Source organism: Leptodactylus fuscus, chromosome 4 (genome assembly GCF_031893055.1).
Source record: "Leptodactylus fuscus isolate aLepFus1 chromosome 4, aLepFus1.hap2, whole genome shotgun sequence".
Lineage (NCBI taxonomy): Eukaryota > Metazoa > Chordata > Amphibia > Anura > Leptodactylidae > Leptodactylus > Leptodactylus fuscus.
The window spans coordinates 54,825,776-54,969,954 of record NC_134268.1 but is presented as its reverse complement, the minus strand read 5'-3'; positions in this window follow the sequence as shown (position 1 = coordinate 54,969,954).

Here is a 144,179-nt window from a genome sequence, read left to right as displayed (position 1 = left end):
CAGCATTGATTGCTCGGGAATGGTGCGTGCTAGAGGAAAAATTCCATATGTGCCTGAATAAGTGGAGCAGGATCTATTAAATTAAATTTAAATAAAAGATCTGAAATTGCTGGAGGCGGTGAAAGGTCCGCTTTAAAGGTTTCAGTAATGCCCCTCTTTCCCTTGTTTTCTTAAGGCTTTCAGTAAGATTAAAGGGAAAATGGCCGCTTACAATACAGTGTAAACGGCCATTTACTTGTGTTTAGCGGGCATGCGCAGTCGGCTTTGCCCTAGGCCCGAGGCCTAGAAGTTTGAAGCCAACCCCCGGAAGAAGACACGTGAAAACCCTGTTCCTGAAGAAGATGGAGGCGGCACTGGAGAGTTCTCTGGCAGCATTGGGGACGCCTCCAGTGCTGTGTGAGCGCTGGGGCCCGCCCCCAGTGCTGTGACATCTAAAGGTAGGAGACGAATAGCCTTTCTTAAGGCTATTCCTACGTGATCGGGACAAAAAATTGAGTTTAAATGTTAGGATCCCTTTAAGCTTTTAAAGCTTTATACTTCAGACCCAATTTTTGTACCCTGCCCTCCCTAGATCCTTTGCTTCTGTAGTCCAGGCCAGTTCAGTAGCAGCTGTTTATCCAGCAGCCGTACATTATATAATATAATTTAGCAGCTAGTTGTTTAGATCTCTAAATGTCTTTCAGTAAATTACATCATGGGCCCTCAAACACTACTAACAATTTAATGGAATAATGGAACAAATTGTTAGTGGAAGAAGAGGCCGCAGTTTGTTACGGGTCAAATAGTATATTTTATAACATCAACCAGAAATGAAATTTAATTACATTAGATAATAGAAACCATCTTACTAAACAACACTTACAGGGATAGTCTTGGATTAGATAAAATCAGAAACAGTGCCACTCATGATAATGGGCAGAGTCTTGTAATGCAACTCAGAAGTGAATGGAAGTGACGTGTATAGTCTGACATAGCTAAGAATACAGACTAGTACGGTTTCTGAAAAACAGATTACGGTATCTTCTCCAAACCCAAACAGACTGTTAGCCTTACACAAAGCACAAGACAGACTGACAAACCTGAGAAGCAGAGGGGATTGTGGCACAGCAGATAGTGGACCCAATGTTTTACCAAATCAGTTTGGCATGGGACCACCACTAATTGCGTTATTCCAGCAGATTCCCAAGTTTTCACCCTTTAACCCCTATTCGGGGATCAGGACTTCGCTGCAGTGAGTCCACCAGGCTACTATCTCCTGATATGATCCTGGTTTGGTAGCAGCTAACCAAGAGAACAGGACTATGATGTGAAGCGTCACAGAAACAGAATAAAGTGCAGTGTGTGTATATGGGCGTAGATCAGCGTGCTATCCAGGTTTTTCCGGGGGACCACACTGACACATTAATTTCTGTCGGCCCATGCACACGACCATGAATTATACAGTCCCATATGTGGGCCAATAGTCCGGGCTGCAGCACTAAGTGCAGGTTCTATTCCTGTTCGGTTTTGCAGCTGTGCTTCTGCGGTTCCTATTCATTGAATGAATCGGGATGTGGAACCACGGCCATGCCATTCAATCACGACCAGCGGCCAGCAGATGGTTGTCTGCAAGGGGACCAGTGGCCTGAAACCCTGGACAGACAGGAAACCAGGCTAAAAATAGACAGGGATGAAACAGACACAATAGGAGGACACAGGGGTCACAGGTAACATTAATAAAAGCAGACTAGGACTAAAAACAGAAGCATGCCTGCAGATGATGAAGAATGCTCAACCAGACACACACACACATATATATATATATATATATATATATATATATATATATATACACACTTACATACATACATACATAGCACAGATGCATGGCATTGCTCAGCCAAATTGCAAAGCACAGAGCAGCCTGAAATAGACGGAGGCAGTCAAGGATTAGCTGAGGATCGCCTAGGCCTTCTTGACAGTAAAATGAACACACAACAGCCTAGAGCAAGGTATAGCACAGTGTGAACTAGAGCCAAGCTAGAGACAGAGTATGCTGGGAGAGTGCGACAACAGCACAGAACCTTATCGATAGGGAGGGGGGAGGGGTAGAGCAGCGACTACTTGAGACTAAACACAAACTTTGCCAACCTATGCAAGTAGAACATATATTGGTCACTCCTTAATTTCTTTGTTGGGATGCGAATTTTACTTAATGAAAAATCCACAATATACCAGCAATGCACTTTGGCACAGACAAAATCATGAGATTCAGGCATTGGTACATATTATTAATACATAATAATTCACAAAAGTGGACGTTTCGATCAAATCCTTTACCTTGATCAGTGGAGGATTAATACAAACTTAGTAAAGAGTAAATCCCACAATTGCTGGTGCCACTTACACTGCAAAACTACATTTACACTCCTCTTCTTCCTGGCGCCCTTAGTGGCTGCCTCGATACAGGGCTCCAAGCTGGGAGCAACCTTATCTTTCCTTTCTTTCCTTTCTCACTCTTTTTCTCGGTATCTTCAAAAATCCTGTAACCAAGAAACTAGCACTATGAATTAGCAACTATAAATCGAATGGAAGACCCTGTGGAGTTTTTTGTTCCTTTTGTTTCTATTGTAAAGCATGGACTCAAGACCTGGTTCAGTTGGTTTCCTGTGGACATGTGCCTGTTACCATCCTCCCAGAGCTAGGACAGCATGGACTCCATGCGGCATGGAAGAGAAACCTACATGGAAATGCGGACTTCTTCGTTCAAGGAGATGATTTTTGGTGTCTATTGCTGATGTGTGAAGATGCTACAGCTGACTGGTATTTCTCCCTATTACTGTGGACACGTGGGACTCTGTTATAGCCTGGGAACCATCACCCACCTACCCCAGGAGTTATGGAAGCTTGGCAAGAGAGCAGCACCATGTATACCTGGATGGCTTCAGACTTCTTTGGGGAAGTAGAACACAGTGGTAAGGAGGAGGAGGGCTTGTGATGAAGGACATTTGGGGCATTTTTTGTGGTTAATGGACAATAGTGCTGATACAAGATACCGAACTATCAGCTGTGAGCAGGAGATCTCACCACCTACCAAAGGAACTGCCACATGTTATCATGATAGCTGCATATGTCCCCCACCTCTGCAAAAATATTTTTCTGCTTGTTATATCTATTAAAGGAATATCTTATCTTATCTCTCTTAAACTCCCTTATATGCTAGTAACATAGAATATAAAGACTGAGTCTTCAGTAATTGATACCTTTTTAATGGCTAAGAAAAATTATGACAGTTTGCACGCTTTCGAGACTACTAGGTCTCTTCATCAGGCACTAGGTCACTAGGTCTCTTCATCAGGCCACGTTATACAGACACACATATGTATACAAATAATACATTCATGATGACAAAAAGTACATAAATCACCAACAGTACAGGTCACATGACACACTCCCATTACATTACATACATGCATAGGAATATAATAGGAATATGAGTCAATCTATCTACTGGCCTGGATGGCACTGCTGACACCAGCTGGGAAACCTGTATATAATAGTTGCTGAAAACTGACGACTCAGGGAGAGGGGTGCAAATTTCTTTTAAATTTTGTTGGCCCATTTGCATCACCTATGGGCGCTAAAATATATCAACCCCTTCAATCAAAACTAGAACAAAAGGAAAGAGTAGGTGGTTTCTCAAAGCAGCCGGTCATATACCATAAAATATTTCAGTTCTCGTTTTATAGGCCTTTATGAAAATGAGAGCTGAAATATTTTGTGCACTTTTCCTTTTCCCTCCACTCATTTAATTGAATGTCCCCCGTTGCATTGTGGTTTATTAATGAGATGTTAATTCTTATAATGAATCTGAAGGCAATTCTGTCTCAATATCCATTAGTGCAGTTATACACAATGGGCATATCAAGACACCCCAGGACACAGGTAGGTGAGCAAAAATCAATGGTGTTCTGATTTATTGAGCATTTACGATTGATACTAACTTTCCAATTCTTTCTTCCATATTGTGATAAGAACTATGTATTTGTAACCCCAAAACGTGAGTATTGTGGTTGTGTCTAAATGGTTCCATGTAAAATACAACTGCATAAACCCCTTTAATGGCACAACTCTTTTAGCTCAGGGTCCCATGTTGTGAATATTACTGCATATTACAGTACCTGTATAATATACGGGCCATACATTGCAGAAAAAAATCTGCAGTGGAAATGCTTGAATTTCAAAAAAATATTGCATTTTTTAGCCGGCGTTTTCCGTATAGGTATAATAGAGACAGAAAGTCCACAGAGGAAAACTCAGCGGACTTTCTGTGAAAAGCAGAAAACACAATGCATTTTGGTTTTTGTATGTGGCTCGCTACACGGGGCCTTAGCCTTAGGCATGCCTGGGATAAAAACATGTCTATACTAAAATATAAAAAGAAATAATGCAAGAGCAGACTTGGCAGGCCATGTGGTCTTTTTATGCGTAACTCAACACTAGCTAGATTATCAGGAATTTTGGGCCAGATTGTGCCAGATTAAGGGGTATTGCCTACAATTCCGAAGCAGAGATGATGAAGAACCGGCTCCGGCGCAGGGATGTGTGTGCTTGGCCTTCGCGTATATAATTTACGCTGTCATAATATAAAGTGGATAAAACACAGGGTAGGCTCAGTTCATGATAATGCAATTTAGGATTGTAATAATAATAATAGAATGGTGATTGTATAATATCTAATTACATTGGTACTTAGTTAACTTAACAGTGAAACAAGCTTCGCACAATGTCATTAGCTGAATAGCAAGTGAGTACAGTCTAAAAGCCACATTGTTTCTAGCAAATCATTCACATTACGAAAATGAAAAATAATAGTTTAGAACTAAATCATGTCGAGCGCTGTGAATGGAAATTATAACTTATGGCTGTATCCTGCCATTGGTAAAAGTCACTCATAGAAATACTCGCATACATGCGTGCGTCACTAAGAGGTTTACAAATCTGCAGTCACATGAACATAAGGTGTCGCGAATGTAGAAAAAAATGACTATAGCGTTATTATTATGTGTCTGACATAATGGGAAGATTTATCTAGATTGCTGTTTCTATACATCAGCTCTGATCTCTTGTGCGCTGGAGTAAGTTGTACCTAAATTAGTAAGAGATGACTCAAACAGAAAGTTATATGAACCACACCTCCTAAAAATGAAAGTGTAACACGTGTAGAGTTCATGCATATCACAGAAGTCTACGTCTACATCCAGATTTCTACATAAAGTTACTAGAACTGGAAAGGACAAAATTCTGTTCTTAAATTGAAAATCTAAATATAAGAGATGAGTGAACACTATTCGAAACTCTAGTTTCGAATACCTTGCTCCCATAGGAATGAATAGGAGCAGGCAAACTGCAAGGGGTTAAGCGCCGATCAAAGGTGCTGGCCGGCGCGCGGCCACACTCATTCATTCCTATGGAGCGAGGTATTCGAAACTGCAGTTTCGAATACTATTCGCTCATCTCTAATAACAACCTATAAAATGCAGGGACATGTACCTTGCACAATCCCTGCACAATATAGTCTTTCCTGAAAACGAACAAACCAAAATGACACTTTTCTTAACAGTTTGTTGACAGTCACATCCTTGTATCAAACAGGAAAACGCATTAAAACAAAAATTTGCTCTGAAAACGCACATCCAAGCTGAGGTTAAGGGCGGGATCACACCAGCGCCCGGTCTCTGCTCTCAGGTTTCTGTCTTCTGCCCAAGAAACTGGACAGGAGACGGAAACCAGCAGTCAGTTTTCAAACCCATTCATTTGCACAATTGGATCTATTATTTTTATATTGTTTATCATGTGTAAGGGCGGGTTCACATCTGCGCCCGGTCTCCGCTTTGTGGGTTTCCATCTTCTGCCGACAGGAGACGAAAACCCAGTAGTAAGTGTCCGCTCGTGAACGCCCATGAGCATCTTCTGGTCTCTGCGGCGAAACCGTTTAGTTTTTTTTTAACCAGACACAAAGTTGGACATGCAGGACTTTGTGTCCAGTTAAAAAAAAAAAAAAAAAACGGTTTCGCCGCAGAGACCAGAAGACGCTCAAGGGCGTTCACGAGCGGACACTTACTACTGGGTTTTCGTCTCCTGTCGGCAGAAGATGGAAACCCACAAAGCGGAGACCGGGCGCAGATGTGAACCCGCCCTTACACATGATAAACAATATAAAAATAATAGGTCCAATTGTGCAAACTTCACATATATCACAAGTATGTACATTAACTAAGGCTAAACAATGCTTTAGGCCAAGACCGCATGTAGCGGGCCACAGCAAAAAAGCACTGCCAGTAAAAACATGTTTTTCCCATATCACTTTTCACAGAAAGTCTGCAGAGTTTTCCTCAGAGGACTTTGTACTTCCTTTATACCTATAGGAAAACGGCGTTTTTATAGGTATAATTGACATGCTGCAATTTCCAACACTGCAACGGTTTTGGAAATTGCAGCATGTCTGCTGCGCATATTTCTCCACAATGTGTGGATGGGATTCGCTAGTCCCCACTTTGCAGGAACTGTAAATCAGCAGCGTCTCTGCCATGTCCATACTGCAGGCGTTTACGCAACGTGGGGCCCCGGCCTAAAAGGAAAGTGTCACTGGGAATTGACCTATTTTTCAATCAAGTTTTATGTTAAACATGTTTTTACCTTTTCCCGATATCCATCATACTATTACAGTGGATTTGGGGTATTTAAATATGGTGGGCATATCGCAAGCATTAACTAACCTACAGCCTTGGTCATAGCTGAGGGCAGGGGGCACCACCAATTTTTTTTGTAAGTATAGGCAATAACATAGAAAATTAAACTCATCACTAAAAATTATTTAAAAATGTTTAAGAGAAAAATGCGTTTTAACCAATAGGACATTTCCTGGTGACACTTTCCCCATACCTCCCAACTCTTGAAGAATGGAAAGAGGGACAAAATGTGCGGTGCACTATGCGCGCCGTGGCAAATTTAGCCCCGCCCACTTTTGTGTTGACTCCGCCCACTCGTTAATTTTTCATGTGCCCGCACACAGTATAATCCTCCTACAGTCACCCGTAAATTATATGTCCCCCCCCTCTATCTCTCCCCCAGTTTCATATACACCCTTCATCTGCCCCCAGTTTCATGTCCCTCTTCCATCTCTGCCCCCAGATTCATGTCCCCTCCATCTCTGCCCCCAGATTCATGTCCCCACATCTCTGCCCCCAGATTCATGTCCCACATCTCTGCCCTCAGATTCATGTCCCTCCATCTCTGCCCCCAGATTCATATCCCCCATCTCTGCCCCCAGATTCATGTCCCCCATCTCTGCCCTCAGATTCATGTCCACTCCATCTCTGCCCCCAGATTCATGTCCCCCATCTCTGCCCTCAGATTCATGTCCTCTCCATCTCTGCCCCCAGATTCATGTCCCCACATCTCTGCCCCCAGATTCATGTCCCACATCTCTGCCCCCAGATTCATGTCCCTCCATCTCTGCCCCAGATTCATGTCCTCTCCATCTCTGCCCCCAGATTCATGTCCCCCATCTCTTCCCTCAGATTCATGTCCTCTCCATCTCTGCCCCCAGATTCATGTCCCTCCATCTCTGCCCCCAAATTCATGTCCTCTCCATCTCTGCCCCCAGATTCATGTCCCCCATCTCTGCCCCAGGTTTCATGTCCACTCCATCTCTGCCCCCAGATTCATATCCCCTCCATCTCTGCCCCCAGATTCATGTCCACTCCATCTCTGCCCCAGATTCATGTCCCACATCTCTGCCCCCAGATTCATGTCCTCTCCATCTCTGCCCCCAGTGTCATGCCGTCCTCTCCTTCATCTGCCCCCAGATTCACGTTCCACCTCCACATTAAACTTACCTTCTCCTCCGCTCCCTCGTCGCTCTCTGCCCGCCTCTCTCACTGACACAAGCGGCTGAAGGAAGGAGCTGACACAGGTCAGCTCCTCGCTTCGCCGCTGCCCGCCTCTCTCCCTGACACATGCGGCTGAAGCTGCTCGCGTGCTCGCTGTGTCAGCTCCTCGCTTCAGCCGCATGTGTACAAGCCAGGAGCCGGCGGCAGCAGCGAAGCGAGGAGCTGACACAGGTCAGCTCCTCGCTTCAGCCGCATGTGTACAAGCTAGGAGCCGGCGGCAGCAGCGAAGCGAGGAGCTGACACAGGTCAGCTCCTCGCTTCAGCCGCATGTGTCAGCGAGAGAGAGACGCAGCGGCGAAGCGAGCACGCGAGCAGCTTCAGCCGCATGTGTCAGGGAGAGAGGCGGGCAGCGGCGAAGCAAGGAGCTGACCTGTGTCAGCTCCTTGCTTCAGCCGCATATGTGTTCAACTCAGATCTGCGTCCTCTGGACGCAGATCTGAGTTGAAATCGGGACATACCTCCCTCCAACCGGGACCGCTGGACATGTCACCCAAATCGTGACTGTCCCGCGGAAATCGGGACGGTTGGGAGGTATGCTTTCCCTTTAAACAGTAGCCAGGCAGTATTTGCTCATAACATGTTAAAAATACACACTGTAAACAACTACTATACTACCAAAATCTACAACCGAGAATACAAAGCATACCGTGTCCGAAGATGCTACTGAATAATTACCGTAATACATAACCAACTTCATGCAACTTTGCAGAAAACAGTTATTATAAGCTGAACATGAAAAAAAATCCAATTTTCAACTTAAGCAGATCCATTAGATAAATAAAATGTGCTCTCTAAAAACATTGAGATGCAAGGAGTGAGTTTAAAAAACACTAAAATGGGACAATTTTTGCCAGTGACATTTTTTGATTTTTGTTTTTTACTCCCCCCCCCCCCCCTCCAAAACTTTAAAAAATTTTGTTCACAGAGCCATATGAGGACGTAATGTTTGCAGGACAAACTGTTCTTCATAATGGTACCATTTATTATTCTGTACAATGCACTGGGAAGCTGGAAAATTCAGAATGCGGTGGAATTGGAGAAAAAGTGCACTTCTGCGACTTTCTTACGGCTTCGTTTTTACAAAGTTTTACTGTGCAGCCGAAATGACATGTCACCTGTATTCTGTGTTTCAGTATGATTTAGGGGATACCAAATTTATATACTTTTATTTACAGTTTATCCCCTTAAAGGGATTCTATCATTAGAATCCCCTTTTGAGGTAATACCACGTCAGAATAGCCTTAAGAAAGGCTCTTCGTCCCCTACCTTTATAATTCTGCTCTGCACTGCCATTCTGTTGATATTCCGATTTTTTCCGGTGTGCAAATGATTCTCCAGACAGCACTGTGGAACGCTGTGGGCTTCCCATGTGCTGCCTGAAGACTCCAGCAACATCTCCATCTTCTTCAGCCGCACCTTGCCGCCGCATTCTCTGTGACGTCATCGCTGGGCCAAGTCTGCGTTCGGGATGGAAATCCTGCGCATGCTCAGTTGGCTCTGCCATCGGGCTTTGGGCAGAGCTGACTGCGCATGTCTGTTCGGCCATTTTACTGTGGCTGCTTACAGGAACAGTACCCTTGTGTCTGAAAAGACTCCAGAGTATAATAATAGTTCATGGGTGGGCTACTATGGGGTATAATAGATGTTAGGTGGGCAACTGTGGGGCATAATAGAGGTTGGTTGGGCCAATGTGGGGCATAATAGAAGTTACAGGGTCCACTGTGTCCCCTGAAACCTCTATTATGCCCCACAGTTGCCCACCCAACTGGGCAACTGAGTATGTATTCAGCTGGCTAAATATCGCAGTTCGAGGTGATATACATCCCAACATAGAGCTGTTTGCTGCAAGGACTAATCTCATATGTCCTTGGCTACTGAAGTGTTACTCCGACAGACTGTAAGAGAAACAACAGTTTGATACACATAATTCACTTGTGAAGATGATCGTAGCTGCTGTGCAACAAAATAAAGTTTCCAGATTTTATTTGACCCTGGTGGGAGTGACAAATTCCAGTTTTGTACCTGGAGATCTTGGAGTAATTGACGTGTCATAGACTTGTCTTTGGTGTATTTTCCATTTGTTTATTACTTCCTGTCTAACGATCATTTGGATCACTGTCAATTTTGTATTTATTGAAAAATGATGCGACATGTGGACCTCAAGAGACCAGTAACGTGCAACCATTTTCAGGACAGCTAACCTTTATGTAAGTAAAGCCTATTGAGGGGATTATTTATTTAGCACCAACATATTCTCGAGCACTTTATCATCTTTGTCATCACTCACTATCCCAGATAGGGTTCACAATCTAAGTTCCTTATTGTCTTTGGAGCATGGGAGGAAACTCATGCAAACACAGGGAGAACATACAAAACTCCATGTAGATGTCATGCTTGGCTGAAGTCAACCCAGGAGCCCAGCTCTGTAACTGTGCTAACCACTGAGCCACCAAGCTGTTACCTGCTTATGAATTGTTTAATAAAATGACAAGTCTACAATATACATTTGAAACATGTAAAGGGCATGAACAGCATTCAAGGAAAGAAGAGATCTCTATGTGACTCCGATACTTCCATATGGAGAGCGGCTGTAAGTTCTATACACTGGCCAGGTCTATACACCCAACTCCACAATAGGCACCCTCTCCCTCTTGGTGGTTGTGGCGCTCATCCACTCCAGTTACATAATGCATAACTCCAGCATGGAATATAAGATGTTAAGTATCTGACATGACAGGATACCGTTATGCACTCTTATGTAAATAAAGCTCCATATACAAATATGCCAGACGAATTCTGTGGAGGAAGGGCAGGAAGTTCTGATGAAAAGAGCTTCATGAGAAACATGGAAATAGCAACATCTTTTTATAAACTCGTCCAACACTCTATAAAAAGTCTGTCACGTATGCTTTATACGGGATTAGATAGCAGAATAAATCCTGCAATTCTCAGAACAGAAAACTGAAGTTTTTTATGTATGAATCAAATTGAATGCATGTTAATAAAATAACTATTTTTGGTAGAAGGGTCCCCTAATGATCAGCTTATCCCTGGGGTTCCTTCTACAATCTTCTGATGTGATCTATGGGAAACAGAGCAGCGAGTGTTCAATCCCTACAGCAACACCAGGGATAACTTCATGATCAGTGACCATTGGGGCCTCCACCCACTTTCCCGAAAATGTGGTCCGGTTCCCTTGTACTGATGGATGGCCAGGTCGAGAATGCACCCTTCTGCTTCACTATGAGAGTGCTGGAGGTAGCCGACTGCTGTACTTGGCTATCTCTGGCTCTTCCATGGAGAATGAATTAAACAGCAGGGCACATGTTTGGCCTATTGCTCCACCAGGAAAGGGACGCTGGACCCTTGTTCTTAAAATTGGTGGGGTCCCAGTGGTTGACCACCCTCACCTATCATTAAGGAAAAACTTCAAAAGTTGCTGCAACTCCTTCATCTCTCTTGAAGTTACCTACAAGCATCAATGTAGGATGTTTTATGCTTTTCTTAAAAAATTATAGATTTTACATATCATAATATTCTATTAGGCCTAGTTCACACGGGCATGGAATAGTGTATTTTGGTCATGATTTTGATGCTGGAAGCCGTGTCAAAATCGGGCCCAAAATAAGCCTGTCACGACTGTCAGTCACGGCTTACCGCTCCGGAGTAGGCCCAAAATGAATGGGTGCAGCCCGGAGGGTGCTGCCGTGAGGCGGACACTGTGGCTCAATGAGCCACGGAATCGGCCTGAAGAAAGGGCAGCTCGCTTCTTTTTGAAGCGGCAACATGCAGATCGCTAGCAGTCTCCATAGACCACCATTGTGAGGGGGCAGATTATGACGTGGATTCAGCGCCAAAATCCACCCCCTCTGTCCCCGCGTGAACGAGCCCTAAGTCCAACCTAGTTCTTAAGTTGGCTATACATATCAGATAGCTGTTTGTCCAACAGCTATCTCTCTGGACTCCCCCCATACACATTTAGCACAGCCGAGCCTGCAAGTGTTCTGAAAGGGGAGAAGGGAGAAATCCACTGACATGCACACCCGGCAGCTGCTATCTCCATGACATAAAAAGAAGTGGGCTGTTGACATGGCAGATGCTGGTTAGAGTTGGAAGGACATCATACACATTAGAAGGTCATCTGTTCCCACGTATATTGGTATTGTCCGATGACATACGTCTAACATGTATGGCCATATTGACACAATCACTTAATGGTCCAGAATTCTGAGAACGTCAAGTAAGTGGCAAAGAAAATATCTATTCACTATGCCCAACAATAGATAATAATCTTGTGAAATACAAGGAAAATTCCTCATGACATGTTTGAGGGGGGTGTAGAGGGTGTACAAAGCTAAAAGAGGCATTCAGACCTTTCCACCAATAGCATGTATATTAGAACTTTGCTGTAACCCATCTATATTCAATAATAAATCAGTGACCCACACAGGAGCCTCAGATGAATGTCAATGGTGTTCATGGAGACTGTCAGAGAAAATGAGGCTATTGTCCTGATCGGCTGGTAGGAACTCAGCCAGCACTTCCTGCAGCACGACAATGATAGAGTATGGTAATGTGGCTGGGACACTGCATAGGCCGCAGACTAAATATTCCTAATGTCTTTAATGACTCTGGAAGGCTGTTTTTAACTCATCTCCTGGTCAGACGCAAATTAGCTTTTTCCTCTATCCAGTTCAGCGAAATGAAGCCATTTCACATCAGAAAGTAAGCAGCTGTAGGATTTACTACCAAAGCAGACAAAAACGGAATAAAAAACAACTTCCTTCAAAAAAACTAAACAAAATGTTATTGTCCTTTGCTCTATTTCTACTGTGGAGGTGCAACCATGTCATAGCCATATGTGTTACTCCCTTCCTATTAGGGGCATAGCTATAGGGGGTGTAGAGGAAGCAATTGTTACTAGGCCCTGGAGCCTCAGGGGGGACCAACGGCTCTACAACTCTACTCTACAACATAACAAGACATCCATATTATACAAATGGGAATTGGGGGCTCCATTACATATTTTGCATTGGGGCACCTAAGCCTTAAATTATACCCCTGCCTCCTATACTTTGCCTTGTAAGGATGAGGCCCCATGTTGCGGAAATGCAGCTTTTTTGTTGCAGATTTTGCTGCGGTTTCTTAAGCCAAAGCCAGGAGTGGATTAAGCAGAAGGTAGAGGTATAAGAGCTTGCTATATATTCCCCATTCATTTTGTAGCCATTCTTGGGTTTGGTTCAAAAAAACGCTACAAAATCAGCCTGAAAGCTTAATTTTGTGATATTTAAAGGGATTCTACCATTAAAATCACATTTTTTGTCGATCACACGTAGGAATAGCCTTAAGAAAGGCTATTCTTCTCCTACCTTTAGATGTCTTCTCTGCGCCGCCTTTCAGTAGAAATCCCTGTTTTCGTCTGTATGCAAATGAGTTCTCTTGCAGCACTGGGGGCAGTCCCCAGCGCTCAAACAGCACTGGGGGTGTCCCCAATGCTGCGAGAGAACTCTCCAGTGCCGCCTCCATCTTCTTCAGGAACGGCCTCTCTGCGCATCTTCTTCCAGAGCTGGGTTCAAACTTCTAGGCCTCAGGACTCGGGCAGAGACGATTCTGCATGCCCGTGGCCACAAGAAAAATGGCCTCTTACAGGTAGGAGAAGAGTAGCCTTTCTTAAGGCTATTCCTACGTGTGATCAAAAAAATAGTGATTTTAATGGTAGAATCCCTTTAATTCATTTTGCCAGTAAGGATTTATTCACACTGTATTTGCTGGCTACGATCAATAGGTACACCAGTAAATGCACCTGACATATATATAGGACTTTATATTATATTTATGGTATAAATCTGCCCAGTATATATAACTATACTTTTTTCTGTACTGAAAAGCATTGTATATTGTGAAGTTGTTTTTTTTTTTTTTTTTTTTTTTTATATTAAAGGAGTCAATACGGTTGCATACATTATAGGTATATATGTATGTATACATCAAATGGACGCCCCAAACACTGTATGAATAAAACATAAGCGGGAGTAACAGTGCACTAATATTAATGACTGTATTATGGTAATAATCGCCATGATATAGTTACAGCTGACTATGTTCACAGACAATTTTCATCCCTGTTGGTGATGAACATATCTTGACATTCCCTGCATGAGGTGTGGGATACACATGGCCGCCTTGACTATATTTGTATGCAACCATTCCATTCCAGCACCAGAGAAAGCTCTGACTACACATTGTCTGCATATGCCCAATTACTCATGATTATTAGTCCTGTAAAGGTCAAGCATGTCTATAAATACTTCCAGACTAGGGAGTGCATGCTGCTGGTACAACAACTAGCGTGACCTCTGGATCATGTTGCCAGCTCCTGTACCTCTTGCTTCCTGTCTGACTCCTGACCTGAGCGGGCTGTGGGTCTGCTCTTTTTCTTGTGTTTCATGACTCTCTTCCTAGTTTGCTCAGTATTGCTGCTACACAAGGCAGCCCCAGGCTCAGCTTGTAAATCTAAAACTTACTATTCCAGCAGAAAACTGACATGGTTATTTATGTGTCTCTGCTTAGGTATTTCTCTGCTACTAAAAGTCATTGCAAAGATAAAATGAAGCTCCACCTTTGGAACGGCCTTATCGTATATATAAGGGACTAACATACAAATATAACATTATTATTCTCTTTAGCCACAGAGGCATTATCACCATGACCTCCAGTGGGCACTCTGTAAGCCATAAACATAATACTGGTTGTATTCCAGAATCCCTTTTTCCCTTTGATCTTCAGTCGTGATTATTGGATTTTATTTTACTACTTTTTGTACTTTCCTGTTTTCATTTTTGTTCTTTACAAATAATAGCATACTGGTCTATATCCAAGGGAGTATGTGTCCTAGAGGCAGCTTCCATGGCTGCTATTGGGCCTTTGGAGAGAAGGGTCTTACCCTAGGTCAAAGGTAGGCAACTGTTGGCAATCCAGCTCTTGTAAAACTACAACTCCAAGCATGCATCATCTGCATTTCTTGGAACTCCCATGACAGTTAATGGAGCATGTTGGGAGTTGTAGTTTCACAGCAGTTAGAGTGCCGAAGGTTGCTGACCCCTGGTCTAGGTTCAAAACTGAATAGTTGTTTCCATCTTACTGGTCCATTGGAGGACCAGAAGAACTGATAAATGGATCCGCTCCATGATGAACACAAATGGTGCCCGAGGAACCCCATTGACTATAATTGGGTCCATCGGGTGTCCATTCTTTTTAACTGAAATAGCTGAATGAAAAAGTTGGGCTTAGAGGGGTTTTTTTTTTTTCATCTGGTAACTTCAGACAGATGTGCTCTGAAGAGTCTGATGCAATACAGATGCACTAAGTGTATATTAGCCAAACCTGCTGGATTTGCCAGGATTGACTGACTATTTACTGTGTATACCAAGCTGAGCATGCATACATGGGGAGTTCCTTTCGCTGACTATCACATGGTATAAAGTCCCCTTTTTGGCCCCCACACGGTTTACTGTCCCTTTTATTGACCTCCACACAGTATGTTGTACCCTTTATTGGTGCCCACACTGCATATTGACAGTGACACATTAAGCTGCTACTAGGGTTGAGCCGATCTTGAAATTTCAGGATCGTTTTTAAAATCCGATTTCCGATCATTTTCCATTTGAACCCAATTACGATCCCAATGCAAGTCAATGGGATTTTTTAAATAATCGGAGATCGGATTTTAAAAACGATCCTATTCACTATACAGCATGGAGTCCAAAAATTGATTACATTTTTAGACCCCACGCTGTGTAGTGATTAACCCTGATCTTTTCCGATCCCGATCGCTCAACCCTAGCTGCTACCTATTGGATTATTCCAAAAGGTAAGAGACAATATTTACTACTCACCAATCCCTATACCAAAGCAGAGGCATGCCTGAGCACAACAGTGATAAGTGAGTAGGGAATATCAATTGGAATAATCCAATAGGTAACATCTGATTGGAAAAAAAGGGGCAATAACATAAAGCATCACTGCTGGGCCCTCCTAATCTCTATGCAATTGCTTGGTCTGTGTTATAGCCAAACCAGAACATCACTAAATACACTGTCAACATTTTGGGCTTACTGCACTTCTGTCCATACAACAGACATCATGGGCAGTTAATATGGATGTTGGTGTACAAGGAGTTAAATTATGTTAGAGGAGATGTCCAATTATCTCCTGAGCAATCACAATAATTATATGTAACTCCCAGTCGCAAAGTAAATGAAAGTCATTGTGCAGGAAGGGGTTAACTATAATAGCCGACTAAAACAGAGGGAAGAAGCCATATAGAAATATCTAAATCTATCATCAAAAGTTCTAAATTAACTAAGGAAATTGAAACATGTGACCAGCACGTCCACAGTTACAGACCTGGAGTCGGAGTCAATGGTATACACTGTAGATGGTTCCGGATCTTATCTGATTGGTAACCAGGTCTATCCCAAATCATGTGTAATATGCAACCACCAGAAATGTACATGCATCAATGTATAATGTGTCTTACTCATTGCAAATATGAAAACCAAAACAATCTCATAAAAGCCCATGTAAATCATTCTCATAAGGTTCATATAAGCATCAAATTTTTCTTCTGCTGTCTAACCAATGAGTCTTTGATAAGAAGCAGAAGCGTAACTTGACGTTCCTATGAGTCAATGCAAAACTGTAACAGGACTCCCAACTTAACAAATTTATAGTACTGGTAGCCTAATACCCCTACAAATATGCACTTAGGTCTGGTTCACATCTGCGTTCGGTATTCAGTTCGGGGAGTTCGCCCCCGAACGGAATACCAAGCGCATTAAAAAGCGGTGAGCTGAGAAACCGCACGGAACCCATAGACTTTAATGGGGTCTGTGTGGTTTCCACATGAATCATGCAGAGAGAAAACTACTTCAAGCAGCACTTTTCTCTCCACATCATTTGTGTGGACACCGTGCGGAAAACAAGCGGACTCCATTATAGTCTATGGGGTCCGTGTGGTTTCATTGATCACCGCTTTTTAATGCGTTTGGTATTCTGCTCAGGGGGTCCCCAAACGGAATAATGAAAGCAGATGTGAACTAGGCCTTAGATGTCACTGCACATAAATATATGTCACTTCTGGTATAAGAAACACTGTTATGTCACAATAGATGGATAATCAATACAGTAATGTCACAACACAGGGACACTGTACACAGTGATGTCACAGTATAGGGATAATACACACAGTGATGTCACAGTATAGGGATAATATACACAGTGATGTCACAGTATAGGGATAATATACACAGTGATGTCACAGTATAGGGATAATATACACAACGATGTCACAGTATAGGGATAATATACACAGTGATGTCACAGTATAGGAATAAAATACACAGTTATGTCATTGTACAGGAATAATACACACAGTGATGACACAATATAGGGATAATATACACAGTGATGTCACAGTATAGGGATAATATACACAATGATGTCCCTGTATAGGGATAATATACAAAGTTATTTCACTGTACAGGAATAATAAATACAGTACAGATAAAATAAATGCTGTCCATAAGAAGAAAAACTCATGAGCGGCACCACGTCTGAATTACAGCCTATACCGCCCGTTATAAATTGTGTCCAAATGGAAAAGTCAGGTGCTGGGTGTACCATATACTTTCATTATTCTTGGCTATGATTTTTAATGAAGTACCTCGGTGAGTGCCCTGCTTATTCTTTTTGCATATTTGTATTCCTGGATAAAATAAATGCAGTAATGCCACAAATATAGAGATAATAAACTGTGATATCTGTCTCACAACACAGAAACACTAAGCAAAGTGAAGAAATAGCACAGCATAAAGGGACCGGTCACATGTTGCCTTCAACTTTTCTCTGTGACTTTGACTTACTGCAGATGAATGGGAATCTGCAGCAAGGTCGAGTAGGACGCTTATTTTCTCCGCATCCTGCTTCAGTCTCTGTCTTCAATGAAAACAATGCAGATCCAGGATGGAACTTGGCAGAATCTGCCTCAAAATCAGCATCAAATTCCTCCATGTAAAAATATTTTAAGGCTAATGTCCCACCCAGCAAATCCCTGACAAAAGATACTGCAGAAAAGACGGCGGAAACACATTGCCTATTTTTTTTCCACAGCGTGTTATACAGAAAGTCCACGTAGTTTTCCCCTGTAGACATTCTGCCCCTATTATACTTGTATGGAAAAAGCCAGTACTTCCATAGATATAATAGATATGCTGCAATTTACAAAAACGCAACTGTTTCTGAAATCGCAGCACTTCCGCTGCAGATTTATTTCTGCAGTGTGTGGATGGGTGTAGCTAGAATGAATCCCATCCACTTTGCAGGTAGTGTTATACGCAGTGTTTTTTGCCGCGGCGTTTCCGCCACTGCCAAAACACTGCATATTCGCAACATGGGTCCCCTGCCTTATAGTCTTGGTTTTGTTGCTGAGCAAGGATAATGTACAAAGTGATTATACGGTCAGAGAATCTGTGTGCAGGGATTATACATAACTTGATATCACAAACATTGATAATAAACACCATTGAGTCATAGCAAAGAGTTAATACACGAAGAGAACAGGAATAATGTCAAAGGACAAGTAAAACAAACACCGTAATGTCACAGCTAATGGCGAGAAAAAGGACCAAAGCACAGGGATTACATACACAGCATCCTAATAAAAAATGAAATACACTAAATGTCAGCATACAGAGGTGATATGCACTGTGATTTCACAATATAGAGGTAATTAATGCTTAACTTCTCATAATACTGAGGATAAATACATTCTCTTATGTTGAAGACTGGCCACTGGGCCCAAGTTATTAGAGCCCTGAGTCCAATGGCAGACTTACCATTGGTGCAACCTTTGAAGCTGCACAGGGGCCAAGTAGGTCAGGGCCACAACCACCTTAACAGCAGCATTTTCCTGTCTATTAGATTGTGGATGAATGGCTAAGCTAATAAACTTCATAGCTAACTATTCATAGATAGGCAAAAGGGGGTGCTCAATGATGAGAATTTGGGAAACAAGGGGCCTACAACTGTTTTGTACAGGGTTGCCAGGTGTTTATTACTGATACATGTAAGGTTATGCAAAGGAAAATGCATGTCAAGGTTACTGGTATAGCAGATTTTCAGTGAGTTCAAAGGCAGGTAACTACGTAAGAGATGATCAGAATTAGGCCGGGTTCAGATGGGGTATTTTGGACTGGAATTTGAAGCATAGGCCGTTCAGGTTCCGGTCCAAAATATGCAGTGCAGTGCACCGGCATCCAGTTGCAGCACTCAGATCCAGATTAGGCCCAAATGAATGGGCCTAGTCGGAAGGAGGGAGAGTCTTCAGGAGGATTCGCGAGGCAAATCTGCCTGAAGAATGAGCATGTCGCCTCCTTTTTCCGGGAGCCGGAACAAACAGCTTCCAGGAAAAAGAACTGACCAGCTCCAATTGATTTCAATGGGAGCCGTTCCTTTGGTCAGGATTTTGATGCGAATTCGGCCTCAAAATCCTAACCAAAATACCCCATGTGAACTCAGCCTTAGGGTGCATTCACACTACGTATACGGCAGCTTATTCTGAACGTAAAACACGTTCAGAATAAGCGGCGTATAAAGCAGTTCCATTCATTTCTATGGGAGCTGGCATACGAGTGCTCCCCATAGAAATGAATGGGCTGCTGTTTTCATTACGAGCACTCCCATTAAAGTGAATGGGAAGTGCCGGCGTGTACGGGACGGCATGAGCAGAGCTAGCCGTACACGCGAGCACTTCCCATTCACTTCAATGGGACTGCTCGTAGTGAAAAAAGCAGCCCATTCATTTCAATGGGGAGCGCTCATATGCCAGCTCCCATAGAAATGAATGGAACTGCTTTATACGCCGCTTATTCTGAACGTGTTTTACGTTCAGAATAAGCTGCCGTATACGTAGTGTGAATGAGCCCTTAGGGTTATTTACTTATAAATATATGGCCACTGGCAACCTGATAGGTATGTAAAAATATATCAAAGTTAATTACAGAGATTTCTAGTAATACCTAGTCATACCCAGGACTGTGACTGTAACAAGGGGGCATCCTCCACATTTAGGGGAAAGATTTCTACCCTGATATAGATAAGACTGTAAGAGCAGTGAGCTTATGGAAGATGTTATTAACAATTCACTAAAGGACGTCAAGAAGGGACTGGATGTCTTTCTGGAGTGTAATACTATTACAGGTTAGAGTTACTAGATTTCTGGAGAATGGTCTTTGATCCAGTGATCTGTTTGCCAGAATTGGAGTCAGGAGGGAATTTTCCCCCTTAGGGCTGAAGCCCCACGTTACAGAAACGCAGTTTTTTTTTGTTGCAGTTTTTTGAGCCAAAGTCAGAAGTGGATTGAGTAGATGGTAAAACTACAAGTACCGTACATCTATATATTTCCTATTCCTTTTATAGCCACTCCTAAGGTTGGCTCAAAAAAAACACAGCAAAATCTGCATCAAAAGAAGCTGCTTTTCCGCAACATGGGGCCATAGCCTAAATGAGAAAAAGTAATTTGTCCCTCAATGGGTTTTTGTTTTTTTCTGGATCCACATTGCAGGATAATCGGCTGAACCAGATGGCATATGTCTTTTTTCAGTCTTACAAACTGTGTTACTATACTACGTATGGTATGTATGCCCTTGTATACAAAGTCTGCTCTGCTTTCTGTGAATCGGACTTGTGTGTATATTTCTGTTCATCGTAAATAAAACGAGGTGTTCTAATATCCTGTCACTTCCAGAAAATCAAGCCAAACACAGTCTAAGCCTTAGGCTGAAAATTGTAATTAGCTTTTAATGATTAAAAACAGCCAGGAAATATCTATGTGTGTAGCATTGCAAGAGACTACAGCTCCATTAATTGGGTGGCCCCTTCATTGACCCTTTGTGCATCCGTATAATTATTGATACAGACTTGTCACATTACCTAGTGCTGCTATTAATGGTTACTTTACACACAGATCTTTTATTTTTTAAGGAAAAAAAAAGCTAAATTGTACTAAAATATTTTTGACTTCATTACCATCCATTATCCACTTTGGCTTCACCTAGTGCAACAAAATTGCAATGAAATGTTATCCCTAACCCCTTAATGCTGCTCTCTTCTTCCTCCCACTATTGTGTGCTATAACCCTTTTTCTCTGCCCCTCTCACAGGTCACTGCTTATGCCACATGTATATTTCTGCAGGCGGCCAAGTAAGTTACTCTAGCTCCTTGCTGACACCTATTACTTATGTCAGAAAACTAGCGATGAATCTGATGACAATTCTGATGGGGCAGAAGGCTCCACCACCACCATATACTGACGTCATACCCCTTTTTTTGGAAAGTGGGGTACATAACTAAAAAAAAAAGTCACAATTCAGTGATTTAGCCCAAATTTTCATCACCCACAGAATACTACTTTACACCGAGTCTCTTCAGACCCTAGAGTACATTAAATTTAGGCCCATATGGGTGAGTAAAAATGCCAGAAGTCTTCTGGCATTCTCTTCTAACCTCTTCTGCACTCCACACATCCCGACTCCTGAGGCCACTGCTGAGGCCTGAAATTTGGCATCATGGGGCCTGCTGACATCAGTTTGATTTGACCATGTGACTGCTGAGGCTCAATCACAGGACTCACCAGTGACCCTGGGGGGCATGTCCTCATCCAGTGGTTATAAGAGGCCTGAAAAAGACTCCAGTGCACCCCCAGACATTGGGAGGGTGCGCAGGAGAGGGGAAGGAAGGTGAGTATAATTATTTGTTATTTTTACTCACCTCTCCTGGGCCTCCATTAATTATACTTTGGGGTCTGAAAAGACAACAATGTATAGTCATAGCACTTCCCTTCTGTACAGAACAATTTCAGCCCAAAACAAACCGGAGGACTGAACCTCACAAATATTTGTTGAAAGAAATCTCTATCTCTAATCGATCTCGAATGAGCACCGATCAATGGGTTTATCGGCAATCGGTGCTAGTTCTGCCCAGGGATCAGGTTGTCTAATACAGTTTGATATTTGATATTCAGTGGTATTTCTAGAATTGTACACAACATACTAACTGCCTGGATCACGTTTTACTAAACTTCCATCACTTCATCCAATTGATTGTGGTTGAATTTCCTAGAATAATATCTTATGGTTTTGGATGTAACAGGCCCTTCATTGGCACCACTCACATTAACGTGGTTTGTGCGACATTTTATAACTAAGCAAATAAAAATAGACATGCAAATCCTCTGTAGAGAGGAAAGGTGGGTCCCAAAATAATTTTCTTTGGCGAGTCCAAGAAAACCTGGCGTGACACTAGAAGTAAACAATCAGGAGGCCCATAAAAACTCATAGTACAGTAAAATTCCTTTAAATTGGCATCCGGTGCTCCAGAAAAATCCTGTTACCCGTACACTACTGATACATTGTGGAAAGACCACAGGCAGGAGACTCATATGCAATAATTAGAGATAAGCAAACCTCAAGAGATTTGTTTCAATGAATATCCATGAGGTTAACCCATTGTGTACATTTGGACCACAGATATGTGGCACAAACTGGACCTGCAATTATTATACTGTGGGATCACTTTAGACCCTAAAGTGTAATAAATTGAGGCCAAAGGAAGACAGGGTAACATGATAAACAGTTATACTCACCTTTGCTTGCCTTCTCTTCCCTGGGTTTCCTCATCGTTGAGTGATTCTTTGGTTTCCTCTTCTAGCTTCCTGGCAGACATGATGCGTCCCAGAGCCATGTGAGTGGGCCATAATGGTCATGTAGGGTGCACCAACATCCACACAATTGTGAAGATGTCTTCATGCCCCATGTGACCGCTGAAACTCAATCTTTCTTCAGCCAGAAGGTTGGAAGATGCCCCAAGATATAATAGTGATACATGGGTAACGAACGCCAAACATTTCAGGTTTGGATCGAGCCCAAAGTATTTGTAAACTTCAGGTTGAATCCAGGTTGATCCAAACCGATTCGCTGATCTCTCACAAAAACCAATTAAGAAAATCACATGTTATTTTGAGTAGAGATGAGCGAACACTATTCGGATCAGCCGTTCCGAATAGCACGCTCCCATAGAAATGAATGGAAGCAGCTGGCACGCAGACTTTGCCGGCGGCCGGCCGCTTAACCCCCCACGTGCCGGCTGCGTCCATTCATTTCTATGGGCGTGTGCTATTCGGAACGGCTGTTCTGAATAGTGTTCGCTCATCTCTAATTTTGAGCTTTCTTTCCACAGGATCACTACCATTATAAGTAAGCTTTATATATGTGTAAATGTATATAGCAAATAATTCACAATATCTGGCCCCATTGGTGTCAGTTTAAAGAAATATGGCTCCTATTGACCCAATTGTTGGTGAATTGTACACTAATTTTTATAGTGATAAATGCCCCCTATAGAATCTCTTGGGGTCCTCTTTCCCTATTTGTGGTGTGGTTTAGACAGCGGCTGGATAGTATGCCGGCTATAATATACTCATTCCGTGAGATAATCCATACATGGTGATCATCTGGTACCTGTTGAGTCGGTGACTGTAATTTAATAAAAACAAGAACACTTGCCTGTCCTTCAATGTGTCGGCTCAGCACTTGCTGAAAACCTCTACAAGGTCCCATGACTTTTCATTATGGAGCTGCTCTACAGTGCAGCCTAATACTTAGTGACATGACATATTGTATACCCCAGATTCTTTATAGGTATGTTTTTCTTCCAGTAATCAGTATTTTTGTGCATCATAGTATACTCACATAGCATTCTACCGAGGCCCCCAAACCACAGCACAATTCTACAAGTCAGATTGATAAATTACGATAAAGTTTCCGAATGTAAAAATTCAGTAAATTGCAGCGTATTTTGGCTTTTCATGACTTTGCGCAACATGATCAATAGGTCCCTGTGTAGAGCTATCAATACAAATCTGCCTGGGGCAGAGTCATCTCTAATACATGCAGCTTTCCTGACACTGTTCATTCTAGCAATTTGTTGGCAGACAGAGAGGTGCTGCATAATTTGACCACAAATAAATACATCACATGAGATGTCAGTAAAATGGAAAGAAGGAACGCCGAGGAGCACGTACACAGGAGATGACATGATTAAGTGGAACACCTTGTGGCTTGTTGTGAAGGCTGCTGCATGCATTATACATTGCAATATTAACCCTTTACTCGCCTGCGCTAAATTAAAATAATCCTTCCCACTCCTCTGCTTGAAACAAAATGAACCTAAGACAGCTTGACTTCCCAGCCATGTAAGGATTTTAAGCATCCATGCCTGGCTAGAGGTAATACAATAGTATAATATTACAAGACATTTAATATGCACATTATATTATATTGAATAATGCATAAGTATAAAATGAGGTTTTCTTGGTGAAGGAAAGCAAAGGAATAATTTGACCATACATGGTGAGATGATGGTTAGTGAGACATCTCCTGTTCCTGAGCCCCCAGCTCTGCCTACAGCCATGTCAGCACATAGGTATGTCTCCCTTATGAGACAATGGAAGGATAGAAGAATTACAACACAACATCTTGGATTATTTCCTTTTTAATACAAAAGCATCATATATAGAAGCCTATAACGTTGTAAAGATTTCCCCAGAATATACCCTATGTAACCATGTTGATAGGCATTGTAGATTGTGAGCCCTATATAGGACAATGACTGCCAATGTTTGTAAGGCGCTGCGGAATACGATGGCGCTGAACAAGTAATTCATAGTAAAAATAAAATAATAATAATAACCACTAGATATCCAGATGTTATGTGAACAAAGCACAAGCCAAATGTTTTTTAGCTCTTTAGATTTTTTATTTTTTTCGGCAATACTGAAGACTTGATCTATAGGGATAAGAAAAAGGTCATGAACACCTTTAGGCCAGGACCCCACGTGACGTAAACGCATAAATCGCAGCATTTTACAGTCCCTGCACATAGGAACAGTGAGGATTCAGGACTGCTGTGGATGTATTTGCAGATCGTTTTTGAACCCTTAAAAGTTGTGGCCATGAGATATGGCTCATAGTGGTGAGACTGCTGCGGGTAGTGGTTAGCCATAGGGGCATGTGTATGGACACAAAATCAGTCCTGCAGCACTATAAACAGCCGTGGGGAGCATCGGTACAACAGATCGAAGTAGTAACTACTGCTTTTTTAGTTTATACAATGCCCTTTTTTTCTTGTTCCCAGACTTCCTGCCTTGTATATTAAAGGGGCTCTATCATTGGGAAAAGTCATTTTTAACTAATCACATCCTTGCATAGGCTTTAGAAAAGCTATTCCACACCTACCTTTAGTATGTAAATGGCCTCAGTGATTTCTGAACAAGTCCGTTTTTATTAATATGCTAATGAGCCTCCAGCCAGCACAGGAAGTTCCCAGCAGCACTCGTCCCTGCTATTATCTCCTATGTGTCTGTGCAAAGAGGAAGCTGAGTCATCAACAGCAGCAGCCAGTACATATACTCCCATAGGAAACAATAGCAAAGAGGGTGCACGATACTCTAATTAGCATATGAATAATAACGGACCTATTAAAAAACCACTGAGGCAATCTACATACTAAAGATAGGTGTGGAATAGACTTTGTAAAGCCTATGCAAGGATGTGATTAGTTATAAAATGACTTTTCCCAATGATAGAGCCCCTTTAAGTAAAGTGCTAACTGGCTGCTTTACTGTTGTCTTACAGCACTGATGGCTTGGGTTCACATCAGACCAAGTGCAACATCCGCATGGACGTTTGTGTGTTTTCTCATCATCTTCAGGATTCCTTCCACACACCACAGACATACTGATAGGTTAATTGGCTTTCCGTGAAATTGGCCCTGGTGTGTATCTGAGATATGGAAATTAGATTGTGGACAGACTGGGGATAAGGACTGATGTAAATGTGACAATCTCTGCACAGCGCTGCAAATTGTTAGTGTTATATATTTTAAGCAAAGAGAAATAAATACCTTTCATCACGGGAAATATTCTTCTTGTTTTTGTCTATATTTAATTGGATTTTCAGGATAGGCTAAAAATATCTGATCGGTGGGGGACATAAATACAGACCCCAAATCGATCAGCTGTACAGTGACGCTTCATTAACTTCAATGGGACAGAGTTCAATCACTATACAGGGGATGGCGCTTTCTGCTTCTAGCGCACTATGGTGTACAGGTGACCAGTCCGGGAGCCAGGTGTTCCCCCCACCCCACCAAAAAACACCCATCAGGTATTTGTGGCGTATCCTTAGGACAGCCAATAAAAAGCTTAAGCCTGGACAACCCCTTTAAGATTTTTCTGGAAAAGACTTACTGGGTTTAATGACTGATGTCTTCAATCAAAATCAATTGTCTTTGCGAAAATAGGAATTTGGAGTTACTGTTAATTCTATGGTCAGAAAGAACAGGTCAGTTGCTCCTTCAGTAAATGTAGATAACCCCCGCTGCTGAGAGCAACATTTGTAGACCAAATCTTATTTGGGTTGACCCACAAAAACAACCCTTGTCTATATGCATTATTAGGGTGTCATACAGGGGGATTTCCTACTCAGGACACTGTATAAGCCACAACAGAGACAATCATACAAATGTGTGTGGGAGCACTAAGGAACATTATACTGTGGGTGGTGGCATTAAGGAGTTTTATGCCGTGGGTGGTGGCATTAAGGAGTATTATGCCATGGGTGATGGCATTAAGGAGTATTATGCCATGGGTGGTGGCATTAAGGAGCATTATACTGTTGTTGGGGGTACTAATGGAATATTAATGCCCCCACACAGTATAATGCCTCATTATTTTGCCTCCTCACAGAATGCTCCATAGTACCCCCCCAATATAATTTCCTGTTAATACGTAAATTAACATCATCAGTGGCCGGGAGAAACCTTCATATCTCACCTGTTGTCCCTTACACTAAGTAGCAGCACGGATCTCAATCATCTCTACTGCCTGCGCAAGAACCGCCTCATGTATGATGGCAGCAGGGATGATTGCTGATCTCTGCTGCCGCTTATGCAAGGAATCAGGGCTTGGGGGCAGGAGATGAAAGTTTCTGCCAATCCCTGTCATAATGAGAGTGCTAGGACACAGAGGTCCAGATCCACCAGTTGAGTATCCCTACTGTAGGAAACAGAACAGAGGAGAAACTCAAGTAAGATGGCAGCCCTCATAGACCATGTACAGAAAAAAGAATAAAAAAAATCTACAAATTAGAAAATAAAAACAAATTAGATAAAAGTGATATATTTCACTATTTTAAAAAAATAAAATAAAATAAAATTGGTGATGCATTCCCTAAAGGAATCCCAATCTCTCCTTAAAGGAATTTTCTGGGACCACACTCTTTTCCTCCCCTGGAACTGTCATTCCATGAATACTATATGCGCAATTGGCATTTAATACCTGTGTGGCCTCCTCTCCTGGCATGTCACAGTGGTGAAGTCACCGAGAGAATAAGTCGAGAGAATTTCTTCAGTTCTGGTGATATGCCACCCTGTCTCTGGCCTCTGTTCTAACCTCCCTACCAGCTAGAGCAGAGAATGTCTACGTCATTCTCCTTACCTTTACTGTATTGCATTACATTTTGGAAGCTGACGGCTGGTCAGGTAATGGAGGGGGTGTACATCTCACCCAGACTACTAAGGTGGGTGAGATGAGAAAACTCCAGAAAGAACGTTTTTCAGCAGATAACTATTGTCTGCTGAGGGTTATTTCAGAGTTCCGGTTACTGTGCTGGATTTTTAGGAATGGCAGGTAGGTTGGTAGTGGGACCTGTCATTCCACCCCCCTCCAGTCCACACTTTAGGGATGTTCCTGCAGCGACTCAGCTGCAGAGAGTCTGCTCATCAAGGGAGGCTTAAGAAAGTCAGCTCCAGCAACAGACTTTGGGCAGAGCTTGGCTGGAGAGCCAAACAGAGAGGTCATATTTTTGGAGCTGTGTCCTGAATGATTCTACTGGCTTTTGATTTCTGTTATTCTAGGTGAGGTAACCTATTCTGTGTTTAGTTAGAGCCTAGCTGGGCAGGTATTTATTTTTGTATTGTTTCCTTTTATTGCTGCACTACCTTTCTTGAGTGAAAATAAAACTACTTTTGTTTTGGACTAAAGAAACTGGACTTGTGTGTCTATGCCACCCCACCTAGCAACCCCAGACCCTGACAATTTCCAGAAAGTTTTTTTGAGCTAATTCTAAGCGGTTTGAATGATCTGTACAGCCCTTTCAGTCTGGAAGTCATATTGTCAGGGGTCTCAATTTTGCTGTTGTGGTTAACCCAAATGTGAGAATGAGCTGTACCATATTAGATCATCATTGACATGTAGAATGCTCACCTGGCATTGCGCCATATAGCAGACTAAGTGGCATATGTAATGTTTACTGGGGTGCAGAGGTAAAGTAGAAGTTGAATCCAGTTCCTAGTGTGCGATGGACCCATCTCTAATGACATATTTGATAAATTTGTCATAATTCACAGTTATTTCTGGAGCAAACTGAAACTGTTTTTCAAAACAATCCCCGGACATATTAAAAAAAAGACAGGCACTGCAACATGAGGAAAGCATATGGTATTTAATATACTCAAGACGACACGTGAAAAATGTCACCACTTAGGAGTTGGGTAAACTAATTTGTTTGATTTCATTTCAGAATCTAAATAAGAGAAAAGTGCACTATGTGCAGATCTCCTGAACACTGTATTAAAGCCATCTGTGTAGATCCATATTGCCATATGGTTCACAGGAAGCAGAAGCCTTTACATCTGTGCCGTACAATTGCTCTTCTCTTTTTTACTATTACTAATAGCATTTATGTACAGGTTCACAAATAATTTTACCTGTACCCTTCCTGGCAGAGATTTTAAATATATATATATTATATTATATATATATATATATATATATATATATATATATATATATATATATATACACTATACTATACTTCGTCTGCGGTGATTTGAGAATTGGGCGGACACAGACGTGTGAAACTGTAAAAGTGCTTTAAAAAGTTTGGTGGGCTAGCAAATGTGATGTGATGTGTTATTTTGTGTATGTCGTGATACAGACAACGTGATATGTTGTATTGTGTATGTCGTGATACAGACAATGTGATGTGTTGTATTGTGTATGTCGTGATACAGACAATGTGATGTGTTGTATTGTGTATGTCGTGATACAGACAATGTGATGTGTTGTATTGTGTATGTCGTGATACAATGTGATGTGTTGTATTGTGTATGTCTTGATACAGACAATGTGATGTGTTGTATTGTGTATGTCTTGATACAGACAATGTGATGTGTTGTATTGTGTATGTCGTGATACAGACAATGTGATGTGTTGTATTGTGTATGTCGTGATACAGACAATGTGATGTGTTGTATTGTGTATGTCGTGATACAGACAATGTGATGTGTTGTATTGTGTATGTCGTGATACAGACAATGTGATGTGTTGTATTGTGTATGTCGTGATACAGACAATGTGATGTGTTGTATTGTGTATGTCTTGATACAGACAATGTGATGTGTTGTATTGTGTATGTCGTGATACAGACAATGTGATGTGTTGTATTGTGTATGTCGTGATACAGACAATGTGATGTGTTGCATTGTGTATGTCGTGATACAGACAATGTGATGTGTTGCATTGTGTATGTCGTGATACAGACAACGTGATGTGTTGCATTGTGTATGTCGTGATACAGACAATGTGATGTGTTGTATTGTGTCATACAATGTAATGTGTTGTATTGTGTATGTCGTGATACAGACAATGTGATGTGTTGTATTGTGTCAGACAATGTGATGTGTTGTATTGTGTATGTCGTGATACAGACAATGTGATGTGTTGTATTGTGTATGTCGTGATACAGACAATGTGATGTGTTGTAATGTCGTGATACAGACAATGTGATGGGTTGTATTGTGTATGTCGTGATACAGACAATGTGATGTGTTGTATTGTGTATGTCGTGATACTGACAATGTGATGTGTTGTATTGTGTATGTCGTGATACAGACAATGTGATGTGTTATATTGTGTCATACAATGTAATGTGTTGTATTGTGTATGTCGTGATACAGACAATGTGATGTGTTGTATTGTGTCAGACAATGTGATGTGTTGTATTGTGTATGTCGTGATACAGACAATGTGATGTGTTGTATTGTGTCAGACAATGTGATGTGTTGTATTGTGTATGTCGTGATACAGACAATGTGATGTGTTATATAGTGGAAAGCTATATGTAAAATGTGAGTGAGTAGAGTGAGGGCTACTCCTGAGGTGACAGTAAGGAGTGTGCAGGCAGGTTGAGGCAGGAAATGCCAGGCAGTGTGTGTGAGTCTATAGCTGGGGCTAGGAGTCCTGCTTTTGTGAGTCTCCTGCTAGGATGCCATGTTGTTTAGTGGCACCAAAAGTAGCCTGTGACTCAATCCTGAGGGAAAACTATGTTTGTGGAAAATTGCATGCAAATCCGTCCAGGCGTTTTAGCGTGATTGAGGAACAAACATCCAAACTCACAAACATCCAAACACACAAACTTTCACACTTACAATATTAGTAGGATATATATATATATATATATATATATATATATATATATATATATATATATATATATTAGAGTTCAATGAAATCACCATCCTAATATTTAATTTTAGTAAATTTAAGAATTTAGCCTTAGACTGGCCAAAGTGACTAGGCCTATGTATAGATGAAGTACAGGCCCTCAAAATGATCTCCTCTGGTGAGCCCAGGTAACTTTAGTCCATTATTTCCATCTGTTCATACATTAATTATGCTTTGTCAGGCTTCATTTGCTTCTTATCAGAATCTCAGTATTTCCTTAACAGCGTTAGAACTGTTCAACTTGGCTGTAGACTCGACACCTTTGAAAGATGTGCACCAGAATGGGCAAGGTTTAAAAGGGTCCTATTTTGTGACACATTTATGAAAAAAGTATAAATACGGTGCAGATTTTCTTGCACAAAGAATACCAAGTTTAAAATAGTGTAAACTTAGTTGAAAATTTAATTGAGACAGAATTTTGGTGCACAGGCAAAGTAGACAGATTTGTTTTGGAGCAGTGGAGACAGATTTCAGCACATTGAAAAGTGAAACAGAATTTTGGCTAAGGCCCCGTTCACATCTGCGTCGGTAATCCGTTTGGGGGAGTCCGCATGGTGACCCCCCCTCCCCCAGTCTACTGAATGCATTTGCAAGCGCTGTGCAGTAAAAGCACACAGATCCCCATAGACCAGACCTGGGCAAAGTCCGGCCCCCGGGCCATATCCGGCCCTCTGACTGATTCAGTCCGGCCCGTACAGCTTTGACTAGGGAGGCATGTCTAGGGGGCGTGTCAAAGTGCCGGCCGAAGATGGAGATGTGGAGCGTGTCATAAAGTACTGAGAGATGTAAGGTGAGCTGCAGGGGGGAGAGAGAGTGTGTGTGTCTATATGTGTGCCTGTCTATATGTGTGTCTGTCTATATGTGTGTGTGTGTCTATATGTGTGTGTGTGTCTATATGTGTGTGTGTCTATATGTGTGCGTGTCTATATGTGTGTGTGTCTATATGTGTGCGTGTCTATATGTGTGCGTGTCTATATGTGTGCGTGTCTATATGTGTGCGTGTCTATATGTGTGCCTGTCTATATGTGTGCCTGTCTATATGTGTGTGTGTGTCTATATGTGTGCCTGTCTATATGTGTGCCTGTCTATATGTGTGCGTGTCTATATGTGTGCGTGTGTGTCTATGTGTGCCTGTCTATATGTGTGCCTGTCTATATGTCTGCCTGTCTATATGTGTGTCTGTCTATATGTGTGTCTGTCTATATGTGTCTATATGTGTGCCTGTCTATATGTGTGTGTGTGTGTCTATATGTGTGTGTGTCTATATGTGTGTCTATATGTGTGTCTATATGTGTGCCTGTCTATATGTGTGCCTGTCTATATGTGTGCCTGTCTATATGTGTGTGTGTGTCTATTTGTGTGTCTATATGTGTGTCTGTCTATATGTGTGTGTGAGTGTGTGTGTCTATATGTGTGTCAGTGTGTGTCTATATGTGTGTGAGTGTGTGTGTCTATATGTGTGTGAGTGTGTGTGTCTATATGTATGTGTGTGTGTGTGTGTGTCTATATGTGTGTCTGTCTATATGTGTGTCTGTGTCTGTCTATCTGTGTGTGTGTGTGTGTGTGTGTGTGTGTCTCAGCAACCTAGGGGGAAAAAATGGAAGGGGAATGTTATACTAGGGGCAGAGATGGCAGATGGAGGGGGGGGGACATGAAACTGGGGGAGAGATGGAGGGGGGGACATGAAACTGGGGGAGAGATGGAGGGGGGACATGAAATGGGGCAAATAAAGGGGGATATGAAACTGAGGGAGAAATGGAGGGGGGGGACATGAAACTGGGGGTAGATGAAGAGGGCACTTAGACTGGGGGGACATTAAACCATGGAGGAAGCTGTAGGGGGACCTGTCTGCCTCTAGTTGCCCCCAATTTAATGTCACCCTCCAGCTACCCCTACGGTTTAATGTCTGCTTCCCGATTTTAATGTCCCCCTGTAGTTGCCCCCAGTTTCATGTCCCGCTCCAGCTGTCAATTTATTGCCCCCCTCCAACTACCCCCACTGTTTAATGTCCCCCTCCAGCTGCTCCAGTTTCATGTCCCCTCTAGTTTCCCCCAGTTTATACTGTGGGGCAGTTGGAAGGGAACATTATAATGTGGGGACATATAGTGTACGGGTGACTGTAGGAGGATTATACTTTGTGGGGGGCACATGGAAAGATGATTGGGAATGGGCGGAGTCAACGTAGAAGTGGGTGGAGCTAAATTTGCCGTGGCACGGCCCTCTAGCATAGTTTCAATTTCTTATGCGGCCCCATGGGAAAATTAATTGCCCACCCCTGCCATAGACTATAATGGGGTCCATGTGCTTGCCATGAAATCTCCACAGGGAAGATGTGGACAGGAAAGTACTTCACAATCTACTTTCCTGTCCACATGATTCGTGCAGAGATCTTGCGGCAAGCACATGGACCCCATTATAGTACCCATGTGGATTCCCCAAACGTATTGCCAAAGACAGATGTGAACCAAGGGTAAGACCTGGTTAACATTTGCACATGGGTTTCCATTTAGAACCCTGAACGGAATCCTAATCTGCACGAAAAATGTGGATAGAAAAGGACTGCTTGCAGGACTTTTCTCTCCGCATTTTTCATGCGGAGAGGGGAACAGAATGGCCCGAAATGCAGTTGTGAACCAGGCCTAAAAACTATGAACAGAAGTAGTTTTAGGCAGTGCAAAGTTTCGACAGTATTGATAAATATGCCCCCATGTGTCGTCTTTTCCTAATAAACAAGCTCCATCTTTATTGTTACATGCTGGCAGACTTTTGTTTTCTGCTGTCTTCATATAGTCAAGTGGAGAAGTGACTATCATACACGTAGCCTTTACATTTGGTAGCGTGTCTCCACCTGGATAGTACAAATGTTAGGGGGTTCCGATGTAACTGTTGTATCAAAGACTTTGATACTCATGGGGCCCCAATGACAGTTCTGATACATAAAAAGACACCGATATTATAAATGGTATATAGCAGGTTTCAGACTCAGATACAGATTCAGATTGAGGTCCAGTTACTCCTCTGTAAATGGTCCATAAAATGAATGCAGTTCGCAGCGACCAGGTAAACTCTAAGATCATATCTTATTATAAACCAGGGAACAAGATAAGAGAATGTAAGGCTCCCATCCTTTTGCACTCTACCAAGAGATGTTCTGTTTCTGAGATTAGCTTCCCTATAGAATTGTATGGGAAAAGGAATCCTATTCTACTCCTATTGGTCCATACATCCAGTAACATTCATAAGACATGTGCGACTTCACCCTTCTGCAGGACACTGACTAAATAAAATAACTATAACTAATACAATGACTAAACATCCTTGAGTATACTGCAGAAGAATACACACTCTTTATTAAAAACCCTCAGTTTCAAGGTAATGTGCATTGTGCTCGCATTTCAATACATCCGGAATATCCGCAACAGAGGCATTGCATAGAAAAAAACATTGCATAGAGCATATAAAAAGACTAACCACGCACAGTATCATGCTTGTACTACTGTACGCTGAATAGAGGCATGAGTATCGAGTAAAAATTTTAATTGAATAATAGAACATACAATCATTTTCAATCAAAAAGTGCATTTCTCGCTACTTGTTATTACTCAATGGAACAAAAAGGAAATATAAAGAAGTGAAATACAAGAATAGGAAAGGTGCAATAGCCAAGGATAGAAAAATAGAAAACGTGAATGGCTGCCATGTAAATATCATATGGCTGCCATCATATGGTGATGCTAAACAACAATGTGGAGGCATTGTTAGAAACACAATTGGAGCTAGGTAGAAAATACAACAGTATATTGATAGGAAAATGTATTGCCTCTGTTTACCCTCAGTACCTGTAAGCCATTATTTATAAGTGCCAAGGAAGTAGACTATATAATGGCACCCCTATTGGTTCCTACTGTGTCTATCCAGCAGGGGCGAAACTTTCACTTAAAGCATGCCCCCAAGAGAAAGAAAAACATGAGATGGCAATGTGGTGGCTCAATAGCAGCAGTGGGGTAATGGGTTCATATTTTACCATGGGCAACATCACATAGAGTTTACATGTTCTTCCCAGGTCTGTCTAGATGTTCCCCTGTTTTCATGCACACTATAAATTCCAAATTAATCTATCATTATATTTTTAGATTGTGGGCCCCTGGGGAACAGGGACCAATGCAAGTGATGACAACTGCTGTGCTACCACTCTACTCCATCTGTGTATGTAAATAAGGCCGGCTTCATACAAGTGTAATACAGACACATCTTTCCTCTTCTGCAACAAATTCAGGATTTACGTTTCAGTGACACAGCGTACTCACTGGAAAAAACCCATGATAGCATTCATAATAAACAGCTTAGCTTTGGAGAAGAAGTCAAAAAGTTTAGAAGTAGTAGAACTTTCCTAAAGTTAATTTATTGCATTGCCCTAAATCATCTATGCTAGAAAAGGAGTAACTCTCAAAATGGAACTACCAATTGGTGTCTACAGATTACAGACCTACATACTAAAATGTATTTATATGGAGTATTTCAATGTAAATATTCTTGCAAAGCCCAATCAGCATGGGTTTATGAGGAAATGGCCCAGTCAGACTAATCTGATCAGCTTCTATGAGGAGGTCAGTTCAAGACTGGACATGGGTAATGCAGTGGACGTGGTGCATCTAGACATGGGTAATGCAGTAGACGTGGTGTATCTGGACATGGGTAATGCAGTGGATGTGGTGTATCTGGACATGGGTAATGCAGTGGACGTGGTGTATCTGGACATGGGTAATGCAGTGGATGTGGTGTATCTGGACATGGGTAATGCAGTAGACATGGTGTATCTGGACATGGGTAATGCAGTGGACGTGGTGTATCTGGACATGGGTAATGCAGTGGACGTGGTGTATCTGGACATGGGTAATGCAGTGGACGTGGTGTATCTGGACATGGGTAATGCAGTGGACGTGGTGTATCTGGACATGGGTAAGGCAGTGGACGTGGTGTATCTGGACATTGGTAGTGCAGTGGATTTGGTGTACCTGGACTTTTCAAAGGCTTTTGATACTGTTCCACATAAATGGTTGGTATGCAAAATGAGAATGTTGGGACTGGGGAAAAACATATGCATTTGGGTTAGCAACTGGCTCACTGATAGGAAACAGAGGGTACTTGTTAATGGTAAATACTCAGACTGGGCCACAGTCACCAGTGGGGTGCCACAAGGGTCAGTATTAGGTCCTCTCTTGTTTAATATCTTTATTAATGACCTGGTAGAGGGTTTACAAAGCAGGGTGTCCATATTTGCAGATGATACTAAACTTTGTAAGGTAATCAATAATAAGGAGGATAATAGAATATTACAGGGGGGGTCTAAGGAAACTGGAAGCATGGGCAGAGACTTGGCAAATGAAGTTTAATGTTGACAAATGTAAGGTAATGCACTTTGGTCGACGTAAAAAAATGTATGACTGTACTTAATAGTAAATTACTGGGTAAGACTGCCAATGAAAAAGACTTGGGGATTTTGGTGGACAGCAAGCTTACCTTTAATGGCCAGTGTCAGGAAGCTACTGCCAAGGTAAATAAAATTATGGGATGCATCAAAAGAGGTCTAGATTCTCATGACAAGGACATAGTTATGCCTCTATACAAATCACTGGTACGACCACACTTAGAATATTATGCCTCAGTATAAAAGAAAGACATAAGTGAACTAGAAAAAGTTCAAAGACGGACAACCAAAATGATTAGGGGAATGGGTGGATTGGAGTACAACGATAGATTAACAAACTTGGGGTTATTCAGTTTAGAGAAAAGATGTCTACGGGGAGATCTAATAACAATATACAAATACATGAAGGGACAATACAAAGAACTTTCTAAGGATATTTTTACTCCTAGGCCAGTGACAGTGACAAGGGGACATCCTCTACGTCTGGAGGAGAGAAGGTTTCACCAGAAACATAGAAAGGGATTCTTCCACTAAGAACAGCGAGGCTCTGGAACTCTCTGCCCCAGGAAGTGGTGATGGCGGATTCATTAAACAAGTTCAAAAAGGGACTAGATGCCTTTCTTGAACAGAACAATATTATGGGTTATGGGTGCTAGATTTTAAGGACATGTTGATCCAAGGTTTTTAAACTGACTGCCAGATTGGAGTCGGGAAGGAATTTTTTCCCCTGAAATGAGGCAATTGGCCTCACGTTTTTTTTTTTTGCCTTCCTCTTTATCAACACTGTAGGGGATTGTGGGGTTATAGGTTGGACTTGATGTACTGATGACTTCATCCAACCTCATCTACTATGTAACTATGTAACTATGGTTGCAGACCGCAAATAAACTCTGGGTCATCTAATTCGTCATTTATCTTTTCCTTGCTTATACAGGTCAGCAAGAAGTAGAATGGAAGTTCTCTAGTTGCCACCAGGATTCTTAAATATCTGATTTGCAGGTACTAGGACAGCACTGTGATGTAAAATATCTGGGAAGTTCTTTTGAGTATCCTGGTATTATTTGGCTATATATTCAGTTGTTAAGTGAAAATCATGTAAAAATCACATAATCCAATAATTTCACAGAAAAGTAATCTCTGCAGGCGGTGTCCCACACGGTGGTCAATGCATGGTGGAGCTGCAAAAGAGAAGTGGCTAAAAGCCCCAGGTTGGTGAGCTTTGCAAATTACTTGAATGTTGACTGGCTGTTGATTATTGATTACCAGCGTCATACCATATGCCAGCACCATGGATGTGAAATTGGAGTCGGAACCGATTCTAGATGGAGTTGCAAAAATGTTGCTGACTCTGGCCTCAAAATAAAATAATTATTTTATTTTTAATTATATTGTACAATTATTGGTATTGTATAATTAATTAGATGCAAAGTTTGTTTTAATATATTAGAGAATACGGCTGTGGCTGTCAGCCATTTATGAAGTAGTCAAAACAGGACTCAGAGTTGGGCTGGAAAAATGGAGGAGTCTGTGGTCTAATGGCTCCACAGACCTTGTTGCCACCACCTAAGGGTAAGGCCTCACATTGCAGAAATACAGCACTTTTTGTTGCATTTTTTCTGCAACGTCAGGCCTTAGCCTAAAGCCATTTTTCCCATTAACATGTAACAAAGAGCAAACAATTAATTTGCTAACCACACTGACCTGCGGCTTTTGGCTACATCTTGGCTGCAGCTTCACTTTATAAAGTCTATCCACTACAGATCTGCAGACAAACCCAACCACTACCAATAATTATCAGTGTTTCCTGTTTAGAGAGTGTCTCTTCATTGGTATTGATATCATAGAACATGAAGTAGTCAAGATAAAACATCCTAGTACACGGCTGAAGCATTAACTATATTAGTAGAGCCAATTATCTTTAATAGAAGGAATGTAGGTCAACGTAAATCATCCTCTTCCAGGCACTCATCACAACCTCTTGTTCTTATTTCCAAATAGTAGAATGTATACAATCATCCTACAAATTGTCTTAAGAAAGAAGAAGGGTGGGTCCTTATTTAACCAGTCTTTCATGAAGATCTAAAACCAAAAGGCTTGGGACATGCATGTTGGGAAAGTTAACAATGTCATAGTGTTTGACAAAATGGGTTTTGCTGCAGTATCTTACAGCTTTAACTCCTTCCCACTGCAGATATTTTTACATTTTTGATTTTCACTCCCCTCCTTCCAAAAGCCATAACTTTTATTTTTCCTTGCACAGAGCCGCGGAAAATTGTACTTCATAATGGTACCATTTAATATTCCATTAGATGTATTGAGAAACTGAGGGGAAAAAAAATGAATGGTGTGGAATTAGAGAAAAACTGCATTTTTACAACTTTATTATGGATTTAGATTTTATGTCATTCATTGTGCGGGCAGAATGACATGTTACCTATATTCTGTGGGTCAACATGATTACAGCGATACCAAATTTAGGCTAAGGCCGCATGATGCAGAAACGCAGCAAAAAAACGCAGAGAAAACGCTAAGTTTTCTCTCACGAAAAAAAACACGCATATGCATGCATTTTTCATCGCGTTTTTCAGTTTTGGCTGCAGAAGTTTTCTGTTGAGTTTTTGCTCGAGTTTCTCATGTCACGATTTGGCCAGAGCAGAAACACCGCAGGAAAAATCGCGGTGTTTTACAGTACTTGCAAAGTGGGTTGGATTTATGCGAATCCCATGCCCACTTTGCGGAAAGAATCGCAGCGCGGACACGCTTCAATTTCCAAAACTGTTGCGGTTTTGAAAATTGTGGCATGTCAATTATATCTACAGAAATGCCGGTGACTTTTCAATAGATATGATTGTAACAGAAAGTCTGTAGAGGAAAATTCCGTGAACTTTCTGTTCAAAGAACTGCGGGAAGAACCACAATGCGTTCACGCAGCACTTTAGCGTGGCGATTCTGGCCCGTGGGGCCTTAGCCTCAACAAAGCAAAACAGTGAGATTTTGTCTAAGGATTTTGATGCTTTTCCGCGGCGTTTCCGCAACACATTTATCATGCTGTGGTTTTGCTGCGGTTTTCACACAATCCATAGGAATCTATGGAGGGAAAAACTCAGCGTTTCCGCAACTATAACACTGGTCAACAAATTTTCAAAAGTTGTTTGTTTCTGAAATGAAATGAGTCATTCCCTAATGATTTTTATGTGCTGAATTCAAATATCACAAGGAAAACTGTCAATTGGCTCTAGTTTCTATGATATCGAAGAGTTCTCATTTTACTGTTTTGTGAATTGTATAGAATATGATACATATTTATTACTTCTGCAATAATAGAGGTGCAAGTTTACTGTTTTTAAAATTTTGGAAATATATTCTTAGGAAACTTAGTTCTATCTAAAATCAACTATAATTTATAGTCATATCTAAGAATTTTTTACAAATGAAGTATGTTTATTGAACTTTGGAACGTAGATCCTTATTAAATTGCTATTCGGCTCCTTTACTCACGTCTCTTGTATTCAGACATGGGATTGTCTCTGATAATTGTCCAGCAGTAGTCTGCAAGCATTGATGGGTTCCATTTACCCTGATATCTCTTTTCCATAGTCACAATTTCCTGATGAAATCGTTCACCATGTTCATCGCTCACCGCTCCACAGTTTGGTGCAAAGAAGTCTAAATGAGAGTGTAAGAAATGAATCTTTAAAGACATGTTACATCCCAGGTTTTTATATGCCTTCAGGAGATTTTCAACCAACTCTTCATAATTATCTGCTTTGGTGTTTCCCAAGAAATTAGTCACGACTAACTTGACTGCTTCCCATGCAGTCGTTTCATTGCCACACAGCAAATGGTAAAACTCGTCATCTTGAAGAAGCATACGAATCTGAGGACCAATAAAGACTCCTGCTTTTATCTTCGCTTCACTCAACCTTGGAAACTTACAGAGGAGATATTTGAATGCCTCTTCATTTCTATCCATTGCCTTTACAAAATTCTTCATAAGACCAAGCTTGATATGTAAAGGAGGTAACAGAATCTTTCCTGCTTGATCAAGTGCTGGATGCATAACATTTTTAGTCCCTGGCTGCAGTGACTTTCTGAGTGGCCAGTCTCTTTTCTTGTAGTGTTCTGATCTTGCACGACTGTCCCACTCACATAGGAAGCAGCAGTACTTGGTGTATCCTCCCTATAGACCAAGCACTAGCGCTACCACCTTCAAGTCACCACAGAGGCACCGCAGATGTTGATCATAGTTTATGCATCTCAAGAGCTCTTTCATGTTGTTATAGGTTTCCTTCATGTGAACAGCATAACCAATTGGAACTGATGGTAGTGCATTGCCATTGTGAAGTAAGACAGCTTTAAGACTTAGCTTTGATGAATCGATAAATAGCCTCCACTCATCGGGGTTATAGCTGATTTTGAGAGCATCCATTAAACCACAAACGTTATTGCATACAACAAGATGACCCTCCATGAAGAAGAATTGGACAAGAGACTGTTGACGGTTCCTAAAGAAAGAAATTCGAACATCATCTGCCAACAGATTCCACTGTTGAAGTCTGGAACCTAAGAGCTCGGCCTTACTCTTGGGCAGGTCTAGATCTCTAACAAGATCGTTAAGTTCACTTTGCGATATAAGGTGCGGTTCAGTGGAGAGTGATGCAGGAAAGTCTGGATCTGACGAGGTAGATGGTTCATGACAAACTCCTTCTTCCTCGTCAGTGGAATCGATTGAGAATGTTTCTGGAGCATTTGGAACTGGCAATTCTTCAGAATGAGCTACTGGGCGTATCGCAGATGGAATATTTGGATACTGTAAAGGCCACTTCTTTCTTTTTGAAATTCCTTTCCCAATTGGAGGCACTTTGCAGAAGTAGCAATTGTCACTATGGTCAGATGGCTCTCTCCAGACCATTGGCACTGCAAACGGCATAGACTGTCTCTTCCGGTTCAATCACTGTCTGAGATTTGAAGAACATGTATTACAGCATATGTGTGGAGCCCAACTCTTGTCCTGGTCGCCTATTTTGCAGCCAAAATACAGGTGGTAGGCTTTCTTAACCAAATATAAATAGAAATATAAAATGCACGTCTATATCATGAAAAGTAAAGCCAATTTTAAAATTTTAGCATCAATTTCAATCTCAGCACCCCAAAATTAGTTAAGAACAACTGGTTTGATGCCCGAAACATTTTGGCTGTTGACCAGTGTAATTGACATGCTGCGTTTTTGAAAATCTCAGCTTTTCCGCAGTGTTTTTTTTCCGCAGTGTGGGGCTAGGATTACACAAATTTTCTTTCACTATGCTGGTACTGTAAAACACAGCGTTTTTTTCAGCTGCGTTTCCACCCAGTGGGGCCTTAGCCTAAGGCCCCGCGTTGTGGAAAAGCAGCTTTTTTTTGTTGCAGATTTTGTTGCGTTTTTTTTTTTTTTTTTAGCCAAAGCGAAGAATGGCTGCAAAAGGAATGGGAAATGTATAGAAAGTTCTTCTACTTCTCTGTCCTGCTCTATCCACCACTGGCTTTGGCTCAAAATACCGCAGCAAAATCTGCAACAAAAAAAGCTGCATTTCCTCAACGTGGGGCCTCAGCCTTGAAGGGGTTGTCCCATCACAAGGATCCTATCTATACTGCTTGTTAATGTGGATGTAAGACTTTTCCTAAATACACTGCTTCAACAAAACTGCTTTGTTTGTCCACTATCTTATTTTATTCAATTCATTGTTGACACAGCCCTTGACTTATCTGCTCAAAAGTCAAGTGATGTATCTGCTGCTCTGAGGGGGGAGGGAGGAGTGGCTAAGTGCAGGGGAGCGAGCCTGTGTTTCTAGCTATTTCTGTGTCTACACCACATGACCTAGCTTCCTGTTAGCAGATAGAGGAGACGAGCTGCTTTCATTTCTGAACTCGTCTTCTGTTCTCCCAGTTATCAGGCTAGCTAATTCAATTGTTTTCATTATGGCAGAGACAGGCAGTCTCTGTATGTAACACAGAATGGAGTTACTGCTGCCTGTACTTCATAGTCCAATATGGGTGGGCGGAGCTACACACTAATTTGGGGGTGGAGCTAAACGGCAGGTTGCATGTGAAACCCCGCCCACCAAATGACACAAGAAACCAGGAAGAAAGAAGATTTTACAGCAGTGAAGACTGGTGAGTATGCGACATGGGAATACCCCTTTAATCAGTTTTGGTTCTGTATAAAATGTAAATCCATAACTTGGAAAAAAAATTTCTTGGAGTCACTATATCCATGACTTTCTTATATTTGTGTATACGAAGCATCGTAAGGTGATTTTTTGGGGGCCAGAGGTACATTTTTCTTTATAGCATTTTGGGGGAATGTCTGTTTATTTGTTTGCTTTTTAACATTTTTTGGAAGTAAAATGGCAAAAAATAGCAGTTCGGCTCTTCCAATTTTTTTTACAGCTACAACGTTCACCATATGGGAAAAGTATTTTTAGAAGTTTGTATTTTGGCCATTTTGGAGCACTGAGATACCCAATGTGTTTATGTTTAACTTTGTTTGTTTCTTTTTATGTGTTCTAGAAAAGGGTTGGTGATTTAAATTACTAGTTTGCATTTTAATTTCTTGAATTTTTGTAACTTTTTTCACTATTACAATACATTGCAAAGCTAATGTAATTCACTTTCAATTGGTGCGCATAAAAAGCATAAAAAGTCATATTCAAATTAAATGGCGGGGTGGCGCTTCAGACTAGTTGCGCTACCCTCTTGTTTATTACACCTCCGCAGTGTGATTGTCATCCCTTCATTCCCTGACATTATAAGCTATGTATAATACTGGTGTCATATGATATTGTAGAGAGGCCTTTGGGTCCCCTCAGCCTTGAGGACCTGGTGGTGACTACTACCACTGCATCTCCTATAGCTATGGACACAAATAGAGTTGAAATCACTGCCTGCTGCCTGGACAGCACCTAACCATAGGGATGGAGGGGCAGAAATGAAGAGGAATTTGAGGTGGATGTCTGCTTGGGATTACTTTTCATTTTTGGCTGTGCAATTGACACCAAAGATGTAAATTTTTGTATTTTTAAGACGACAAAATGCACTTTTTTACAACGATAAATCCCCCTGACTGGTTCCTTGGTTATCGGGAGCATCAATGATAAAGCGCTTTTCCTGATCAGTGAGAAAGATGTGTGGCTGCACAGCTCCCTCACTCCCTGCCCCATACCAATCTGTCAGATCAGTAGCGGTAGCTGTCCTCTTCATAGCACAGCTGGTGGACCAATGATCGAACCTGGACCAGGACCGCTAGCTGTGCAGACCCCTGCCTCCTCTCATAATAACAGAGTTAGAAGAAACACTCATGTCCTGACCACTCTGATACATTACAATAGGGGCAGCAGGGTTCGGTAATCGTCCCTGCTACGTACACAGGAGTAATGTGGGTATATTCCGCTGCTGTTATTATAATGTTTTAATGCTAAACCGGCAGTGGTCGGGTGATGACTGTTTTTTCCTGACCACTATCAGTGTCACTTTGGAAGGACACACAGAAGCATTATAATGTTTGGTGGACACTCAGGAGCATTATTGTGTATTGGAGTGCTAATGGGGAATTTATACTGTGTGGGGGGGCACTAATATGTATTTGTGACCTAACCGTTAGCTAATAACCCCCTTTATCTTCCCTAGTATACCAGCAATGACCCCTCTCTGCTCTATTTGACTACAAGGTAAGGTTAAATTAGTATGAAATATCTTTTCCTAATTATTCTTTTTTAACCCTTTGGTGTGTATTATCATCCAAACAATACGGTACGGATCCCTCCTAGAAATATTTTCAGGTGGCACGATATCTTATTCTCTGTTGATATAACTAATCCTGAATAGACATTTCCACACATTTATGTAGCGTATTGTCACATGTAGCAACATTACATAAAATGTCTCTGTGCAGATAAGCAGGACATTTCCTGCGATGCCTGAGACAAGACGCTGGAATATATATTGGATTCTCATTATCCCTCCCATAAGTGCGTCCTGTGCTCTGTTCTGGAATAATAAATGATCTCCTTCACATCATAAACATGAAGCGCCTCTATCCTTTCCTCTGCTCCTCCAGCTGCTGCAGACCCTACATTGATTGATATGTTGCCTACTCTGAGGGGGGAAGCACGGGATGGGCCAGCGATGAGAAGAATGAAAAGGAGACAAGCTAAGGAGACAGTGGAGAGTAACCGGCTCTGGCAATGATCTAGCCCAAATACACACCGTGCAGTCCTTTTTATATTGCGTCTCTGTTTATGATCTATTCCAGGTTTTGGCTAGCTAAAATAAAAATAATAAAAGTCTACACCAAAAATGACTATGGGAAAGTTCAGCTTTACTTGAAAAACTAAAATAAAATAAAATTACACTTTAACCATTTCAAGGCTAGCTTTTTCCCTGGTTCGGGATCAGACACATTTTTGGGGATTTTTCGTACATGGGGTTTTGAGGGCTCTAACATTTTTCCCTTTGGGTTATTCAAATAATGTTTGCATCTTCAATCGGAGACATATAGGGCTTTATTTTATGTAGTTTTTTTTTTCCATGTTAGTTCATTGTTGTAATATCTAATAAAACGTAGTTAAAAAAGGAAGGGAAATGTGTCTGTTTTTCTTGTTTTTTTATTTAATAGCACAAATTGCAATGGAAAGTTTTTTAAAGTAGTTTTCCCTCTACGCTATAGTAATTTTAATGTAGGTGACACTCAATGCTGTATCGCTAGGGGCAGGGCTGGAACGTATGACGTGGGCATGGTAGTGGCTTTTTTCACATTATTATTTTTATTATTGTTATTATTATCATCATCATCATTAATAATGTATTTAATTTTTTTAAACATTGTGGCCCCTCTCCCCACAAAGCCATATTTCCTTCTTACTAGTGGTGAAAAATGGGGTTCTACAAGGAAATTGGTCTCTATTTAAGGGGTTGTCTGTTATTATTTTATAGATTTCTGTGGCCTCCTCATTACATACCAAGCACAGTGCCATACATAGTATAGTGGCTGTGCTTGGGATTGCAGCTCAGCCCAATTCATTTGAATGAGACCAAGCTGCAGCATTGCCATGTGACCAATGAATGTGACATTACAGACCTCAGAAGAGGAAATGGAACTCAACACCACAGTCCCAGACAACCTCTTTAACCAGATTAGGGGTCTCCACTTGGCCTCCAAGTCCAATAGAGTGAAAACCTGCCCCTATACTACAATCCCTCCCGAATTGTGGACCTTACAGTCCAGTTCCACTAGGATTTATACCATTGAATGTAGCAGTTCCAGCGGCACCTTCCTTATTGGCTGCTTACTACATACATATACATAAAAACGTGTACAAAAAAAAACAACCCAGAAAATGTCAGTAATCGAAATATAACCTTTGTAAAGAAAATCTAGTAAATAATATTAAATCTCATACAGAACCTTTATGATTTTTTGTACCCAAGTTTTAGTGATTAGAATTAAAAAATATATATATTTTACAGATTATAAATTGTGATACCTTTACACTGTTGTAATACTGAATTTTTCATTCAATATTCAAAAGACTAGAAGCATTATGGCCACAATGTGAATAATACATTTCCAAGAAGACGGAGTGACTAAGGGTCGTCTCTGTGTCACTTCCTGGAATGCCAAGTATGAGTTGTCATCTTATCTCACAAGACATAGGTTACTCTGCCCTTATTAACTTATAATGACTAGTTACTAGAGATGAGCGAACACTAAAATGTTCGAGGTTCGAAATTCGATTCGAACAGCCGCTCACTGTTCGAGTGTTCGAATGGGTTTCGAACCCCATTATAGTCTATGGGGAACATAAACTCGTTAAGGGGGAAACCCAAATTCGTGTCTGGAGGGTCACCAAGTCCACTATGACACCCCAGGAAATGATACCAACACCCTGGAATGACACTGGGACAGCAGCGGAAGCATGTCTGGGGGCATAAAAGTCACTTTATTTCATGGAAATCCCTGTCAGTTTGCGATTTTCGCAAGCTAACTTTTCCCCATAGAAATGCATTGGCCAGTGCTGATTGGCCAGAGTACGGAACTCGACCAATCAGCGCTGGCTCTGCTGGAGGAGGCGGAGTCTAAGATAGCTCCACACCAGTCTCCATTCAGGTCCGACCTTAGACTCCGCCTCCTCCGGCAGAGCCAGCGCTGATTGGCCGAAGGCTGGCCAATGCATTCCTATGCGAATGCAGACTTAGCAGTGCTGAGTCAGTTTTGCTCAACTACACATCTGATGCACACTCGGCACTGCTACATCAGATGTAGCAATCTGATGTAGCAGAGCCGAGGGTGCACTAGAACCCCTGTGCAAACTCAGTTCACGCTAATAGAATGCATTGGCCAGCGCTGATTGGCCAATGCATTCTATTAGCCCGATGAAGTAGAGCTGAATGTGTGTGCTAAGCACACACATTCAGCACTGCTTCATCAAGCCAATACAATGCATTAGCCAGTGCTGATTGGCCAGAGTACGGAATTCGGCCAATCAGCGCTGGCTCTGCTGGAGGAGGCGGAGTCTAAGATCGCTCCACACCAGTCTCCATTCAGGTCCGACCTTAGACTCCGCCTCCTCCGGCAGAGCCAGCGCTGATTGGCCGAAGGCTGGCCAATGCATTCCTATGCGAATGCAGACTTAGCAGTGCTGAGTCAGTTTTGCTCAACTACACATCTGATGCACACTCGGCACTGCTACATCAGATGTAGCAATCTGATGTAGCAGAGCCGAGGGTGCACTAGAACCCCTGTGCAAACTCAGTTCACGCTAATAGAATGCATTGGCCAGCGCTGATTGGCCAATGCATTCTATTAGCCCGATGAAGTAGAGCTGAATGTGTGTGCTAAGCACACACATTCAGCACTGCTTCATCAAGCCAATACAATGCATTAGCCAGTGCTGATTGGCCAGAGTACGGAATTCGGCCAATCAGCGCTGGCTCTGCCGGAGGAGGCGGAGTCTAAGGTCGGACCTGAATGGAGACTGGTGTGGAGCGATCTTAGACTCCGCCTCCTCCAGCAGAGCCAGCGCTGATTGGTCGAGTTCCGTACTCTGGCCAATCAGCGCTGGCCAATGCATTCTATTAGCCCGATGAAGTAGAGCTGAATGTGTGTGCTTAGCACACACATTCAGCTCTACTTCATCAGGCTAATAGAATACATTGGCCAATCAGCGCTGGCCAATGCATTCTATTAGCTTGATGAAGCAGAGTGTGCACAAGGGTTCAAGCGCACCCTCGGCTCTGATGTAGCAGAGCTGAGGGTGCACAAGGGTTCAAGTGCACCCTCGGCTCTCCTACATCAGAGCCGAGGGTGCGCTTGAACCCTTGTGCAGCCTCGGCTCTGCTACATCAGAGCCGAGGGTGTGCTTGAACCCTTGTGCACACTCTGCTTCATCAAGCTAATAGAATGCATTGGCCAGCACTGATTGGCCAGAGTACGGAATTCGGCCAATCAGCGCTGGCCAATGCATCCCTATGGGAAAAAGTTTATCTCACAAAAATCACAATTACACACCCGATAGAGCCCCAAAAAGTTATTTTTAATAACATTCCCCCCTAAATAAAGGTTATCCCTAGCTATCCCTGCCTGTACAGCTATCCCTGTCTCATAGTCACAAAGTTCACATTCTCATATGACCCGGATTTGAAATCCACTATTCGTCTAAAATGGAGGTCACCTGATTTCGGCAGCCAATGACTTTTTCCAATTTTTTTCAATGCCCCCAGTGTCGTAGTTCCTGTCCCACCTCCCCTGCGCTGTTATTGGTGCAAAAAAGGCGCCAGGGAAGGTGGGAGGGGAATCGAATTTTGGCGCACTTTACCACGTGGTGTTCGATTCGATTCGAACATGGCGAACACCCTGATATCCGATCGAACATGTGTTCGATAGAACACTGTTCGCTCATCTCTACTAGTTACCTCATTTAACATGCAGCATAAAGATATGTCTCCCAGATAGAGCACCTTCCATTCACCTTTCACACATATGTGAGTTATTAGGAATAATATTTAAGCTTTGACATTATATTTTCATTCCAGTCTGTATATATCATTCTTATTACACGTTATAGTTAGATTAATATGAATATTTTATAATAATTCAGCTTAATAAGTATTAGGGTGTTATGACACACCTGAATTTTTACTCGCATTACATGTATGTGTTTTGCATTTTTAATCACTGTTAGACGGGGCAATGACTCTCATTAGGGAGAGGAGGTACAGGGACTTATTTAACCATTCATGCAATGCTAAGAATTCTGGGTAAGGAATATGCAAATAAGACCTCATTGGTGAAAAAGAGGAATTGCTATTAGGTATGAATCTACTTTCCAAAAGGTGGTGCTAGGAACAAGTTCCTTTTTTTCGACAATGAGGTCTTATTTGCATATTCCTGACCGTTGTTATGTAATTTTTATTATAAAAAACACCCCATGCCTTATCACGAATAAAATGTGTTATATAGCACAATTATGGATATGGATCACTCTATAAAATGTCTAAATAATTCAACTTATTAACCCTTTTTCAACATGTCATAACCTGTAAGTATGGCGTTGGAACAGCTCGATAACGGAGACCCGACAATAATGTCCATAACCAAAGACAATCTTATTGCGGACATATAAGTCTTTAGATCAGGGGTCCTCAAACTTTTTAAACAGTGGGCCGGAGGCAGAGCAGGTCGCACAGACATCGGGAGCGGTGCCCTCCATAGGTAAAGTGAAGTGCGCTCCATGGCCTGGCCTGATCTCCCCAGGAGCTTCATTATAAATGCACGCCTGCCGGCGTTGTCGGCGGGGCCAGACAGAAGTGCTTGGCGGGCCGCAGTTTGAGGACCCCTGCTTTAGATGTTTTGATCATTTGTGACCAAGGCACGTAAAGAGTGACAACACACAGGATCCGCCATATTTGTTGCGATCGTCCTCCCCTGGAGTAAGATCACTGAGGTTCTATTAAACGCAGCCATAAATGAGTATAGCAGTATACTGTATGTGTGATCAATATCAGTTTGAGTGTTCAGGATCGGTATGAGCACTCTTTATACCCCCATATGGTTCCTCCATGCAGAAATTAATAATGTAGTCATTCTCTTTTAGAAGCAATGCTTTGTCTTCTACTATATTTAAGATACTCATTGTCAGTGAATGGAAATACTGAATGTATTGTTTATTTGTTAGTGTATGATTTGCTCTCCAGCTTTCAAAAGCTTCCTAGCAAATATGGTACTGTATAGCCTGTGTGCACTAACTCCATTTGGCACCATATGTACTGCACGTAGATACTCTTCTCTCAAAATATTTAAGGCCAGGACACCATGTTGCAATTACATGACATATTACAATACCTGAAAAGTGGGTGGGATTCTGGCTAATTCCATCGACACATTGCAGAAAAAAAAACTGCAGCTGAAACGCAGTGATTTCACAAACGCTTGTGTTTTTGAAAGTCGCAGCATGTCAATTATACCTACGGAAACTCTGGTATTTCCCCATATAGGGACTGTGGACTTTCTATGAAAAGTGCAGCGGAATTCAATGCATTTCTGCCGTGGTCTTTTTGGCAGCAGCTCACTATATGAAGCCTTAAGGGGTTTTTTTTTTTTTAAATGGGTTTTCCAAAACTCTTGAATTGATGAGCTATTGTAACATCTTTGCCTGTCCGGGCTTTAACGTCATCATCCGGTCACATGCTGCAGGAGACGTGTTCGGCTGTGATTTCTTCTTTTGGGTTTGTTTTGCATTGTCTGAACACTGTCCTATTCCTTCACCTCGGTAATTGATTTCCCACTACACCCATCTCCTTCATCTTCATTTCCCTCTGCTCCTCTAATGGTTAAATTTAGTCTTGCCCTGTGATTGACAACATGCCTTCCTATCAGGTCTAGGGCAGGTTCATCCTCCCTATTTATTCTTGGCTCACATTCACATTGGTGCTTGCTATTGCCTTGTGCATGCTGGCTTTTCTCTTGCTGTTTATTCTTGTATTCTGATTCTTGACCTCTGGCTTTCGCTATTGACTACTCTTTTTGTCATTGAATTTGACACTACATCGCTCAACTGTTACTGATCCCTGGTTAGCTGACCTCCCTTGTTGTTGTCTGTCTTGTCCGCATTTTGTGTCTCACGTATATAGGAAGGGCCTGTCGTCCAGTTGTCGCCTATTACATAGGATAGGATCGGCAAGCAGGAAGGGACAGTGGGGGGTTTCAGACCAGGGCTCACTGTCTCTTGTGCTCCTTCCTCCAGGGTTCATCTACAGCACTTAGGAGTTGAAGATCTGTGGGAGTCTGTCACCCAGAATCCCCATGAATTAGGTACTCCCTCTTCACAGGCCTTGTCATGTCATGTTCATCGGTCAAATAAAGACCAAAACTGAAGCATCATATAGAAAGGTGTGCACATTCAAAGGTCCAAGCCAAGGACCTATCCACAACAAAATCCAAAAATCCTGTAATTATCTACATTATCTATCTATCTATCTATCTATCTATCTATCTATCTATCTATCTATCTATCTATCTATCTCTCTATTTTTTCTATCTATCTATCTATCTATCTATCTATCTATCTATCTATCTATCTATCTATCTGTCTGTCTGTCTGTCTGTCTGTCTGTCTGTCTGTCTATCCATATCATAAAAAAATTATGTCATTGTATTTTTTCCAATATGAATGCCACTGTATGATATACTTTGAAGCAGAGATTTGTAGATGTAATAGTGATAATACTTAGTTATTATCGTACTACTGCTTACTTTATTCACATGCTTTAAAAACCGAATGTTTTTTTCTGTTGGCAAGTCAACGTCCCTAAATGTAATAATAATGAAAATGGTTAAAATTATTATTCTAAGAACAAGACTTCTGCATAGTGAACCCTGAGATCCCAGTTACTACTAAAAACAAGAGGGGCCATGCAGCGAGGTCTCAGGATTAATACAGGTTAAAAACAAGTTTAATGGAAACCATATGTATACTGGTATCATTGTTGCCTTAGAAGCTTAGAAAACATTAAAGTTTCATAGCTGGTGGTTTGATCGTTCACCGCAGAAATAGATCTACTGCACGTGACATTTACCATGAGCGTGTACAAAATATGCTTTTCTGGGTGAGCACAGAAGGAGCGATATGAATTAATTCATTTAGAATGAAAAAGGCCCTTCTTTTCCATTCAATAGCTCACTGAATCTCACGTCTTCCTAACTTTAGACCTGTAATATTAGGGTGGTGGGGACTGATACAGAGGACAAAGCCCTGCATTCAGAGACTCAGTCACCAATCAGGATGCAAAGAAATGTCCCTCTCCTGCTATGATACAGCTGCAGCTAATCTGAGCTGCCAGCAAAACCCCTACTCAAAGATTATACTCACAACTCGTCTTTTAGGCCTTATTCAGGCTCACTACTTTTTTTTTCTAATATGTATATTGCAGTTTTTATCTGCATTTTTATGTTGTGCTTTTCATTCCCTAAAGTCAACAGAGGAAAAAAAAAACCTATAAAAACAGTACAAATTGACCATGCCCTAGTGCTTGTGCAAAAGAGGTGACTGGTGCAAGAGGTAATGATACACTACAGGAAACAGCGTAGACCAAAATGCTGGCATGTCTGTGCCCACCACCTAACGTGACAATTTTCTTATGATATGATGATATCATTTGATGACATCATTCAGTACAGGATCCCTATAAAATAGACATGGTAAGTGTTCATTTGTACAGCAAAATAGTTCTAGTGCATGGAGTTATTACCGTATTTTTCGGACTATAAGATGCACTTTTTTTCCCCCAAATTTGGGGGGAAAAGAAGGGTGCGTCTTATAGGCCGAATGTGGCGCCTGGCATCCGCTGTAATAGAGAGGCGGAAGCCGGCAAGTGATAGACGCCATTACAGGTGCCGGAGCCTGCGACATCGCTGCGCTCCTCTGCCCTGCATGAAGCCAGCAGCAGCTCCTCCGTCCCCCCGCCGCTGGCTTCATGCAGGGCAGGGCAGCGATGTCTCAGGCCCCGGCGTCTATCCCTCCCCGGCATCCGCCTCTCTAGTACAGCGGATGCCGGGTCTGCAGTCTGTATCAGCGGCCTCTTCTCCCCCGGGGCCGGTCCCCACCGGCCCCATACCTGTAAAGTTACAGGCCGTCTATGGGACTTGCAATCAAGTGACCGTAGGTTCAAGCCCCGGGGGGGGGGGGGGGGGATAAAATAGTTTAAAAAAAAAAGCTTTAAAAATATATAATAAAAATATGAAATAAATAAAAGTTATAAATCACCTCCTGTCCCTAGAATATATATATATAAAAGTAGAAAATCATATATAATAAACCACCGGGTTTTTTTTCAATAAAAGGTGATCTAAGCAATAGATATTCCCCAAAATGGTATAACTAAAAAGTACTTCTGGACCCGCAAAAAAAACCACTCTATGCATCCCCGTACAGCTGCAGGGTCACCTGTCAATGTGGCCTTGCAGCTGTTGCAAAACTACAACTCCCATATATTAAATATTTTACCAGTTTTTGCTTCAAAAATTTTTTTCCCTATTTTCCTCCTCTAAAACCTGGGTGCGTCTTATAGTCCAGTGCGTCTTATAGTCCGAAAAATACGGTACATGATTGTGTAAAATATTTTATTGTGCTTCCACACAACCTAAATATCTGTTCACATGACTGCAGTTTTTAGGGGTGAATTAATGGTACAATGGGCCCTGGACTGTTCAGAATGCACTTCCTCCACCCTCCTGTGAGCAAATAATGGCCCTCTGTGTAGTATAATGTCCTAAAGTCCTGTAGTGGCCCCTCCACAAAATATAATGTCCTATATGGGCCTCTCCGCACAGTATAATGTCCCATAGTGGCCCCCACACAGTATAATGTCCCTTAACGACACTTCACACAATATAATGTCCCACAGTGGCCCCCACAAAGTATAATGTCCCATAGTGGCCCCCACACAGTACAATGGTCCATAGTGGCCCACATGTATAATAATGTCCCTTAGTACCCCTTCCTTACAGTATATCCCATAATGACCACCCTACCTCAAAATTTGTGGGGTTTGCTTCCCATGAACTACTATTATACTCTGGAGCCCAAAGAAGGAAGGGGGAATGAATAAACATAACAAACAGTGTTACTCACCTTCCTTGGGCTCCGGCATGGGTTCCCGTCCTCCTTGGACCTCTTCCAGCCAAGGACTACTCAGGCCTTTGAATGAAATGAAGACGCATTTTGTATTACCAACGCGCGCACACACACACAAACACTGGTAAATGACAAATTTTTAGAAACCATTTGTTGTTATAACAGATTATTGGATGGAAGAATCAACATGGTGGATAATATTCTTAACAGGTTGTTGGATAGTCATCAGTCTTATGGATGTATGAAGATGACTAATTTGTGGCTGAAGAAATCATTATCAATGTTCAGACATCTTTTGTCTATAGATAGGTAAAATGTAAAATAAGGTGTCTATGGGCCTGCAAGGCATAAAAGCCTGGTTATCTCATAGTGGCTACCATAGAGAAACAAATAGAACCAATTTTATACTATGAATTGATTTCCTAGGTGAAGAAACAGCTTTCGATCTTAGGTACTGTGATATCCCAATTATAACAATGTTCTCTAGTCCAAGAGCAGAAACAATCTTGACACTGAAAATGCTGGTTCAACATAAGGGCTCTTAGTATCTAAAATGCTCTTTGTAGCAGTTTTATGCTACAGATCTACAGCCTGTATAGAATGAAGAAGATCTAACCAGGGGTAAAGGGTTGACCAGTCATATCTAAATAAAGCTTCATTCAAGTATAATGAAAAAATATGCAACCTGTCTTTCATTTGCTTAGTTACTATTGTGAGCATACACTGGCTGGATTAGGGGGCGTTCACACTACCATCGGTGTCCGACATGTAGTGTCCGCTCCTAGTGTCAGCTCAAAATCTGTCACGGACACTAGGAGCGGACACTAGATGTGTCCGTGACACCTGTCATTCACTTGAATGGGCATCGGGTGCGTTCTTTTGCACTCCGTGCCCGTCCTTCCCTGTCCGCAAGAGAAGATGTCCGACTTCTCAAGCGGACAGAGGAACCCTGCATGCGGGGTTTTTCTGTCCGCTTGAGAAGTCGGACATCTTCTCTTGCGGACAGAGAAGGACGGGCACGGAGTGCAAAAGAACGCACCCGATGCCCATTCAAGTGAATGACAGGTGTCACGGACACAGGTAGTGTCCGCTCCTAGTGTCCGTGACAGATTTTGAGCGGACACTAGGAGCGGATACTACATGTCGGACACCGACGGTAGTGTGAACGCTCCCTTAAGCACCACTCTAGAGTTTCTTTTGTTTTTAACTATGCAAGGAAGTAATCAAAGATTCAAAATCTGTAGTTGCTGTCACCCAATTTTAGTACCTGTAACCATGTCTAGTACTTGTACCTGTGTCTAGTACTTGTACCTATTTCTAGTACCTGTACCTATGTCTAGTACTTGTACCCATGTCTAATACTTATACCCATGTCTAGCACTTGTACCTACTGTATGTTTAGTACTTGTACCCATGTCTAATACTTATACCCATGTCTAGCACTTGTACCTATGTTTAGTACTTGTACCTATGTCTAGTACTAGTACCCATGTCTAGTACCTGCACCCATGTCTAGTACTTGTACCCATGTCTAGTACCTGCACCCATGTCTAGTACTTGTACCCATGTCTAGTACCTGCACCCATGTCTAGTACCTGCACTCATGTCTAGTACTAGTACCCATGTCTAGTACCTGCACCCATGTCTAGTACTTGTACCCATGTCTAGTACCTGCACCCATGTCTAGTACTTGTACCCATGTCTAGAACTAGTACCATGTCTAGTACCTGCACCCATGTCTAGTACCTGCACTCATGTCTAGTACTAGTACCCATGCCTAGTACCTGCACCCATGTCTAGTACTTGTACCCATGTCTAGTACTTGTACCCATGTTTAGCACTTGTACCTATGTCTAGTACTAGTACCCATGTCTAGTACTTGCACCCATGTCTAGCACTTTTACACATGTCTAGTACCTGTACCCATGTTTAGTACCTGTACCCCTGTCTAATACTTATACCCATGTCTAGCACTTGTACCTACTGTATGTTTAGCACTTGTACCCATGTCTAATACCTGTACTCCTGTCTAATACTTATACCCATGTCTAGCACTTGTACCTATGTTTAGTACTTGTACCCATGTCTAGTGCTAGTACCCATGTCTAGTACCTGCACCCATGTCTAGTACTAGTACCCATGTCTAGTACTTGTACCCATGTCTAGTACTTGTACCCATGTATATTTCCTGTTTCTGAAAAACACTGCAGAACTCATAATACTGCATACCTTACAAGACTTTACACTGTGATAATGATGTCACTAAAAAGCTAAACCAACTGCTGTTGCTAACACAGGGGAAGGTAATGGGGCATGTTGACTATAATGTGTGAGGGAAGAATTATGGACAATATGTGAGTGAGAGGGGGCTATAGGGAGATTATGTGAAAGGGAGAAAAGGGCCAGGGTGAGATTTTCAAAGAAGAGTTAGGGCAGGAGAACAGGGTGCGTGTTGGGGATGAATCTAAAGTCACCAGGTAGCGCCACATGGTGTTTGCAGGCAGCAGAGCAAGACCTCCTGTATGCACAGCAACCCATGCTAGAAAAAAAGAGGCCACCCAGTGATCATGTGACTCACTGAAGAAGGTGAAAGTAGGAAGGGCACTATGAGTTGACAACTACAGAATAACTAACAATAATAACATTCTTCAGTACAAAAAAAAAAAGAAAAATGCTCTGTGTAAATTTGTAAATTCAGCCTTTCTGGTAAATGTGTAGCACCAGATAGTTTCTGTCCAGCTAATGGCTGGAGCTCTCCTCTTATATGTATATTCCTATACATCTACACATTGCCTGAGCAACAAGGTTCCTGTTAAAGAGACTGTGTCAAAGGATCTGAAAAGACCAATGGTATACCTCATCTGATAGGTGCTGTCACCCCGTCAAAATGAAAATTTTGATGTGTTTATCCAAATGCATTCAGCCAATCTAAAGACGTGGCATTTTAATGGTGATGCAAATAGGATATACTAGCCAAGTAGGTGGTAACACTGCATGACATACAGCACACAGAGAGCCCGTCCCCAGAAAGGTGTGTCTGAACTAACTGAACTACCCTCACCTCAATTTGAATAGCCATACTTCTGTCTTCGGATACTGTACTTCAAATCTAGATCATTTCCTAGCAGTTGCTGAAGTAGGCCATGTGCACCAAAAAATATGCCACTTTATCTATTTTTTTCCTGTAAAAAAATCCTGTATTATAGTCTATGGGGTCCACTTTTTAAGCGGATAGGGTTACCCTTTGTTTGGGTCCGCAAGGACAAAAACCCTTATGCTAGCGTGAACCTAGCGTGAGAGAGTTGTGGTTGTGATTATTTATCACTTAAATTTTTCCCTAGAGTTAGTAAAATAAAAACTTTTTACACAAAAATTTATAGACTGTAAGGGCTAAAATAACAGCAGCAAAGTTCAGTGCAGAGAGTGCTGAAGGGGTAAGGTCAGGGCATGTAGGTATTTGATAAGTCTGGGGATGCACGGATTAGTGTAAAAACGATTCCCCTTGTAGGGTTATTTCACACTCCTTAAAATCGTGTTTCTCAACATTTGTAAGCTACTGTAAGTACTTCCAAGTAAAAAAGGAACCCCGAAGGCTATCAGTCAAGATGTTACTGCATCACGACAGCGATCTGATGCCTCGATTAGTAAAGGCGTATTTATATGGAAGTTCTTTATGGTTATCTCATGGTTTTTACCATAAAAACATATATAACTTACTGACACTGTTGCTTTCGATACAGTCTGGGGTGGCAAGAACTGGGTGTCCGCTTAATACATATTGCAACTTATGGTGTCTTTACACAACCCGATGTAGAGGCTCATGCATGCTAATCGGAAGTATAATGTGTAAATATTACACAGGCCAAGGTAAAAAACATGAGTGAGGAACAATCATTACTGCAAATGTTCCTCTTCTTATTGCTTGCATACCCCTGTTTAGGCAACGCAACCTGCTCCATAAAAGAGTCAGCTGACATGTGAATGCTCGCTCAATTGTTAGCTAATGGACAGAACTTTTAAATGGCCCAAATATGGGGAGTGATCCTATAAATAATATATAGGGGTGAAGATAAACAATGTGGCGCTGGCCAACTTGTGGTCTGTACCACCATCATCTGTGCTTCCGTTGTTAATCATGCATTGATTATTCCCTGAAAGAGAGGAATAAATATATAGTAAACTATATAATGGGGTGCCCTTTAAATGCTTATGATCTAGTGCCCCTTGGTGTTGGTGTGGTTCCCTACTCAGGAATGGAGGAAAGACTGATGTAATTCAGGGAGGACGGAAGGACACTGATGTAACTTTCAGAACAGAAGGTTTCACAACAGTCTTACAAGAGGATGCAGGTTTCTTTTTGTACATGACTGCTGATACTTGTGAGATGATTCTGACACTTACACCTCAGTCTGAACAATTTCTTATCACGGCAGTTCAGTGTCTCCAATTTTGTTGGTCTCAGAACTTTGATGGGTCAGCACTGCTTTGCTAGTGTTCTTTAAGCAATTGTCTTTAAATCAAGTCGCTTGTACTGCCCCTTCTCCATAAACCTTGAGAAAGGTGCTTCTGGCATAGTTTGTTCTTCCACAAAATGCAACAACAGAATCAGTGTGGAGCACCGGAAACAGCACTCAAAGAGGTAGATGCTAGCTTAGGAATCTGTGATGCAATGTTGACACTTAAGAAGACGACATGGAAGTTTTAAGTTATAACACCATAAGACCTGAACTGTCAAAGTGGCACACAAGCACTGTTACTTATAGAAAATTGCCCCAAAAAAAACCTCAAGAGATCATAACTAGAGATGAGCGAGTACTGTTCGGATCAGCCGATCCGAACAGCACGCACGCATTGAAATGAATGGACGTAGCCGGCACGCGGGGGGTTAAGCGGCCGGCGTCAAAGCGGAAGTACCAGGTGCTTCCATTCATTTCAATGCGTGCGTGCGTGCTGTTCGGATCGGCTGATCCGAACAGTACTCGCTCATCTCTAAAACTACACAGGGTGACACAACGGACCATGCTTGGACACAGGCTGCCTGAGGTACAGCACCTGAACATCTCCAAGGATCCACTTCTCAAAATCCACCAAAGAAAAACAAATATGTAGTATGATATGGCAGAATTAGATTAGGATTACATCTGTATAGGAGAATCTGCCTAAAATCGACAGAGAGAATAGTCCTGCAAAATGGTGTCCGCGGGTGTTTACTTTTACCTGCTTCTTAAGTGGACAGGCTCTCTGTCTCTCGGGTCCCCAAGTGGCCCTGAACGATGGAGAGCCGAACACAAGTGTGAACCTATCGTTAGTTCGACACCACATCAATACCACACACCAAGTAGATATATGTTATACAGTTACATAGTAATTCAAGTGCCAATCTTGAGTAGTGGCTACCTATTAGACATCATCCTAGCAAGTCACTATGACCATCTACTCAAGGCCAAAGGCTGGGGGTTGTTTCCATCACCTTACGCTTCACCCCTCACAGAGGGAATCACTTTGCCTCAATGGCAGATGCACTCTCTATCTTACAACAGGTTGACCAGTTTCCTTCTCCCTGGACAGACACATAACAGGGCTCAGAGTGTGCAGCAGAATTTTCTTTTTGGATGTTGAGAGGGTTGGAGGACCCTATTTTTGCTTGCACCTCCATTTCTACACAGGAGTGTGCGGTACCATTGTTATTTTACACATAACTGGGCTCAGGCTGGAGCTTATGTTGATGGTCTGTAGCCTTAGTTATATCCTGAAATGTGTCACCTATATAGAGTGTTACTTATCTCCACCTGCTAGCTACTTATGGCATGCTCCTCAACACAATCTCCTCTTGTACTTACCTGTGTCATCTGCTAATCTAACAACTACTGGAGGGAAAGTCTCTTTTGATACCTATTCTTGATGGTCTTTGGATTCCAGTGGGTGAGACATGAGTAGAATAAAAATATAACTTATTAGATTTCTGTTGGTTTTTTTTCAGGAAATATAGATTGCAGCTTTTCATAAAGTTGCAAATTACACATATCACAGATAACACATATGAAGATCAACCTACAGGTGTGGTGTCTAGAATGGAACCAGCAGTGGTGTAACTAAAGTTTTGTGGGCCGCGGTGCAATCTTTTGTCCGGTGCCCCCTACCTGATCCCTACAGTGAATTCTTGATAGTGATGGTTACGGGTGTTAAGGAGTTTAATCCACCTTAGTGTGGTTACGGTAATCTATTGTTTATGGGCCATATGGAAGCTGCAATCTCAGGGCCAGTGCTTATGGGCCCCGATGTGACTGCATCTTCTGCACCCCCTCAAGTTACACCCCTGGGAACAAGCTTATAGTCCTCATGACAAAACTAGCCTCTTTTGTAAAAGGGCCCCTTATGACCTCTTGCACAGTGGGAGATGCAACTGCGTGCTGGATGTTACAGTTGCCGATGAGTGTCCTGCACAGATAATATCTAAGGATGAGTGAATTAACTCACATTTAGCTGGGTTCATTATGAGTTTTCGAAAATTGTGGGATCAGCTGTAACAAAGATGTTTGTGGTTCATTAAAAAAAAAACACAAATCCAGAGCTCTACTGCAGTATTTGGTCTTTTTTTAGCAAGTTTGGACCCTCAGGAAAGTGTTGATGTCACACGGTGGACCATAAGACATCTAATAGCACTTCTGGTTCAGAACCGAACCTTGTGAATATTTGGAAGACTAACCTAACAAGGTGCACTCATCACTATTCCTATTCTATATTAGGACCCTCGCACATTACTTGCTGGGCACAATTGCCTCTACAATTGTATCAGCCAGGGAGTAATTGTGTCTCTTCATGTCCTATGTCAGACTCTAGCTCCAAATCCTTCATAAATGGCCGAACGTCGTGGTCAGACATCAGCAGACAAAACTCCTGTAATTCAGCGGGGGTAAAGCCAGCAATTGTGATGATGCAAGAAAGGAACAGACCACATAAAAAGAGACCTCAATGTTCCCTGAGAAATGTCATGACCCTTAGATGACACAACAAAAATCAGAGCAGGAAGAGCTAGAAAATTCTTATGAGAACTTTCAACAACTGCCCAAGAAAAGGAAGAAAGCTTTGGAAGAAATGGTCATTTAGATCAGTTTTATACAGGGGCCTCATGCTCACGACGGAGTTTGTTATCTGACTGGCTTCTGTTCCAATATTTTAAAAGCAGGTCCTATTTGGATCTGTTGGAACAGACACCTGGTCCTGGAAGACTGTCGGCTTCTACTTGGATAGCACACGAGGTCTTGTGCATGAAGCCTTAGATTAATAGAATATAACAGATATTTACATGATAACATTTCCAAACGTTCTTGAATTCTTATGACTTCAGGTATTAAACAGGATATGTATCTAATATAATATACAAAATTGTACAATTTAATAATTATTCATTTTACTTTTAGGCTGGATCAGAATCAATAACTTTTTCTGATTCCGCGACTCCAACGCCACAGTCCTACTTTAAGGATCCTAAAACATGACATATAGGAGAACTATATTCAAAGAGACTATACAGAGTCCTTGCGGCACTAGCAAACGTAGGCACCATGTGGCACTGTGTTTTGGAGTTAGGCATGGAGTCTTTGACATGAAGATTGAAATGCTGCATGCAACATAATGCTAGGGCCACAGGGTGACTTTGCCCATGACTCCTAATGTATGACCAAAACATTGTTGTGTTACCCCGACTACTACACTTGTTAGTGAATAGAGTCACATTGGGACCATGGGGATGCCACGACTGTCGCAAAAATATTAAGAAATGTTCAACTTTTTTGATATTACGAGTCACAGTCACGGCACGTCAGGGTAGAAATGCGACTCCATTCAATAACATGAGTGAAGGAGTTAAAAAGCAACGTGATGATCTTTTGCTTGCGTGATGGAAAGTGGATGTAGCATATGACATCATGTGACTGCAGTACGAGAGCCACCAATGTTGTTTGAGTTTTGTATTTACTATTAGATAAAAATGACATTAGCGTTATTCCTAGGGTTAATACCAAATTTATATCGTTTTAAAGAGGACCTTTCATCAGATTGGGCACAGGCAGTTCTATATACTGCTGGAAAGCCGACTGCGCTGAATTCAGCGCACTATCAGCTTTCCCGATCTGTGCCCCAGGTAAAGCGCTATCAGTCCCGGTACCGTAGCGCTTTACAGTCAGAAGGGCGTTTCTGACAGTCAGTCAGGTGCGTCCTTCTCCACAGCAGCGCCTATCGCGCTGTACAGTGTGAGCGGGGAGGAACGCCCCCTCCCTCTGCTCACAGTGCTCGCCCATAGACGAGTATTATCAGGAGGGGAGGGGGCGTTCCTCCCCGCTCACTCTGTACAGCGCGATAGGCGCTGCTGGGCAGAAGGACGCACCTGACTGTCAGAAACGCCCTTCTGACTGTAAAGTGCTACGGTACCGGGACCGATAGCGCTTTACACTGGGCATAGATTGGGAAAGGCGATAGTGCGCTGAGTTCAGCGCACTGTCAGCTTTCCAGCAGTATATAGAACTGCCTGTGCCCGATCTGATGAAAGGTCCTCTTTAATGTTTTACTATTGTTTTTTTTTTTTATTCCCTTTATAGGGGCAGATTCTGACGCCAGAACTATTTTATATTTCCTGTTACTTTATCAATATTCCTAAAACCCCCATAGCCCTTTACGGTTTGCACTAAATCTTTATTTTTTTGGTATTATTTCCCCGTCTCCATCCAGACAAGGACCCCCAGCCTCTGCCATAACCAGAGCGAGACGCACTTCGCTTCACTTCCATGACCATAATAGGACGGTTCATCCTCCCATTAACAAGTGGGAAAGGAATCAACAACCCTTCACAAAGGCTCTTTATTCCCCTCAGCCTCAGTGCGAAAACAAGTGGCGGCCCCTTTAAGAAGCTCGTCATCTGAACTGATAAGCAAGTCAACAGCAGCAGGAGCCGAAGCCTCAGGGGGGGAAAGTGACATCCGGGCTACCGGGGAGGCGCTGAGCGCTGCGGCCACTGGATTGGCTCCGAGCCACTAGGTGTCTGCATGTCAGCCCTGTCACTCTTCATCTACGTGGCCGTCCCATTGGCCGCTTGTGAGCGTGTCCTTGTCTCCCTCCTGCGCCCTCTGAGCTCACCGGCCATGCCCTCAGCTCATGGCAGAGCAGGTTGTGAGATGATAATGATGAGGATGGGGAGTGGGGGGGGAGTTAACTGTTACACTGCCGGCTCTCTCCACATGGGTGTCTCGGGGTTGGCTGAGAGGAGATAGTTGGCTCCGGGCAGGAGAGTGTTAATCAGGCAAACCCCCAGCACAAGGTGAGGGCCGAGTAACCCCTTCCTTGCCGGGCGGGTCACCTGACACCCTGTCCTCGCCATGGGGGAGGATTGTCACCCTGCTGATCTCCCTTATCTCTATCAGCTCCTGAACTCCCCTGTAGGTCTTTGTCCGACCACAAGAGCAGTTTAAAGCGGATTTACACAGGAGAGACCCTGACAACGGTTAACCCCCTAGTGACCGCCACAAGAGAGATGGGCTCGGAAAGCGCTGTCCGGGTCCATTAACCCCTCGAGTGTCTGATCGCAGATTAACCGTGACATCCATTATTCCCTTGATTGCCCGGGCGATGGCACGGACAGCGATTTATTTATTAACCTCTTCAGGGATGAGCAAAAAGAGGTTTCTTATTAATAATATTACTAATAATAATACGCTTGTATTTATAGAAAGATTACTCAGAGAGCGCAGATTTTTAGAACCAGTATAATAACGTCATATTATAGGAATTTCTGCAGATATTGTGAACGACATGTAATATATATGGCAAGGGGGTGGGGAGGGTTTTTTTTTATTGTTGATAATTTAATTTTCTCAATTGTGTGTCAGAAAATAAAAAATATCTGATTAAAATTAAAAAAAGAAATAAAAACTATATATATGTGTGCGCCTTGGTTGTATTTTTATTAAATCCCATTCACAGCAGAAAAAATTCTGTGCAGCATCTGCACAGAATTTAACCAGGATTGCCAAGGCCCCCTGGTGCGGAGAAACTGCTTTTTTTTTTTTTTCTTGCAGATTTTGTCGCATTTTTTTTGGTCCAAAGCCAGGATTGGCTACAGAAGAAATGGGAAATATATAGAAACCTCTTAGGGTAAGTTCACACGTTCACAGTCCCGCACGGGTTTTGACACAGAGAGAAACGCGGCGAGCCGCGTCTCTCTCTGGGTCAAAACCCGCCTGCCGCGACCATCGCGGTCGCAGCTTTCCCCTCCTATGTCGGCTCAAATGAATGAGCCAACATAGGAGGGTGCTGCCGCGGCCCAGTGCACCGCGGTTTCCACCTGAAGATAGGACATGTCGCTTCTTTTCTCCGCTAGCAGCAGCCCGCCGGCTGCGGAAAAAAGAAGCCCGGCGGTCTGCATAGACCACCAATGCAAAGGGGCGGATTTTGAAGCGAAATCCGCCCCTTTGCCCACGTGTGAACGAGCCCTTATATTTCTATCTTCTGCTCAATCCACTCCTTGCTTTGGCTCAAAAAAACAAGGCAAAATCTGCAACAAAAAAGCATCTTTTCTGCAATGTGGGGCCTCAACCTATGTTGATTCACATGGAGTTCAACCTGATAGGGTGAATTCTTTCGTCACATTGCCAAACATATAAGGCCCAGTTCACATCTGCGTTTGGGTTTCCGTTCGAGGAGTCTGCTTGTGTTGCTGATTGACAACATAAGACTCCGCAGACATATGTGTCCTGCCGCACTCGCCCATAGAGTTCTATGGGCGAGTCTGTGCAGTGCCGCAATTCACGGCCATTACGGACATGTTCTATAAATTGCGGACCACGGTTGTGGCCCGGCCACACCACGGATAAAATATCCGGTGGTGTAAGAGGCCGCATTGAATATAATGTGTCCGCAATTGAAAACCCTCAATTGCGGACCATTTGCAGAGCTACTTCCATATTAGAATCATATGGGCCTGGCCTAATTTGTGTCAATATGTGAATTGTATGCTCTGCTAGAAGCTTCCATTGCAGGTAGAGAAAAATTCTGACAAAATAGTGCAGCATGCTTCTTTATTTTGTGCGGTAGAATGCCCTCTATGGACTGGACCAATGTGTGCAAGCGCCAGGGGCGTTATCATTAGTTATCAAGCACACAGCACAGAGGTGGAAGTAGCCGAGCTAGGAAGTCATGGCTTGTGTGCCAGTGTTGATACACGTGCCAGGGGTTGCTGACCCATGGTCTATAGTTTTCTAAATACAGTGATTATTGGTTGGATCATAACCACAGGATAGATCATCAGTATGTGGTCTGTGAGGGTCTGACACCCCAACCACATAAAGATCAGCTGATCTGGCAGCTTCCAGAAATGTACAGGAATTTATAGCAGTGGATAAGGAGCACATGCAGCTGTTCCTATTGGAGTAATAGTATAGTGGTGCTTCGAGGGAAGGTCCACTAGCAACTTCTGGTGCCCGGGACAGCTGATATATGCAGGGTCCAGGTGTCAGCTCCCCACACATCAGTAAGAAAAATCAATATAGGTCAGGATGCAATTCTGGACACCCCCTTTAAGGATTATTATTATGTATATGGCTATCTTAAGAAATAATGCAAATTTTTGTTATGACTCCTACTATATTTTCTATTTTTCTATTCTGAGCTTCTTGTATGTTTTTTTCTTGTACTATTATTGTATTATCTATACTCAGGAGTAAACCTGCCTTCTTCGCCGCCCGAGGCGGACGACAGAAAGCGGGGTGGCGTTAGCAGGCAGAGAGCAGACACGGAGAGGACCTGCTCTCTGCCTGAGCGTGAGGGGAGGCCGCTGGAGCAGCGCTGCTCCAGCGGCCTCCCCAATCCACAGCTTGTCCTGGACTTGCTTAGGTAAGCAAAAATGCCGCCCTCCCCGGGGCCCTGGCATAGCGCCACCTGAAGCGGTCACTTCAGGTCGCCTCATGGGAGGTCTATAATGCTGTAACACACTGAATTTCCCCATGGTGGTACTATTAGGGTATGTTCACATGGCGGAAGCCTTTTCCGCCATGTAAACTCTCAGTGGCTAGCAGCAACAGGATGCTGATGCAGTGCACCAGCGTCCCGTCGCAGCATCCTGCTCCTGATTAGGCCCGAATGAATGGGTCTAATCAGGAGTGAGTCTCACGCTGTGGCTGTCTCAGCCACGGAATCCGTGGAAAGATAGGGCATGTCGCTTCTTTTTCCCACTAGTTGAAAAAAAATCGCTAGCGGGAAAAAGAAGCGAACCGCTCCCATTGAAATGAATGGGAGCCTTTTTTGCAGGCGGATTTTGAGGTGGATTCCGCATGAAAATCCGCCTGCAAAAAACTCCGGGTGAACTAGCCCTTAGAGTAAGTTCACACATGGTTTTTTGGTCCGGAACCTGAGGTGGTGCACTGCAACGGCATCCAGTTGCGCACTCCGCTCCGGATTAGGCCCAATGAGTGGGCTTAGTTGGGAGGAGGGAGTATCTTCAGGCCGAATCGCAAGGCGATCATCTCGCTTATTTTTTCCAGGAGCTGAAAGAAACTGCTCCCGGAAAAAAGACTTGAACAGCTCCCATTGATTTCAATGAGAGCCATCTTTTTGGTCAGGATTTTGAGGATACAGCCTCAAAATCCTAACCAAAAAACCCCGTGTGAACTTACCCTTAAGGAATATTCTTATCTTAATTAAGGCAAGGTTCACAACTGCATCAAAAGCCTCCACTGCAGATTCGATTAGGAAAAAGTAACAAAAAATAGCGAAGTATTTGCTTCCTGCTCTGGAATCAGTGTAAAATAAACTAAATTTCTTGTTGCTTCCCCTCATTGTTTCCAGTTGTAGTTTTATATATACTTTTATTGAATTCCATGTTGCTGGGGGAAAAAGCAGCATGTTCTTTCTGCACTGAAACTGCACTAAGGCCGGGGCCCCACATTGCAGAAACGCAACATTTTTTGTGGCAGATTTTGCTACATTTTTTGAGCCAATATTAATATACAGTATGTCCCCTTCCTCGCATCCATTCGTTCCATTTCTAATTACTACTCCAACCCCACCGCTGGTTTCATCCCGAACTTAATTCTAACACGCACCCAGCTTTCCCAGGTGCAGATCAGTCTGCCACATCCTTCTGAACCACCGACTCAGTGCTGTTGTAGTCAATGGCAGGGAGGCAGCAGATTCAGCCAGCGCTCCAGCCTCCTGCTGTCTACTTGACAATACATAGTAGGAGGGGTCCCTAGCCCCCAGCCCTCCCCTCCACATAGCAGCTGACACCTTATAGGGCTTCGAACAGTGTTTACCATTCAATCACCCTCTTTTTTCCTTTCTTCTCTGTGATATTAATATTATAACATACCAATGCTTGTTTGTTTTGTATTTGTAACACGATTGTTCGCTTCACCTTTGGCCCCATGTGTGTATATATATATATATATATATATATATATATATATATATAGTATTTCCCCTCATATCCCATAATACACATTTGAGAGAGGGCAAGTCCCGAAACGTGTTCACCATTTTGGAATAAGGACTGTATTTAATTGGACCAGCGCTCTCCTGGCTCATCTTTTGCATTTCCTTGACTTAGTAGGCAGTGGACAGGAAAGGGTTAGCAGGATTAAAGGCAGGGGTTAGTGGGGGAGGCGGGACGGTGTGCCGCTCACCCTCTGCCATTGAAGGGGTCAGCTGCGGGAAGTGACAGGCCGCCCCCATCACATTAGTGCGTTGTGTGACCTGTAGGACACTGAGTGCGCGCTCCCGCCTGAGGACTGCGCGTGCACGCGAGGACGGGGACGGCGCTCACTGCAATAGGTTGGAAGTTGTGGCCAATCAGCGCCGACACACAGGAACTTCCAGCCACAATAATAATAACGCGGCTGACGGTGTGACGTCATAAAGGCAGCTGAGCCCCGCCCCCCTGCTCACCCCCAGGGAGAAGGGACTTCTTGTGTGGTGGGAAAGGGGAGTCGCCCACACGGTCACTGTGTCGGCGGGGGATTCTCCCTCCTCGGGAAGAAACCTTAGCCCTTCCCCTCCCCCAATATTAACCACCACAGACCCGCAGCGAGATGCTGCTGTGTGATACTTTCTATCAGTAGTGTAGTGTGCGCTCACAGGCGGCGTTCGGAAAGAAAGTCCGTGTGATTTATTGGTGGCTTTTGTTTTCGGTTTCTTTTATGGAATTTCCGGGTAATGATGAACCCAGCATTTCTCAGGGTGACGTACAGTCACTGACTACTATTGCACATGGCGTTCCTTGGGTTTTCCCACCACATGTGTATCTGGTGTATATAAGAGTTGGCCTGACTGATGGCTGACACCGCCAAAAGCACCAAAGTCGTCGCCTCTCACGTAGTGTCAGAAATGCATTAAGATCTATACACGGTTCTATTAATATCTATATACGGTTCTATTAATATCTATATACGGTTCTATTAATATCCATACACCGGTCGTATTAATATCTATACAGTGGTCGTATTAATATCTATACAGCGGTCTTATTAATATCTATACACTGGTCGTATTACGATCTATATACCGGTCTTATTAATATCTATACACCGGTCTTATTAATATCTATATACCGGTCTTATTAATATCTATACACTGGTCATATTAATATCTATATACCGGTCTTATTAATATCTATATATTGGTCGTATTAATATCTATACAGCGGTCTTATTAATATCTATACAGCGGTCGTATTAATATCTATACACTGGTCGTATTAATATCTATACACTGGTCGTATTAATATCTATACACTGGTCGTATTACGATCTATATACCGGTCTTATTAATATCTATACACCGGTCTTATTAATATCTATATACCGGTCTTATTAATATCTATACACTGGTCATATTAATATCTATATACCGGTCTTATTAATATCTATACACTGGTCATATTAATATCTATATACCGGTCTTATTAATATCTATATATTGGTCATATTAATATCTATACACTGGTCATATTAATATCTATACACTGGTCATATTAATATCTATACACTGGTCGTATTAATATCTATACACTGGTCGTATTACGATCTATATACCGGTCTTATTAATATCTATACACTGGTCGTATTACGATCTATATACCGGTCTTATTAATATCTATACACTGGTCATATTAATATCTATATACCGGTCTTATTAATATCTATATACTGGTCGTATTACGATCTATACACCGGTCGTATTAATATCTATACACTGGTCGTATTAATATCTATACATCAGTCTTATTAATATCTATACATCAGTCTTATTGATATTTTTACACTGGTCTTATTAAGATTTATACACCAGTTACACCAGTCTTATTAACATCTATATACCAGCCTTATTAAGATCTATACACCAGTCTTATAAAGATCTATACACCGGTCTTATTAAGATATGCTGGTCTTATTTATATGCTGGTCTTTTTAGTGTCTATACACTGGTTATGCCAGTCTTATTAAGATCTATACGCCAGTTTTATTAAGACCGCGTTCACATGGGGCAAGACGGGGCAGATTTTGGCGCGGAATCCAAATCATAATCCGCCCGCTCACAATGGTGGTCTATGTAGACCGCTAGCGTTCTTTTTTCCGCTAGCAGCAATATGCAAAAAAGAAACGAGCTGCCCTTTCTTCAGGGGGATTCCGCGGCTGAATCAGCCGCAGTGTCTGCTTCGCAACAGCACCCTCCGGACTAGGCCCATTCATTTGGGCCTAATCTGGAGTGGAAAGCCGCAACAGAATATGACATGCGGAATCCCTGTGTGAACACAGCCTAAGATCTATACACCGGTCCTATTAATATCTATACACTGGTGATGCCAGTCTTATTACGATCTATATTTATTAATTAGAGATGAGCGAACAGTAAAATGTTCGAGGTTCGATATTCGTTTCGAATAGCCCCTCAATATTCGACTACTCGAATCGAATATCGAACCCTATTATAGTCTATCGGGGGAAAATGCTAGTTTCAGGGGTAGGCAACGTTCGATCAAATTATACTTACCAAGTCCACGAGTGAGGGTCGGGCTGGATCCTCCGAGCAGTCTTCTCATTGCAGGGTCCCCGCAGCGTCTTCCGGCTCTTCATTCACTCTGCCAGGCATCGGGCCTGGGCAGAACCGACTGCGCATGCCCGCACTACAAGCGGACATGCGCAGTCGGCTCTGCCCAGGCCCGATGCCTGGCAGAGTGAATTCAGAGCCGGAAGACGCCATGGGGAAGCTGCACGGAGAAGACTTCTAAAGGTAGGAGAAGAACCAGCATTGATTGGCCGACTGTATAGCATCCAATGCTGGTATACCAATCAATGCTGGTTCTGCATCGAACTTTTACATTCGAACAGTGGTACTCGATCGAGTACGAGTATTTTGAATACCGTAGTATTCGATCGAACACCTACTCGATCGAGTACTACTCGCTCATCTCTATTAATAATATCTACTCATCGATTACACCAGTCTTATTAAGATTTGTATGCCAGTCTTATATAGAACTATACACCAGTCTTATGAAGATCTATATGGCAGTCCTAATGATGTCTCTGACTGGCACTAACTATGCTTGAATTATCAAGAAGCTCCTGCCTCTTAATAAAGGTAGGTTCACAATACCGTTATTTATGTCCATTGCTCTCATCCCTTAAAGTATGAGAACAACAGATTAAATCACAGATTCAGATAGAGCGCCTTCTGCTGAGTGCATTAACGCCCATGTGACAAAAGCTTTCTTTTGTTATGTTTTCTAATTTTCTGATGGAAGAAAAAGTCATGCAAGACACAGACAGAGGGATCTCTTTCTGTGTTCATAACTCTGCTACAGTTACTGTTTGTTGCTGTCGTCCTATGATGGATGAGAGCACCGGACATTGATAATGGTAGTAGTGTAACTGTAGCATAATTCAGGTTGTAAGCCAATGGCTGGTCAGGTAATGGAGGGGGTGTACATCTCACCCAAACGACTCAGGTGGGTGAGATGAGAAAACTCCAGGAATGTTTGTTCTCGGCAGACAACTTTCGTCTGCTGAGCATTTTGGTAAATGCTCAGTATTGGGCTGGATTTTTAGGAATGGCAGGTAGGATTGGTAGTGGGACCTGTCATTCCACCTCTCTCCAGTCCACACTTTGGGGATGTTCCAGCAGCGACTCAGATGCAGAGAGTCTCCTCGTCAAGGAGGCTTAAGAAGCCAGCTCTAGCAGCAGACTGGGGGCAGAGCTTGGCTGTAGAGCCAACAGAGAGGTCATATTTTTTTGGAGCTGTGTCCTGAATGTTTCTACTGGCTTTTGAATTTCTGTGATTCTAGGTGAGGTAACCTATTCTATGTTTAGTTAGAGCCTAGCCGGGCAGGTATTTATTTTTCTATTGTTTCCTTTTGTTGCTGCACTGCCTTTTTGAGTGAAAATAAACTCTACCTTTGTTTTGGACTAAAGAAACTTGACTTGTGTGTCTATGCCCCCCCACCTAGCAACCCCAGACCCTGACAAGGTGTACTCCTGTGTGCCAGAATGGAAAGCTATGCTTGTTAGGAATCGGTATAGATTTCCTATATAGCTCAGTCATAGTAAATTTAATAGACTAAGGTTATTTTGCCCCAGATCATCTAGTTCTCCACCCACTTTTGTAAAAAGTGGTGGGCTGGGCACAGAAAAAGGGAAGTGGCTTAAAGGGGACTTTTTACCACCTCCATGTATTCAAGGGCTGAACATCAGTTAATAGGCACCGCTCCACTGATTCCAGCACAGATAGAATTTTCTCTCTAGGCCCCACCATTCCAGAGCAACAAGCACAGGTAGTTTTGGTGTTTCATATGCTATTTATGATCTGTAATGTCGGCAGTGTGGTGTCAGGCATAGGGCGAGATTCAGAGCTCAGAATCACACCTTTTGTCTGCTCCTGCCTGACACTGCCCTCCTGACAGTACAGAGACTAAATAGCAAAGTAGACTCTAAAACAAAAAGTATTGATTGCTGAGGAATGGTGGGAGCTAGAGAAAAAATATAATTGTCCCCGAATCAGTGGAGCAGCTTCTATTAAATGAGCATTACTGAACTTATTCTAGTATTAATCCCATATCAGATTAATATGGAGCATCTATAAGCCTCCCCGAATTAAAGCAGTTGTCCATGAATTTCAGGACCAAGGGAGGAGGCTGGGGAAGGAAAAACATAAAAAAAAAACAAAAAAAAAAACATCCAATCTGCACCATGGAGACACCACCAGGGACAGTTGGGGAGCCTCACATAAACCACTGAGCGGACTGCGCTGGAATGGGATCGGGAACAGGCGAGTATGAATTTATTTTTATATTTTTTTTCACCTCCCTGCACTATTTAAAAGTATTTATTTTGCTCTTACAACCTCTTTGGACTGAGGCCCCATGTTGTGGAAGCGCAGCTTTTTTTCGTTGCAGATTTTGCTGCGTTTTGTGATCCAAAGTCAGGAGTGACTTCTAAAGGAATGGCAAATACTGTATATAGGAAGTACTTATACTTCTACCTTCTGCTAAAGCTACTCCTGACTTTGGCTCAAAAAACGCAACAAAATCTGCACCAAAGACAGCTGAGTTTCTGCAACGTTGGACTTCAGCCTTAGGCTAAGGCCCCACGGGGCATCCTGCAGCAAAAAAGCACTGCAGGAAAAATGCATTGCGGTTCTTCCCGGAGACAAAGTTTGCAGAGGTTTACACAGCGGTCTTTCTGTTGTAATTATACCTATGGGGAAACTGCTGGCGTTTCCGTAGGTATAATTGATATGTTGCGATTTCCAAAACCGCAAAGGTTTTGGAAATCGCAGCGTCTGCACTGAGGTTTTTACTGTAAGGTGGGATTGGGATTCACTAAAATCCCATCCACTTTGCCCTGACTGTAAAATACTGCCATTTTTTCCGAGTCGTATCCACCATGTGGGGCCCCGGCCTAAGGCTACGTTACGGAAATGCAGCTTTTTTAATTGCAGATTTTGTTGCTGTTTTTTTGAGCCAAAGCCAAGAGTGGAATAAGCAGAAGGAAGAAGTATAAGAACGCTCTATGTATTTCCTATTCCTTTTGTAGAGATTCTTGGCTTTGGCTCAAAAAAACACAACAAAATCTGCAACTAAAAAAGCTGCATTTCTGTAACGTGGGGCTCAAGGCTAAGGCCCCTCGGGCCGGAAACGCAGTGTTAAAGAGCTGCGGGAAGAACTGCGGTGTCAACACATCGCGGTTCTTCCCGCAGCGCTTTGAACAGAAAGTTCAGTGGTTTCCTCTGTGGACTTTATATCTACGGGAAAGCCACCAGCGTTTCCGTAGATATAATTGACATGCTGCAATTTTCATAACCGCATGCCCACTGTCCACAAAAAATTGCAGCGTGGACATGCTGCGATTTCCAAAACCGTTGCGGTTTTGAAAATCACAGCATGTCAATTATATCTATGGAAACACCGGCGGCTTCCCCATAAATATAATTGTAACAAAGTCCGCAGAGGAAAACTCCGTGAACTTTCTGTTCAAAGTGCTGCGGGAAGAATCGCAATGCGTTCACGCCGCGGTTGTTCCCGCAGGGCTTTAGCACGGCGCTTCCGGCCTGAGGGGTCTTAGCCTAAAGGAGACTTCCTGGAACACTTGACAAATCTTTGCAGAAATCTCTGAGAGTGAAGTGCTTTGCAAAGTTATCATTTCTTTCCATGGTACCAAGATGTAGTGAGAATTTACCATCCCTGTTGCACCAGTTTTCTGCTGTCTAGAAGTCACCAATTTTGACGCATGCTGTATTTGCAAAAAAAATTTTAACTTTTGAAGAGTTTTGTGTTGAACCCCCGGGGCAAAACATTTCACATAATTTCAGCCTCAAGACAGGCTTCGAGTTATGTCTGAATTCTATACAAGCTTCTTACTGGAGTGGATTTCAGTTGCTGGATCACAGGTAGCCACAGGCGTGCCCTAATTATTAACAGGCGTGTGCCTCTAAGGCTGCTTTCAGACGAAGTAACGCTCCACTCATTCTGACACGTAAACACGTCAGAGTGAGCGATGTAAAACAGAATCCCATTGACTTCAATGGATTCTGTCTTACGCCCGATACCCATTGAACTCAATGGGAGGCTTTTTTACCTATTGCTTTCATTGTCATACCTCCCAACCGTCCCGATTTCCGCGGGACAGTCACGATTTGGGTGACATGTTCCGCGGTCCCGGTTGGAGGGAGGTATGTCCCGATTTCAACTCAGATCTGCGTCCAGAGGACGCAGATCTGAGTTGAACACATATGCGGCTGAAGCAAGGAGCTGACACAGGTCAGCTCCTCGCTTCGCCGCTGCCCGCCTCTCTCCCTGACACACGCGGCTGAAGCTGCTCGCTTGCTCGCTTCGCCGCTGCGTCTCTCTCTCTCGCTGACACATGCGGCTGAAGCGAGGAGCTGACCTGTGTCAGCTCCTCGCTTCGCTGCTGCCGCCAGCTCCTGGCTTGTAGACGCGATGTACAAGCCAGGAGCCGGCGGCAGCGGTGAAGCAAGGAGCTGACACAGGTCAGCTCCTCGCTTCAGCCGCATGTGTCAGCGAGAGAGACGCAGCGGCGAAGCGAGCACGCGAGCAGCTTCAGCCGTGTGTGTCAGGGAGAGAGGCGGGCAGAGAGCGGCGAGGGAGCGGAGGAGAAGGTAAGTTTAATGTGGAGGTGGAACGTGAATCTGGGGGCAGATGAAGGAGAAGACGGCATGACACTGGGGGCAGAGATGGAGAGGACATGAATCTGGGGGCAGAGATGGAGGGACAGGAATCTGGGGGCAGAGATGGGGGACATGAATCTGGGGGCAGAGATGTGGGACATGAATCTGGGGGCAGATATGGAGGGACATGAATCTGGGGGCAGAGATGGAGTGGACATGAAACTGGGGGAAGAGATGGGACATGAATCTGGGGGCAGAGATGGGGGACAGGAATCTGGGGGCAGAGATGGAGGGACAGGAATCTGGGGCCAGAGATGTGGGACAGGAATCTGGGGGCAGAGATGGAGGGACAGGAATCTGGGGGCAGAGATGTGGGACATGAATCTGGGGGCAGAGATGGAGGGGACATGAATCTGGGGGCAGATATGGAGGGACATGAATCTGGGGGCAGAGATGGAGTGGACATGAAACGGGGGCAGAGATGTGGGGACATGAATCTGGGGGCAGAGATGGAGGGACATGAATCTGGGGGCAGAGATGGAGGGACATGAATCTGGGGGAAGAGATGGAGAGGACATGAATCTGAGGGCAGAGATGGGGGACATGAATCTGGGGGCAGAGATGGGAGACATGAATCTGGGGGCAGAGATGGGAGACATGAATCTGGAGGCAGAGACGGAGAGGACATGAATCTGGGGGCAGAGATGGAGGGACATGAATCTGGGGGCAGAGATGGAGGGACATGAATCTGGGGGCAGAGATGTGGGACATGAATCTGGGGGCAGAGATTTGGGGACATGAATCTGGGGGCAGAGATGTGGGGACATGAATCTGGGGGCAGAGATGTGGGGACGTGAATCTGGGGCAGAGATGGAGAGGACATGAATCTGGGGGCAGAGATGGAGGGACATGAATCTGGGGGCAGAGATGGAAGAGGGACATGAAACTGGGGGCAGATGAAGGGTGTATATGAAACTGGGGGAGAGATAGAGGGGGGACATATAATTTACGGGTGACTGTAGGAGGATTATACTGTGTGCGGGCACATGAAAAATTAACGAGTGGGCGGGGTCAACACAAAAGTGGGCGGGGCTAAATTTGTCCCTCTTTCGGTTCTTCAAAAGTTGGGAGGTATGCATTGTATTACGCGCATATCACATTGAAAGCAATAGGTAAGAAAGCCTCACATTGAGTTCAAAAATTGGTTCCACCACCCTATTGGTAAAAATAGGAACCCCACCTTACAAAAGGACTCACTGTTAAATTAAACCTGTACTGGTATGCCTTATGATCCTAGGGCAGTGATGGCGAACCTATGGCACGCGTGCCAGAGAGGGCACGCAGAGCCCTCCATGCTGGCACGCGTGCAGTCGCCCGGATCGCTCACCAACAGGGAATCCGGTACAGGATTCCCCGTTGATGAGCGATCACTGCCTTCAGTTGTATGTGCAAATGCACATACAGCTGAAAGCTGTCAGGGTACGCCGCGGATCGCGCGACCGCGGCCTACACTGGCTGCAGAGTTTGACCTCTGCCCCGACGCGGGCGCGATGACGTCATCAGCGCCGCCAGTGACAAGAAGGTGGATGCCGGCGGCTCTTCAGGGGTATGAGAGTGGCTCACTGTGTATATGATGTTGGGGGGAGCGCTTATAATACTTGGTGGGGTGTATGATACTGGGGGGAGTGTATAATACTGGGGGGAGTGTATAATACTGAGGGGGCTTATAATACTGGGGGGAGTGTATAATACTGGGGGGCTTATAATACTGGGGTGGCTTATAATACTGGGGGGCGTACTAAAGAGCATATAATACTGGGGGGCGTACTAAAGAGCATATAATACTGGGGGGGGCGTACTAAAGAGCATATAATACTGGGGGGGCGTACTAAAGAGCATATAATACTGGGGGGGGCTATTTATAAGCACACAATACTGTGTGTGGATGCCACTGTGGAGCATATAATCCTGTGGGGGGGGACACCTACTGCGGAGCATATAACACTGGGGGGCTACTGTGGTACTGTGGAGAATATAATATTGTGTGGTGGGCCCACTGCAGAGCATATAATACTGTCTGGGGTCCCCTCACTATTTATATCACACAGTATCTGTTTTATAGCAGACGTGATATTAGTACAGGATGTAAGAATATTACACGGTAACTATAAAACAGATCCTGTGCGATGTAAATAGTGAAAATTAATTGTTCAAAGTACCAAATGCCGAGACCTTTACATTTCAGTACAACGTTGTTTGTATTATTGAAAGCTCTGTAAAGCCCCACATGACTGTAATTTTTGGTCAGTAACTGTCCGCAATTGTGGATCCGCATAGTATTAAGTCTATATTGTCGTGTTGGCACTCCGCGAAAATTTTGTGGGTTTTGGGTTGCAGTTTGGGCACTCGGTCTCTAAAAGGTTCGCCATCACTGTCCTAGAGGTTATGTTAGACCTAGGTGCACTGACAACCCCACCTGCTTCATACTGTTGTGTGCCATGTTTTGCTTTGCTATGGAACTGTATGTTGTATTATGTGTTACTGTAGCATGCTGTGCTACAATGACCAGTAATGTCTGAGAAGTATGTGTTAGCATTAAAGGTCTTGTATAGGCTAAAATTATATTCTTTAATTAGGCTGGGGGAGGTGAAAAAAAAAAACATGCTCACATGTCCCTGCTGCTCCGGTGCCACAAGACGCGGTCCAGTCCTGCAGCTCTGTTGTTTTCTCCGCCGCACATGACCGCTGAGGCTAACCAGACTAGGTTCACACCTGCACCTGCTCTACATTTGGGGTTTCTGTCGCTGAATCCGCATAAAAAACACGGAGAGAAAAGTCCTGCAATCAGGACTTTGCTCTCTGCATTTTTCCACATTTTTCAGGCGGAAACCCAGCAGACCCCATTATAGTCTTTTTAAGTGAAGTGGGTTTCCGTTCTTTGAACTGTGTCAGAAGTATCCAGGACACCTCTTAACCAAGGCGTCTGTCCTCATGTGCTCTAATGACCTAAGGGCAAGTATAAAATATTTTTTTCTCACAAGTAGAGGTTAGACCACACAGACAGAGATACGAGGAGTGCTGAGCTGTCAGCATAAGGTGCCATTAGTTATCCAGTAATAGCTGGTGAGGAGCACCAGTCATTTATTGTGTGCCATGCCCAGGACTTAATTACAGCCAAAGTGGAGCAAACCTACCGTATATACTCGAGTATAAGCCAACCCAAATATAAGCCGAGGCCCCTAATTTTACCACAAAAAACTGGGAAAACTTATTGACTCAAGTATAAGCCGAGGGGGAAAAATGCAGCTGATTTGAAAACTGATTTGAAGGTTGCATCAAATTGCTGTTTACCATGAGGGTAGGCCACAGAGCACACAACCAACCGGCTCCTTCAAGACATTAAACTGCTACAGTTTTTGCTGTTCTGAGTTGTTACACAGCACTATGATGCACAAGACCTGGAATTTTGTTGCAGGTTGTTGCTATTGTTCTGTTTAACCAAGTCTTCCAGTCAAAAGTTGTGCCCTTAGTGAATTAAAGGTAACTATACACAAGCTGCCTCATTGCCAGAATTTCTTTTGAACCACCAAGTTGTGTACGGGTTTGGACAACCCTCCGATAGACACAAGAGAGAAGGTCTGAACATGGTCTACATGGGTTGTTCAGAACAGCAACTGAGCGATATTAATGCAGGGGAAACTATGCTCTAAAGCAGTGATGGCCAACCTTTTAGTGACCGAGTGCCCAAACTGCAACCCAAAACCCACTAACTTTTCGCGGAGTGACAACACAGTAATTTAAACTTAATACTGTGCAGATTCACAATTGCGGACAGTTACGGACCACAAATTGCAGTCATGTGACTGGGGCTTTACAGAGCTTTCAATAATACAAACCATACCGAAATGTAAAGCTATCTGCATTTTGTACTTTGAAAAATTAATGTTCACTATTTACATTGCACAGGATCAGTTTTATTGTGACCGTGTAATGTTATTACATCCTGTACTAATATCACGTCTGCTATAAAACAGATACTGACAGACAGAATTATATGCTCTGCAGTGGCCCCCCCCCCCTACAGTATTATATGCTGCACAGTAGGCCCACCACACAGTATTATATTCTCCACAGTAGCCCCCCAGTGATATATGCTCCACAGTAGGCCCCTCCCACAGTATTATACACTCCATAGTAGCCCTCCACAGGATTATATGCTCCACAGTGGCACCCACACACAGTATTATATGCTTATAAATACGCCCCCCCAGGATTATATGCTCTCAGTACGCTCCCTCCCACACACAGTATTATATGCTCCTCAATACACATCCTCCCCGTCTTATATGCTCCTCAGTATGTATCCCCCTCAGTATTATATGCTCTTTAATACACCCCCCCAGTATTATAAACTCTTTAGTATCCCCCCCCCCCCCCCAAGTATTATAAGCTCTTTGGTACCTCCTTACCAAAAAGACAGCTCCTATTGAAATCAATGGGAGCTGTTCAGGTGTTTTTTTCTGGGAGTCGGCTTGTCGCGCACTCCACTCCTGATTAGTCCCAATGAATGGGCCTCGTCGAGAGCGTTTTCAGGCCGAATCCCGAGGTGAAACGGCCTGAAGAATGAGCACGTCGCTTCTTTTTCTGGGACCTGGAACAATACGAAATCAATGGGAGCCACTCAGGAGCTTTTTCCGGGAGCCTTTTCTTCCGTCTCCCAGAAAAAAAGAAGTGATTTGGCCTGAAGAAACTCCCTCCTCCGGACTAGGCCCATTCATTAATCCGGAGCAGAGTGCGCTTCTGGATGCCGGTGCAGTGCACTGGCTTTCAGTCACAGCGACCTGACTTTTAGATCGGAACCTGAGGTGGCCTGCGCCTCAGGTTCTGATCTAAAAAACTCTGTTTGAACTTACCCTTAGAGTGGGGTAGAGGTCGTGGAACAGTTTAATGGAGTGTCTGGAACACTTTATAAGGGCCTGTCTCCTGGGCACATGCAGGAGCAGAGGAGCCGGAATCAAAGTCCTCTTTCCAACAATCCTTTTCTTAGAAGCATGACCAGAAGAATGTGTAACCTGCTGTCCACTGTCCATACCTAGCTCTATAAATGGTTTTGCTGGGACCGATTGGTAACATTGTTGTCTGGAATCGGTGGGGCTGACGGTTGTACTTTCCATTGATTTTTACTGACATATCTGATTGTCATGTTAGTAACTGCTGGTAAATTCTTAGCATATGTTCAGACAATGAAAAGCTCTGTTGGGCATCTATCTGTGTTTTTGTCACTTTTGATGGCAGGGATAGCAAAGTGTGCAGCACTATTACGGACCTCATTTTGGCAAAATACACGTGTAAAGAATAAACGTATAAAAATAAGACTCCCATTGACTTCAATGACATTTTACACGTGGTTTTTTTTTTTTTTTTTTTTACACATGTAAAAAAATGTCATTGAAGTCAATGGGAGTCTTATTTTTTATGTCATCAAGCTATGAAGGAACCCCAACAGCCCTCCATTTTAAGTAAAAGTGTCAGTCACCATTTGGCTCCATTCTGTGTTAAATGAAAGTAATAGCACCAATGTGAACAGGGTCTGGTAGTGTAAAGTGTGCGAGTCAGTCAACAACTGATAATATTAATAGACAGCCGACTCAATCTTTCTAGAAAGATGCAAGAACTCAAGATAAGAGACTAAATCATTTTCATACTTCCTAGTTCACAATCTCAACTTTACTATAATCTATGCAAGCCTTGGAAAGTGCAGGAAATGCTCTGATGGCTGTGAAAATGAATCAAGTCCATAAATAGCACAAAACCTGTAGTTACTGCTTATGAAGGGGAAAAATGTAATAATCACAGGCAGAAGAGTTAGGTCTTGTTCACATGTCCTCATTTCATGAAGGGTCAGTGCACACAGAATTTTTTAGCACTGATTTTGGCGCTAAATCCGCCTCAAAATCAGCCTCCCAAAAAAGCCTCCCATTTGAACTCTATTGGGAGGCTTTTTTGGAGGCTGATTTTGACGCGTATTCAGCGTCAAAATCAGCGTATAAAACCTCCTGCCCCGCTATGACCTCTAGCGCAAAAATGGCACGCATTTCAAAAAAGGAAGTTATGTTGCTTCACCCTGTATATACGTATATATGCATTATGATGAATCTTGAGAAACTCACAAGGTATATTCAAAGGCAACACACTGACATAACATTCAGATCAATATAATTTAAAATATTAACTTTCTTCTTTAATTTATTTCTTGCAGCGAATAGATCTTAGCCACTTTACCCATGTAAACCCTTCCAGAGCCCATCAACTGAGCTCTTGCCAAATGCCCATTTTCATGGAAGCACCAGCCTAAAAATCTGGCTTCATCCTGAGGACACACTGAGCAAACAACCGGCAGAGTCATCAGGAAAATTCATCAATCTGTTTCCCACAGTGAAAGGCTGAGGCCCCACATTGCGGAAACGCTGCTTCCTTTATTGCAGATTTTGCTGCAGTTTTTTCAGTCAAACCTAGGAGTGACTACAAAAGGAATGAGATATATAGGAAGTTTTTAGGGTCCATTCACAAGGAGAAAAATGGTGAGGAATTTGGTGTGGAATTTCAGTGCTGAAAAAAGTCATTTTTTTTCAGCGCGGAAATTCCACACCAAATTCCTCGCCATTTTCTTCCGTGTGAATGGAGCCTTATACTTCTACTTCTGCTCAATCCACTAACTGGCTTTTGCTCAAAAAACTGCAACAAAATCTGCAACAAAAAAAACTGTGTTTCCGCAACGTGGGGCTTCAGCCAAAAACACCCAAAATTGAGTGGCTTTTGGTATGGCACCCATGGATCAATCTTAGGCTTAGTTCACACGTAAATTACGTGTGGCTTATTTTGGCACCCGAAAAAAACGCTTCCTAATTGCACCTTGCCACGCTTTTTGTAGCTTTTTTGGGAGTATTTTTTTGTAAAAAAAAAACGCTTCAAAAAACGCCAGGCTGTTTTCCCCTCCCAGAAAAAAACGCACGTTTTTCGCCTCCCATTCACTTCTATTGCTTTCTTCAGTCGGAAAACACCTGAAGAAAGGTCATGTCGCTTCTTTTTTTCTGCTAGCTGAAAAATCTGCTAGCAGAAAATAAAAAGCTAGCAGTCTACATAGACCACTATTGTAAAGGGGCGGATTTTGAAGAAAAATCCGCTGGCAAAATCAGCCTCTTTGCCCCCATGTGAACTAGTCATTAGTAGGATGCCTTTGCATTGCAGGTAAATCCTGCAGCAATAATTGACATGCAGCTGGGATTAAAGCTCACAGCGCAGGTCACTTTGCAGATGATGGTTGCAGCATATCGATGAGCTTTGAATAAATCTGGTAGGCTAACCCCTTGCAAGATTGCCCCATGTGTCCTAAGCTTTGCAGTGAAGAGCGTTTACAGCTATTGTATGCAGTTGTTTTGAAAGTGTCTGAAAAGGAAACTCCACCCAAATTACAGCTTAGTCTTTATTTTGTCATTGATTTACCTGTCATTTTATTTTTATGCTTCCATGGCTACCTTATACTTTACCTAGGTAGCCATTTACTTTTAACCAGGCCATTTTCTCTTTACATTGACCAGACATTTTCTTCTGCCTTGTGAGTACATGTGAATTTGAAAGCTATATATATATTTTTTTTTTTTTCAGATAACTCATTTGAGGACATTGTTAAACTATTCTGCACTCTTTATAATGCATATATACTGTTTGTGCCACTCTGTATATAACATTTATATAGTTGTGCACTTCCATGTATGTGTTTCTCTTATTAGGGCTGATTCCACTAGGAGTTGTAGGAACGCCCCTCCTTTAATTGAGCCTTTTGCCAGACCAGCTCTTCAGTTGGCTGGGATAAGGGAAGGAGACTCCAGGTCTGTTCAGTGAGTCTTTACTCGGATTAGAGTGAAATTTGGATACCAGTTTTGCTATAGAGTCTTCACCCAGTTGGAGTGTTGCTGCAGCCCTAAATGTATGTTGTCAACCTTGAGAGTGGTGTGGAGAACTACAAGCGCCATTGTAGAGGAGGCACGGAAAGCAGACTGAGGAACTTCTACCAACACCATCAGGTACCCTCAGGCCTCCTTTGCAATGAACCAACTCAGTAGATGAAGTAGATGGAGCTGGTTAAGAGCTTTGGTCACCTTTGACAACCACTACTACTCCCATCCTCTTTGTTGCCTCCAACAGGTTTTTGGAAATATTGGATTTATTTATTTATTAGTATTTTTGTATTTTGCTGATTTGCTCTGTTACTCTGGACTGGCACTAGCCAAAGTTACAAGAGGCGATGGAACCTTTTCATATGGTTTGCAGAACTGATCTGGCTATGTTAGGCTGGGGCTACACAGTGCTTATGACCAGGACAACATCCCTGCACTTCTGTACTGATGCATGTGAATTGGGTTGCAATAGTGACCCTGATGTTACGCGACTGGGATTCGCAAAATGGTAGAACTGCAATGAGACCCTATTCACTTGCTTCAGTGCAGGTGTTGGGGGTGAAATGGAGTTTCTTTAGCAATATGACAGGAGTTACAGCCAAAATTGCAGCGTAGCCCCAACCTAAAAATATAATGGCTGGGATTCAGGCATGAAGTAGCATTGCTACACTCTGAACTGTATACATAATCCTTATTGATTATTGTATGTAACAGGAAGGCAAAGATGGCTATAAATTTCAGAGTCCTGGCTGTGTTTGACAGCAGGTTTACCTTTCCTGTAGCTGCTGGATTTTTGTTTCCTTTTAGGTTCATCTCTATAGAGTTATATGCAGACCAGTCTGATGTCAAATGAGGCTACACAATGCATTAAGTTATAATAAAAGACGACATTGCAAACTTACTATATTTGAATCGGAGGAAGGTAAAAATTAACCCAGTGACTTGACCATACTTTGGGTCAAGGCACCAATTTTCCTTAGGCCTCATTCACATTACTGCATATACATCTCAGTGTAGAGACTTTGTATACATCCAAACAGGATTTGTGTACATGTCTCTGATGTATAAGGCTTTATAAAGCTATATTCACATAACACAAATCCTAAAACTTGGGAAAGGGTTTTGCTTATTACACATGATGGGATCCAATCCTATTTAGACTCTAATTCAGGAGAAATATTTGTCTTGACTGTGTGAATACTGCTTGAGGCTAAGGCCCCACGGGACGTCCAAAAAGCGCTAACCCTTATTCTTAAGAAAGCCATGAAAGAAGAAGTTTGGGTAGTGTAATTGAGCAATATTTTATTATACACTCCTCAACTCTTCAGGCAAAATGCTAACCTCTCCTTGTTTCTACGCTCCTCTTCACTCCACTCCACTCCTCTTCACGATACGTCTCCTTCCCTTCACGATACGTCTCCTTCACTGCCGGTGCCACTGGTTTGCATTTGTGCAGTTGGACTAGGTCTGTATTTTGTTTATTGGGGCTGGTCCATGTTTATTTTGGGGTCAGGTCCAGGAAGATTAATTTATTTTAAGGCCTGTGGCTTATATCTTTTTAGCAAATCTGGTCTAGGGGTCTGGTCTGGAACTCTATTACTCTTGGATTGATGTTATGTGCTACTTGTGCTTCAAGTGCCTTATTTTGGGGTTGGGTCCTATATAGATGGATTAAAAAAAGATTTCTGTGAGCTTCATACACAACTTCTCAGAATCTTCCTTATGTCACCTCCCAAAAGTTGCCAAGTATGATTTAATATATTCAATTTGTAAAGAAAATGACAATATTTTCCACAGCGAAGCTTCTCATCCGAAGCACTGAAATCTAGGAGATTGTAGTGCTATACATAGGGAGTGAACGGAGAGGGGGGACAGATTCGGTATCATGATCTAAACACAGACAGGAAACACTCTAAAACCACAAACAGAAATAAACAAGCATTAGATACAGGCACACAAGGCAGATAGCACAATACATAATACAGGAAGATAAAGTTCTCAGCGGCCGAGCCAAGAAAATATATTTCTAGATTCAGCATATTTACAAGAGTTAAAATTATAACCGTGTAAGGAATTTGCGGTTTTTCGCTAATAATTTTTATAATTGATGTCCCTGTTTAGAAAGCTCAGTGCAAGCAAAGCTCTCGCGAAAGAAACTAAGTGGTATCAACTATATCTCTGAGGTTTTTCTTCAGAGCAAAAGTGGAGCAGGGCAATTAATGATCTGACACATATATGATGATGTATTAATCTGACCATGAAAGTTAGATAATTTCATTCATCTTTATGAGTCAATTAACCAACAGGTCAGGACTGGATTTGACATTGTCTATCTTGAAAATTTGTACCAATGTCTTAAAAAAAGGACATAAAGGCCAAGATTTATCCTCCGATATCCGGCCTTTAATGGACTTGGGCAGACAGTTCTTTGCATACCAGCCAGTATATATTGGCAGGCAATAAATTTTAGGAGTTCATAATAAAGTTTTTAAGGAATCTTTATCAAAGTGCGTTATAGGGCATTGGTAAACATGTAAATATGTTCACTTTATTAATATAACCTGGCTTTACTGACATTATAGGGTTATCTTCGTACAATGTCATGTTATACAGCAATATATTATTCCATTAGGAAAATATGTGCAGAGTTTGCATAAACTATCTTCTGTCAATGAGGAAGATTTGTCACAAAATGCCAGTGGCCTCCATGATGTCCCGCATTCCCCTCATTTGAAGAGTACACGTGCCTGTATTCTGTATCAGAGATGTCACAACAATTTTGATTTCACTATGGTGTTTTCCTCCATTTCCCAAATATGCCTAATGGAAAAAAAGGAGTGGATCAGAATATTTGTTATATTACACTATTAAAGGGGTTATCTGGGCTTATTTTTTTTGGCCTATCAGGATAGGATCAATAGGGGTCCCAACACCTGGCCCCATAGACCGATCATCTGTACAGAGCCGCTTCCATACGGGGCCAGAAGTGGCTTAATACAGATGGTTGGTCCAAGGGCCCTATCAATCATATATTTAGAGCCTATCCTGAGGATAGGCCATAAAAGAGTAAGCCTGGACATCCCCTTTAATATATTATTAGAGTGGATTCAAAGGTGGAACTTCACTTTCAATGAGTTATCGAGCCAAACACATTTATGGCATATACACATGACATTGTGATTGGTGACAGTCCTGTCTCTGGAATCCACACCCTTAGTAAGAACGGGTGCTCCATGAACGTTATGATAACTCTACACTTCTAACTTTAGGGGGCGTTCACACTACCGTCGGTGTCTGACAGCTAGTGTCCGCTGCTAATGTCTGTTCAAAATCTTGTGCGGACATTAGCAGCGGACACTAGCTGTGTCCGTGACATTTTGCATTGATTTAAACGGACATCGGGTGCGTTCTTTTACTTTCCGTGTCTGTCCTTAAGCGTCCGTTCCCAAAGATGTCTGACTTTTCAAACGGACAGCAAAACCCGACATTTAGGTTTTTGCTGTCCACTGAAAAGATGGACATTTATGGGAATGGACAGTAAGAACAGACACGGACTGTAAAAGAACGCACCCGATGTCCATTTAAATCAATACAAAATGTCACGGACACAGTTAGTGTCCGATGCTAATGTCCGCACAAGATTTTGAAAGGACATTAGCAGTGGACACTAGCTGTTGGACACCGACGGTAGTGTGAACGCTCCCTAAACAGAGTATTCCAACATTTATGTCTTAGACACGGACAATGCCATAAATGTGTAAGCTGCAACGCTAGACACAGCCCATGGACAGGAGTGGCCTTGTTTAGGGAAAAAAGAGAGAGATTTTTATTTTTTTTTTAAATCTATGACAATGTTAAAAAATCAAACCCTTATTTTTAGGAGTAAGGAAACGCCAGAGAAATTGGCTTTATGATTCATCACTTTTGATCAAGGCTGTCAAGAAAAGGAAGATGGTAGCTCGCTTCTAGTGTCACCTAGCATAAATTTTTCTTTCTTTTTGAACAGTATCAAAAGGGTTCATGGGAGAAATCTGTATAATGTTTGTATTCCCTTCTTAGACTTATTTTTTAAAGGGGTATTCCCATCTTCTTCCCAAATATAGCTAAGACTAGTTTCACATCAGCGCCGGAGTCTCCTGTGCCACAGAAACTGTCAAAAATCGGTGGTGAGAAAAGTCCTGTATGGAGGATCTTTCTCTCCACCCGTTCCTGTTTTGAGATGGTGAAAACCCAACAAACACCTGCAGACACCATTATAGTTAATGGGATCTGCTGGCATCCATGTATAACTGCTAAAACAGCGATCCATCTCTTTATTGAACAATGAAAAGACCAGGGCAGATGTGATCCTCGCTTAAGTTGGGAACCCATGGCTCCTTATCCGCAACACTGAGCCAAAAACACTTGATCTATTCTGTTTCCATAACTGCTGTAGGAGTAAATAAGAGTTATGGACACACTGTAGTACAGCAAGCTATGCGTATTCTATATCTTTGGACGTTACAGCAATAGGGTAACTCACATTGCTTTCATAATTCCAATGGGACTTACCGGTATGTAGAATAGGCACATTTGTCTGTGTCCATAACGCCCAACCACCTTAGGGATGTGTAAAGAGGGCTATTCATATCGCAGTCATGAAAGGCTGACATGAGAATAACCCTTTAAAGGGGTTGTGCAGTCATACGCTCCTGCCTGATCTGATATTGGGCATGGAGAGGCGCAATTACATACTGGGCAGGACTGTTACTAAGACAACCTTATGATGCCAAATGAGTTTCCTGCGCAGTTCCCATTAATTAGTATAATAAGATACATGTATGATACTTACTGGGTGTCAGGTGCCGCACAATTTAATGTGGCTTCAAAGGTAAAGAATTCCCTTAAAGGTACTTTTCATCACTAGCATGTTCCTTCACTCTGTAATTGGCAATGGTCCATATTGGCTCTTCAGAATGAAGAAGCCACAACAGTAGTTAAGCTTTGAAGCCCCTTCATATTATTTCCCTACAGGAAGACACTTCCATGTTCGCTGTAGCGCTGTCTCCTGCACAGCAAGAAGACAAGAGCGCCACTGTGCAGGAGAAAAGCCAAAGGCACCTCTTCCTTTATTCTTAGAATTGTCAGGATCGCTACCTCTCGGACCCCTACCTATGGCCAATCCTATCATAAGCCATAACTTTAGATTGGAATACACCTTTAAACTTTGTTCACATCTGCATTGAAGGTCGGCAGGACTTTATCATCCACCAAAAAGAACATAACAGGTACCTGACGGACCACCCCATTATAATCCATGGAGTCCCTTGGGATTTGTAAGTGTCTGTCATTAGATGAATCCATCTTTATCATTCAGTCGATATTTCTGTTCTGATGACAGAGTGTAATATAATGATGTGAAGTTACTCTTACATATATGAAGTCTGAATAAAGCTTATGTTTGCTACTGGTGAAATAAGAAAAGGACGAGCTACGTAGAACAGAGTACCTATTTCCAGTGTCCTAACCTGCAGATGAAGCGAAGAATGAGACATTATATGCACACATCCTGTTAATGCTGAGTACATAATTGCTGTTGCTGTTCAGTGATAATGTCATACGCGCAGACATAATTACAATAGACAGATTAATGAGGTGGGGATGACTGTGCAATGTTGAGAAAGATGGGTCATTAAAGGGAGATGAACTCCAGAAGAATTAAAAAAATAAAACAATTGTATTACTCAGAAGATATAAAATCTAGAGCTTCTTTTACGTAAAATAAAAAAATGAAATTAAATAGAATCCTTCGTGATGCTATTACATTGTTATTACCAAGGATATAGGGTTGGGTCCGTGTATCCTGCAGAGGTGTAATAGGGAGAAACCACACCCAATGATAATGTTGGGGAATGTAAGAGTCAAACTAGGCAGTTGCCCACGGCCTAAGGCTGGGCAATCTGCTGATTCCCACTGGTGCAGCCAACTATCTAATGTCCCTTATGCAAGGCTCACCGGCGTTCAGCTCTCCATCATTCGGGTGTACATGGAAATGGAAAGAGAACCTGTCCACTTAAAAAGCGGTTACCTGTATACCCCATAGACTATAATGGGGTCCACCTGGTATCCGTTGAGTTTCCACCAGTTTTATACTGGAATCACAGGACTTTTCTCATTGTCAATCTTAGGTGGAATCTGCGGTAGAGTTCAACACAGATGTGAACCTAGCCTTAGACAATTGTTAAGCAAATGTTAAGAGACAAAAAAGTTATCGAACATATTGAATCCTCACATTGATCCTTTGTACTCAAGAAAGATGTACCGATCCCACAGGGGTTTGGCAGTGGCTCATTCCTCTTCCATTGGGGAGAGGAGGAATGAGCAACTGTCAGACCCCTATGGGCCAAACCCCTGTGGTGGATATGCCATCATCCACCCTTCTCAGAGCTTTTTCTCACCTGGAGAAACCAGGGAACACCATTCAGCCAGGGCTACTGAGAGAAAAGCTGGACCTTGTTGGAGTGGACCATCCCCTATCCAACTGGATCCTAAACTACCTCACAAACCGACCTCAGTATGTGAGAACCCAGGGCTGTGTGTCAGACACTGTGATCTGTAGTACAGAGGCACCACAAGATAGAGTTCTTACCCCTTTCCTCTTCACACTGTAGACTGCTGACTTTAGGTGCAACTGATCTAGTTGTTACTTGCAAAAGTACTCCGATGACTCTGCAATAGTAGGCCTCATCACAGATGGAGACGACAGGGAGTACAGAAACTTAAGCGGAACCACCTCAGGATTAATACTGGGAAGACCAAGGAGATGGTGGTGGACTTTAGTAAGCAGAGGGTTGCCCCGAATCCAGTGGACAGTCATTGAGATAATCAAGACCTATAAGTACCTATAAGCACTGTCTACCAATAAGTATTTGGACACCTGTGGTAGAATAGAAAAACATTTATTCCTATTGAATAGTTGGTAGACCCCAGCAGGTGCTTCCTTACGGATGGTATTGATGGACACAATACTAGCGGATGCCTGGTGACACTCCTGGTGTATGTGAGCCATCGGTTGGGTGCGGTTTCTCTGGTCAGCACCCGTCACTCTCTATCTCCCAGTTTCGGGGTCTGCCAACTTGGGGCACATTCCGACAATCACCGTTCGCCTTCCACTTCGTAATTGCATAGGCCACTGTGGATTTTGGGTAATTCAGATCACTTGCTATGTCCCTTAAAGATTGACCATTTCTGTGGTACCCCACAATTATCCCTTTCTTGAAATCGGACAACTCTGCACTTTGTGGCATCTTACATGTGACTAATGCCAGTGCACTAATGTCAATGCTGTCTCGTATTTAACGGCGGAAGGCGTGACGTACATCACGACCGCAGGTATCTTCATTTGCATGGGTGTCCAAATACTTATTGGTAGACAGTACAGTATAAATTCCACCACATCAGACTTATGATGCTTGAGAACAGCATGAAATAGTGACAGACTCTGATTCCAGTACTGTTCTACTAACTGGATGTCTTACAGTTTAAGTGGAGCATCCAGTCCTCCTACTAATTGACAGCTTTCTCCCTGTACTATGCACAGGGAGAAAGCTGTCAATTAGCAGCAGGTAGGCATGGTGAACTGCAGTACGTGACTATGGAGGACTCAACAGCAAGCACACTGAGAGGTCTCCAACTTCCACAGCAGGTATCATCTTATGAAAGCTACAAAATAACCAATAAGTAACAAGGTCTCTGTCAGTACTTTATTCTGCCCTCCAATAGGGCATTACTAACCTGCTGACAGTTTCCCCTTAATCCTAGTATCATGACATTTCAGCATCCCCTCATTGTTCAGGATCACTGCTTACTGTCTGTTATGGAAACACTCACTTCTTACATTCAGAGGCTGAATCTATGTCCTCATATACACTCACCGGCCACTTTATTAGGTACACCTGTCCAACTGCTCGTTAACACTTAATTTCTAATCAGCCAATCACATGGCGGCAACTCAGTGCATTTAGGAATGTAGACATGGTCAAGACAATCTCCTGCAGTTCAAACTGAGCATCAGTATGGGGAAGAAAGGTGATTTGAGTGCCTTTGAACGTGGCATGGTTGTTGGTGCCAGAAGGGCTGGTCTGAGTATTTCAGAAACTGCTGATCTACTGGGATTTTCACGCACAACCATCTCTAGGGTTTACAGAGAATGGTCCGAAAAAGAAAAAACATCCAGTGAGCGGCAGTTCTGTGGGCGGAAATGCGTTGTTGATGCCAGAGGTCAGAGGAGAATGGCCAGACTGGTTCGAGCTGATAGAAAGGCAACAGTGACTCAAATAGCCACCCGTTACAACCAAGGTAGCCAGAAGAGCATCTCTGAACGCACAGTACGTCGAACTTTGAGGCAGATGGGCTACAGCAGCAGAAGACCACACCGGGTGCCACTCCTTTCAGCTAAGAACAGGAAACTGAGGCTACAATTTGCACAAGCTCATCGAAATTGGACTATTGAAGATTGGAAAAACGTTGCCTGGTCTGATGAGTCTCGATTTCTGCTGCGACATTCGGATGGTAGGGTCAGAATTTGGCGTCAACAACATGAAAGCATGGATCCATCCTGCCTTGTATCAACGGTTCAGGCTGGTGGTGGTGGTGTCATGGTGTGGGGAATATTTTCTTGGCACTCTTTGGGCCCCTTGGTACCAATTGAGCATCGTTGCAACGCCAAAGCCTACCTGAGTATTGTTGCTGACCATGTCCATCCCTTTATGACCACAATGTACCCAACATCTGATGGCTACTTTCAGCAGGATAATGCAATGCCATGTCATAAAGCTGGAATAATCTCAGATTGGTTTCTTGAACATGACAATGAGTTCACTGTACTCCAATGGCCTCCACAGTCACCAGATCTCAATCCAATAGAGCATCTTTGGGATGTGGTGGAACGGGAGATTCGCATCATGGATGTGCAGCCGACAAATCTGCGGCAACTGTGTGATGCCATCATGTCAATATGGACCTAAATCTCTGAGGAATGCTTCCAGCACCTTGTTGTATCTATGCCACGAAGAATTGAGGCAGTTCTGAAGGCAAAAGGGGGTCCAACCCGTTACTAGCATGGTGTACCTAATAAAGTGGCCAGTGAGTGTAGTCCTATTCAGATATCTGCAGTTTGCTATTATGCATGAAATGTAGGTAAGGGCTGTCAGTGTGGAGGAAAGACAGGACTACTGCGGTACATGTGACTCTGCAGCGCTTCTAGAAGATTACTCAGACGCTGTCATTTAGCTTCTTATAGGTGACGGAGGAGAAGCTTTATATACCCAGGAGTGCTGAGGACGGTGGGTTAGATACAGTATATAGCACGGGAACAGAAACTTTGCAAATCATTTTGCAAAATCTATTTTATGGACTAACCTGACTACTGTATACACTAAAGGATTTTTGGAATTTATTTACTAACCCCATTATGTCATTTCTTTGTTTGTTCTGTGCCTCACTTGCCACCATATGGTCCCATTTTGCGCCAAAGATGCGCCACGCCACTTGTTCTGCGCCTCGCTTGCTACTTTTTGAAAAAGCGGATAGAGCAAAGCTCAGAACAGGATGGGTCAGGATGGGGACACCAACAAATTTATTATAACTCAAGCTGAAAAAGCTGTGAGTTATACAGGAAATCTATGCCAGGCTTAGATTTCCATTCTGGCACATGGAAGTGCGCTTGATTTATTAAGAGGATGGAGCTTCTTAATAATTCAGGCAGCCTCATGCCAGTCTGGGACTTTATTAACAATAAATAAATTTCCCCCACAGTGTCTTAACTTCTCATTACATTGGGGATATGGCAGGGAATAAAGATTATTTTAGGTCAGTTTAAAACGCCCCATCACTATATTTATGTTCAGGCTTGCGTCCCTTCAGTTAGTCTCTATGCAAATCAACAGTTCACCTGTAGTGAAGCTGCACCTGCTGGAGCACCCGGTTTCCCCTGTTGTTGCCACACATTGGGAACGGTCAATGTTTATGTCCATGGTCAGCACTGGGTTTCAACCACAGGTCAAAATGGGGGGTCTAGTAGTTTAAAAAAAAAAAAAAAAAAACCCAGGTGCACCAAGGATCAGTTTTACTTAGAGAATAGCAGTGGCGCCCAATTTTTTTTTTTTTTACAATCACACAATCGTAGCCCGAGGGAGGTATCGGCATAAGTACCCTAACATTTTTATACTTTTTATTCTTTAGCCAATTCCTAGAGAACCCCTTTAAGCTGAAGACTAGAGATGAGTGAATTTTTCAAAAATTTGATTTGGCAGCTTCACCAAATTTTCTGATACAATTTGATCTGAATTAATTTGCAGCGAATTGTGTTAAAAAAAACCCTGCTATTTCCTGGCTGTAGAGAACCTGTATAGTGGTGTAGAACACTGTGCCTTGCAATGGTTTTTAGTGCGGTCTAACTAGAGGACCTGAACCAGCGATGCACTGATCACTGGTTCAGCACTATAGACTGCAATACACGTTTATTGCAGTCTATAGAGGAAGTCAGCCTATGCAGACACATAGGCTGACTTCATCACTACTGGGCAGGATGAACTGGTACTGGGGGCTACTTGCAGCCTGGGATCACTGGCCAGACCCCGGACTGCAGAAAATGCATATTGGCAACAACCAATCTCATGTTTGACTGCAGCATCCAAGGGGTTAAAACCTCCAATCAGAGCTGTGCTCCAACTGGGGATTATGAAGTAGGGTGTTAGCTGACAGTTAGTTAACACCCACTCCCGTGGGCGGTCGCAAAGGGGTTAAATAGCTGTGACATCACAGGGCTGGCTGCTGATTGGCTGTATGCATAGCATTGAGGGTGGTCCTGCGTACCCAGAGTTCCTTGCCCCTTGTCCTAACATGTGCAGCAGAATGAGGTAACCTGTATTTCGATGAAAATCGAATATTTCTGAAATTTGGACTGAATTCCACTTCATCAGTTTCAGTTCTTTCATCTGTACTGAAGACCCACATTGCAAAAAATGCGTTTTAGTCAGGGCGGAAAATTACAGCAAAAAATGCTGCATTTTACATTACCTCCAAAATGGATGGGATTCTGGCTAATCCCATCCACACATTGCATAAGACAATCTGCAGCAGAAAAGCTGCGTTTTCAAAAACGCAAGTGTTTTTGAATATGGTAGCATGTCAATTATACCTGTGCAAACAGGTACAAATATGCACTTTTTACACACAAAAAAGCTTTGCTCACAAAGTCACTAATGTCCCCTACATCATACAAGTAGTGTAGAAGGGATATTGGTGGTGGTAGACTCTCTTTAAGGAACTGTATAAATAAGGGAAAGTGGACTGTATGTACGAGCAGTACACTGAATTTCACTGACACCCACCCAATATATTTTATACACAACTTTTGCTACAAATCTTTGAAACTTTTACCTTTCTGACAAAATATTTTGACCTGCTGCCAAGTGTACTTCTTAGTTTTAAAGACAGCTGTCATGTCAATCACTGTGAGACTATGCGTATACCATCATCCCAGAAAGACAGCGAAGATCTGAGAGTGATATCTGCACAACTGAATTTCCCTACCCTGCTGGAAATTCTGATAACACTGAGACAGTGACAGGATTTCCTGCCTTCATTGGGGAAGGATTGTTAATCCAGCTGAACTATTTGTAGCTTTAAATCTGGACGTGTTATTTAATAATTGGATCACCAAGAACCTCGTTCCTAGATATTTCCTTCAAATCTAAAGCCCTTTCGTCATACACATAAGATCAGGGATAAGGGTTCTGAGTAGCCCTTGAATGGTCACTGTTGGGGAATATTTGATCTGTTGGGTTTGACCTTCATGGTTAGGGTGACCATACCCCTTGAATAGATATCAGCCGAATGTATGTTTGCCTATAAGCAGTTTCCCTCCAACTCCCCTATACATATGCATGATCATTTTAGTCATACAGTGCTTGTGTTTTGAATGGGGACAGGGGAATAAAGTTACCCATATATCATCCTGATATTTTTCTCCCAGCCCCTTAGGTTACAGCAGGATCTGTGGTCAGGGTCTGTGTCACTCGTACCTTCATAGACCCATTGATCTGTGAGCCTGGGTTGCAAAACAACAAAGAAGGCACTGAGCAACTCCCTGTGTATTACCGTTTATCAAAAAACGGATAGTTAATAATTACAAATGGTTGCTCATCTTTAGGGTTGGGATGATTGGTAAGATGATGACAGCTGCTCGGTTCCTCCGTCTGCAAAGGATGTCACGAATGTAGGAAAATAGGACCAGTTCCAAACAGCAGGGTAAACCGATTAGATCCCTTCCGGTTTACCCTGCTGTTTGGATCCAGTCTTATTTTCCTGGGTTGCAAAACAGACAGGAATAGGACCTGTCCTGAGCTTTTCCCAGAGCTCACGGCCCCATACATGGACCTGTGATAATAACCGGCATGTAGAAAAAATAATGAGTCAGTAAACACATGTTGCTGTGCATGGAGCCTTACACTGAGCTGAGCCTGCATAAATTCTTAATGGAAAGAGGCAAAAAGACTCTGCCAGACAATTCTGGTGGTGGCTTATCTCTCCTAAGGACAAAAGAATTGAGCTTTGAAATTCTACACACCCTATCATCTTTTCCCCTACGTCATCTATTGGGGGAGAGTTAGGGGCCCCATATACACAAAAAATAGTAGTCTATGCCAATAAAGTTGGAATCTTTATCCATTAACAATAAAAGTGTGATCATTTCCCACCAACATTTTTCATATAACTCCAATCCTTTATATATGACCAGATTTAGATTATTCATTTCAACCTAGTACTGGACATGTGGTCACCGGTATACGTGTTGTCTGACTGGCAGAATCTTAGGATCAGCATTGCTGTGTGTGCAGATCCTGTATGGTGGCACATGGAGTCCCTCTGGGTCCTGATTTCTGCCATCTGTCCTTCTCCTCCATAATATGCCATGTAATGGAGCATGCCAAAAACATACCAAATCTAGGTCTAAAATTGGAGGCACATAGAGGTAAAGCTCAGGGCACGGATATGGACCAGTACCACCTGGCTCCATAACAAAGCCATGTTCATTCTAGCCCCAAATCTGAAGCAGGAGAACAACTGGCACAACAATATCCATCTGAACAAGTCGCTGCACTATGAATCAAATCTAAAGAAATGGATGCAGCCTGTTACAGGGCGTCTAGCGTAGTAATTTCTCAGCAATTTCCCATCTAGAAAATCATTGTAGTGTGCTCAATTGTGTGTTTTCTCCCACCATCCCTGTCCCCTCCCTCCGCATTGCACACTAGGGTTTTTAAAGTCTTTTTACTTTAAACATTCTTTTATCTGTGTTTTCACCCCTCACCCCTCTGAAATTTCTCAGCTCCCATCCCCCAGTAGATCTATTTGTCAAGCTTGTGAAAGAAATGTGTATCCCTTATATTTCTAATAGTATTCCTTACAAACAGAGATACGGCTAACCGGATCTAAAAGCCATGACACTGTTTAACTCTTCTTTATTCTGCTGAATTGGATCTTCACCACATCGAAACAATTCACGCTTTAGCAAAGACATTGCAGCCATGTTTAAAATGATCTGTTGGTTTAGTTTAGTTTTTGTTTGGTTAAATTTACTTCTTAATATTAAGTTGCAATAACTCATACACTACAGGCATCCCTTATGCCCTCCATAGAGGACAGTGGTAAAATTCTATGAAATATTAATTAATATATTGTATTTTATGTATAATATAGTTAGCAGTTGCAATTAAAGAATCTCCTATCATCGCTAGGATCACAGTCAATTTCACTCCTCTGAACTACTTTCCTCTCCACATGACTTGTGCGGACACCACGCGGAAAACACACGGACTCCATTATAGTCTATGGGGTCCATGTGCTTTCATTGCTCATAGTCTATGGGGTCCATGTGCTTTCATTGCTCACCGCTTGTCAATGCGTTCGGTATTTCATTCGAGGGGTTCCCAAGGAGACTCCCCTAATGGAATACGAACGTAGATGTGAACAAAGCCTTAGATTATTCCAGTCCTGGTTCTTTGGTGCAGAGCTGTTGTTATAGCCAGGAGTCTGTGCACATGGTCAGTTTTAGGAAGGCTTATAGCTGGTATCTGTTTACATTTGCTTCTGGTGAATACACAAATGCCATTCCAACATTCACAACCTTTTGAACTCTGTACTGTGCAGTTTTTTTTCCCCCTGATCTCTGAACTGTGACTGCCCTATAAAATATCTTCCAGGTTACCAGAAACATAACATATGCTTTTTTTAACTTTAACTCATTGGGTTCCCTAAAAAGGAGTTATGCTTTTATATTTCAGTACATAGATTGCAATTTTAAATACACATCGATCAGCCACAACTACACATAACTCCCAACCGTCCCGATTTCCGCGGGACATTCATGATTTCGGTGTCCTTTCCCACGGTCCCAGTTGGCGGGACGTATGTCCTGATTTCAACTCCGTTCTGCGTTTAGAGGACGCAGATCTGAGTTGAATACATACGTGAATAAAACAAGGAGCTGTCACAGCTCAGCTCCTTGCTTTGCCGTGGCGGCGGGAGGTACTGTATGTCCCGATTTCAACTCAGAACTACGTCTGGAGGACGCAGATCTGAGTTGAATATATACGCAACTAAAGCAAGGAGCTGTCAGAGCTCAGCTCCTTGCTTTGCCGTGGCGCTCCAACTAGTGGAGGAAAAGGTGACTATGGGTGGTTTTTTGTGTTAAACATTGAGGTGGAACATAATGAAGAAGGTCCATGAAACTGGGGGCAGATGAAGGGGGGGGGGACGGCATGAATCTGGGGGCAGAGATGGGTGGGACATGAATCTGGGGCAGAGATGGGGGGGGGGACATGAATCTGGGGGCAGAGATGGGGGGGGGGACATGAATCTGGGGGCAGAGATGGGTGGGACATGAATCTGGGGCCAGAGATGGGTGGGACATGAATCTGGGGCCAGAGATGGGGAGACATGATTCTGGGGGAAGAGATGGGGGGACATGAAACTGGGGGAGAGATGGAGGAGGGCATATCATTTATGTGACTGTAAGAGGATTATACTGTGTGGGGCACATGAAAAATGAATGAGAATGGGTGGAGTCAACATAAAAGTGGGCAGGGCTAAATTTGCTACGGCACGCTACACGTGCCGCACACTTTGTCCCTCTTTCAGTTCTTAAAAAGTTGGGAGGTATGACTACATTGACATCACATGCACTTATAGAGTAAGTCCCCCATTGTGTGGCCAAAACAGTCACAGCCCTGGATTTCATAAAACCTTTGAAGGGTCTCACGTTAACTCGTAAACTCTGAGCTATAGTAGCTCTTCTGTGGTATTGAAGCCTTTGCCACCCATGTGCATCAATAAGGCTTGGGCTTCCACTTCCTACTACACTGCACCAAATACTCAGCTGTGAGGCCCCTCTACTTCCAAAGACTCATTGCTCAAATCCCAGACTTCAACATCTGCAGACAAGAAGAGGAAATTGTACATCCTACTGGGAGAAGAGGAGTCGAATGTGGAAAACTCTGCCCAATATGTATCCAGCTGTCACAAAATGAGGGGAAGAAGAAACCCCATGGACTGTTATACCCCATTACCACCCCCTCTAATCACCCATCCACCCCCAGACGTCCCATTACTGCTCCCTCTAATCACTCATCCACCTCAAACATTACCAACCCCTCTAATCACCAATCCACACTCGGATGTCCCATTACTGACCCCTCTAATCACCCATTCATCCCCATATGTCCAAACCCAACCCCTCCCCCCCCCCCATACCAACCACTCTCTTTGGTACCAATAAAGCTCTTCTGATTTGATTTAATTTGATTTCATGAGAAGAGGAAACTCTACATCCTACTGGGAGAAGAGGAGTCGACTGTGGAGATCGTTGCCCAACATGTGTTCACCTGCCACAAGATGAGGGGAAGATGAGACCCTACGAACTATTCTACCCCAAATCACCCACCCATTCACCCTATGCCCGCTACCCCCATAGGTACGTAATCTGTGATATGTGCAAAACCCCAGAAGCAATGAAAAACATACATAGAGTCCAATGCACAATACAAGGCGCAGACCAGTTGCAGCCTTATTATAATTCTGTAAAAAAAAACAACTAAGCTGTAATACATCTGTGTGTATTAAGCTTTATTATCATTACTGTAGTTTTTGCTGACAAGATCTGTATACTTATTGTCTTAGGCTCCATTCAGACGAATGAGGTGCAAAACGGCCATGAAAAACATAAGTTTTTTCACGGCCTTCACGCACCCAAGAGCAGTCATTATACACAGATACCCCATACAATGGACAAAATTAGGACATGACTAGAGATGAGCGAATAGTATTCGAAACTCTAGTTTCCAATACCTCACTCCATAGGAATGAATGGGTATGAGGTATTCGAAACTAGAGATTCGAATACTATTCGCTCATCTCTAGACATGACCTATATTTTGTTAAAACGGACCATTAAAATAACGGTCATGTGAATAGCCCCCATTCAGTGACATTGAATTTACTGCTGTAATTTTTCTTAATGGCGATTAATCACTATCATGTGAATGTAGATTAGGAATAACTAATGTTACCATGCTAAGGCTGAGTTCACTTTAGTCAGGAATCCGCTTCAAAATTAGCCTAATTCCTGACCAAAAAACTCAGTGTGAACTCAGCCTAAGGGTAAGTTCAGACGGGGTGTTTGGACCGGAACCTAAGGCGGAGGCTGCCTAAGGTTCCAGTCCAAAAAACGGGTATCCGCCACTGCACCGCACTGCACTGGCATCCAGTCGCACACTCCGCTCTGGATTAGGCCCAATGCATGGGCCTTTTCGGGAGTGTCTTCAGGCCAAATCGCGAGGCGAAGAATGAGCATCTCCTGAGCAGCTTCCATTGATTTCAATGGGAACTGTCTTTTTGGGCAGGAGTTTGAGGAGACTACAGCCTCAAAATCCTGATCATAAAATTCTGTTTGAACTTACCCTTAGGCTGAGGCCCCACGTTGCAGGAACGCAGTTTCTTTTGCTGCAGATTTTGTTGCGTTTTTTTGAGCCAAAACCAGGAGTGGACTCTGCAGAAGGGAGAAGTATAAGAACTTCTTGTATATTTCCCATTCCTTGTGTAGCCATTCTTGGCTTTGGCTCAAAAAACCACAGCAAAATCTGCAACAAAAGAAGCTGTGTTTCCGCAACATGGGGCCTTAGGCTGGGATCACACAGGGTTTTTTGGTCTGGAATGTGAGGCTGAGGCACTGCACCAGCATCCACTCGCGGCACAATGCTCTGGATTAGACCCAAATGAATGGGCCTAGTCAGCAGTGTCTTCAAGCGGATGTCGCGAGGCGAGTCCGATTGAAGAATGAGCATGTTGCTTCTTTTTTCCAGGAGCCGGAACGAACCACTCCTGGAAAAAAGAACTGACTGGCTCCCATTTGATTTCACTGGGAGCCGTTTTTTTGCTCTGGATTTTGAGGTGGATTCTGTCTCAAAATCATGTCCAAAATACCCCGTGTGAACTCCGCTTTAGGGTCCATTCACAGGGAGGAAAATGGTGAGGAATTTGGTGTAGAATTTCAACACTGAAAAAAAAGCCTCCCATTGACTTCAATGGGTTCTGCTAGCTTTTTATTCTGCTAGCGGGGGAAAAAAAAGCTAGCACAACCCATTGTTGTTAATGGGAGGCTCTTTATCCTTCGCTGAAATTCCACACCATATTCCTGGAATGGATCCTAATACGTTAACCTAGATTCACATGAACTTGGTACAGAACATTTTGCACCCAAGCTGTGCCCGTTCTTTCAGATCCCTTATAAATTTGAGTGTATTCAGGGATCTAAAAATAGAATATAAAACATCCATCCATTAAAACAGACCGTAAAAAACTTGGCCAAGTGAATAGTCCCCTTTCACATGTGTGAATGTAGGCTTATTCCTTCCGCCCAGGTCAGCTTTCCCTAGATCCCTTGTTTCTGGACAGGTCAGGGTTAATGAACAGGTGCTCGGGCTGCAGGAAGTCAGTGAGGGCTGTACACACCTGTCTGACAAACAATGCCCTGGGTTATCCACTTGGATCTCTGGCTGACTAGGTGAGCTGTAAGGGAGCACTGTTACTATTCCAAAAAGAGAAAGGACAAAGAATGTGCTTACCTGAGCCCTGCTATCTATGGGATGTACTTTGTGTATCACCACCTGTTGCTTTTTATATTTTATTATGTGACCTGACTATAGAGCAGCAGTCAGTAATCCTATAAAACTCTCTGCTTTGTCATGGACTTGTCATCATTGTTTCAGTATTAAAGGGGTTATCCAGTCCTTTGTAAATTTATAGCTAATCCTTAGGGCAAGCCATCAGTATGAGATTGGTAGGGGTCAGCTTTTAGCACAGGGACTGTCATTTGCTCTTTATGGTTAACCATGCAAAGTTTGGTCATTTTAGTAGCGGGTACTTGGTATCGCCGCTCAGTCCTATTCACATGAATGGGACAAAGCTGTAGTAAACTGTGTAATACCAGCCACAACTGCTATTAACCCCTTAAGGACCAGGCCATTTTTTGGTTTCGCATTTTCGTTTTTCCCTCCTCACATTTCAAGAGCCATAACTTTTTCATTTTTCAGTTCACAGAGTCACATGATAGCTTATTGTTTGCGGGACAAATTGTACTTTGTAATGGCACCATTCAATATGCTGTGCAATGTACTGGGAAGCTGGAAAAAAATTCAGAATGAGGCGCAATTGGAGAAAAAATGCATTTGCGCCATTTTCTTATGGGTTTAATTTTTACAGCATTCACTGTTTGGTACAAATGACATGTTACCTGTGTTCTACGTGTCAGTACAAACGCGGTGATACCAAATTTATATAGTATTTGAAATTTTTTGATACTTTTAAAAAAATGATAAACTTTGCAAAATAGAAAAAAAAATTTGTGTCATCATGTTCTAACACCTGTAACTTTTTCATATTTCCATGTATGGAGCTGGTTGTGGTGTCTTTTTATGCGGGACAAGATGACGTTTCTATTGATACCATTTGGGGAAAGATCCGATGGTTTGATCACTTTTTATTCAATTTTTTATAGGAGGCAAAGTGTTGAAAAAAACGCTTTTTGGCTGTTTTTATTTTTTTTGCCGCTACGCCGTTCGCAGTACGGGATAAATGTTTTAATATTCTAATAGTTCAGGCATTTTGGAGCGCAGGGATACCTAATATGTTTATGTTTAATGTTCTTTAATTACTTTTATAGCTGATCTAGGGAAAGGGGGGTGATTTGAACTTTTATATTTTTTTTATACTTTTAAAAACTTTTTTTTTTCTTCTGTTACATTTATGATCAGACCCCTTAGGTACCTTGAAACCTAGGGAGTCTGATCGCTCATACTATTCACTGCAATACTACAGTATTGCAGTGAATAGGAAAATCGCAGCACTTCTATTAGACGATGCCTCTGGCATCGTCTAATAGATCTAGTGCAGAGACAAGCCTGGAAGCCTTCAATAGGCTTCCGGCTGTCATAGCAACCGATCACCGCCCTCTTGTGACGTTCAGGAGGGCGGCGATCGGCGAAACATGGCGGCGCCCATGCCGCCGGCGCCGTTTACACACTGCGGTCACGTTTGACCGCAGTGTGTAAAGGGTTAACAGCAGCGATCGGCTCGGGCACCGACCGCTGCTGTTAGTGGCAGGTCCTGGCTGTATTATACAGCCGGCATCTGCCGTGTATGGAGCGAGCTCAGCGTGTGAGCTCGCTCCATACATCCCCATGCGACCCATGACGTACAGTTACGTCAAGGGTCGCTAAGGGGTTAAAGCTATGGACTCCATCAAGCAGCAGATTTGTGTGGGTGTTGAGAGTCCAACCCTCACAATCTAAGAATAGGCTGTCAATTTTAAAGAACCAGATAACCCCTTTAATGGACTTCTGTCACCCTATTGAATATGTAGTGCTAAAGTGCCGAGGCTTATCATGAGCTCATACATATACTAAGGCACTTGGTTGTTAAAGAGACAATCTTTGGGTTTACATAAACACCGTCATGAGAAATTGTGAGAACTGCTTGTGCCCTGTATATATAAGAAGTAGAGATAAGCGAACACTGTTTGGATCAGTCGATCCGAACAGCACGCTCCCATAGAAATGAATGGAAGCACCTGTGACGCCGGCAAAGTCAGCGTCACAGGTGCTTCCATTAATTTCCATGGGAGCGTGCTTTTCGGATCGGCTGATCCAAACAGTGTTCGCGCATCTCTAATAAGTATTATATATAGCACATAAGTGGGGACCCCCATTACATACTTTACATATGTAAAAGCACCCACCCAATCCATGCAAAGAAATAGATGTGAATAAATTAGGTGTGTAATACACTAAGGGTCCATTCACATGGAGGAAAATGGTGAGGAATTTGGTGTGGAATTTCAGTGCTGAAAAAAAAGCCTCCCATTGACTTCAATGTGTTCTGCGCGGAAAAACGGAACCCATTGAAGTCAATGGAAGTCTTTTTATCAGCACTGATTCTGCCGCGAGTTATCGTGGCAGAATCAGCGCCAACTTACTCCGTGTGAATGCCCCTAAAAGTAGAACATGTAGTGATCTACAAACCTAGGTAATCTTTGCTTGCTTCCATAAACCATCAATGTTCTTTGTCGACAGTCCAGCTGCAATGATGTTACTGTGGACCAAATATCAAAAAAATGTTATTGAGCTGTAATGGGGGATATCAGTGACGATATATCTCCCTGTCTCTGAAGTGCCAAAAGGCTCCCACAAGGCGAAATAGCAGCATATTGAGGTCTCCCTGTGGCAATATAGTAATTTTACCATCGAATGCAACTGGTGTAAAATGCATGTTCTTCCAGTAAATTCTGAACTAAACCAGAAAATTCCAAATGAAAATGTCCAGTCATCTGTCCTTGAGCTGAAGCTTACTTGTGGTATGCAGCAAAGTACGATCCAAAACACAAAAATAAGTCTACACCTGAATGGCTGTGGGGAAACAAAGCTAGTCCTATGTTGGCCTGACTTGAACCCATTAGAGTGCAGTAGAAGGATGTGGGAAGAGCAGTTCGGGCACAAAATATACTAAATGGTCTCAATTATATCAAGAGATTTGGGCTAAAAATCCCTAGTTGGAGATGTAAAATGCTTCTGAGGTTCCATAATTGCTTCTATAGGAAACCCACTGTAGTTAGGCTAGGACCACATGGCAACTTTGGCCAAGACTCCCGTTGCATGACCCAAACCTGCTGGGTCACCCCATAACTCCTTTACTAATGTTCATGAATAGAGTCATTTTGTGACCCCCTAGGGCAGGGATAGGGAACATACGGCTCTCCAGCTGTTGCAAAACTACATCTCCCAGCATGCATACTTGCTCTGATGTTCTTGGAACTCCCATGGAAGTGAATGGAGCATGATGGGAGTTGTAGTTTCACAGCAGCTGGAGAGCCGAAGGTTCCCTATCCCTGCCCTAGGGTGTTGCAGCCATGACTTGAAAATGATAAAATGGTGCACAATCTTTTGGCAACTAGAAGCCATGGTTGTGGCACCCTAGGGGTCTCAATACATCTTCATTCACTAACATTAGTGCAGGGAAACCTGGCGATCTTTGGTCATGCAACAGGAGTCTTAGCCAAAGTGGCCATAGAGCCCTAGCCGTAAAGGAATTGTCTCATCTCAAGCATCCTATCTATACTGGTAGCTTATGGAAATTGAAAACTTTTCCTAAAAACCTGTATATTGCTTTAGAAATTCTACTTTGTTTTCCTGCTATGTGAATTTATTCCTCCCATTATTTACACACTTTGCTATAACCACGGACCTGCGCGATAGAACAAGAGACGTCACTTAATCAGTGCTAGTGCGGCAGGGCAATCCATTCAGATAATTGTAGTTTGCTGATAAAGTCTGGTCTGTTATCTCTCTATGTAAACACACAGATAACACTGAGTTCCTTCTGTACAAGAATCTGCAGATTATCAGAACTGCAGAAGTGTTGTGTGTCCTGTTCAGCAGGAAGGAGGGGGAGGGTGAAAAATACAGGAAGTGAGAGGAGGCATTTTGGACCTGACACTCCCCCCTTTAAAACTATAAATCACTGGGAAGTAAATACATTTTAACTCGGATACACTAATAACATGATTATTCATGTTCTGCCCTCTAATTTGTACATTTTTGGAATCAGAAACTAGACATTTTGATGAATAATCAATAATAGATTTAGAAGGGAGAACATTTTTCAGTTCACTGGGTTTTGCTCTATATATCAAGTTTTATTATTTTGATCTACATGATGTATAATAGTAAAGAACTTCCCAGATATTTGTGCTCATATCTAGAATCCACTCCAGTTACTGTCCAAGCTGCGTTCAGCTGTCTGTCATTTGGAATCAGCCGGTTCTATGTGGCAAGTGAAATCCTTGAAAAAGATTCTCATATTTGTTAAACATTTATCAGCAGACCACAACCTGTTATGAAAGTGTGCAGTTTTATGGCATGCATGGACTTAGGCTTCATGTGCACGACCAACTGGGGCTGATTTTTTTTTTTTTTGTAAGGAAGGCACTCTGGGTCATCTAAATGCCTTCCATGCTACATTCATTTCTACGGGTGCTGTATTCATTTCTATGAGTGCTCCATTCTGTTCTGATTTCACTGAGCAACATAGTAGTAGAGATGGACGAATCACTTCCACAAGAAGGTTCCAGGTTCAACTCAAATGTCCCAAGTTGTTTGGGCTTTAAAGAATCTGAACAATTTGGGATTAGTCTTGGATGAACTAAAATGGCCACTGTAACATGGATTGAGATAAATTAAATTGTAGGGTCTCTTCAGACCCCAGAGTATAACAGGTGAAGGCCGAGGGATATGGGAAAAAAAGCAAAAAATCCATTTAGGGTATGTTCACACAGAGGAAAATATTGTGGAAACCTTTTCCACCATGTCAACTTTCCGCGCGGCTAGCCGCGACAGGATGCCGATGCAGCGTCGGCATCTCATTTTTATTTTATTCTTAATAAAATGGTTATGGATTAATGTCTGCAGGATTTGTGATAACAATCACAGTTCCCCTGCCCTAGATGGTAGGACAGGGTACTTAGATGTAATCCATTTGAAACTCCTCCTGATGAACAGTCCATAATAGGGCTAGGGAAACATGTTGAGGGGATAGAAGGATGTAGGGCAAACTCTCTATAACCATTTTATTAAGAATAGAGATTGAGTCTAGGTGCACACAATATGAATGAGTCTTGTCCTGTTTGCCTCTAAGTCAGGGTTCTCATTTAATCTATGGGACTCTGATTAGATGTCTTGGTATTGAAGGAGCCTTGGAGTTTTTATATTGAGGCTTCTATTTGATGTGAGGTTGGGCAGAGACCTATGGGAGGATTTAAAGTGGTGTATATTTAGACCACACACACTATTGAAAGGTCCAGCCACCCACATTTTGGTGTTTTTAGGACTTAATTTATCCTTGAAATAATTGTTTTAACGGATCTAATAAAAGTTAAATTTTAGTTACTCCTTCAGTGAACTACTTTCTATAGAGTGACAATCCCTCAGTGATATCTAGATGGGACCTGCTCTATAATTATTGGATCTGAATGCAGCATCGGAGGCTGCTTCAGATGGTATTTGGTCATGAGTATCAGGCCTTAATCTTTACCAGCTAGAGGGCCACAGGTTACAGACCATTGCATGTGGATTTGTACTATAAAATTACTTAAATTGAATAACTCCAGCGCCATTAGCCTGCACCCACCATCATATCCACTGTCTCCCAGCAGGCATGGTGTTTCCGTTACCATTACCTTTCTCATGCTCCCATGCATCTATACCTCCTGATACTGCTGCTGGTTCTTCACATAGGGTGCACACTTCCTTCCTGCAACTTAAAGGGCCAGCATGTGTTCCAATAAATCTGCCCTAATCTATCTCTAGGGGCAGTCCACAGGTACAAAAGTCTTCTACGGTCTACCTGAGCAAAGGTTCTTAGTTCTCTAGTGTCCTGCAAAGCTGTACCCTTTGTCTATTGAACAGAGATTGTTGAACCTCATGGGATTTGTTCAGTGAATAATTTCAAGGTTAATTTTGGACTTAATTTGTTTGGCACAAATCGGAAGTGCTATTATCTTACTCTTGGATCTTATCAGAGGCCCGGGGGAGGTGCTGCAACATAATAAATAGTTAGAATTATCTTGACTAACCTCTCCTGGGCTCCAGCATTCAGCAGTCCATCTGTCGCTTTCTTGCCACCCCAGATATACTGCTGAGGACTGTGATTGGACCTCAGTAGTCATGAAGAGTGTGCTGGCATCATGCCGCCTAGATACAACTATATGACATTGCTAACCTGGCCTGTTCCTGACCACTACACCTGTGACCTCAACCTGTGTTCAGAATGTGCTTCTTTCTGACACTATGGTGCACTACACCATAATCCTTGACCTGCCTAGTCGGCTCTCACCACCACTGGGACCATTCCAAGAAGTAGCAACTTGGTGGTCGCCCTTCAGCAAAGTCCAGATTTCTGTACGGGAGTTAAAGCGTAAAAAAAGTACTTGGACAACACCCTTAGAAGTGGCCCTAAGCCAAAATGATTTGGTCACACAATGAACTCACAACCTACTGTCTCTTGCCATAACTTAACACTTCACAAGATCTGTGAGGACAATATTGTGTGAGCAGAATGCAGTAGACCTCATTATTTGCTAGACTGCCAAGAACAGAAGACCATGCACTGCTGAACAGGCTGAAATGTCCAGTATTTCCTACAACTGACAGAAGTTGTCCAAACAAAGACATCATACTGATTCTATGTAGATTCACCCAAGATAACCTTAGGAGGACAAAAATATCTAACTCCTTATGAAGGCCTTATGGTCAATTACATCCATCCTCTCTAATCACTACTGACCAACATAACTTCAGAAACGAACTCCACCATATGCATAAACCCTCTGTACATTCTGCAAAAGCAGCAATCATCCCACCGCCCATCTATGTATAATGTAGTCATGTAGATTCTCCCTTGGCGTAACACCAAAAGAAAAATTGCAAACCACAAACCAAATAAGAAAAGGCTATTTGAAAATGTTGAAGGCTGCCAAGTTTGGATGAAGCAGACTGTAAAAAATATATAGTTGTTATAATATAATTGCACCCTCCTCTTCGTCTGAGAAAGCAGAGGAGTGTTGGCCTATACAAATCACCCCTGCACCCCAGCCATTCTAAGACCTTGTACTCACTACTGTATTACAACTCTGTACAACTTCAGAGACGTGATGGCACAAAAGTGTTCGAGGCCCTACTTCTCTGCATGAGTCCAGTTTTCGTATGGAGAAAAGTTATCCTATTGGATTCTGTATGGAGGTACCACATGGCAGGACACAATGGTACAGAGGAGTTCTGCACATAAAGATACAAGGATTTGCTTCTAGCTCAACGTTATCTATAAAAGGGATGAAAGCTGTGGTTATCATGACCAATAACATGTTAGGGTAGGGATAGGGAACCTTCAGCTCTCCAGCTGCTGTGAAACTGCAACTCCCAGCATGCTCCACTCACTTCCATGGGAGTTCCAAGAACAACAGAGCAAGTATGCATGCTGGGAGTTGTAGTCTTGCAACAGCTGGAGAGACGTACGTTCCCTATCCCTATGTTACGAGCTGTTCACAGAGACGAATTTGGAGCAAAATTAACTCCAAATTCCATCTGAATCCTCCATCCATTATTTTCAATGGGAGGCAGTGACAGACACTTCTTCTTCTTCCTCTTTCTCTTCCTCCTCCTCTTCCTCCTCCTCCTTGCGCAAGTCTCAATCTAGTTATTGCCAGTAACTTTAAGCTCCTGGGCCACAATGTTAAATCTGTAATGGTTCCCCTACCAACTTTGTGCCATTTAGAATAGCTGAAGATTTACGTTTGGATTTTCTACACCAGTTCCACAGGGCCAGAATTTGGAGAGGAGTCTGAAAGGTCGGACTTCTGCAAATTCCTCTACAAATTCCTCCTGCTGAACCTAGCTTTAGTCTTATACTTATTTTCAAGAGACTTCATACCCAATAAGGGTCCATTCACACGGAGGAAGTTGGAAGTTTGAAAAAAAAAAAAGACTCTCATTGACTTCAATGAGTTACATTTTTCACGCGGAACCCATTGAAATCAATGGGGGAAAAAAGCCAGAATCAGGTTCTGCTCCAGAATCAGCGTCAACTTCCTCCGTGTGAATGGACCCTAAGGGAGAGTTATCATGAGGGGAACTTTTGGAGTCTACATTGCCATAACTTTCACCAAATTTGCACTCACAATGTTTGATTAATTTGTTACATCTTTAAAGAAGTTGTCCTGGATAAAAATAAAAAATATATATATATTAGGGTGAAAACAAATGCATCTGTCCCCGGTGCTCTGGTGTCTTGGTGTCCACTGTCTTGTTTTCCTCAATGTCTCCAACGCACGGTGACATCCTGTGTCCCTTTCCTTAGGGCTAGTTCACACGTGAACTGCCCGCGCGGGTTTTGACACAGAGAGAGACGCGGCGAGCCGCGTCTCTCTCTTATCAAAACCCGCCCGCCGCGACCATCGCTGTCGCGGCTTAACCCTCTGCTGTCGGCTCAAATGAATGAGCCGACATAGGAGGGAGCTACGGGGGGCGGAAGCCGCGCGACTGAGACAGTGCGGCTTCCGCCTGAAGAAAGGACATGTCCTTTCTTTTCTCCGCTAGCAGCAGCTCGCCGCTAGCGGAGAACAGAAGCCCGGCGGTCTCCATAGACCACCATTATAAGGGGAGGTTTTGGACGCGAAATCCGCTCTCAAAAACCTCCCCTTATACTCACGTGTGAACTAGCCCTTAGGCCGCTGATTGGCCTCAGTGGCATGAGGACGATAGTGACGTCAATGATCACGTCCGGTGGGGACCTCCGCCAGAAGAAAATACCAGAGTAGTAGGAATGGACTGCACTGGGAGACACCAGAGTATCTGGGACAGGAGAGTGTTTTGGGTTTTTTTTGGTTCCCCCCCACCACCACCACCTTTCCCCACCCTAAATATTTTTTGCTAAATTTAGAGATCATTATAACATATTTTTTAAATCACCATATTTGGTTTTTTTTTACAAGCAAAAATCTTTTTAAGAATCTTCTTGAAAGTGAAGAACTGACACCTGAGTCACCTAATGTTCCTTGTGTTTGTTGTGTCACACATCATGCGGCTCTGAATACCCTTTGAACTAGCCCTATAATCTATTAATTATCATAGGTGTTTCCTGCTTCCCTTGGTTTTGATCTAATTGTAGGCGTGACCTACACAAAGATTATCTAATGTTTAGAGCACACATCTCAATGTTATATTAAATGACTTCTAAATATACTGTAAGTCACCATAGACAGCAGGCTGTCGAATTAGCCATATGGTACGAGTGCAATAGATCTGCCTGAAAATTGCTCCTTATTAATACTATACGCTTCCAGCCATGTACAAGCATACTATACACATACTGTCATTGCTTTTCACATTGCCATCCGAAAAACATGTCTTTAGCCTGGTTGCTCATTGTGTGTTAAAGGAAAACTAAATTTAGAAAGGAACGCTTAACCACTTCTGGAACGGGCTATATTCCAGTTCAGGACCAGACACAATTGGTTTTTCATTTTCTTTTCTTTTTTTTTTTTCTTTTTTTTTTTTTTTTGCAAATGCAGTTTTAAGGGTCATAATAACTCTTTTTTTTCTTCCCTTTAGGTTACTCAAATATTTTTTTTTTCTAAAAATGTTGGTGATAAATAGTAGTGTTGAGCGAATAGTATTCGAATCCTAGATTCATTCCTATGGGAGCGGCCAATTGCGAAGGGGTTAAGCGCCAGCCGCCAGCGCCTGTAGCGCGCTGGCCGCTCCCATTCAATCCTATGGAGCGAGGTATTCGAAACTAGAGTTTTGAGTACTATTCGCGCATCTCTAATAAATAGGGCTTCATTTTTTTGGGGGGGTGGGGGGGGTGGGGGGGTGGGGGGGGTGGGGGGGTGGGGGGGGTGGGGGGGGGCGCTAGGGCCACATTTATTTATATAATTTTTATTCCTTCACATTATTTCTCCCTCCTGCCATAAGGTCATAATAGAACTTTTGAGGGGTTTTGTATGATGTATTAGCATAAAATATTTATATATAATTTAGAATGCAGCCTATCACTTGATGCAGAGTTGATCTAGGTCATTTAGGTCTCCAGCAGCTCATGTAGTTCCCAGCCCCTGGTAGTCATGTTATCACTGCATCGGAAGTGGAGCTGCATCATGGCGGCTTCCAAAGCTGTGTACACAGTGCTAATTGGAAGGTAAGGATAGTAATAACCTGCTTCTGCCTTCCCCATAGAAGGTCTGGCTCCCCGCTTCTTCCTGAAATCATGTAGTTGTTTAACACTGCATTGATGTGTATATATACATCCTTGCAGGGTAAATATTGGACCACCCAAAGGTATAAATTCAATATAGTTGCCCAATTTATTTGTAAGTCTGGATCATTTTCTGAGTGATCCCGCATAGTTGGCAACTGTCCTGAATTTTCCAGGACAGTCCCTAACTCTCAGGAACAGCCTTAGCAAATTCAAGCATGTCCTAGCCAACCAAGCAGGCATGTCTTATGAAACTACATCTCAATGTGGTTTAGAGGCAGGATTAGTGGTCTGCAGAAGTGGCTGGGGCAGTCTGGGGTGGAACTTAAAACAGAAGTGTGTAACTTATTGGGAAGTATCATCAGGACATAAACAGTTTTGTAGAAATCCTTTAGAGAAAGTTGTTAACTTCCTTCTGATCAGGTCCATCTTTGGTTCGTGGCCAGATAGAGAGAATGGGGTTTAACAAACAAATGCTACTGCTACAGCCAGTTGTCTTACATTCAGATGCAGAAATAAGAAAGGAGATATAAGAAAAGTCCACAAGTCCAATTGATATGCAGTAACCCTTTCAGATACAATTTTTACTTATTTCATTATATATATGGACCTACTGTTGATTTATAATTTGAGGGTTAATATACTCATGACCGAGTAAAGTGGCATGTGTCAAACTCAACAGACAGAGGAAGGGGTAAGAATTTATGATACTTGCCTAATTTTCACAGAACTCGCGCTGCCATTTATGTATTTAGTAAAATGGCGGATTCCGAACAGGGAAATCGCACAGTTGTGTAATAACCGCCAACAAGGCAAAACAGTGTACACAGGTTTGTATACACCCATCAAAAAAGAGACTTCAGAGGACTTTATGGTTGACTGCAATTGTTCTTTGTTTTCCCGGATCCCATTGTCTTATCTTATCCTTGTTTGCAATAAGCCAACATATCAAATGCCACACATTGGCGTCCTGTACTCTAAACCTTGCTCCCTGTATACCCAATGACTATCCTGCTTACCATTCAAAGCAATAAGATTGCCTATATTTGGAACTCACTGGCCTTTGGGGTGAAATTAAACCACTATACACTACTGCTTATGACTCAAGCCTTTGGCTTACTCCTTGATTTTGATCCAAAATGCAGATGGTCTTGACCTTGAACCTCAACCTTTGACTTAAAGGTCAAACCACATGCTGTCAGATGACAATTACTACTATGTGTATTATCACCATCTGCTGCAACTATAATCCTAACACTACGCAAACTGTGGCATATGTTCCATCTCTGCTAGGAGCACGGCAGCTTGGGAGTGGGGAATTAGTAAGCCCTTTTTTGTTGGCACGGTTTTGGACCCATTGGAGCTAGCAATGTTTTGATCTCACTAGGGGAACTTATTTAGTTGGCTGCTCCTGAATTCTGCAATAAAATAATATTTAGGCACACACAGTTTTTGACCATTCCTTTAGACAATCTTGACAATGGGGATTCTGGATGACAAGGGACATCATTTAATATATGACAAAGTGCTCTCCAATTGCCCCAAAATCTGGTGTAAAATTCTTGCTCAAAGTAGGCCAAATAGGAGGTATATGCATTGACTTGGCAGCCTGAAGTTGTGCCAGATTTATCATCCATCATCAGGCACTGTGATAAATCTGGCATGTTCTAAGTTTGCACTGTCTAACCATTAGTAAATGTCAGCCACTGTGTCTGGTGGTGTTGTAGGCTTGTGGCCTGTACACTGATATTAGAGTACTAAGGCATCTGAAAAAGTCAACACAATGCTGACTGCTGTGTCCCTTCCCTTGTCTTACTATTGTTGGACTTCCCATAGTGGCACCAGCTGGGGGAAAATTCAAAGGGTTATTCCAATGACATGTCCTTTGTGGAGAACAAGGACCCCGGACCCTCTGACACATTTTGGTGGAGAATAGATGGAGAGGTGGCCGCATATGTGTGAGATGTTCTATCTTCACTTCTATAGGAGTTTTGAAAATGGATGAGTAAGTGTGCTCACCAGACAAAACGGGATGGGTGACCTCTGTTTATCCAATAGGTGCCAGCCCCAGAGATGGTACCCACATCCATCCAACATTTTTGACTTATCTTCTGGAATAACCTTTTAAGGGGACAGGATCATGTCTGCTTTTTTTGGCTTAGCTTATCTCTGAGTATATAAACCTGCTCAAAGCTGCCGCATCCTGTTTGAGGAACAAGGTTCTTTGGTTCACATTCATTTGTGAAGGTGCCTCTTGTTTGCTATTTTGGATTTGACCTGGACTATTTCCTGACTTCACCTTTGGATCAATGTGTGCCTTGACCTGTATCTGTCTTATCATGTTACATAAACTCTGCCAGCCCTGACCTCGGATTTGTACAACCACGCTTTTGTTTTTCTATTCTAGTACCTTACTATGGAAATCACATCAGTGGTTACTTACTATCAGAGACTATTTCAGGGACATGACCTTGGGATTCCCTGCGCAAAGTCCAAATGCTTTTGAGGGGCATTTAGGGTTAAAAACCACAAAATCCATTGAACTATTCCCTGATCTAGCTGTAAGCAAAAACTAATAGTGACACAGTGCGGGAATTTATTAACACGAGTGTTTGGTACGACTGTCTCGATCAACTTCCCTGCTGGCGCAAGATGTGCCTAAATTGTTGAGAGGTTCTGAGACTCTTTTGCACCAAAACTGAAGTCTGTGCCAGCCAAGGACTTCAGGTATAACTCGCATTAGTTTTCTTGCATGAGTTCTAATACATTTTTCCATTCAAGGTGTCCCTGTCCCGGGCTGGCCTTGGTCTTCTCCCTGTGCTGCCCACTTGTTTAAGGTGGCAAATGTGGTATAGAAGGGTAAAAGTGGTGCAAACAGAAGCCACTAATACTCCTAACTAGCAGATTTCTGGAGCAGAAGGAATAGAGAATTTCCTCAAGTGGGTCCATGCTCCCATTTAGAGACTTGTCCATGACACCACTGTGGTGTAGTGCCCAGCTATTATTGTTCAGATCTCTATGGGATCTACATTTGTAATGTCGCGAATCTCAATACAAGGACACTGTACACCGAACGTCTGGTGACCATACCTACAATAGACTTTTCTGAGTATACCAAGTGCTCATTCTGATCTGAAGAAAAATGAACCATTTCTTATCGGTCTGTTATATATACGCCACGTGGGTTTATCGTTTCAGTAGTTTCACTTACACAGACTGTAGTCTGTGTCTGTACAATTATACATTCATCTGATAACTGCTGCTCCTACAATATACTCTGTGCCCTTCCTGGTACATTTGCATAACTAAACCCTCCATGGACCACATTATTGCCACATTTGCCAGCTTCCTGGTGGCTCGGTGACAACAGCAATCAATTTCAAGTGAAACAGCATGGCGTTATCTGTGCTCCTCATTCGCTGCCATTATCTAGTCATTATTGAAAGTTCTTAAATGTCTCCAACTGTACATAAGAAGCTGCTATCTCATATTACACGATCCACCATGGAGCTCCCTATAAAGCAGATGGCTGGCTAAGACAAATGCTATTATGAATGAATTGGGAACCCCATCACTGTGACCATATTGATCGGCTTGTTTAGAATTGGGTGACAGTTATGATAATAACTTAGAAAGCAAATACGTCTTCAACTCCACGGACCTTTTTTTTTTTTTTTTTTTTTACGACAAATATATATCAATTACAATCTCATAACAGCTAATGCTCTGTGCTAAATCCAATGGGAATATTCCAAAGCAGTCAAAGTCTAGGTATCAGTTTACACCATCAGATTCCTCTGTGTTTATATCTATCAATCTACATGTCAGCCATAAGATTAAAACCGCCTAACGAATATTATGTAGGTGGTCGTCTTATATAGTTGACAACATGGCTACAACCCTAGAAGACCTGTGAAAGTATCTTATGGTAACAAGATATTAGCAGAAGATCCTTTAAGCCCTGAAAAGTTGGGAGTTGGGGTCTACATGGATTGAACTTGTTTTTCCAGCACATTCCACAGATGCTCAAACTGAGATGTGGGGAATTTTGAGGCCTCGAAGCCTTAGTTGTGTTCTTCTAACTTAGGGGTCAGCCGCCTTTGTCTCTCCAGATGCTGTGAAACTACAATTCCCAACATGCTCCATTCACTTCCATGGGAGTTCCAATAATGGCAGAGCAAGTATGCATGCTGGGAGTTGTAGTTTTACAATCGCTGGAGAGCCAAAGGTTGCCGATCCCTGTTCTAACTATTCCTGAATAATTTATCTAGTGTGACCGAGCACACAATCCTGCTGAAAGAGAGCAATACTATTGGGGCATATTGTTGTCATGAAGGGGTACATTTGATCTACAAAATTTTTTTTTTTGTCTAAATGGAACCTGCATATTGTGACAGAGTATGATATTGATTACATTGAACACTGTTTCCCATGGACAGCACTGTACATTGTATAGTGGTTGTGCTTGGTACTGCAGTCCATCCCCATTCATTTGAGCATGGCCTTGTGACCAATGGACATTATGTCACCACCTGAGAAATGGAAGTGGAGCTCAATATCATAGTCCCAGACAACACCTTTAAAAGGAGTCTATCTTTGGCTATATCGAGTTTTAAATAAGAATATCTTTGCATAGCTTTTAGAAAGGTGATTCTAGGCATACCTATCATTCATTGATCCGCACTGCCATTTTTTAATTATCCTGGTCTTCTTGAAATGCTACTTAGTCTGCATGGAGCACCGGAAGTGTTCTCACTGTTCCCTGAGCACTGCAGCGTCATCAGCCTTCCCTGGTTCTCACCGCCCCCTTCTTTACAGATGATCCCTCCTCCTACAGTTCTTCACTGCTTCCAGAGCAGCTAGTCATGTACAGCGCATGTGCGAGATTTTATTCGCATTGTATGTGACTAGCTGCTCTGAAGGAAGCAGTGAAGAACTGTAGGAGTAGGGGACATCTGTAAAGAAAGAGGCAGTGAGAATTGGGGAAGGCTGATGACACTGCGGTGCTCAGGAAACAGTGAGAACATTTCTGGTGCTCCTTGAAGAGTAATTAGAAAAAACGGGATCATTAAAAAACAGTGGTGTGGATCAATGAATCAAAGGTATGCCTAGAACAGTCTTTCTAAAGACTATGCAAAGATATGTTTATTTAAAAATCCATATACCCAATGATAGACTCCCTTTAAGCAATTGCCTAGGCATTTCAGTGAATTTCTTGTTTGGTATAAGGACTGTTCCTAATGTTTCACAATGTAACCAACATGTTGTATTTCAGTACATTGCACTGATCTGAGATCCCAGGTTCAAGTTCAATTGTGGGACATGTAAAAAGTTTAACATAAAGAATAGAAAATAAAATGTTCAAAATACCTTAACATTTAAAAATAAACGTTAGATATCCCCATGTGCATATAAGCCCCCACCATCCAAAAATAGCAGTATTTATAGTATTTATCCTGTACAGTAAACCCTATAAAATAAAAAATGTATACCACATTGCGCAAATTAACATATTTTGGTCACTTTGCTTTCCTCAAAAAAAAAAAAAAAAAAAGCAATAATAAAGTATCATATATACCAAACATAGGTACCCATAAAAAGTACAACTTGTCTCACAGTAACAAAAAAAAAGTTATAGGTGAATACGGGGTCACCAGTAAAATTGTAAAAAGTGAGGTTTCATTTGTAGAGATGAGCGAGTAGTATTTGATCGAGTAGGTATTCGAAATGCTCATACTCGATTGAGTACCACTCTCGATTCGAATGGAAAAGTTTGATGCAGAACCAGCATTGATTGGCCGAATGCTATACAGTCGGCCAATCAACGCTGGTTCTTCTCCTACCTTTAGAAGTCTTCTCCATGCAGCTTCCCAGCGGTGTCTTCCGGCTCTGAATTCACTCTGCCAGGCATCGGGCCTGGGCAGAGCCGACTGTGCATGTCCGCTTGTAGTGCCCAGGCCTGATGCTTGGCAGAGTGAATTCAGAGCCGGAAGATGCCACGGGGACGCTGCACGGAGGAGACTTCTCGGAGGATCCAGCCCGACCCTCACTCGTGGACTTGGTAAGTATAATTTGATCGAATGTTGCCTACCCCTGAAACGAGCATTTTCCCCCATAGACTATAATAGGATTCGATATTCGATTTGAGTAGTTGAATATTGAGGGGCTACTCGAAACGAATATCGAATCTCGAACATTTTACTGTTCGATCATCTCTATTCATTTGTAAAAGATGTAAAACATAAGAAGACCAATACAAATATGGTATCTCTGTAATCGGAATGACCCACTGGACAAGGTTGCCAGGTTTTTAATGCAAACAAAAATTATGAAATTGTGTGTGTGTGTGTGTGTGTGTGTGGGGGGGGTTCACATGGACCCCCAAAGAATGTTATTAACAACAAAATAAGTCCTCACTTAAGTGAGAGAAAAGTAAAAGTTATGATTTTTGAAAGCCGGTGAAGGAAAACATGAAAAAAGTTGTTCCAACTACCCGGTCTCCATAAGGGGTTAAATATGGTAATGCCCCTGGGAAAACCCCTTTAAAATGAAGGATATGTACTGGACTATCTAACGGCAAGGAAAAGAAGTGCGGTTGGCATAGTTTAGCAGACCCGCGGGCCGATACTGCCATCTTTATTAAAAATAAAAAAAATCCCAGGTCTTGGTCAGCTCCGAGTTGAGATTTTGGGCATTTTCTGCTCATTTATTTTCAGTAGATTTATTCTTGCAGTAGTTCTGTACACTTGCTTGATGAATGCCCCCCGCTGTCCTATTTGTCTTTCTACATGTAGTGAATATAAGTCACCTCGCAAACTTTTGTAGGTGCCTAGTACCCACTAAGCCTTCTCTGTGTGTCAAACACTTGATGTATCTACAAACAAAAATCCTAAGTGTGTATGTTATGACTGCAGAAAGCAAGGAGATGGCCACAGCACTGATACAACTCCAGAAATGTATGCCGAAATTTGCCCTTTCACATAAAATATAGTTTTGTATCCCTTCTCTGTGTGATAAATGCTTAGACAGAGCGTAACAAGAAGTCCGATTTATCTCATAGGAGATAAGTGTGAACCTTTGCTTCGTGTTTAACTAATCTCAGTGCAATTTCCTTTCTAAAGGCAAGTAATTCACATGTCCCTACTCCTGTCATTCACAGCCAGGCAAATAGCTGATTATTGGTATTAATTCTGCCTATTCATTTATATTGAAGAAAAGAGTTAATGTGTCACCTATACTTGTATATTTTCATTAATCCATAGTGCAGGTGAAGATCAACTTAAATCGAAATCTACTATATTAAGAAATATGGCCTGGTTATTCACTACAGAAATAGACTTGACAGTCTGATCAGAAGGGCCAGCTCTGTCCTAGGGAGCCCCCTGGTCCCAGGGTGACAAAAGGACACTGTCCATGCTGGAGAACATCTCCCACCCCATGTATGAGACCTTGAAGGCACTTGGCAGCACTGTAAGTGACCGACTGCTTCACCCCAAGTGTGAGAAGGAGCGCTATCGGAGATCCTTCCTCCCAACCGCGGTCAGGCTGTATAATCTACATCTGACCAGCGAGACAACTCTGCACAGAGAACTAAATGACTCTGAAGTCTTCCTTCTTTCTTTTTCTTCCTTAACTGCTATGGATTCCTAGTATTTTTTTTTTCTTTTCTCAGCTTATATGTGTCTCCTCCTGTAATATATCACAGTTTATTATCCTGTATCTGTATTATCATGCTGCTGTAACACACTGAAATTTCCCCACGGTGGGACCATTAAAGGATTATCTTATCCTATCTTATCATATCTATCTTCTCCTCCTCTTGTCAAATCTGTACAATAGATGTCTATGGATGAAGAGGTAAGCTCCTCAAAGCAGAGAGACATCTGCACTATAGAGTCCGTTTTATTCCACTACACAGCCACGTTATCAGGCATTACTATCCCACCTTATGACTTACATTATTCTGTAGATGTCCTATCTGTCTGGCTTCTCCCCTATCCATAGACTTCATTGTAAACTTATCTACTTGTGCAGTACATACTGAAACCATACGGATAAGCAGGAGTAATACTTACTGACACAGACAGTTTATTCCCTTCATTTGCAGTATTGATCTAGGAAAAATTAAATAAAAGCTTAGTTACGCTTTACAGGAAACCTTATAGTCCAAAACAACACCCGTATATATTGTTGTACAGTGCCATACAACATCCAAGCAAATGGTGTATACAGGATTAAAAAAATTGCACTGCACCCAGATACGCAGAATATAGAACATGCCTATAAATGACACGTTTTTGCCGCATGATATTGCATCTTTAACTCCATCAATTTCTTGTCATGTTCAAGACCTTTGTTGTCAGTGCAAGGTAGTAGTTTTATTTATATTCAGCGGCTAAACCCAAATTCTCCCCCCTTGCAGCAGTCCAGTAGCCGTACAAACCTGAAGTATTACTTACATCATTGTCATTGTGCTGCCGCCGGTGGAACGGTCATGTGCCATGACCCACGCAGACCAAATCATTCTCACAACCAAGAGTTTGCTACAATTGTATCTCATGTGTGATGTCTTCTACAAGCTAAACACACAGGCTGCAAGCCTAGAGCTGAAGTGTAAGAGGCTTCTCAGCCCCAGTGCAAAACCTCGAACAAGGCTCTCGACCTCCCATGTGCCATTTATTAAACTCCCACCGCCTTCTGTGACCGAGGTGTGACTATTACCTCTACACCCCTATAGCTGGAGCCAAGGATGGGATAGGATCCGGCCCTGTGAGATTAGGAAAGCCTTTCCCAAAGCCTGGATTGCTCATACTATGACTGCAGCTGTGTCCTACTGATGTCACCAGTGGAAATAAAACGCAGACGGGTCAGCTGACCACAGAGCAGGATGGAAACCAGATGAATAGAACCACAATTGAGCAGCACTTGAAAAGTTCATCTAGTGTGAATGTCACGTCTAAAAGCTCCATCAGATCTCTGTTGGCTGCGCATCAACATGTAATAAGTATTAAACAAGCAACTACTGTCGCTGTGACTTTAAAAAGCATTTCCTGCCAATCCAATGAAGAGTCCAAGCTCCGAAGCAATAAGAAAACCACAAATTACATCATCAATTAGTTTCCATGGCAATATGTATGATTATGGGATGTGCCATGTGATGTAAGACCTGGCTATAAAGGGTCGTAATTGTGGTCTTTAGAAGAAAATAGCTGTGGTTAAGTGACTTTTACTTTTATGCTGCTATTACCAGAAAACCCTCCCCCTAATTACTTTCTAATGATGCTATTCTGTGGTTTCTACTCTAGATAGTGGTCTGTAAACTCCTCATTGTCCAGACGGGTCATGGCCGCTCTACAACAAATGCATTGGCATCCATCTTGTTGCCTCATCTCTCCTGTTTCATGCACAAGTAATTGCCAGTCGGAGACTTACAGGTCCTAGGACCACCTGCTTACCCCCTGCCAACCTTGTTACACAGATATCCATACTTTCTACCTTTCAAAGAACTGTAAAAGGGACAATCTGGGGTGCGAGTATAGCACCGCAACAAATTTAAGTATTCTAAGCCCCACATTCAACCCTGCTCACTTTCACTTTGATCCTGCCCATTCCTATACATGTCCCTTTCTGCTCCCACCGAGTACAGTGTCACTTAAATGACCCCTAATAGCCACTACAGTACAATCTCCCCCTTAATATGGTCCCCAATTTATAATGTTCCCATCAATGTGGTTCTTGCTGTGTAATGTCCCCCTTAATTTAGCCCACAGTATAATGCTCCCCCCATTGTGGCCCCCACATTATAATGTCCACCATGGTGTGGCCCCCTACATTATGGCCCCCACTGCATAATGCCCCCTTAATTTGAACTCACTACTACGGTTACTTGTAATTGCAACATATGACCCAGCTTTAAATTGTTTTAAGGTTTGGCAGAATTTCATTGCAACCACATGCCTTAGGGCTAGTTCACATGGGGATAATCCCCGCTCATTTTGGTCCTGATTCTGATGCGAACTGGACCAAAATGCGCTTACCACGACTGTCACGGCTTCCCGCTCCAGAGTACGCTCAAATGAATGGGCGTAGTCCGGAGGGTGCTGCTGAATCAGCCACGGAGTTCGCCTGAAGAAAGGGTGGCTCTTTTCTTTTTTCCGTGAGCCAGCACATACCGCTCACGGGAAAAAAAAACTAGCGGTCTACATAGACCTCCATTCTGACGCCAAATCCAGCTCAGAATCCGCCCCCTCTTGCCCCGTGTGAACGAGCCCATTGTTTTGGAAGGGGGCAAGTGAAGGTATCCTTTAGTCTGAACCCCTTCCAAATTTGTTACAAAAATTTAATGTAAATGGGGTTTGCAGAAATCAAAATGCATTCTGCATATTGAATGTTGGTTGCATGGAAAAGAATTCCAGTTTCTATAACAAATCTGCAGCATGTTAAAATACACTGTTAGCACTGCAGCCTTGCAGCACTGGAGTCCTGGTGTTCAAATACCGCCAAGGGCAAAAAACAAAAAAAACAAAATACCTGCAAGGAGTTTGTATGTTCTCCCCGTGTTTGCATGGATTTCCATCCCATATTCCAAAGACATACTGATAGGGAAAAATGTACATTGGGAGCTCTATGTGGGGCTCCCAATCTACATTAAAAAAATAAAAAAAATACACTAAGGCTGATGTCCCATATTGCATAAATGCAGCTTTATGTTGTGGGAATAGGAGGTAGAAGTACAAGTACCTCCTATTTTCCCATTCCTTTTGAAGTCATTCTTGTCTTTGGCTCAAAAAAAAACAAACAAAAAAAAACACAGCAGAATCTGCAACAACAATAAAAGCTGCGTTCTCACAACATGGAGCCTCAACCTAAGTCTGCTACAAAGTATGATGTATCTGTAGCCGTCAGCATAGTAAATGTTGCATGCGTGTTTTCAATTCGAAGCATGTTAAAGGAAATGTGCAGGATTAGAAAACACGACTGATTTCTTCTCGGGAAGTGACATCATGTCTGTTGGTCACATGGCCATGCTGCAATTCAGTTCTATTCATTTTTATTTACCATGTGACCAACAGATGTGAGATCACTTCCTGCAAAGAAGAAGAAAGCAGCCATGTTTTCTCATCCTGCACAACTCCTTTAAGGTTAGGTCCTCAATACCTTTTAAAGGGGTTTTTGCAGGATTGGAAAAAAAATGGCAGCTTGCTTCATCATGGAAAGTAATATCACATCTGTTGTTCACATGGCCAGTCTCATTAAAATGAATAGGCCCGATTTGCAGCATGGCCATGTGAACAATGAACATAATAAATTGCAGTATATTCCCAAACTGAAAGCCATTAGATACAAAAATATGAACACTGGCCATAGGCTTTCTGAATATGTTGAACAATCTTGCTCTATTTAATGCACTCTGCAATGGCTATTACAGTGTGCCCCATAGAGCTTAGATATCTAGATGGCTAACTCCATGCTGACGTGCACTCATTCTTAGCACTGAACCTGATACCATCAAAGCTGTATCGCTAAAGTATTAAAACCAGCTGACCGTTCACACACAGGAACATGGGCTAAACTCCCAAACAGCAGGTGCATATTACTGACCTGAAAGCTCCCTCCCTGGCAGTCTCCCATCAATATAACCGTATCCATAATCCAGACTCAATCCTTGAGCTGTTTAGAAAACATAAAATGGATATAAAATCAGATGAATTCCAATTGGGGGCTTAGAAAAACAGACTCTCTGTTCCTCCATCTTTGGTTTGCACACTCATTGACCCAAAAAAAATAAATAAAAAAAATAAAAATCACACACCAAAATAGAAATGTCAAATTGCTGCAAAAAGTAGTCTTCAGCTATGCATCAGGAAGATAACTAAAGGATTACAGGTCTGATTAAACAATGGATCTTGCCACAAGAGGACATAAAAGTGCATTCCCCTGTTGTTCTATGAAAAGGTTGTCAGGCTACTTTTGGGTAGCATACCTTTTTGGTAAAAAATAATTGGCTGCCAGGCATACCCTATGATGAACTGAGAGTCTTCTTGCCCAGTTGACAGTCTTTGAGAGGGGGGCACCTCATTGGATTGAAAGGAGGAAAATGTTCATTTTGACGGATTCCCCCCAATCTAGGCTCTTCTGAGTTAATGGTTAGGATATGTTGGGAGCCGTAATTACTTGAGGGCAACACAGAGAACAGGCTCCAAATGACAGTCCACCAGTAGAGAGGGTCATTTAATCTGCCAACAAGCATGAGCGGGTTCCACAGTTCTCTTTTCCACCATACACACAAGCGGCACTTTCATTACAACCCCCGCCTCTTCCTAGAACATTTCCAGGTGTTTAGAAGAATGAAATTTGGTGTCACAGTGCCCATTACATGTCCCACCAGTGACCATCAGCCACTGTTGCCTTCATTTGTAGTGGTGTCATGAATAAGATACCTGGCCTGCTATGGACTGGAACCATAATGTCTTTTACAACAATTCCAGGTTCTGTTTGGGATCTGACAATGGTCAGGACCAAGTATGGAGGCCTCAATATAGATGTGATACACGGATATGCTAAAAGCTCAGTAAATGTGCCGGATATCCTGTGACCGAGTGTTGCTTCTCATGGAGGGATTCCAGTTGGCATATTTATTAGCAAGATCATGCTTGCCCTCCAACAGCAAGGTTTTCCCAGGAATGTCGATGCCACATTGCAGCCCTTTTTTATGGCCTGCATACTCAGCAGATTTATTGCCATTCGAGCATTTATGAGACCAGCTATGGCAATCTGAGTGTGCAAGATCTACAGGCCCAGGGGAAATGTGTCACAGAATACCGTACAGAACTTGTATGACTCCTTGCCCAAACGTATCTTAGTTTGATGTCCAGGATTGACAGGGTATTAGAGCCTACTTTCAATTTTACAGCTCTCCCCAATAAACTTCTCCTTTCACTCCAAGAGTGGAAGACAATGCATTACAGATGTGGAATAAAACAAATTTGGCATTTGGACATTTCTAACTAAATTATTTGGCCAATAATTGTAAACCCACCAATGTAGAACAATGAAAATTGGTTAATAGTTCCCAAATTCTGAAAAATGTTCCATAATTAAAATGTTTTCTAAGATGCCACCTTTGCAAAGAACGTTGCAGTTGCAAATATAATCAGTATAAGTATATATAGTATTAGCTTCCAGAATTTCTGCTGGTAAGTAGAGATGAGCGAACAGTAAAATGTCCGAAGTTCGATATTCGTTTCGAGTAGCCCCTCAATATTCAACTACTCGAATCGAATATCGAACCCTATTATAGTCTATGGGGGGAAAATGCTCATTTCAGGGGTAGGCAACATTCGATCAAATTATACTTACCAAGTCCACGAGTGAGGGTCGGGCTGGATCCTCCGAGAAGTCTCCTTCGTGCAGCGTCCCCGCGGCATCTTCCGGCTCTGAATTCACTCTGCCAGGCATCGGGCCTGGGCTTAGGCGACTGAGCATGCCCGCACTACAAGCAGACATGCGCAGTCGGCTCTGCCCAGGCCCGATGCCTGGCAGAGTGAATGAAGAGCCGGAAAAGGCCCCGGGGAAGCTGCACGGAGAAGACTTCTAGGTAGGAGAAGAACCAGCATTGATTGGCCGACTGTATAGCATTCGGCCAATCAATGCTGGTTCTGTATCGAACTTTTACATTCGAATAGCGTGTGGTACTCGATCGAGTACGAGTATTTCTTATACCGTAGTATTCGATCAAATACCTACTCGATCGAGTACTACTCTCTCATCTCTACTGGTAAGTTTTCCTTTGACTAAGCACATGACCAAGTGGGCATTTGAGTTGGGGACAGAGTTTATCATAGAATGGAGTTGGATGACATCCAAATGCACTCTGTGATCCCTTCAAGTCTACGGGGCTTCTGTTCTAATGATTATTAATTATTTCATTGATGATTATAGAGCAGATCCTATTCTGTTTTGTGTTATTGGAACAGATTGGATCCAGAATCCCCATAGATGTGAGATGTGACTGTATTGCAGAACGCACTCAGTTGTCAGTGGTGTGCATGGGCCGTAAGGGTATGTTCAAGAAAGAATTATGTATAACAATGCATTGTGTGTTTACGGTCAGGTCTTGTTACAACTGACTAGAGAAGGAGACCTGGTCATTTATAACAGCTCATCTGCTTAAATGCCAATAAATGTAGAAAAACACATAAGCGGGAAAATTCATAAACGGGAGAACCTTTGTCTCTTTCTGTGTTATTGATGTGTGTGTGAAAATTCATCAACAGAGAAACAAGCTCTATCATCAAAGTTCAGTACAAAGGTCCCCTAGGTCTGACATAGTGCAAGTTCCAACAATAAGTTCTGTGCCCCTTCCAATTTCTTCCTTTGATCCAACAAAAGCAAATTTAGCTTCATTGTTGTTATCATATTAGTTTGTATTCACTTTGCCCCTGTTTTCATCTACATAGAGATAATGTATATCCAAGGCAGAACATGAAGCTCCTGCAGATATGTAACATGAAGCTCCTGGGCAGTAGCGTAACTAAAGTCTTGTGGGCCCAGGTGCAAACTTTTGTCCAGGGCCCCTACCCCTACCTACAGCTTATTCTTGCTAGTGACGGTTATGGGTATTGTGGCAGTATTTCAGATACTTGAAAGAGATACAACCCTGCAGTACCTACAACTGCAGTCAGCAAGAATATGGTGAATGACCAGTGCAGCACCCACCATGTGAACAATACTGGGATCTGCATGCTGTGAGAAACAGCTCTTCAGAAGGGTCTTACCAGTCTAAGGGATCTATGATATCATTGGGGTCCAACACCTAGGGCCCCTGCTGATCAACTGTGTGAAGGTACTGTGGGGCTTTTGCGAGCGATGTCACTCCTTTGCTATTTACATTGCACAGTATCTGTTTGTAATAACATTGCATAGTGTTTATAAGACTGTAATAATAGTGCCCCACACAGTATAATGTGCTCCAAATCGGCTTCCATAAAATATAATGTGCTCCTCGGTGGCCTCTATACAGTAAATGTGCTCTGATGCTATTATTATACTCTGGGATCTCCTCAGACTTCAAAGTATAGTAAGTAGAGGTGCAGAGGAAGTGATTAAAAATAAAAACACTAAGGCTGGGGCCCCACAGGACAAACATCGTGTCAGTCCATGATCACGTGATTGGGCCGTCCGTGGTCACGTGATTGGGCCATCCTTGGTCACGTGATTGGGCCGTCTGTGGTCACGTGATTGGGCCGTCCGTGGTCACGTGATTGGGCTGTCCGTGGTCACGTGATTGGGCCGTCCGTGGTCACGTGATTAGGCAATCGGTGTCCATGTGATTTATACAGGTGCACAGCTCTTTACAAGACTGATGACTGGCTTCCCATGGGATATACAGGCTGCAGATTAGCTGCTGTTGACTTACCTGTTGTTGACTTACCTATACTGCTTGTTTTCAAGCCACACCATGTAAATTTATGCTTCGGATTTTGACATAGGCATTTAGTCTTTGCAATGCAAAGTCACAGCGAATTCAGAATTCGGTCAAATGAAAATTAACAGCAGACCTGGCCTGCAGTAACCCGGCCTTAAAGGGAGTTGGTCATCAGGAAAATGGGTATAAAACTAAGTCTAGTATCTGGTAGAGGTGAGTTGCATGTGTTATCCAGCTCTGATATACCATTTGCATTTTTATCAGATGCAAATGATGGAAAATTGCTTTGGGAGCTTGTTTTAGATTGCTTGGGCTTTAGATTCTGCTCTTGCTTTCCTCCCCTATATATTGATTAGCTTTGCCCTCCAGGGTTTGGTTGATAGTCTTCCTTGGGCTTCCATTGTCAGCATCATTCTTGGTTGGTGTAGTACTGACTGTAATGCACATGCCTGATGTCTTGGGGCATACACCCGAAACAAGAGAAGGCTGGCATAGCATGGAGGGATCTGCTGAGAGCTTGCTAACTGCAAAGATGGCAGAGAGTAGGAATATACGTGCATCAGAGGCTCTTAGCATCATTGATAAGAAAATGTTGTCGGCTTTTCCCTAAAAACAGTGGCACATCTGTCCATTGGATATCTTGAAATGAATGGACAGGACAGGAGTGTTATTTTTGAAAATAGCAGACCTTTTATTTTTTTTCTAATCTTGAACAACCCCTTTAAATTGCTACCAGTGAACTATCAAGGTATTTGCAGGTTCCTTTAGCTATGACTGAGATCCTTTTATTTAGACAAACAAGTAGCAGAAAGCAATGTGTATGTATCCAATCCATTGATTTACATACATTTATAGAGAATGATAAATGATCAAATTAGATGACAACTGGCCATAGCCATCCTGATTTTCAATGTTCTACCTCCAGTGTCTTCCTCCTTATCTCAAATGTTTCAAGTTTGTAGAAACTCCAGAAAGATCTATGTGTATTTTTATTATTGGTCAGCAGGTAAGGATATATTCTATTTCATAATGATCAATGATATTGATGACAATTATAATAATCCTTTGACTAGAACAGTCCCGGAGGAGATCCCAGGAAGGTAACAGTGTAGCCACTGAGGTGACGAGCGCTGTAAATAAAGCATTTATACTTAGCTAGAGGTTACAACTTCCGTGTCTTGCAGGATAATCTCAACAAGTCTAATCTGGTTCACTATTGAGACAAATTAGTAGCTGTTCTATCTTAAGAAGTAACAGCTTAAAGAGGTATTCCAGGACAAAGAGCACATAACCTGTGGCATTACGCAGGTCAATAAAGTCAGACGGAGCCGGGGGAATCCATCAACTGTAAAGGACTATAGGACTTTTAGTACAATAGAGGGGCATTGTGGAGCTGCAAGAAACACAAGTTGCCTGGTGTTAGTTTATGTGGCTTTATGAAAACCTGTATGAGGATGTTATTAATTAGAGAGGAGCGAATACCATTCGATCGAATATCAGGGTATTCTACATATTCGATTTCGATCGAATACCACGCGGTAAACACAGTAAAAATTCATATGCCGTCCCACCTTCCCTGGCACTTTTATTGCACCAATAACTGTGCAGGGGAGGTGGGACAGGAAGCAGGAAAATATAGGCATCGAACACAAGCACAAAGGTCCATTTGACCACCAACGCGTGGACAAGTGCATGTGGACAAGGACGCTACATCTCACTCACTGCAGACTGGGTGAATGTAGTTGAGGCTGGGACCAGGTCGCAAACTGGGCCGGCCTACCTCGTCTCCCCGCCCAAGATTCCTGGCAGGGGTTCTGAACCACCACCCTCCTCATACTCCTCCGCCGCCGTTACATCGACCCCAGCTACAAGCTGGAAATGCTGCAGCACTGGTGTGGGGAGACGTCAGCAAGCCTAGCTGAAGCTGCTCAGCTTGGGCGACAGACAGCATACTGCCTCCGAGGTGAGGGATGCCATCCTCGATGAGACGGCAATGTGGTTTGCGCCGCTGCACCTGGGCCCAGGCATGGTCATGTGTGATAATGGCCGGAACCTGGTAGCGGCTCTGGAGCTTGCCAGCCTCCAACATGTTCCATGCCTGGCCCACGTTTTCAACTTTAGTGGTGCAATGGTTTTTAAAAACTTACCCCAATGTTCATGACCTACTGGTGAAAGTGTGGCGCTTGTGCGCTCACTTTTGCAAGTCAACAGTAGCCACTGCTAGCCTCAGAACACTCCAGCAATGCCTACATCTGCCCGAACACCGGCTGTTGTGACGTCCTCACACGCTGGAACTCGACATACCATATGTTGAGCAGGGTGTGTGAGTAGCAGAGACCTTTGATGGAGTACCATCTCCAAAACCCAAGGGTTCCTCAAAGTTAACTCCCGCAGTTTCTGCACCATGAGTGGCCATTGATGGCAGACTTATGCAAGATACTAGGCGCATTTGAGGAGTCCACCAAGAAGGTCAGCTGTGATGAAGCACTAGTGAATGTAACCATCTCACTCCTGAGTGTGATGCGAGAATCCCTCATCGCCATCCGGGATAATGCATTGCATGCTGAGGAGTCGGGGATAGGAGCAGAACCATCCGAGCCGGATAGTCAGTGCACACCCCTGTCCGCTTCACAGCATATAATGACGGAGGAGGAGGATAATGATGAAGTGGCAGATGATATCATTGTCACACAGGGGCTAGCGGGGAAGTTCAGTGCGTCCCACTGCTGCAGCATGGATGGGGTGAAGGGGAGGAGGAAATGGAGAGTGACCATTCCAGTGGGGGCAGCCAAGTCATGCCAAGTAACACTCTGGCACACATGGCTGACTTTATGTTGGGCTGCTTTTCCAGTGACAAACACATTGTAAAAATCATGAAGAGCAACCAATACTGGATTTTTGCGATCCTCGACCCCTGGTTTAAAAATAACATCTCGTCTTTTATTCCGGTAGAGGAGAGGGCCAATCGCATTAATGACTGCCACAAGCAATTGGTGCAGAACATGATGGAGATGTTTCCATCAACTCTCGCTGGCGACAGAGAGGACAGTTCCTCCAAGAGGCTAACAACTGCCATCTGGTCCACACCCACCAGGGGCACACTCTCCAAGGTCTGGGACACATTAATGGCACCCCCTCGCCAAACTACCACCTAGTGTCACCAAGAGGGACAAGTATAGGTGCATGTTGTGGGAGTACCTGGAAGACCACAGCCCTGTTCTCTGCAATCCCTCTGCGCCTTACACTTATTGGGTCTCCAAGTTGGATTTGTGGCTGGAACTTGCGCTTTATGCCTTGGAGGTCCTTTCCTGCCCTGCCGCCAGCATGTTATTGGAAAGGGTCTTCAACCGGTGGCATCATCACTGATAAGCGCAGCCGGCTGTCAGCTGACAGTGCTGACCGGCTGACTCTCATCAAAATCAACAGCCACTGGATTGACCCATCATTTACATGTCCACCAGTGTGAAGCAACCCGGAATGAAGTTAAATGTGTGTGCTCAACCTCTCCAGTTCCTCCTCATCATCATCATCCTCCACCATCAGCGTTGCAAAATTCTGCTCCTACTAGGCTCATTTTACCTTAAGTGCTCCAAACTCTGCTGGTTAGAGGCTCAATCCACCCAAAGGTCCCAAAGCTCTGCTGGTTAGAGGCTCAATCCACCCAAAGGGCCCAAAGCTCTGCTGGTTAGAGGCTCAACTCACCCAAAGGGCCTAACATTCTGCTGGTTAAAGGCTCAAATCACCCACAGGGCCAAAAACTCTACTGGTGCAAGGCTCAACTCAATTGAAGGTGCAATATTTAGATGGCTTCTTTCCAAACCGATGGTGATTACTTTCTGTAAGATTTGATGGATGTTTATAGCCCTGATTATCCTGGTTGATCTTGTTCAGTAATGAGGCCAGCTCAGCATGAGGATCTTCTACGTTAGGTTGTCCATGCCCACTAATGTGCATAAAGACTCGATCACAGTACATGTTCTTATTTTTCTCCAATTCAATCTCTGAATGAACTACTCTGAAAGATGGCCTAGGCACTGCTGTAATGACAATCACTGGCTTTTCCTGTTCTGGTTCCAAAGAATCTTGTGTCTTGCTTGAAGAAGAGACAATCTTAGTCTGACTGCTGGTTGCTTGTGCTGCAGCATTTTAAGTTGGGTCTGTCAGCCTTGTGACGAACTCCTCATTCTGGATTCCATTACTTTCAACAGTCTCTAAAGTCTTTTGACACTTTGAATTTTGTTCAGTTCCAAACCACTCTGTGTTTAAATTTGACTCAGTCGCAGCTCCAGAACATGCCTTGGAAGGCAAGGTTTCCTTTAGTGGCTCCATCTCAGCAGGAAAATGATGAACCTTGGTTAAATCTTGGTTAAATCTGGGAAAGTGGTTTCTGATCTACAGCTAAAGTACTGGAGCATGTTGTTTGGACAATTAACACCTGATCAGAACCCTGTAGAGGTAATGTAGAGTCTGATATTAGAGGACCATTACCGCTAGTAGTGGTTGCAGCCAATTCTCCACCTTTGCGGTCCTCTAAATAAAAGTTACCCCCCAGGACTTAACGCTAAAATGTTATCATTTTCACAATCAAAATCAAGGTCAATGTCTGGGTCCTCAGTCCAATCCACTGCATCAATCCAACACAATGAGAGTGATGGTTTTGGAACCACCGTTTTAGGGGCTAACACTCTGCTGCTGCAAGACTCAACTCACTTAAAGGGCCTAACACTCCGCTGGTGCAAGGCTGAACTAACTTAAAGGGCCTAAAACCTATGCTGGTAAATGGCTCAAGTCACCTCAAGGGCCTCAATCTCTGCTATTAGCTCAGCTTAAGGGACTCTAACTTAATTTGGAAGGGCTCACGTTAAGGGCCAGAAAAGTGAAATTTTGAAGGTCGTACCACATCACACACACACACACACACACACACACACACACACACACACACACACACACACACACAATGACAGTTAAGGGTGGGAGCTGTTGGATTTCCCATTACCTATTCCATCTGTGGTTGTCATGAGCAATGTGATTTAAAGGGGTGCATGCTAATGTTTCTTTAGCTTTAAATTGTGTTTCTGTCCATCCAATTGGGGAGGAAAGAAGGTTTCCAAGTATTTTTCCACTTTCATATAGGTTCTATTGAGTTTGGAGTGTATAGTTGATAGTCTGTGATAGTGGAGTAAAACTGTGACTTGGGCGTTTTAGATGCCCCCAGACATGCTTCCCCTGCTCTCCCAGTTGCATTCCAGAGGTGTTGGCATCATTTGCTGAGGTGTCATAGTGGACTTGGTGACTCTACTTAGTCAAATAGTGGTTTCCCCTGAAACGAACATTTTTTTTTCCCCATAGACTATAATGGGATTCGATATTCGGTCGAATATTGAGGAGCTACTCGAAACTAATATTGAATATTTCACTAATCGCTCATCTCTATTATTGATCATACAATTGGTCCTCATACAGTTTGCACCATTGTTGTTGACTGTCTATATGAGATGTGCTGTTAACAACAATGATTTTGTCTATAAGATTTTGGCAATGCGATCAGACAGCAACTGTTTGTCAGCCGATTGCAAGGCTTTTCACATAGGGACTGTGTATAGGAGTAACATTCCTACAAACACCCATTTCTCCAATTGATGGCTCATCTAAAACACACTTAATATATACAGTCCTCCTCCCAGAAATATACATTAACACTGGAGACAGAACTGAGAGATGATTTTAAAGGGGTTGTCCAGGATGTGGAGCAATCTCAGGGGCTACCAGGGTGGGTGAATTCAGTGCACTTTCCCATTATGTGCTCCGCGGCAAGAGATATCTGTGCAGTTACCCATACCTCTTCACTGTCAGAAGGGCGTTTCTGACTGTCTAGCTGGGCTGTGAGGAACAGACCTGCTGATTAGTACTGGGGGGCATTCCTCACAGCTTAGTGTCATGGCTGGGCGGTAAGGAACGCCCCCTCTGACAGTACAGAATGATGGACAATACTGTCAGGAGGGGCGTTCCTCATAGCGCATCTAGACTGTCAGAAATACCCTTCTGATAGTGAAGACGTATCGGTAACAGCACCGATATCTCTTGCCCTGGGGCACATAATGGGAAAGCCGACATTGCACTGAATTCAGCGCACTGTCGGCTTTCTAGCGGTATATAAAACCGTATGTGCCCGAAGAAATGAAAGGTCCTCTTTAATTAAACATATCGGGTTAAATCAATTTAACGTTTTCATACTTCTTAGTTCCCACATGCCTCACTTGCTCTATGGGACCAATAAACAAAGCATTTACATTTACCAATGCCTCTGGACCGTGCTGTCACATCAAGAGTAAGGGTAGTGTCAGTCCAGCATTTTTCTCTGCCTATTCCATATAATTGCTTTACAGAATCTGCAAATTGTTCTTCTAACCAGGAAATACATTGCAATATTATGTAGTTGATATTACAATCACATAAAGCCTGACACAAGGTTCTAGACATGCATTGTATTAGCTGATTATATTGTGCCTTGTTCTCCAGCCAGTCAGCAAAAATATGATCTTTCAGAGACCTACAACGACCTTGGAAGAGCAAACATCACTATCTTTCACCATAAATCCAATAACTTTGCTGGAAAACTACATACAATGGCACAAATCATGATGCATCAAGGAGCATGATGTAAGCAAACAGGATTCTGCTCAGCAGTTTTACTTGTTGTAAATGACCTCCACTAAAAATGACAGCAATATGAAAAAACTATGTCCCCCTTCTAATGGTTCCCTATAATTGTGTAGATGTCTCATGGACGGTTTTGTAATTCTTATAATGTAATATTGGCTAACCGGAGCCTATTAAACAGTGTGGGCAGATTTATTATGCCTTTAGGCCAGTATTCTGGTATACCAGGCATATAAAGTTGCAAATTCTTTGCTCAAATAGTGTTCTTGAGCAAAAAAAAATGCAACTTTTTGTTTTCTGCACTGCTGTTGCCACATTCCCAATAAGGGGGCACGTTCATCGGCTCCACCAGGTTTATAATGGTTTACACTAGAAATCTAGCATAAATAATGCTGGAGATCTATGCCAGAAAGGAGCTGGTGGAAGGTGCACTTACTTATAAGGTGTGTGCCTAGTTATAACCGGGGATGCAGTTATGAAGACTGGTGTTATTTACAAGTCTGCCCCAGCATTTCTTAGGGCGGGTTCACACCAGCGCTCGGTCTCCACTTTGAAGGTTTCCATCTTCTGCCCGAGAAACTGGACAGGAGACGGAAACCTGGCAGTCAATTTTCAAACCCATTCACTTGAATGGTAAAGTGACTGCCCGTGATAGTCTTCTGGTCACCGCGGCAAAACCGTTTTTTCTGGGTTTTTTTTGTTTTTTTTTACTAGACAAAAAACCCGGTTTCGCCGCAGAGAGACACAAGACACTCACGGGCGTTCACTTTGCCATTCAAGTGAATGGGTTTCAAAACTGACTGTTGGGTTTCAGTCTCCTGTCCTGTTTCTCTCGGGCAGAAGACGGAAACCCGCAAAGCGAAGACCGGGCGCAGGTGTGAACTTGCCTTTATAAAAATTTAATGGTCATAGTGAATAAACTATGGTAATTGGCCAAGTTGCCTATATTTGTCTATTAATATAATTCATCTGTTTTTTTTTAACGAGCAATGATTACAATTGTGTAGCTGACCTACAGTTTATAGTTGATCCACATAGACTGTACTTGCCTACAATCCACCATTGTCCAAGATGGTGTTGATAATATTATATACAATACTTTCTGCTCAGCTCATAGAAAAGTCATCATTAGGCTTGGGGAGGATCTTTCTTGATGATGGCGCCAATGGAAAATGTCCGTCAGACACTCCAAACCTATAAATCATCTAAATTAATATTACTGTCTGGGCTGGACGTTCAGAGGGCCAGTCACTGGCCTCAGTGGTCACTTGCTGGGCACCAGTGACGTCACAGCTAATACACTACCAAGACCCAGCATGTGACCAATGAGGCCAATCATTGTCTGCACTTTCTTCCCCAGGTAGTCTGTGGATCAGAATGAACAAATCCATATTGTTTTTGTTATTATAACTGCTCCCAGTGAGATTTTAATTTCACCCTGACAATCTTTTTAATGTGGCTTTACTATGACTAAATTTGGAAAATACACTCCAAATATGTTTCCAGTTTCATAAATTCCATTGTTCACCCTCTGGACCTCTTCTAATGTCTCTGTTTACAATGTGTCTCCAGTGTGACATCACAAGACCGTCTGCAAAAAAGAACCTGATGTCTGAATAAACACATTGACGTGAATGGATACAAATGGTGTCCACAAAAAATGCGGATGACACACATACATGATATGCGGCCGTGTGAATGAAACCAGGTTTAAAGCCTTATTTATATAAATGTTTGGAAGCCAAAACCAAGGTAGCAAGTTCATAGCGCTATGTTATAATTGGAGGATTGGTCCCTGGTTTTGGCTTACAAACACTGATGTGTGAATAAGGTCTAATTCCAATAATTATTTTGCATTTGTACAGTATGTGTAACTACAGATGAAAATGATAATTAAGGATTGTACCACCAATTGTAAAGTTTATGGGGTAGTTACACCTAATAAAGGGATCCTATCATACAAACCGCTTTTTTTTTTTTTTCTGAGTAACACGTCAGAATAGCCTTAAGAGAGGCTATTCTTCTCCTACCTTTCGTTGTCTTCTCCGCATCGCCATTCCGTTTTTTTCGGTATGCAAATGAGTTCTCTCGCAGCACTGGGGGGATCTCCAATGCTGCGAGAGAACTCTCTCCAGTGCCGCCTCCATCTTTCTCAGCAATGTCCTCTTCATCCTCTTCTTCCGGCGCAGATTTCAGACTTCTAGGCCTCGGGCAGAGCAGACTGCGCATGCCCACAGGCCACAAGAAAATGGCCTCTTAAACAGTATTGTAAGTGGCCATGTTTCTCGTGGCCGGCAGGCATGTGCAGTCAGCTGCCCGAGGCCTAGAAGTTTGAAGTCACCACCGGAAGAAGACACGATGAAGATCCGTTCCTGAAGAAGATGTGGGCAGCGCTGCAGAGTTCTCTTGCAGCATTGGGGACGCCCACAGTGCTGCAAGAGAACTCTTTTACATACCGACGAAAACTGGATTATATACCAAACGGCAGCTCGGCGAAGACAAATGGTAGTGAGAAAAAAATTAAGTTTTAATGATGGAATCCCTTTAACGCTGACGTATATCCTGATCTCATGGGTGTACTACAGCACCTGCTATGGAGCCCAGAGCTTGATGTGATCCATTAAGGTGCAGGGGCAAATTATTTTTTTGTGGTTTAGAAACATGTTGGTGGCTTTCTGCTGTTTACCACTTTAATGTGAGTTCTCCTTTGTGCGGTAGATCTCCTATATTACATTACTGCCCATCGTTATTTTACATGATCATTGCTGTTGGTAAGGTGGTGGGGCCCTATTGAATACTAGTTCCTGCATGAGCTCAATAAAATATAATGGAAATAACTTTATTAGCAAACAAACAAGTCATAAAAATGAAAATATAATTCTGAAGCAGGGTTCACACTAGCGTCGGTGTCCGACAGCTAGAGTCCGATGCTAATGTCCGTGGAAGATCTTAGAATCGGACATTAGCTGTGTCCGTTTGCAATTTGCATGATTTTAAATGGGACACCATGTAGTGTCCTTTAGTGTCCGTGGGTGTACATGTAGGATTTTGCTGTCCGCTTGAAAAATCGGACACCTTTGTAAACTGACACTTAAGGACAGACATGGACACTAAAAGACACTACATGGTGTCCCATTTAAAATCATGCAAATTGCAAACGGACACAGCTAATGTCCGATTCTAAGATCTTGCGCAGACATTAGCATCGGACACTAGCTGTCGGACACGACGCTAGTGTGAACGCCCCCTTACCCATGCGGCTCCAACTGAATTAGCATACATAAATAAAGGCTGCTAACAATAGCCTACATATAAAATTGCAACCAAGTGTTGACCACTTACTTCAATAAGATACATTTCACAATATTATATATTAATTGAGATATTGAGCGAATAAGACATCAGCTATCCCAGCACTGTACAGCCAAAGAAAGTTAGTCATAGGTTATAGGTTTTTATGACCTATCCACAGGATAATCTATAAATATCTGATCAGTGGGAGCCAACAGTTAGGCCCCTGCACTGATGACCTGTATGGTGCCACTTCTGTCTCTTGTACTTTACACAACATATGGTCGGAAGCAGATAGTTCTGGTCCCTGTCTAGTGGCCAGGTGCTTGTACTGCAGCTCAGTCAATGGGGTCTGAGCTGCAGTATAGGGCCCTGATACTTTATAGGGTACAGAGCCAACTGCACCATATTGTGTATAGTATGGCAGTCCGAAATAGCCCTGTACAGGTGATTGGTGTGGGGGCCTTCTGTTAGCCCCCCACCAAGCGGATACATATGGCATTATCCTAATGATGGGCTATAAAACCTACATCCTGGACAAACCTTTTTTAAGGTTGTGTTCATATCACATTATATGAACATGTTAAGTGTAAGCATTGGGAAAGCTTCCCGATGATTACAACAACCATAATGCTTGGCCCCTGTTGGCTTGATGTAGCACAAGACGGTATCTTTTTGGCCACTACTGTAATAGTATACAGTGGCATAGTTTTTATTTTTACTGCATCTGAAAGCGCATCAGGGTGTACTGTCCTATACAGCCTGCAAAAAATATAATAACATAAAAAATATACACGTAACATGCAGAGGGAGGTAATTCCATTCCTACAGTACCCAGTTACATTGTGGTCTCTGCCTCTTGGTCCAGTCTTGATATACAGGAGATGCCTAAACAACCAATCACTCGCCTCAGTGGTGACCTACCTTTACTTGGGATTTCCTGCCCAGGGACACTCTTGTCTCTAGTTCTTGGTCCAGTTTCAATGCACAGGAAATGCCACGAAAAGACGAATCAGCCGATTACTGGCCATGGTGGTGACCCATTTCAATCAGTTCAATATAAATAATAACTGTTGCACTCTAGCAACAATAAATTCGATAGTCCAATGGTCCACAAGGGAGTCACCTAAAACCAACTATCTGCTAAGGCCACTATTGAGGCTAATTACATGGTCATAGTGGCCACAGTGGATAGTTGGATTTTGGTGAATGCCGTGTGGACCCATGGACTATCGAACTGTGTTGAAAAGATTATGTATTTATTTTGACCAGTAGGCTCTGTATTCTGGTGTTGAAGAACTAGAAAAAAACAAACACTGCCACTACTGCCGCCAAAGTATTTTATTTAGTATTTATTTAACAATATCAGCCAGTGAATGGTTGAAAGGGCAATTTCTGTGTTTTGGTGGGACTAGAAACTAGGGACCAGCAAGGACCTGACCAGTGTTAGAATAGGATCAGTTAGCTTCTTTTAAAATATTGTTTCCGCCATATTGTTTCTTAGTTCAACTATTATAAGCCAAAGAAAAATATTGTTTTTGTACTGTGTTAGCCAGTGGGTAGGAAATATAAAAAACAAAAAACTTGAAAGTCTTCAGTAGTTGATACCTTTTTTAATGGCTAACTCATAATGATGACAGATTATAACGTTTCAAAGCTCTCTGCTTCTTCTTCAGATATAACTAAAACAATTTCTGAAGGCTGCATATTTATGTACAACAGGATACATAGGGATAGAATTTTAGGACGGAGGGGGGAAGAGAATGAAATTAACCTTTCACATGGGTTCATGGCATCCTACAGAAATCACTGAACTGAGAAAACCATAAAGACACTCTCAGCTGATAAGAACCTGGGAACTGTGGATTTGTTTACTTGTACATACCAATAAGCCTCTTCCCCTCTCCCTCCTAAAATTATATCCCTATGTGTCCTGCTGTACATAAATATGCAGCCTTCAGAAATTGTTTTTAGTTATATCTGAAGAAGAAGCCGAGAGCTTCAAAATGTTATAATCTGTCATCATTATGAGTTAGCCATTAAAAAAGGTATCAACTACTGAAGACTTTCAAGTTTTTTGTTTTTTATATTACCTACTATAAGCCATGTAGAGAACTTGTGCAACTTGGTTAAAGGCGGTATTCAGTTTCTAATATTGATGGCCTATTCTTAGGATAGGTCATCAGCATTAGATCTGCGAGGGTCCGACAGCCAAAACTCCAGCTGATCTGCTGTTCAGGGACAGCGTGGCTCCAGGTATTGTTTATATGCTAGGAGCCGCATTTTGTTCACTCTTCAACCATATAATTTGTAGCTGTGAGTTTTGGTACAGCATGGCTACCTCATTGAAGTCTATGGAGCATCTCTGCAGTTCTAAAACATTGAACTTTTGCATGCCTGGCTACTCTATGCAGAGGTAGGCTGTGTGGTGGATGTGGTAATATCTGAAGGGGGGGACCCCTGTCCTCTATGTACCCCCATCATTAGTTAGCCATTATCTTTGTTTAGTTCCATCTCCATGAATTAGGATGAATGCCCCAGTGTAACACATTGCTTACTGCTATTAAGTAGGTTGTGTATTTTTGAAGTGGACTGAGGGTTTAGAGTCAGCTCCATTTACATCTCTAAAAGTACAAGGCTTCCATTAATATGCTAAGCACTGGGGTTATTATCATCACAGAGATGCTCCACTTAATGCTTTTGAGATGGTATAAGGCACTTTTACAATGGAATACTCTTTAAAACAAGAGAAAAAAAAAAGTAGCTTTGTTCCTTCGACCCTCCCTTGGTGTAGCTGTAAGCTACATAGTAAACACATATGCACTCTGTTTCCTTGCTTCACACTAACACAAGCCTATAACACATGCAGATTTGTTTGGAACCGCTGTTTCCTCCTATATAAATCTTATCCTTTAAGACATTAATTAAAAAAGACCATGTGTTACACAATATAACGCTCATGGAATCCCATTTACATGTTACCCTGTAATTGTGAGGAAGTGTGAACTACTAATATATTTCTATTTAATCATCACCATAATCTAAATGCCGGTGTTAAAAGGTTAATTTTCATTTATCTTGGCTGTATCCTATATTAGAACAGTGTGTTCTATGCTAACACCTCAGCTAGATCACATAAATCTATAAATAGTCCCTAACACCCGTCACCCACTACCTCATACTGCACATCTTATTTATAGATGATACAGTAGTGTATGCAGCACTGTGTACAGAGGAAAAGTACAACCTGTGTGTGGTACTGGCCCCCATTGTATGTCACACTCCGACCACTGGTTACAATTTAGCGGACTGTTCTACCATTAAACCTCTGTGTGTGATACTTGCCCCCATTGTATGTCACACTCAGACCACTGGTTACAATTTAGTGGACTCTTCTACCTTTAAAAAATAGCAAAGACTTTAGAAATATGGTACTGTGCTGACTTTGTTGTATTGTACCATAACCAGCCGTACAGCAACCATTACCAGATTTACTTTAAGAAAGTCGTAAAAAATTACAATAAGAGTAAGAAAATATACAATTAAAAAAAAAATATGGCGTGGAAAGCCGCTATGGTATATGAACACATATTTTTCATTTTCAGACAATTCTATTAAAACCTACATTTTAGCAAGATGCAGCAGATACCAGGAGAACAATGTGCTGATATTAGTATGGTGTATGGCGTGGTCATCATAGATGTCCATATTTTAATATACTTTTGTATTTTTATTCTTTGCCTATGTTAAAGATCTGTTTAAAAAAAATAAAAAAATCTTCCCATCAGGGGAAAGCCATGTCTTATCCACCTGATAGAGCAGGGGTTAGCAACCTTCGGCACTCCAGTTGCTGTGAAACTACAACTCCCAACATGCTCCATTCACTTCCATTGCCGTTCCAATAACAGCAGAGCAAGTATTTCATGCTGGGAGTTGTAGTTTTACAAACGCTGGAGTGCCAAAGGTTGCCTACCCTTGTGATAGAGCATAATCTGTATATCAGAGGGGTCTGATTTATGGAGTTCAGAGCAATCCGAAGAATAGAGGAGTTTTGTATCCCATCCTGAATGGAGAAGTGGTCGCATAGCACACACCAGTCCATTCATTTTAATGGGTATGCTGGAGGTAGCCAATAAAATTAATGGAACAATGTGTTTCAATGCCTGATCACTGTGCAACCACTGCTGCTCCATTCAAATCAGGGGACAATAATCTGTTCTCTTGATCAGTGGGGACCTGGGCGGTTGGACCCCCACCTATCTGCAAGTTACCCCCTGTCCTGCGAATAGGTCAGAACTTGCCAGATGGAAAAAGAGCTTCAAACTGTATACAAACATTATAATTCTTAGAGCTGGAGGGCTTGCAATTTTTGCAATTCTCTGAAAGCTGATTATTGACCAATTTATTCTCTCTTCTGTCTAACAGACTACGATATTAGCCCACATGTAGTAATACAGTAGTTAGTGTAAACTTAGACTAGATGTACCTAATTTATCAACCAGCATCAGCCACTGTGATAAATCTAGCACATTTTTAGACTAAGTGTATACCTCTTATCAGTTGGTTTATGTAAAAAAAATTTCTGCAATTTGTAATATATAAGCCTTGTCTCCTTCCCCATGTCACACCATTTTCCCATAAACCAACTTGTTAGCAATGTAAAGATATTTCCTATCAAACTAGGGCTGGGCAATTAATCGAAAAATAGCTGAAACCGAACATCAACCAGAATAACCAACATGATTTTGTTCACATTGGCTATTTTAGTTTAGTTATTAAAATATTTGTGAGGTTCCACTTGTAGATCTGTTGAATTTGAACAGGTCTGAATCGGAACTGCTATTATTATACTCCGGGGTCTCTTCAGACTCCATAGTATAATGAGCAGAGGTACAGGAGAGGTGAGCAAACTTATTCACCTCTCCTGGGATTCTGGTGCAGCTCAATGTTCTCTTTGGTGCTTCTGCCTTGCATCAGGGATTGCTGAGGCCTGTGATTAGGCTTCAGCAGGTCACGTAGTGTTGTGATGTATAGATGCGTCACATCACTACGTGACCTATGAGGCCCAATGATAGGTCTCAGTGGTCCCTTACGTTAATCAAAAGACCTGAAGAGAAGACAAGCCTGAGCCCAGGAGAGGTGATTAACACTGTTATTCACTAGAGATGAGCGAACAGTAAAATGTTCGAGATTCGATATTCGTTTCGAGTAGCCCCTCAATATTCGACTACTCGAATCGAATATCAAACCCTATTATAGTCTATGGGGGGAAAATGCTCGTTTCAGGGGTAGGCAACGTTCGATCAAATTATACTTACCAAGTCCACGAGTGAGGGTCGGGCTGAATCCTCCGAGAAGTCTTCTCTATGGAGCGTCCCCACTGCATCTTCCGGCTCTGAATTCACTCTGCCAGGCATTGGGCCTGGGCAGAGCCGACTGCACATGCCTACACTACAAGCGGACATGCGCAGTCGGCTCTGCCCAGGCCCAATGCCTGGCAGAGTGAATTCAGAGCCGGAAGACGCCGCGGGGAAGCTGCACGGAGAAGACTTCTAAAGGTAGGAGAAGAACCAGCATTGATTTGTCGTTGATTCACTGATCACCTCTCTGGGCATCAGCATATTATACTCTGTGGTCTGAAGGGACCCCAGAGAATAATAACAATTTTGATTCTGCTGTTTTTGGTCTAAACAAAATCACTAGATGAATCTCGTGAGGTTCAATCAACACATACTCATACTGTAAAAGGGGCATGGTTTTAAGGGGGAGTGATCTAAACGCCATTAATTGTAATTTAGGTAAAATGGCTGATTAATCGAGATTTTAATTTAGGTCATAAGCCAACTCTATGCGAAACCACGTGCACCAAATTGCACCGCATTTTGTTAAAAATCTAATCACAGTGCCTCTGGAGAGGTGTCCTTTTGCAACTTCTGTTTTGCTCTGATCCAAATTAAGGAAAAGGCTTTGCCCAGGAATCTAGAGCTGAGACCAAAGCCCCGGCAAGCCAAGAAACTATCAATTATTCGACTTTTCAAGCGGACAGCAAAACCCAACATGTAGGTTTTTTCTGTCCGCTTGAAAAGTCGGACATCTTTGGGAACGGACAGTTAAGGACAGACACGGACAGTAAAAGAACGCACCCGATGTCCATTTAAATCAATGCAAAATGTCACGGACACAGCTAGTGTCCGATGCTAATGTCCGCACAAGATTTTGCACGGACATTAGCAGTGGACACTAGCTGTCAGACACCGACTGTAGTGTGAACGCTCTCTAATAAATATATTGGGTCAAAGCATCCCCAGCCAGCCTGGCTACTTATAACTACGTGGCAATTGAGGCGCAGAACTAAGTTTGTGGTACAAGTTTTGCACATGAAAGTATGTGTCACTATATCATCCCTCTATGAAATTCCCCTCATTGTCTACATAGAAAGAAACAAAATGCTAAATAAGTACATTTCATGAAATGCCACAGTTTAGTTTTTTTCCCTTTTTTAACTTTTGTTCATAGATAACGTTAGAATATACCATCAGATAATATGATAAGCACTGGATCACCGCCCTGGGGATCGGGGTTTCCTATCTGATATCCTTTAGGCCTGCCTTTGGTATACAGTGACCACAACATTTCTCTAACAGAACAGCGGATAGAAGAGTTTTCTTTGATCTCTAGTGTTAGACAGTTAAACTTCCTGTTTTACACACGCGGACACAGCATTGTGCCAGTATGTCCTAATGTAGTAAAACCAGTGTACCTGATCTTACATGGACGTCTAGATGTACCAGCAGGTCTAATATCTTCAATATCTTGTTGAGATGTTGAACCAATCACATAAGCACTCATGATAATGTTATTCAAAGAGAAATGCTTTCATGATATGACATGATATGCTTAAACGCAACTTGTCAGCTCTCCTGTCTGGTTTAGGAAAAATTTTGGCTCTGTTCACACCAATGATTTCTCTCCAAACTCTGCCCCTGTGGATCTCGTGGCTTTTCTCTCTGATCAGCCCTAGACACAGTGGAGCTAATCCTGCCTGAGCCTCTCATCTTGGGATCTGGGCAGTATTGGACTGGGATGCCTAAGGGCTCATTCACATCTGCACCCATACTCCGTTCTGCAGGGTTCCGTTTCCTGCACAAAACAGAGGCAGGAGACGGAAACCTGCCGGAATGTTTCAAGCCCATTCATTTGAATGGGCTTGAAAAGTCTCCGGCCGTGTGCGCCGGTGAGAATTTTATGTGCTCCGCGGCGAAACCGTTTTTTTTTTAAACCAGACACAGAGTCGGACATGCAGTACTCTGTGTCCGTTTTTTTTTAAAAAAAACTGTTTTGCCACAGAGCGAATAAAATGCTCACCGGTGCTCACGGCCGAACTCTGCATGACAGGTTTCCGTCTTCTGCATGCAGAAGACGGAAACCTGAAAACGGAGATCGAATGCTGGTGTGAACCCAGCATAAGGCCTGCCAGTGGAAGTTATTCTGGAGATCCACTATACAGATACATGCAAATATTACCTGCCCTTCAGTTTTTTGGGACCCCTTTTAGCTCTGTGAACAAGATGATTGGTTATGGGGGCCCCACAGTGGACATTAAGGAAACAAGGCCCAAGAGGAAGGATAGTAGTCAACCTTTCACTGTGCCTAGATGTCGTCTCTGCCACCCAATGCATCTATCTATCTATCTATCTATCTATCTATCTATCTATCTATCTATCTATCTATCTATCTATCTATGTGTGTGCGTGTTAAACTAGGTAGTTTGTTAAATATCCTTCCCAGATTATTATATGAGCACATAAACTGGCTGAGATGCTATATTTCTATGTAATTCAGTAAGTGTGCTATGTCATGGTCCACTAGGATTCTTCTGGCCCCCTATGGGTCTATCCAAGCTTGATTCGGGGCTGAATCAACTGTAGAATGCACCGGAAGTTTGAGCGGTCCTGAAAAAAAGTAGCTTTCGTAGCTGTCACCCACTGTGAATAATGGATGGCAGATTCTGGCTTGAATTAGGAGCAGATTATGAGACGGAAGGAAGTTCTGGCTAAGAAATTTGGTAATGGAATTTGGTCATGTACAAAGAGATGTAGAGAGACTTGGAGAGCTGACCATCCCTTCTTCATTGCAGTTTTATGAATCCACTAATGAAGTAGACTTTGATTCTTGGGATATGTTTCATGTACACTATGGGGAAAGCCCAATACTATAAATGATTCCTAGTAGTTGGGGTACTCTGGTACAGATTTTTCATTGGATTCCAGGCATTGCAAGTTTGACTCTGCCCAACCTACAGCCGATATCGGTACCTAATTTTTGTACCATTTTAGAATCCTCGATATTTTCTTTTAAGAAACAACCATAAACAGAAGTTTCACATATAAAATATTACGACACCACCGTATTTCTCTTTCCTTATAATAGCGCTTCTATCACTGCAGCTGTCCCACTGGAGGAACGCTTTGGTGAATTTATTTTTATTTCCTAACACATTAAACAGTTGTTTGTGGTTTTTCAGCACAAACCATTTACAGTCTGGGGAATTTCATCTTTTGGACTC